At 37.2% G+C, this 144,179-nt stretch overlaps 3 protein-coding genes across 4 annotated transcripts; 2 read left to right on the forward strand and 1 right to left on the reverse strand.

The window, feature by feature from the left end:
* Window positions 1-1,103: 1,103 nt before the first annotated feature.
* Window positions 1,104-18,325, forward strand: NEPRO (nucleolus and neural progenitor protein). Its single transcript, XM_012501058.2, has 9 exons — window positions 1,104-1,295; window positions 3,249-3,403; window positions 6,673-6,752; window positions 7,290-7,421; window positions 8,201-8,278; window positions 9,599-9,960; window positions 10,298-10,359; window positions 12,397-12,656; window positions 14,827-18,325. Exons 1-9 carry the CDS (start codon window positions 1,193-1,195, stop codon window positions 15,293-15,295), a joined length of 1,701 nt encoding a protein of 566 aa, XP_012356512.2. The 5' UTR covers window positions 1,104-1,192; the 3' UTR covers window positions 15,296-18,325.
* Window positions 18,326-19,691: 1,366 nt separating this feature from the next.
* On the reverse strand, window positions 19,692-30,163 carry GTPBP8 (GTP binding protein 8 (putative)). The gene is made up of 6 exons (XM_003261817.4): window positions 29,747-30,163; window positions 27,966-28,064; window positions 25,838-25,968; window positions 24,104-24,203; window positions 21,484-21,602; window positions 19,692-20,211 (listed from the first exon to the last, which is right to left on the reverse strand). The coding sequence occupies exons 1-6, from the start codon at window positions 30,080-30,082 to the stop codon at window positions 20,142-20,144; spliced, it is 855 nt and encodes a 284-aa protein (XP_003261865.1). The 5' UTR covers window positions 30,083-30,163; the 3' UTR covers window positions 19,692-20,141.
* Window positions 30,164-45,908: 15,745 nt separating this feature from the next.
* Window positions 45,909-104,043, forward strand: CD200R1 (CD200 receptor 1). 2 transcript variants are annotated; one of them, XM_030801705.1, is made up of 8 exons: window positions 45,909-46,231; window positions 72,721-72,789; window positions 95,609-95,674; window positions 97,277-97,594; window positions 97,705-97,953; window positions 101,554-101,662; window positions 102,208-102,253; window positions 102,945-104,043. In XM_030801705.1, the coding sequence occupies exons 1-8, from the start codon at window positions 46,165-46,167 to the stop codon at window positions 103,065-103,067; spliced, it is 1,047 nt and encodes a 348-aa protein (XP_030657565.1). In that variant the 5' UTR covers window positions 45,909-46,164; the 3' UTR covers window positions 103,068-104,043. The 2 variants fall into 2 exon arrangements, with proteins under 2 accessions (XP_030657565.1, XP_003261864.1); XM_003261816.3 differs by lacking the exon at window positions 72,721-72,789 and having other exon boundaries at window positions 45,919-46,231.
* Window positions 104,044-144,179: the final 40,136 nt, after the last annotated feature.

Raw genomic sequence — 144,179 nt, forward strand, 5'->3', positions numbered from 1 at the left:
TAGGGCACTGTGGTAATACATTAAAGGGGCCTCTGTATCAAGTTATGGAGTGAGGATGGGGTGTTTAGGAAGAATTACCCAACGTGACGACCCCAGAGCTGAGGAAGGGAGATTGTGTTTCCGAGGATGACCCAGGTATAGTAAGTAGATGTGTAAAGGTGCACAGAAAGAGTATGGAAAGTGTTTCAATAAAGTAAGACTGCTTGCATGAAATAGTAGTAATAACATCAACAATATTAACTATGGTAAATGTTTATTGTTTGTATGCCAGGAGTGCCTTGGCAGTTTACAGGTCTGTGAGACTGATACTATTATTATCATCTTCATTTTACCCACAGGGATACTAAGGTCTGGAGGAGGAGGTAAGTAAATTTCCTGAGATCACCGAGCTAGTAAACAGCAAAGCTAGAACTAGAACCTTGGCAGTCTGTTTCCAAAACTCACTGTTTTTCTAATACGTAACTGTGGGAGTCTTAAGAACTTAAGGGGGCATTAGCACGGCTGAGGATAAATGAATTATTAGAAAGATATTAATGAGGTAAGGATCACTAGAGCTTGGAATATGATCTTGTCTTGGAGACCGACAAAAGTGGGAATGACAGACAGGTGTCTTCCAAGTTTCTTTGATGTAATCTCGGTTTTGCTGTGGTTCAAGACATAAAGGAGCCTTCCTTTACCACTCAAAGCAAATCACTGCTTCTTCGCTACAAATTCCATACCTTGCATAAACCTCTTCATTTCATTTCTTCCTTTTTCCCCTAATGTCTGAAGCAGAGTTGGGGGTAAAAGCACCAACTCAATTCTGGGCCTCATTTTCCATATTTGTAAAATGCCTATAAGTATTTAATAGTTCCAAACTTGCTTGTGCCTCCGAATCCCCTGCGCTAAGTTTAAATAAAATGCAGATTCCTCACCCCATTCTCAGAGATTCTGTTGGTTAGTATTGGGATGGGGCTTTTTTTCCTCCATGATTCTACGCGGCCACGTGTTGGTAACCACGGTACAGACGACTGGGTCCTTCCCAGTCCCACGCGTTTACTCTGTGAAGGCCGCCTCCGGCCCGGCTCCTGGCCCCGTCCGAGCCCCACCCCCTGCTCCCTTCCGGCCCGGACTGGGTCCCACCGCCCCACCTCCGGTCGCTCGACGTGCTCTCGCGTAGCTCCGCCTTTCTTAAGTCGCCCCGCCTCGCAACATGGCTGCGGTGCTGGCCGTCCCGGAGCCGTGGAACCGTGTGAGAATCCCTAAGGCGGGGAACCGCAGCGCAGTGACGGTGCAGAACCCCGGCGCGGCCCTTGGTGAGTGAGGCGCCGGGCGAGGAGCGGGGGAACGTTTTCGGGGGAGGCCGCCAGGCCCGGCCGGCGCACGTGGGCGGGGGTGGTACCAGGACTTCCCGGGCCCGGGGGACGCTGGGAAGGGGCGCGGGGCACGTAGGGGTCGAGCGGTCCCAGCACTTTGCTGGTATAGCTTGTAGGGCCTCTGGCTTCGCATTCCTTCATTGAACCAGCTGTGCTAACGCAGGGCTTGGCTGGAGAGATCAAGGACCAAGGCTCAGCTGTGCGCTGAGGGGGCGGAGAGAGGTGGACTCAGCTGGTGCCGGGGAACAGTGCTACCTGGGAACCGTTGCTCACCTGGGTCTTGGGAGTGTTGTTTACCCTTCCGTCCATTTCCCCTTTCCGTGTTTTTCCTGTCCCCGAGGAGCGGTGGACGTCACCTAAGTACTGGGACTCAAATTTTAATCTTTTGGGACCTCTATCTGCTTATCTGTGAAATGGAGCTAGTCCTCCTACTCCTCACAGGGGCGTTGGGAATATCTAATGATGTAACTTAGGAGACAGTGCGCTGTAAACGACAGTGTTTTATCACCTAAATGGATGGTATTTGTTAGGGTGAAGGGCGTATAGTAGGTAGGAGCCTGGCGCAGGAGCCAGGTTGTTTGGGTTTGAACACTAGCTCTACCCTTTGCTGGAGCTTGAGGGAGTCATTGAACCTTTCTGTGCCTCACTGATCTCACTTTCAAATGGAGGTAAAAGTAGTACCGTCCTCATAGGGCTGTTTGTGGGGGATGAAAGAGTTGATAATGTAGAGAAAGCATTTGGAACACTGCCTGGCATGGTAAATGAACACTCAAATGGAAGCTGTTATGAATGTTAAATCCGTAGCTCCGGGGCCCAAGGGAGAGAATTCAGTCATGGGTTCTTTGTTTCTGGTTGGGCTTGTGAAGCCCTTTCCTTATCCCTCTTTTCACTAGAGACAAACTAAAAACCATGGCTTTAAGCTGCAAAAAGCCTAAAACAAAACAGAACAGAACAACAAAATAAGGCGGGTTGGACAAGCTTGACTTAGATCATCACATCCCCTTTCCCATATATCCATCCTACACACTTTACAGATTATCCCATCTATCCTTCCTACACACTTTACAGATTAGTATTCCCTCTTTCTCTATTCAAAAATTCTTTAACAACTCCTATTAGGCCTGGGAAATTCACCAACTCGTTACCCATCCCCAAGGCAGCCCATTCTGTCTTCAGGTAGTTGTTGGGACAGTAAGAAAATTCTCGTTAGGTAGCAACCAGCCTTTATTTCCATCTAGAATGCTAGTGCTGCCTTTAGAGCCATAAATAACACATGAACTACATCTTAGGGACTACTACAGATTTTCAGACTAGGAAGCATCTGCTGATGAGCACCCGGGGTTCAGTCAGGCGTTCATCAAATAATACGATTTCCGGTTACTGTGGTGGTTTTTCTTTTCTGAATATGTTTGTGTCTCTCTTAACGTGATATCCAAACACAGAAGCCTTGATTTTGAAGACTGTGAATTTATTCATTCTGTCTTGCTTTCAGGCATAGCAACATGGGGAGTTAGAGAATTATTACGCATGTTGTGACATGTGCCCCACCTTCAAGGTGGGGGCCTAAGTGTACACATGAGGCGTAAGTGTACACCAAATGACTGACAGCAAAGTATTCATATGAAAGATTATTAAATCATGATAAAATGCAATGTAAAGATATAGCTTCTTGTTTAACAGATGTTCTTTTAATGATTTCCTGGACTTTATATCATCTGTTACCATTTTCCAACTTCTCTTATACTTAGAATCCTTACGTTCATACAGTTGAGACTGATTACATTCATTTTTGATTCCTTTAAAACAAATAAGGAAAGATGCTTTTTTCAGTGTGTTTTTAATATACTTAATGTAGAAATACATACTATATCTTATTAGATGTCTCTGCTTCAGACCTTTGCATTGCAGCTGTAATTAAAGAATGCCATCTCGTCACACTGTCGCTGAAGAGCCAAACCTTAGATGCAGAAACAGATGTGTTATGTGCAGTCCTTTACAGCAATCACAACAGAATGGGCCGGCACAAACCCCATTTGGCCCTCAAACAGGTGAGGAAGCCCGGTAGGTGAGACCCAACCTGTTCACTTGAAAATGTAGATCACACTGCCACTTACTATATTGCTATTTATGGAAATCTCGTGGAAATCTCAGAAAATTACTTGTGTTTTTATAGGCCTATAGCCTACAGTTACATGTGCACTTTTTTTTTCCTGAAAGCATTTCAGCATTTCAAAAAGTAACTTTTGTTAGAAAAGAAGTATGTTTAGATTAATTCTTTCCCAGTCTTGTTTCTAATAGGCAAGTAAACATTTTCTTCATTATATACAATCTATAACAACAGTGCCTTTGCCCAGCTCAAAGATTAAGTGATTTGAGCAAGACAGAATGTTGGACATTAAGAAACAGTTCCCTGGGCATAATCAAAATGCTAAAATTATTTTTTAAAAAAAACTTGTCTACTTATTATGGGGTACATAATCTAATTGGTGGTATGTTAGAGTAAATGGGTACATAGCAAGTTGTGGTGTAAACTGGTTTCATGTAATGTTTGGAGCTTAAGACAAAATTGGGCCCTCCAGCTCAGCAGCTACACCATAGAGTAGAGCCTCTCTTAAGCTGGCTTCCTGATACGCTCATTCATTCATTCACTTAATTCTGCAAGTATTTTCTAGAAGTTCACAAGGCTATCCATTGTGTGACAGGGCTACCTTGCAAGTATTTTTGAACTTTCTGTGTGCCAGGCACTCTGCTTAGTGCCGTGTATAGAGGAGTGAAAAAGATAGACATAGTCTCTAACCTTATAGATGCATGCTTTCTGGTTAGTTTTCTACCCCTAGTACTTAAAGCAAACAGGGTGAAGATTTCATCAAAGAAAGATCAGGGATCATGGTCTTTCCCTAAATTTTCCATTCTACGGTGACTTTTATGTTTTTCGGAGTCTTTAATCCAAAAGCAAGCTTGCTAACCCTTAAAATGAATGTATTTCTCCTTCTAGCTTTTGGATTGTGAATAATCACCCTGTCATAAAAATTTGGCATTCTCTAGTCTCTCTCTTTTACGTAGCTCTCCCATCCAGGCAGTCCGTAAGACAATACTTCCTCTGCATCTGGTCCCCTCTTCAGTTCTGGCTGCCATTTTCCTTTCTTAGACCTTGTCAACTTTTAGTTGTCTTACTATCATAACTGATGTTTCCTCCTTCAGTTTTTCCTAAGTTCTGGCATATTCTAAATATTAAAACCAGGTTACTCATCTGAAAACACAGCTTTGATTTTTAGTGGTTCTCCGTTGTGTCCTGAGTAAAGACCAAACTTCTTAGTTTGGCTTACAAGATCTGTGATCTGGCCTCTTCAGTCTTCTTAGTTCAGGCTTCTCTCTCTCATTCAGATAGATTATATTCCAGCCAACCTGGACTCAACACACCTGCATGCTCACTGTGTTTGTTCCTACTTCTGAATCTGCTTACCTGGTCCTGTATGTTTAGAATGCCCAGCCTCTCTCTCCATGTCTGCCTGTTAAAGGCCTTCCCGTCCTTTGAGTCCCATTTTAAGCCTTCCCAGCAGTGATAATCTATGTTATAGTAATCTCATTTTAAGTTGTATTTTTCTGATTATTACTGAAGTTGCTTTTTTTTTTTTTTTAAATTCTTGGCTATTTGGGCCTTCTCTTTGTACTTGTCTTATAGCATTTAATATAGTCTGTGTCATGTCATGGTAAAGTTATTTGTGTATATATTTTATATTCTATGTGATCCCTGAAGTAGGAAACATGTTTTATGCTTATGTTACTGCTGCAGTTGCTATTACCACTTCTATACAACTTCCCTATCTCTAGTTGCTAAAAATCTGGTAGTAAAAATAGGAAGACATGTAAAATATTTAATTAAATGCTAAAATAAAAACAGAACCTATTTAAAATTGCAATCTTCAGCACTCCCTCTCTGCCTTATTTTTCTTCATAGCACTTAACACCACCTGCCATTGATTGACTGCCTTTCTCTCCCAGCTCTAATGTAAGCTCCACAAGGGCAATGTATTTTGTCTCTTTTGTTTACCGCTATAATCCAGTTCTTAGAACAGTGTTCAGTAAGCACTCAATAGCATTTTTAATTTTTTTTAAAAAAAGCTAAGAGCCATGCATTGTACAAAATGCTGTAGGAATTCTGTAGTCCTCAGGAATAACACACAAAGGGCAGCATGAGACTGCATCTAGACAGAAAAATTTGGATGGGCATTGATACTGGCAACAAGAGTATCTTGCCAGAGCTGCAAATATACTTCTAGAAATTGAACCAAGGTTATGGATTCTGTTTTAACAACGGTTTTCAGAACAATGGAGGGAACAATCCTTAAATTCTTTAGGGTTAGCTCCTATCTTTTTCAGTTTTGAAGTCTGGACACCATCCTTTGAAGGAGGTATTGACAAACCCAGATGATAAAGCACTTGGAAAACATAGTAAGTGAACTGTGGTTCAAAAGGAAACAAAAGAGAAAAAAACTCAAGAGAGAGAAGGGAGTAAGAGAGAAGATGCAGAGGAACATAAGAACAAGCTTCATCTACTCAAAGAATATATTTGTTCAGTGATTAAAGCCAATCATTTTCCTCATCTCTGTGGTACTTTATAGACTGTTGAAATGTAGTAGTTAATAATTTGCTATCTTAATAGTTTCACTGTTAAAAATCATGTTGTCGGCCAGGCGCGGTGGCTCACGCCTGTAATCCCAGCACTTTGGGAGGCCAAGGTGGGTGGATCACAAGGTCAGAAGATCGAGACCATCCTGGCTAACACGGTGAAACCCCGTCTCTACTAAAAATACAAAAAATTAGCCGGGCGTGGTGGCGGGCACCTGTAGTCCCAGCTACTTGGAAGGCTGAGGCAGGAGAATGGTGTGAACCCAGGAGGCGGAGCCTGCAGTGAGCTGAGATCGTGCCACTGCACTGCAGCCTAGGTGACGGAGTGAAACTCCATCTCAAAAAAAAAAAAAAAAAAAATCATGTTGTCTCAGCAAAATTATAATCTTGAGAATAACCTATACTCGTTTTGGTCCCTTTTATAACATCAAGCTCATTGTGGCATACACTAATTTTTTAGGAGTCACCTGATTTAAAAAATGTGTTTGGCTGGTTAAATTCCAAATTTGTAACCAGAAGCAATTGCTTGCACTTTGGATTTCTCTACCCTGAAAAAAAATAAGGTATTCTGTGATACTTAGCATATTTCCATACTTTGAAAATCTAGAACTCTTTGCTTTCCTGGTCATAATCGGTGACCCTGTCTGCATTACATACACATGAATTTGAACTGCTCTTCTTCTTTCAGGTTGAGCAATGTTTAAAGCGTTTGAAAAACATGAATTTGGAGGGTTCAGTTCAAGACCTGTTTGAGTTGTTTTCTTCCAAGTAAGTAAGTGGTCCAGTTGCTTTGTGATGTGGTAGGCTGGGAACTCAATGTCTTGTGATCTCCCTTTGGATTTCTCTATGCTTGCTGTTGGAATATAACCAATTATACCTCAGCTGTATACATTTTCTTTTAATGTGGGGCACCTGGTGTTTGTGGTAATCTTCTGACATTGATCTATGGGAGTGACTGGTGTGACATTGAAATCTGGGTCATGGTAGATTATATTAAAACATCAGTGGGCTGTTATTATGCATAACTACCTCAAATTGAGCTTAAAGCAAGTCTTCACTTGAAAACTGCTATAGAAATGCTTTATATTTAAAAATGAAAGTAATGGGAGCTTGCACATAGCTGAACATGTGAAGGGTCGCCCAGGGAGGACATGGAAGCTCTGTGCTTCTTCTGCCATACCTTGCCCTATGCATCTCTTTATTTCAATCCTTTGTCATATCCTTTATAATAAACTGGTAAATGTAAAAAAAAAAACCCTTTTTTTTTTAAAGTGAAAGTAATGTACGTTTTCTACTTTTTTCAAGTGAAAATCAGCCCTTAACTACCAAAGTGTGTGTTGTCCCCAGTCAGCCAGTGGTGGAGTTGGTGTTGATGAAGGTTTTGGGAGCCTGCAAGTTGTTGCTCCGCTTGTTGGACTGCTGCTGCAAAACTTTTCTGTATCCTTGAATATCTTGAAATATACCTTCTTTTGAATTGGAATTGTTTGGATATTTTTAACAGTATTTTTGTTTGAAAGTTAACACTCTGTAGGAGTTATAACCTACAGGAATTCTTAAACTTTTGCTTCTTGGCCTCCTTTTCTCAGGAATTGCCTGATGTGGCCATTGCCAGAGACTGCCTGTCACTGTTCAGCATCTATTATCCTAAGAGCATTGATAGCTACAAGTTCTTAATCTTAGAAACTAAACTTTAATGGCCGGGCGCGGTGGCTCACGCCTGTAATCCCAGCACTTTGGGAGGCCGAGGCGGGCGGATCACGAGGTCAGGAAATCGAGACCATCCTGGCTAACACGGTGAAACCCCGTCTCTACTAAAAATACAAAAAATTAGCCGGGCGAGGTGGCAGGCGCGCCTGTAGTCCCAGCTATGCGGGAGGCTGAGGCAGGAGAATGGCGGAACCCTGGGGGGCGGAGCCTGCAGTGAGCCGAGATCGCGCCACTGCACTCCAGCTTGGGTGAAAGAGCGAGACTCCGTCTCAAAAAAAAAAAAAAAAAAAGAAAGAAACTAAACTTTAAGAACTAAATTTAATAATGGGAACTCTAGCAGAGTGTTTATTACCATATTTTAAAGTTTTAAATTCTTAAATAGAACGTGTTTTAAGGCTTTAATACCTTTTAAGAAAATTCTCTTTACTTCCAATATATTTCTTCATTCATGATTGTAACTTACAAAACCCACATTACTTTTTGTTTTCTACCTTAAATTGATTTTCCAGTTTGACTGTGAAACATCTAGGTTTGCAAGAGTTCATTATTTTAAACCTTGTGATGGTTGGGCTGGTGAGCAGGTTATGGTATGTACATATCTCTGACATCCTTCATTTCTTTCTCATCTTCTTTCAGCCTAGGTTTCTTATTAGTAGTTTTCAAACTTATTTTCCTATGGGGTTACGGAAGGTGCAGGTATTCTCTTGATTTGATCAGTTTTTTTGGGGTAGATTGGGAAGCTGAGTGCTGATGGCTTTATCAAAGGAGTAGGCTTTGTATCTCAATCCACGAGATCAGCCCAACATTGAACAACTAAAAAAATTGGGAGTGACTGGTGTCACATTGAAATCTGGGTCATGGTAGGTTGTAGTGAAACATCAGTGGGCTTTTATTGAACGTTAAAAAAATTAATGCCTACGACTGGGAATTGCATTAATAAAAAATTGTTGGCAGCAGTCATATTGCAACAGGCCGTTTAAAATGATGCTATTCCTGGGCTGGCTATGTCACTTGATTTTTTTCTGTCACTTGGTTTCTAATTTTTAATGGCAATGATAAATGCAATTTTTGACCTTCTTAGATGCTAGACTCTTTTCTTCCATCTCAAACACCACTGCTTTTTTGAGCATATTTAGTTGATGTATGCTGGAATACTTGCAAACTAAAGAGACATTCTTTTGCATGTCTCTCAGTACATATTGTGAAACTGATTTGATGGATAATTAGAATTTGTCCATATCTGTAAAAAGGCCTGTTTTGGGCCATTTCAAACAATTAAGATTATTAGCTCTAATACGAATGTAAGAAAACATTGGATGGAGAAAAGAAAAAAAGTTTCTGTGTTTAGAGATTGAAAACCTTGCTTTGATACCTTAACCTGGATATCTCAAATACTATTTCCTATTGTTTTGTTTTTTATTCTACTTAATCAGAGGTAACAATGTTTGATTACTAATCATATTATTTTAAAATGCTAAACCTTTGATACTCTTTTCTGTAATGAAAATAGCTTTAATTTCTGCTGATTATAATAATACATGCCTGTTTTAAGAAATTTAAAAAGAGAAATGTGAAGAACCTGAAATTTGTCTAAAATCTCACCATCTACCACACTTAAGACTTTGATATGCTTCCTTTTGTACATTTCTCCATGTAGTACTTTTTGAATATATGTATATATTTCCTGGTAGACTGTCCTATAGTTTTTTGAGTAACACTTTATACTTGGATTTTTCTGTTGGGTTGGACTAATCTGGCTGTTTACAAGTGTGCACTATAGTGTTTTTTTTATCTGTGCTGGAGGACTTTGATAGCCATTTATTTTCAGCTTTCAATCTTGCAGTTTATTATGTAATCTGCAAATTGTAATTACTGGCTAATTAATGAGCTCCTATTTCTTTCTCTAGGGTTCTCTATAAAGGTGTCTTAAAAAGGTTGATTTTGTTATATGGGCCTTTGTTTGGATTGCTTCAAGAGGTCTCTACGATTCAACCAATGCCTTACTTCAAAGATTTTACCTTTCCTTCTGATATCACTGAGTTTTTAGGACAGCCATATTTTGAAGCCTTTAAGAAAAAAATGCCTACAGCTTTTGCAGCTAAAGGAATAACTAAATTGCTAAATAAACTGTTTTTAATAAATGAGCAGTCACCAGGAGCCAGTGAAGAAACCTTACTTGGAATTTCCAAAAAAGCTAAACAAATGAAGATCAATGTACAGAAGAATGTGGATCTTGGACAGCCAGTGAAGAATAAGAGAGTCTTCAAAGGTAATTTGTTTTGATACAGCACATACTCTAGTAAAACAAAAAACAAATAAAAAGAAACCTTTTGAAAGTAATAGGCATGCATTGCATAGAAAGAAATTCAACATCTCACATCTTAATTTTGACTCACATTGATTATTTTTAGAGAAGTATGGTAATACCTGTGCTTTCTAAGCTTGAGTACTTTGTTTCTGTAGTTGCTTCCTAGTTGTTTGCTTGCTTTATTCCTTTATTTATTTTGTGGTAATTTGGCAAGAAATGTGATGCACTTAAGAATTTGTTGTAGATTTGAAAATAGTATGCCTAAGGTTTTGTATCTGCAATTTTTCCACCTCCACAGAAAAGTCATCAGAATTTGATGTGAGGGCTTTCTGCAACCAGCTGAAACACAAAGCTACTCAGGTTTGTCTGGCTTCATTAAATTTAGCTTATGATTTCTGCTAATTTGTAGAGGATGCTTCTTACCAAGGGCAGAGATTGAATCTTCTCATTTTATCCCCAGCTCTAAGCTTAGTGCCTTCTTAGTTGTCAGTGTGTGCTTCTGAATGAGTAGAGGCAGGGGATTTTTAATATGTCTAGTTAATTCAGTTAATAGAGTACTTTCAGAAATATTTTAGTAGGAGTTTCTCTAGAATTTTAAAGTAATCGTAAGATCTGTCATTAAGTATGGATTGTACTGCCGCTTAAGAGTATAGGTTCTGCAGTCAGACAGTTGGTTTGAATCCTGGCTTTGGTACTAGCTGTGTGACCTTCTGTGAGTTTCCTGATCTCTCCATACCTCTATTTTGTAATAGTAATATGTGCCTCATAGGGTTATGCTAGTTTTAATGCATGTAAAGCATTTGGCAGTCTGGAGTATGGTAAGCATTTAATTGGAGTTAGATGTTATTAGCCACTGTCATTTTGGTCATCATCCTCATCGTTTTGTCATGAAGCTATTCCTTTACTCTTGTTGAGGTTCAAGTTTTAACATGATTGATTAATGTCTGTAAATTCTGTTTGTTCTGGACCTAACAGCATATAAGTACATCAGCATTACTGTTTTACTCAGTAACTTGACTTTTTTTTTTTTTAACCCTGTCTTTGCAAAATGTCTTTACTTCTGGTATATCACAAAAGCTTTGTGAGGTGGGCATGCGTATTACTGTTTTCATATTTCAGATGAGGAAATTGAGGCATAGAAAGGCCAAGAAACTTGGCCAGGCCACATAGTGAATAAATGGCAGAGCTGTGATTTGAATGCAGGCAGTATGGTTTCATAGTCTCTCTTCTTTACCATTCACCAGTCCCCAGAACAGTTTTTCAACTGTATCTCAAGAACTATGGTTCTTTGTGAGCCTTGAAACTTCTGCAGCCTGTGCACCTGTTTGTAGGTGAGCTGGCTTTGAAGTTGGCGGGTCAGCATCACCCTTATTCAAGACTAATTGCTACTATATTTTTAGCAAATAGCACTAACTTGCTTAGCTTTAAAGCAAACTACTTCTATTGATCACCAAACATAAACTATTGACCTGGGTCATTACTTTTATATTTTCTACTTTTTTTTAAAGTTCCTTTTGAGTGTAAGAAATTTGGAAGAAGGTAAGCTTTGAATGAAAGAGCAGATCATCTTGTAGGCAGCATATTTTCATAAAGAAATAGTAAACGTTAGTAAAATCCAGATGTGACTCGATATAGAAAGAAGGGGTTGAAGAAGTAAAGGTGCCTTGTCAGAAGATGGTTGAAATAGAATTGGAAATGTTGCTCAGTTGAACATTTTTAACAGATATTCAGCAGGCATTAACTGATTAATGGGCTTATTCTGCTGGGCGTTCTGCAGGGCCCCATATCTTCCCTGTTTTCAGAAACATTTCTAAATTGAGGAGGTTTGCTCAGGATATGGAAATAAGTGAAAAACAAGTTGTGATAATCGGTGGTGTAGAGAAGAGGGGCCTTTCAATGATCCCCCAACCCTCTGCAATTAGGCTTTGACCAGTATTTAATCATGTGGGGTTTTTTTGTTGTGTATGTGAGATATGTGTGTTAGAATATTTATGTTAACTTTCCTATGTCAGTCTAATTCAGCTGCAGATGGGACCTGTCCTGGTACAGAGGGGGAACAAAACAACTTGTACTTGGAGCAGTGGAGAAAAATTCAGTTTTTAAAGAAATAAAGAAAGCTTAGTGAGCAAAAAAATTTCCTTAAAGATTGATAATTTTTTTTTTAATTTTTAGGTTTTGTGGGTACCTAGCAGGTATATATATTTATGGGGTACATATTTTGTTACAAGCATATAGTGCATGATAATCACAGGGTAAATGGGGTATCCATCACTTCAAGCTAATTAGGGACTGATAATTCTAATTTTTAAATTTTGATTGTGAGCTAGCTTTCCCTGTTGTCATATAATTACAAGTCAGTAACATGTCCAATATTTTTCTTATCTTTCCACGTTTCAGGAGACCAGTTTTGATTTTAAGTGTTCTCAATCCAGACTAAAGACAACCAAGTATTCTTTTCAGAAAGTAGTAGGAACTCCTCATGCCAAAAGTTTTGTGCAAAGATTCCGAGAGGCTGAGTCCTTCACACAACTTTCTGAAGAAATCCAGATGGCAGTTGTATGGTGCAGGAGCAAAAAACTCAAGGCTCAGGCCATTTTTCTGGGTAACAAACTTCTTAAAAGCAACCGGCTTAAACATCTGGAAGCTCAAGGTACTAGGTAGGTATATTGCAAAAATTATGTTACTTTACTTTTTCTGTTGTTGTTATGAGTAAAAGTATCTATTCAGGTCACTTTTCTTTAAAATGTGATGTTCAGCAGCCGCAGCGGGGCTAAATTGGGATGTACTCAAACTGCAATTGCATTTGCTGCTTTTGTTGTAAGAGCAAAGCTGTATCACTGGAGGAAGAAGATAAACAGGTTAATTGGACTTCAGTCATTTATGCTCTTTATCATTTCCATCTGCTCATTCAGGAACCATTAAGAATGTCTAGTGTGCTGAGCCTGAGGATACAACTGCATAAAGACATGACTTGGTTTTCAGGGAGCTCAGGGTCTTCAGGGAAAGACAGCTCTTCTGCAGACAGCTTCAGTGCAATGCAGTGGGATAAGGGCATGGGAGCAGAAGCAGAAGGTGCCTGCCTCCCGTGAGGCCCACGCAAGACTGCTGGGGTCTTGTACTGTTGCTCCTTGCTACTATTTATAGCAGCTGAACTCTCTATATATTTCTTTTCTGTGTTTTTATATTCAGAACTGTTTAAGGGTGCTTATCTTTGCTTGTGAACCAGTATTGCATGAAGTATTACATGAAGTTAGACATTAGACACTTCAGGGCTTAATGGTAACGATTTCAGACACAAATATGTATTAAGAGCCTATTCCACCTTCACAGAGGCAATTATTCTGACCTGTTTTTTATTGTATTCTTTAAGAAATATCCTGTGCATGCCTCGTAATTTCTTATCCATAGTTATAGAGCTACTGAGGGATTTAAAATTCATTCCTGGGGATGAACCACATATTGAAAAGTTGTTAAATTTTCTTTTAAAATTAACATAAAATATATTCCTGTTTTAGAAAAAAATTAGTATACAGTGAGGGTTTTGTAACACATTTTGATTAAAAGCTATGGGAAAAGTGGTTGAATATTCCTAAGGGATGAAGTGCTTGAGGGGTTTTAACATTAAGATGGGTCCCCTAAAGGTCTGTAATAATCTAAAAGTGAGGTATCCTATGGCTGGAAATGCCTGAGATGGAGAGAAGCATTCTGTTTAAAACTGGGTTTAAAATCAAGGGTAGATGAGGCAGAGGTAACAACTAAAAGTTAATGAGAAGGGTAGCAAACTGGTGTTTATTGGTTAAACCATTACTCCGTACTTCCCCAGATATAGTGCTCTTTCATATATTGCCATTTTGCTGTTTCATTAATATATTTGTAGTAAACTTTATAATTTATTTAATGTCTATAATAACACTGTGAGGTAGACAGTATTATTCCCATTTCATAGATGGGTAAATGGAGGATTTTGCTCAAGGGATTAGATGTGGAACTCAGTTCAGGCCCTGTTTTCCTTTCAACTCTGAAGTACACCCACCTTCTCCCCACTTAAAAGCCACTGCTTATAGTAAGATAAGAAAAGGGTATGGAAGCACAGATCATGATTTACTTTATTATAATGGGCTTCCTCAAAGTTTTATATCCATGCCCATCTTTTAAAATCTATCACAAACAGTGAAACAATTCAGCAAGGCACAGATGAACCTTGTGGCATTGTACCCTGTGTGGAAGCAAAACACCTAAAATGATCAGCTGTTTGATTTCTGAATTTCCAAGCTTGAAGATGACGTATGAATCATAATTAGGGTAGCTTAAGGCTGTCTGTGTGTCTGGGCCAGAAGCCCTGTCTTCATATTCTTTATTATAAACCCCTCTTAGCCTTTATTCCTTTTTCCTTGTTCATTTCCTGCCCATAGCATGAAGCTGATTATCCAGATTCGGATTGATACGTACTGGCAGATTTTTTCATTTCTGATGTTTCCTCATGTCCACTCATTACATTATGAACAGATTAGCAGTTATGAGGGAAAAGCTCTGAGACTAAAGTACAGAGGTATCTCACTATTCAGCTAATTGCTAGTCAGCTGTACTTTTGAGAGTTTGAAAGCAAAATGGGGACACATTCGTCTACACTTCAGTCAGAGGGCATTTGTGCTCTGAAAAAAACAGACTTGGGGTGAAACTATTTTTCGATGTGGTTCTGGGATTGTACACAGGCATAGGACTTGTAGATAAGTTGTGTATTTTTCTTTTCAGTTGGTAAATTAAGAGTGCTTGAGAATGTTTTTCTGCATCTTAAGCCCAGATTTTTCCTCTCTCTGTCTTTTAAAGTTTGCCAAAGAAACTAGAGTGCATAAAAGCATCTATTTGCAACCACCTTCTTCGTGGCTCAGGTATCAGAACTTCAAAGCATCGTCTGAGACAGAGAAGATCACAGAATAAATTTTTACAGAGACAAAGGAAACCACAGAGAAAGTTGCAATCGCCTCTTTTAAGGGAAATTCAGCAGTTCTCTCAAGGGACTCGGAAGAGTGCTACAGATACCAGTGCTAAGTGGAGACTCTCACACTGTACTGTGCATAGAACTGATCTCTACCTTAACAGTAAGCAACTCTTGAATAGTGGAGTTTCAATGCCTGTCATACAAACTAAGGAGAAAATGATTCATGAAAACCTTAGAGGCATCCATGAAAATGAAACTGATTCGTGGACAGTGATGCAAATAAATAAAAACAGTACATCAGGAACCATTAAGGAGACAGATGACATTGATGATATTTTTGCTTTAATGGGAGTTTAGGTGTTCATATGTGAGTCTTTTAAGTGATTAACAAGGCTAGTTCAGTGTTCTAAGTAGAACTGCTAAGATCTGGAAGTACCACCTGGACTCACAGAGGAGCTGCTTTAGTGCAGCATTGCACAGGAGTTCGTTTCAGTTCAGATCAGTCTACATTTAAAGTAGCACTGTGTCATTTCATCAACAAGTATTTCTTTTTGGCTTCAACTACATGTCAGGTGTTAATATGAAAAATCTGCCACAGCCTACCCTTGAGAAGCAGATGTAATTCCTTGAGTGAGGCTAGTAAGTCTCTGAAAAACTGAATAATTTTATGACTTACTATGCAATTTAATAATCGTTTGCAAAAACCATTGTGTCTTGAGGTAAATGAGGAGGGAGGGTGGAGGATAGCAAGGAAACACCTGAAAGGTCACTTTGGCCTTATTGGCTCCATTGTACGTACATAGGTCCGTCTCTGAATACTGAAGTTTGTAGCTCCTGACAGTTATACTGTCTTGTTTATATGTTGAAATTGATCATCAGGGTTTGCCACTGCTTGTATTACCAGGGACTGGTTACAACCATTATTTCTCTTCATTTGCTCAGCTTATCTCATATTAAAGTGAGTTTGGAGTTCTCCAAGAGGTTTTATTTATTTGGGTACCAGTGATTCATTCCAAATAAACCTTTTTACAAAAAGGATATAACGTGGTTTATGGTTACATATGAAATATAACAGGATAACAGGTAGATGAGAAAGTAAAATGAAAAAATCAGGTTAGGAGACACAAAGTAGACCCAGGAATGAGGCTAGAACATTTATAATTTGGTTTTGATGCTGTCATCTGATAGGGGATGTTGCTCATACTGTTGCTCTGAGGGGAGTACATCTTGAGTATTTTCAAATAATGATGTGAAGTTTGAGGTAGGTATCTTTCCAATGTTCTAACTTTACTAGAATTAGGTTACTAAGCTTCTCTAGTGCCCTTAACAGAAGTTAACTTTCCCTTCCATTCTTTATTTGGCTTTGTTCTTTCCCTGTCTGCCTTCTGCATTTTCTCAGTTCTCTCTACCAGGGGTTCTCAACCTTTAGACTTTTTGAGAATCACCTGGTGGGTTGCTAAAAGATGCAGATTAGCCCTTTCCCAGCGACTGATAAACAGGGGCCAGAAACTTGCATTTTTAACATGGAGCCCAGGTGATTTTGATCCAGGTGGCCCCAAATCCAGTTATATAAACAATACTTTAGCTTCTCTCCTGGAGCCTTAAGTAAACTTGTTTAATTCTTAATCTCTAGTCACTTTTCATATTCCTTTTGGCTTCCTACCAAGTGGTAGTATCCATTTAGTGCCTTAAACTATGGACAGTACCAAGGAGATTTCATTCTAGACAAGTCTAGAAATGGCCATTAACTTCTAAGTGTCCTTGTGTTCAATGAATTTCCTTTACCTACTGGGAAATGGAAGGTAAATTAGTAAGAGAACTGGTGTATATATAGCTTTGTGGACCATAGGGCTTATTTGCTGAGAGTTGTCTATATTCATGCACCCAGTCCCCTAAGTAGCCTCTTTTAAGACTTCATTTAGCAGATTCAGAAAAAAACTCCCTGGGAATTAGGAGATTTAAGGTTCAGTCTTGTTTCTTCTACTTGTGGCTTCACTGAGCTAGTCAGTTACCTCTGGCTTAGGTTTCTGGATTTGAAGTGGAATTTTTTCAAGAATGAAACTTTTATAGCTGAAATAAACTTTGGAGCTTATCTTTCATTGGAAAAACCAGGGTGGTTCAGTGAGTTAAGGACAATACAGCATGGACTGGACTGCCAGTCTAGCATTTGTTTCTGAATTCATTCATGTTCTTTTGGAGTATCTTCATCTCCTCATTTTCCTATCTTCTGCCCTTTACTATTCTGGGAAAATGTCAAAAAAGCTTCACATGTGTCCACAAAATGACAATTTGTATGTTTATAAGGAATTTAGTATTCTCTATGTTAGTTTTTCCAAATAAATCCAAATATTTAACATTTAAAAAAATGCAATCTAAAGTATACCAAACTGTAACTTACCTAGTAAATGAGATTAGAAACTATTGTCAGGGTCACAGTAGTGAATTATTATTATTCTTAAGACAGTCTTGCGCTGTTGCCCAGGCTGGAGCACAGTGGTATGATCTCAGTTCACTGCACCCTCCACCTCCTGGGCTCAAGCTGTTCTCCCACCTCAGCCGCCTGAGTAGCTGAGACTACAGGCACCACCAAGCCCTGGCTAATTTTTAAAAAACTTTGTGTAGAGATGGGGTTTCACCATGTTACTTAGGCTGGTCTCAAACTCCTGGACTCAAGGGATCCACCCACTTTGATCTCTCAAAGTGCTGGGGTTGCCCACATCCTAGTACCAACTTTATCACTTCTGATGGCATTAGGACACACAGGCCATTTATAAGAGCAGTGTTTGAGACCTCTTGTGTGTCACTTCAAATCCTCTTGACCTTCATACTAAAGTCACTGCTGTGGCAACCAGTGACTGAACCTTGCCTCTTGCTCTGGGGACGTCTCACTTCCTGCCCCTGGGCTTCTCACCAGCTGCAGGAACTGCCTAGCACTTGGGTATGTACAACCCGGAAGAGGTGTGGGGCCATCCCATCCCCTCCTCAAAGAAATTCACAGGCACAGTATGAGGCTAAAGTAACTTCCATCTTGGATGCTCATCTACCATGTTGACTTCTGATAACCAGTTCCAGGAATGCCCTCTAAGATTTCCACTTTTATCTATTAAAAGCGCGCGCGCGCGCACACACACACACACACACACACACACACACACCACACACACACACAGTAAATCCTGGCGTTAAGCAATCTATAGGCTATGTTGCAAACAGCATTCTTGCCTTTCCCTGAGGAGTTGACTTCAGTGTCTCACATGTTCCTTCTGAAGCATGTATACGCTTTTCTCTATGGCAGAAAAGCCCTGGGTCGGGGGGTAATTGCGGGGATCACTACCTGAGACATGGCTTCTATGCATAGGTCCCTATTAAATGTTTCTTTCTGACAAACTGGATTTGTTGGCCTCTTTCTTTGGCATCTCAGCACTCTCAGCCTTTGGGGGTAGGTTGCATAGACATGCTCACTATGGAACACATATTTCCTAACACTTGTCACAAGTTCCCTCAAGATCTAGCACTAGTGTCTATGTTTTGGCTAACTCAATGAGTATGTCGTTAATAGGCTTGTCTGTCATGTTTCATTTTGCCACTGTTCCCTGGGATCACTTCCCAAATTTACATATGTAAGCTTTTGGCTCAGGCTCTGCTTATAGGAGAACCAAGGATAAATCAAAGCAGTAAAGTAACACTGGCAGACAAAAAGGTGACTTCTAAGATAATTCTTTTGTTACTATATATTTTATGAATGTCTATATTAAAAAATCTTTTTTTGGATGAAAACATTCCTGGTTAGATTAGACCAATTCCATCAACTATAAAACTGACAATATATTCAGATTGTTTTCTGAAAAAAAGGCATGAAGTTGGTTTACAGCTTTAATTTTTTATCCAGCAATACAGCTATAACCTTTTAATATTCAGCTTCGCTTTGAAACGCTAAGCCACTTATAGGAATAGGTCAGTGGCACCTTCACAAAAATCTTTTCTATTTAGTTCAAAGTCTTTATTTTTCCATTCTGAATCTTAAATGTAGCAGTCTAAACTGTCCCATCAGCTTTTTTCTCTTGCCCTTTGCAAATTAGTTTTCTCATTTAAAGCTATTTTTGTTTCTTGCGTTTTCACTAGTGAAAATTACTTCCCCCATGAAAGGACATTTCTTGTAATAAACCTACCTGTGAATTTTGCTATATTTCTTTTTTTTTTTTTTTGAGACAGAGTCTTTCTGTCACCCAGGCTGGAGTGCAGTGGCACCATCTCGGCTCACTGCAGGCTCCGCCCCCCGGGGTTCACGCCATTCTCCTGCCTCAGCCTCCCGAGTAGCTGGGACTACAGGCACCCGCCACCTCGCCCAGCTAATTTTTTGTATTTTTTTAGTAGAGACGGGGTTTCACTGTGTTAGCCAGGATGGTCTCGATCTCCTGACCTCGTGATCCGCCCGCCTCGGCCTCCCAAAGTGCTGGGATTACAGGCGTGAGCCACCGCACCCGGCCGAATTTTGCTATATTTCTTTGTTGGTTTGGCTTTACAAATACGTAGCTGTCATCTCACATGTTACCTGCTGTAAAACCATTCATTTTAATCTTAATGGCTTTCAAGGTTACAGTAACAAATGAATTTCAGAGAAATCAAGTTGTGCAAGATCCAACATTTATAATAAACATCAGAACTAGAACTTGAATTCTTTCGGTTGTTTCCAACATGGACTAACACATTTTATCAAGAATGTTTTCAGTATTCAAATAAGGACTCAAAAAAATAGGCTTACATAGTAACATTTATCCATCAACTTACCTATCGATGCTTAACAGAAAAGCAGCCCACTTTTACCTAGCCCATTTTAACATTTAAAAAAAATACACGTAGTAGACATATTCGTTAAAAGGCAAAAGCCCAATAAAACGTCAGATCCTTCTGTACATAGTTGTAACAGGTTTTCATTTTATGGATGTGCTCTTGCTTGTCAGTTTGTTAAAACAGGGGAATCAGCTAGTAGCTGTTCTTATGAACACCGTAATTCAATTACTTACAAACTTTTTTCCCCCAGGCACAAATTCTTGTTTTGAGAAGGTGCAGGTTTTAAAGCTGAAGTGATCCTCCTGAAGTTACAGATGCACAACATTTAAAACAATGTTGAAATTCTTCTAGGTATTTAACTCCCAGTTAGCATAAAGCTTTTTTTTTTTTTTTTTTAATCTTCTGGGAACCATTAGTCAAGATTTCCTGTTATACTGGCTATAAAGCATCTCAACAGATGGATTCCAGAAAAGGCCACAGCACTGTGAAAAGAAAAGAAAAATAATTTTCTTCCTTTCCTCAGAGATAACATCTGAATTCATCAACTTAAAAAAATTTACGAATTCTTATGATTTCATGTATGAAAGCAGAACATCTTTTAATGTGTTCTAGCTTTCTTCTCTTCCCCCAACCCCTTCTTGTAGTATTCTAAAATCTGATGATCAATATTATCTGATCCATTTCCATCATGATTCCAAAAATTTCACTATACCTTCTATTTTGCTTTGTTTTCCAGAATAAGTCTTGATCTCTTTAGTTTGTTCTTTTTGTAACAAATATTCAATTACCTTGTTAGACTTTAAAGGTTTTAAAAAAATTACCATCACCATTATTGTACATATTATTTATCTATCTGTCTTCCTATATCCATCTGTGCGTCCGTCCGTCCGTATGGAGATCAGCCAAAATGTTTCTCAGGTATGGATATATTACAGTTTTGGTTTTTTTTTTTTTTGAGATGGAGTCTCGCTCTATCGCCCAGGCTGGAGTGCAATGGCGCAATCTTGGCTCACTGCAACCTCTGCCTCCCGAGCAGCTGGGATTACAGGTGTGTGTCACCACACCTGGCTAATTTTTTTTTGGTTTTAATTTTTCTAGAGATGGGGTTTCACCATGTTGACCAGGCTGGTTTCGGACTTCTGACCTCAGGTAATCTGCCCACCTTGGCCTCCCAAAAGTGGTAGGATTACAGGCATGAGCCATGGCACCTGGCCTTCAAATGCCTCTAGTTTTAAGTGACACTTTAAGAAACACTGATAATATTACAGGTTTTCAGTACATAAAGTTATAAAAACAATTCAACTAACAAGTGGATAAAGAAATTGTGGTATTTATGTACCATATACTACTACTCAGCCATAAAATAGAACAAAATAATGGCATTTGAAGCAACCTGGATGGAGGTGGAGACCATTATTCTAAGTGAAGTAACTCAGGAATGAAAAACCAAATACTGTATGTTCTCACTTATAAGTGGGAGCTAAGCTATAAGGACACAAAGGCATAAGAATGATATAATGGACTTTGGGGATTCATGGGGAAAGGTGGGAGGGCTGAGCGAAAAAAGACTACACATAGGGTACAGTGTACACTGCTCAGGTGATGGGTGCACTAAAATCTCATAAATAACCACTAAAGAACTTTTCCATGCAACCAAAAACCTGTTCCCCAAAATACTGAAATAAAAAAAAAAACCCGCAACATTCTCAGATTACTTCATAAAAAAAACAAAAAACAAACAATTCAGCTCTTACCTTACAGGAAACAACTGAGGAAAACATCCTTGAGTTTTCGTGTTAACAAATTTCTGGATCTGAAGCACTTGTTTTAAAAGATGTCCCTTGGAAGATTTGTCAATTTTTGTTAATACAATCTATAAGAAAAATTTTTATGCATTAGAAATGAAGTGGTTCTTAATAATTTTACACATTTTAGCTATAATTTCTCATTTACAACTAGGTGACCTGTGCAAATTTATCTGTGTACCTATTTCCTCACCTATAAAATAAAAAGAATGACCCATAAAGGAGGAGCTGTGAAGATTAAATGAGCAAATGTGTGAAACACATCAAGTATACACTGTGTGTCTGCTGCTTAATAGTGCTTTAACCACATAGGGCCACAATATCTTGGAAAGATCAATGAGAAGGGTCCTGGAGTTATATTTGCAATTGTTCACATGATCACAATATACCTGATAGCTTAAGATATATAAATGAATATTGGGTTTATCTATATAAAATTGCCAATTTGTAATCATTTTTTGACCTATACTCTAAAGAAAAAAATCAGAAATCAGGCTATTTGTAGGTTGTATCTACTAGTTACATTCCAAGTTAAGTCCAGAATTCTACTTGTCCAGAGACAAGTATCATAGTGCAGAAAGGTCAAAGTATGGGTGATTATTACAAAAATCAATTAAAAATAAAACCTTAGTCCACCAGGTATCCCTGGTGAGTTTCCGTAAAATTAAATTTCCTGGCAAATCATTTATGCTTTTTAGTCATAAAAGATGCTAATGGCAGGAGTGTGGTGTCATGATACATACATTGGTTTATGTCCACGGTTCCTTTCTCATAACTCCCATAGCCCTTGTCATGATCGTTTGTTATAATGTTGGATATGTTAGGCATCAGCAAACAAAATCTCTCTGACCTCCTGCCTTCCATTCATCTGCTCCAAGACAAGACTTGTAATCTTCTCTCACCTTTCTCATTGTGGTCATATGACCCTCATTCCAGAGAGGGTCCCACCTCATACCCTGGGGAAAGGGATGCTGATGCCATGAAGCTTCCATAAAAGCCCAGGAAGACTGAGTTTGGAGAGCTTCCAAATAGCTGAACACAGGGAGGTTCCCAAAGGGTGGCATGCTCAAGGAGGACATGGAGGTTCTGTGCATCTTCATTGTATCCTTTGTAATATACTTTATAATACCATCAAAAAACATGTTTCCCTGAGTTCTGTGAGCCACTCCAGCAATTAAACCCAAAGAGGGGGTAGTGGGAACCCCAACTTGAAGCCAGTCTAGATATTCTAGAGGTCCAAAATTGTGACTAGTGTCTGAAGCCAGGTGAGAGGAGTAGTCTTGGGGACTGAATCCTCAATCTGTGGGATCTGATGCTATCTCTAGGTAGACAGTATCAGAATCGCATTTTCAGATACCCAGCTGGTGTCCACTGGTTGGTGAAGAAGAAAACCCCTATACATTTGGCCACAGAAGTCTTCTGTGTTAATTGATGTGGTATGAGAGCAGAGGAAAAACATGGTTCCAGTGTTTTTCCCATAGTGAGAAGCAGAAAGTGTGTGGTTTCTAATGACCTATGAATCCCTCCACAAATGGGAGTCTTTCCTCATAAAGGCAAATGTTCTGATATTTAAAAGGAGATACAGATATAATTTCTCTATTCCAATTCCTTTTCCAATGAAGAAGGTAATATTTCCTTTCAGTTAAAACTGAGGAAAATATATGATTTCATAAACTAGTATCTGTGATACCAAATAAGGAATACTATTATTTAGTTTGGCAACATTTAGGCATTTTTACTAGGTAGACTATCAATCATTTGACTCCTCATAACTATAAATTATCTCTAATGCTTCATAGGGCTTTTGCAGACCCCAAGAATTCCAAGACCCCAAGAATAAAACAAAAGTGGCTGACTAGTAACTTGGTCTGATTTGTACTAAACTCCCCTGTTACATATTAGTGGCTTTCTGACATCTTTTTGAAAGCAAATTATAGTTATTGGGTTCTTCACTTTTCTTTGGAAAGAAACTTTAAGAGTGCTGTTTTATCTGGAAGTCTCACAAAGCAAAATTAATGTGGATACCAATCTACAATTCTGGTATTCTATTCTAGGTCAAAAGACAATACTGGTAAGAAATTCCCAGAATAAATTTTGTTTGCTTTAAAAATATTAAAATCCTACTTGTGTGTGCTGGAGGCTGCTATGTTCCTGGAACAATTTTAAAATTTTAAATTAGTCAAGCAACTTTTTAAGTTGCAGTTTTATTCACATTCTTGTAAGTACTATCTGCCAACCTGCTGTTAAAGAGCTACTTTTTCTGAACAAATGTTTATGTTGCTATAAAAAGAAAAAAATATGAACAGTATCTAGGAACATTAAATGAACAGCCTAATGAAACCTTTACTTTGCCTATAATTTTCAAAACATAGCTGAGCAACAGAAAAGAGAATAAAAGTGCCATAGAACTTCTTTTAATATTAATGGATGATTAATTGAAAAGATTATTCAAAAGGCACTCTCTTTTGAGGAGGCAACAAAAGCTCAATTGTTAAAAGGTGCATGTTCACACATATGCACGTAGAACTGATATTTCTAATTGCAACCATGATTCAAAGGAAGTACTTACCACATAAGGTAATGCAAATTCTTCACACATTTCTATGGCAATATTGTCTGTTTTTTGAATTCCAACAACACTATCCACTAATAAAAATGTTCTCTTCAAGCTATAAGCATGTAGAAAAGAAGATTAATGGCAATATAAAATATACCCATTCATTTATCCCCTCTTCCTTACTGTACTAAGAAATTCTCCTTTGAATAATTCTCAATCCAAACTTAAAACATTTCTTTAGGCAACAGGAATTCTCAATTTGCCAGAAGTTTATCCTGCAGTCCAGTAGGTCTCAATGCTATTTACTGTCAACAACTAAATCCACTAAATATTAATTTAAATCAATAAGGATATATTGGATATAAGACATTCTGCCTGGGACTTGATATATAATGAGTGAGTTCCCTCCTCTAAAAGCTTAAACTTGAGGAGGAGAAAGAGACACAAATCAAATTACCCATAAATTACAGGTTATAAATTATAGAAACCATAAATTATAAAAAATTAACCATAAGTTATAAATTATTATTTTTTTTTTTTAGACAGAGCCTCATTCTGTTGCCCAGGGTGGAATGCAGTGGCACACTCTTGGCTCACTAACCTCTGCCTCCTGGGTTTTAGTGATTGTCCTGCCTCAGTCTCCCGAGGAGTTGGGATTACAGGCATGTGCCACCATGCCTGGCTGATTTTTTTTTTTTTTTTGTATTTTTAGTAGAGTCGAGGTTTTGCCATGTTGCCAGGCTGGTCTCGAACTCCTGACCTCAAGTGATTCGCCGACCTCGGCCTCCCAAAGTGCTGGGATTACAGGCGTGAGCCGGTGTGCCTGGCCTATATGGGAATTTTTAAATATTACCCTAACACTAACAGATAACAAACCAGACACATTATATTTTGCATTTTCTTATGTAAATATTTGATTTTACCCTTTATGTAAAGCTACAACAAACAAGATATAAACATTTTTTTCATTTCAAAAGATTAACATCAATTTTCTATATATTGTGCAATTCTTGAAACAGAACTATCACTTGATTACATAAGGAGACAAAAAAGAGATATCATTTGTAGCAAATGTGATGTCTGAAGTATTTTAAGAATGATCAGAATTTACTGGTTTTAACCAACAATTTTCATTTTCAAAATTAGCCAGGTAAGAGTTTGGTTTTAAAAAAAATTAATGGGCCAGGTGCGGTAGTTCATGCCTGTAATCTCACACTTTGGGAGGGCAAGGCGGGTGGATCACCTGAGGTCAGGAGCTCGAGACCAGCCTGGCCAACATGGTGAAACCCTGTCTCTACTAAAAATACAAAAATGAGCCGGGCTTGGTGGCATGCACCTGTAGTCTCAGCTACTCGGGAGGCTGAGGTAGGAGAATCACTTGAAATCTGGAGAAGGAGGCTGCAGTGACCCTAGATGGCATGACTGCATTCCAGCCTGGGTCACAGAACAAGACTGTCTCAAAAAAAAAATGAAAAAAAAATATGCTGAAGTACTCTTTAGTCTCTCAATTTGGGAAAACACTTAAATTTAATATTAAGGGTAAGCTAAACCAGAGACAGAAAACAAGCAAGCAGTATATACCTTGGTCCTAAATATTGTATTGTAGAATATTATGATAATAAAATGGACCTTATAAAATAAGTCATTTGATAAAACTGAAGTGTTAATCATGTGTATAATACTCTACTGATGAAAACATACTTTGGGGTTAAACGTATAACTATTATAAGAAAATCTTTTCCTTACTTCCTTCGTTCTTTTAGATACGTCTCTACCATGTCAACAAAATCTTCAGGTGCTCTATAGCCATAACCTGGCATGTCCACCACTGTAAAATGTTTTCCAACTTTGAAAAAATTCATTTTCTTTGTGTGTCCCTGATAAAGTAAATAGAAAAAGAAGAGCTGTCTTAAGATATGTCCTCCATCTACTTAATGATTCAAAATGTTTTCCAGTTAATCAACAAATATTTATTAAAAGCCAAGTATATAACCTTAACTATGCTGATGATGACACAGGAAAAGAAGACACAAGGGAAATGGCTGGAGATAAGTTTAGATCATACTACTTTTTGCTTCATTTTAAAAAAAGAATCTGTATGACTTAAGAAGAACTTTAGATTCCATATTAGAAACATGTAAGCAAAATATTTTGGAGTCTTTCCTATTGCATTCACTCTTAGTGAAAAATTCACCCTGTTCTAAATTGTGACTGCATCAGTCAATATTCTCTGATGAACAATATATCTCCACTTTAAAGAGAAACTAATTATGGCAAGGATAGGTTAAAATGTTTACCATCAGTCACACACATTTTCATAAAACCTAGATCCAAAGTCTGATCGTTTCTTATAACTAGACTATTGCTTCCCTAAAATCAAGATGTTTTGCATGTTTTATTAGGTGGATTTTAGTGCTTTCATTAAACAATTTTTTACTGCATATACAACATAATTACAAAATATTTGTGCAACTAAAATTGATGCACAGATGATGAAAAGTGGTTTACTCAGTTTCGTGTCCACAGGACATATATTAATCAAAAAAGATAAGATTATGATAGGCAACTTTTTTTTTTTTTTTTTTGGAGACAGAGTTTCACTCTTGTTGCCCAGGCTGGAGTGCAATGGTGGGATCTCGGCTCACCGTAACCTCCACCTCCTGGGTTCAAGCGATTCTCTTGCCTCAGCCTCCCGAGTAGCTGGAATTACAGGAATGCACCACCGCGCCTGGTTAATTTTGTATTTTTAGTGGAAATGGGGTTTCTCCATGTTGGTCAGGCTGGTCTCCAACTCCCAACCTCAGGTGATCCGCCCGCCTTGGCCTCCCAAAGTGCTGGGATTACAGGCGTGAGCCACGCGCCCGGCAATTTTAAAAGTTAAGTCAATTATTTGGATCTTAGAACAAATATTATCAAAGGAAAGATTTTTATAAATGGTGATTTTTAAGTTCCCAGTCAGTTTATTTGTCTATAGTAAAATGATTTTAGAATTACAGATTGGGAATGTCAAGAATACATTTCCTCCATTGTCCTCTCACAAAAGGAAGGAGATCACTCTACTTAGAAGTGATCATTTAGCTGATTTATTTGGTGAGGCGGGGCAGGAGTAAGGATGGGAAGGTTAAGGAATGGAAAGAATCATTAGCGATGGAGCCAGAGAATCATTTTATGAAGTGAGGAGCAAGAAAAGACCTAGTGAAGTCTCACGGAAGGGTTCCAACTCAACGAAAGGGGTGTGTGTGCGCTCACGCATGCACATACACAGGGATAGTGAACATTAGGGTTGGTGGAAAGGTTTACCATGGCCAGATAAGGTGAGAGAAAGTGGGGGTGATTTTGAAGAAAGGGTATCTTAGATATTGGCAGAGACTGCGTCGTTGAGAAGAAAGTAGAGGGAATTAGAAAATGACAGAAAGCTATTACAGCAGACTAGCTAGGAAAACAAGCACATAAGAATATGCCGAATGTGTGTGTGTAACTAATTCACGTACTTTATACCTTAAAAAAGATTATAGGAGGAAAAAAGCAAGAAAAACCTAAAAGCCCTTTACCATATAATCAGTGTAAAACTAGATGATCACTGTTATAGAAGGAAATATAGAATGACAACAAGACACTTTATTTGGCAACTCTGCAAAATTTGGATAAAGAAAGATTTTCTGAAGATACTGTCTAGACTACTAAAATAAATCCAGCTACACTTCCTTTTCTTGAGAAATACACAGGCATTAGGATGTCTTACTTTATTACTTTTTTGAAAGAAATCACTTCTCTAGGAACTTAGCAATTATGATTTCTTATACCTTCCAGCATTTATTATTCATGTTAGTTAATCCAAGAGATAGTCCAAACATATTTAAAAACTTCAACATACTGGTTTTTTGGAGACTCTGACTTCAACCTCAGGGGCCAGTGAAAATAAAGCCTTGATCAGAGATGATTTTCCAACATTGCTTCTGCCGATAAAACACACCTTATACAAGAAAAAAGAAGTAAGTACTAGCTGTATATGCTATTCTGCATTAGATGCAAAAAACTTCAAATTCTAACATAGCTAATATTGAATGAATTCAATGTGCCAGGTACTATTTTAAGCATCCAGCATATATTTTCTTATTTGTTTTTTTACAGCATCCTAGGAGGTAGGTGATATTATCCTCATTTTACAGATGAGAGAACACAACTAACCCAAAATTATACAGCTAGAAAGTGAAGGAGTTGGGATTTGAACTCAGGACATGTATATCTAGAATCTGTGCTTTTAGTTTCACTACGCTACTCAAGAATATATGCAACTTTTATTAAGCATTTCATATTTACAAAGCTTTTTAGAGTAAAAACTAGATGCAGTTCAACAAAACTAGATGAAAAGTACAACTACATGTTTGGAAGCACATTTTCTCAAGCACTCCCATGGTATACTGTAACACCACTGCAATTTAAAAACTTACTCTTTTCCCTTGACCTCTCTTGTTCCAATTAAGCTTTTCTCCTCTGTAGTGTGGAAAACAACAGAATATTCTTGATAACAACCATTAATACACATGGCTCTGCTTTTGAACATGGTATTGGGGGAGGGGGTACAATGCGAATCAGTTGTTCTAAATGATGGCCGTACTGCCCCTTGAGGGACATTTTGGAGATTTTAAGGGCATTTTTGGTTATCAAGACAATTGGGGGACATTTAGTGGGCAGGGGCCAGGGATCCTATTCTGGAAAATTCTGGTCAGTCCTTCAAAATTAATTGATCTGAGTCCTGCAAAAATTTTAAATGCTCTGCCAGAGCAAATCTAATGCTAATATGTAGATAAAACTGAATTTTAAAAACGAATTACAAAAAAGTCCAGTAATTTAGAAGCTTAAATAAAAAAGCAATGGCTGTCTCAAAATCATTAAATAATTGAGGTACTCTTTGAATCCTGACTATAGTTCCACATATATTTAGATGAAATATCTCTGGACAATAGTGCACTTAGTGTAAATACATATGGAGAGTTGAGATGCCTTTTAGCAGACTTAGAACAGAATATCATTAAATTGTAGGACATGCAAGAATGCTCACTCATGAAATTTCACTAATAAACGTTGTTATAAAAAACTTTCCACATTATTGCCATCTAGAGATAATTACTATTTTTGCACATAATAGGAAATTCAGATTAGGCGAAAGTTACTTATTGATAAGGACAATCTCATTTGTGAAACTATTATTCGTTTCCTCTTCTTCACTGTCTGAATTCTAATTTGTCTGGCATGTTTTCCCTACTTAAATAGGAGAAAAAAGGAGAGAGTTAATTTTTTGAATGCTTAGTTTGGATTTGAAAAGCTTTTAAAGCATTTTGAAGTCTTCTATATTCATTCCCAAAATAATTTAAACTGTACACAGGCAGTCTCTGCTTACAGTGGGTCGACTTAACGATTTTTGACTTTACAATGGGTTTATGGGTATTGACTGCATTTTGTACTTATGATGGGTTTCTCGGGTATCCCCACGTGCATGGAGCATCGGCATATGCCTATTTAGTTAAAATAATATATGCGCCAACACAAAGCTAGAAAATACAACAGCAAAATCACCCGCGAGCCGGACGGCCAGGGCAGCGGTTGGCGCTGTGACGCCCGCGCGCAGGTGAACCGTTGAGAATCGCCTCTCACCTCAGGCCGCGGAAGGTCCGGGGCGTGGTCGATACGGACCGCGGAGCTGACGTAGTCGATGCGGTTCCGTTCAGTGGCCGTGAAGACGTTGTCTGCCCTCGCTATGTCCTCCAGGCTCGGGTCAAAGATACGCAGGTGAAGGTTTTGCCTCCCGTCAGGGGCGAGGAACCGCTCTACTTCCTGCAGCGGGTAGAGCAGCTTCCTCAGCTGCTGCTTCGGCAGCCGCAGCACCTCAGCAAAAGCTTGGGACGTGCTGTTAGAGCGGCTCAGTCGCTCTAGCACCGCAGGCATTTCAAAGAGCCTTTCCGCTCCCAGCCGCAGCCCGGGCGCCGCCATTCTCCCTTCCCAGAGACAGGCGGAGAGACTTTACTCCTGTGGCCTGGATTGCGCGTGCGTGACTTCCCGCTGACGCGACGCCTGCTGGGAGTTGTCTCCTCTGGCCTCGCTCGTTCCCAAGCTTTTTGCGTTCAGTGCGCGGGAGGAGGGTGGAGGCAGGCGGTGACCTGCGGGGAACAGCTGACTGGGTTTCTTTAACACCGTCGGCTTAACGATTATGTCTTACTGGAAGGATGTTTAACGGTTTCCAGAGGTGAAAGACCTACCTGGCCATGTGGCCCTTGAGTCTCAAACGAAGGACTAAAGTGTGAAGCTTTGATGCATTCCAGGAACGTTTCATTTTCACAGTTTTTGGCTAATCTTATTAACTGTTGACATTTGTCATAAGTCCGCATCACTAGGATAAACACTTTTGCAAAAAAGAAAAGGGCTGGTGAGAAATGTGATTGTAATAGCACCACGTTTTCGTGGAAGGGACTGTTTGTATTTCCGCCTTCACTATAGCTGCAGGAAATGTCATTAAATTTTAGAGATTTCTTACAAAAACGGTTTTGCACAGATGTTACAGAATTGTTTCGTGGACGTTTCATAATATCATCTTATTTGAAAAGTTTGTCCCTAAAGTCGATCAGTGCTGAAATGGGAGATACAGGTATCATAATGATGAAATGAATAACTGAAAAATATTCATATGTTAAAAAAACTAGGTTTTCTAAAACATCAGCAGCCCAGAAAGGGTAACTCATGGTTTCTTGAGCTATTCCCCAGGTTGTTCAGTAACTAAACAAGACAATGCTTCAATAAATATGATACAAAAATTAATGAACAGAACCTGCGACTTTGAGGGCAGCCAATACGGCAGCCTGATGTGCTGCTGGCTGGCTAATTTTTTATTGCTCTTTGCATTAGGGTTTGGGGTGCCTTTCTGTTCGCTATTCTCTCTCCTCCATGTATGAAAGTGTATATAACACTCTGTTATATACATCAGAAATTTGGGATTCTCATTACTGTGTGTTTCACCTGTCCATGTGAAGAGATCACCAAACAGGCTTTGTGTGAGCAACAAGGCTGTTTATTTCACCTGGGTGCAGGCGGGCTGAGTCCGAAAAGAGAGTCAGCAAAGGTGGTGGGATTATCATTAGTTCTTACAGGTTTTGGGATAGGCGGTGGAGTTAAGAGCAATGTTTTAGGGGCAGAGGGTAGATCTCGCAAAGTACCTTCTCAAGGGTGGGGAGAATTACAAAGAAACTTCTTAAGGGTGGGGGAGATTATAAAGAACATTGATCAGTTAGGGTAGGGCAGAAACAAATCACAAGGGTGGAATGTCATCAGTTAAGCTATTTTCACTTCTGTGGATCTTCAGTTGCTTCAGGCCTTCTGGATGTATATGTGCAGGTCACTGGGGATATGATGGCTTAGCTTGGGCTCAGAGGCCTGACACTGTGTATGTAATATACTTTGAAAGTGCTTTTATGCATGCCATTTTGTTTTCAAACCTTGGAACCCCAGGTTTGGAAATAAGAGCATAAAAGAGTTTTGGCAATTCTTAGAAAGGTTTTAGAGGTATTCCAGGATTAATAGACATTATAGTATTCATTTAATAATCATTCATGTTTCTGAATTCTAAATCGTTTTGGATTTCACTTGCTAGGACAAATCATTTTAGAATTATTTGACAGGACAGTTTTTGCAACAATTTATCTTGTCATACAAAGCTTGAAGGATCAAACAGTCTACTGGAAAGAAGCATGACTAGTAAAACCACTTGACAATGTATATATTTTTTTCTCTTTCACTTCATCTTTTAAAAGCATCTGTGTAAACAAAGCATATAAAACTTCAGAAGGATGATTTAGAGTTAATAAGACACTATGTTTTCCCTCAACATGATTAAACTCTTTCCTAATTTGCAGAAGTTCAATATGAAACATACATCGCAGTGAGACCTACTAGTGAGACGGGCGAAGGCTAGAATTGGGAGGAATTAGTTTATAATAACCCCATTGTAGGGCTGCAGTGGAAATCATCTGGTCTACAGGGAATTATCAAAGCCCAGGAAAAGAGGCTCACACCTGTAATCCCAGCACTTTGGGAGGCCAAGGCAGGAGGATCGCTTGAGCCTGGGCAACAAAATGAGACTGTCCCTAAAAAAATAAAAAAATTAGTATTGAAGGGAATCAAGTTTGGTGGATAGGATGTTGTGACAGGACTTTCTGGGTTCTGGCAATAGTACTGTGAATCTGTTGTTGTTGGCAGCATCTTGGTTCCAGGTGGTCTTTTTGTGTGTGGAATAGGAGCTTAGCCAATAAGTGTAGGCTGGGAGTCAGGATCTAGCCTGCTAGATCAGGGCTAGGTCAGGGCTAAGATTCAGAATAGGGTTTTAGTCCAAGTAGGGAAAAGAAGGACTGTAGATTAGAAAACCTTGCTGTCTACTATGTGCCTGCCATTTACTAGGTCCAAAACAGAATTTCTAATATTCTCTAATTGTCTCCTAATCTGTAAGAGACAATGGCACCTCCATTCCTCCAATTGACTTAGCTGAAAATCTTGGGAGAAAATTCTGGACTCCTTTTTCTGTTACCCTAAGTCCAAGTTGTTAGCAATCCTCTTGGCTTTACCTTGAAAACATATCCTGAATTGGATACTTTTTAGCACATCCACTGCTACCACCCTGATACAAGCCACCATTATCTCCCACCTAGATTATTGCAGTAGCTTTCAAATTGATCACCCACCTTTGCCCTTTGCCCCCTTCAGTATATTTGCAACATGGTGATAGGGAAGCGGGGCAGGGAAGTGCGAGGAGAAGGGCAGGTCCCTGGCTAGAGCTCCACCCCTGGCCTGTGCCCACGGACCTAGGTGAGGACAGGCACCTCTGGCTTTGTGCCCAAATGTTGCATTTCCCAAAGCCACCCACATCTGCCACACCCCCATCCTGTGCCTATAAAAACCCCGACACCTAGCAGGCAGACACACAAGTGGTTGGACCTTGAGAGGAACATGTCGGTGGAAGAAGACACGAGCTGCTGGATGTCAAGAGGACGTCGAGGGGAGCAGGCTGCCCACCAGCAGGCCATCGACCAGTAGAATGATGCAGTTTGGGCGGGGCGGTTGGAGGGCTGCTGAGTGGCTGAACTCCTGGGGAAAACCGTCTCCCTTCTGGCTCCCCTATCTGCTGTGAGCTACTTCCACTCAAAACCATGCACTCATTCTCCAAGCCCACATGTGATCCGATTCTTCCAGTACACCAAGGCAAGAACCCAAGATATAGAAAACTCTTTGTCCTTGTGACAAGGTAGAGGGTCTAATTAGCTGGTTAACACAAGCTGCCTATAGATGACAAAACTAAAAGAGCGCACGGTAGCAGATGCCCACTGGGGCTTCAGGAGCTGTAAACATCCACCCCTAGATGCTGCCGTGGGGTCGGAGCCCCACAACCTGCCCGTCTGTATGCTCCCCTAGAGGTTTGAGCAGTGGGGCCCTGAAGAAGCGAGTCACTCCCTGTCACATGCCCTGTGAGGGGAACAAGAGTACTTTTCCCATTTCAGTGGCAGCAACCATGATCCTGTTAAAATATAAGCTAAACCTCCAAGAGCTTCCTGTCTCACTCATAGAAAAAGTTCTTGCACTAACCTAAGAAAAAGTGCCTTCTGTTTTGATAATGAGGAGGTAGTTTACCACAAAGTTAACAAGGTTTTAAAAATTTAATATGACTTTTACAGGTGTTACATACTTTATACATCATCCCCAGAATCAGCTTTTATTGCTAAAATTCATCTGCCCTAAAAGTCATAGTTATACTCTGTCATGCTCAGCTAAGAATAGAAGGAAGATAGGTAGGACAGGATCCTCTCAATTGTGCTTACTGCGATGTCTGCCTCTATAGTGAATGGCCATTAGGTCCAGAGTGATCCCAATTTACGTCCAGGTCCTATAGGTTTCAAGCTTATGAAATCCATCTAAGACATGAAGAAGGTAAACTTTGTAGGCCTAGATAGGTAGGGGACACTGGGGACATCAGAGAACTCCCATCCTAAGTTAAACATGATTTGAATGTCCTGACAGAAGCAAGAGCAGGGACTCTAGCAAAACTTACTTCTAGAAATAGAGAGAGGGAATGGATTAGGTCTCAGTGTCTGACTTCCACTAGACCTTTCTTACCCTGACTTTTCCCCTTGTCTTAACAACAATAATGAACATTTATTGAGTGTCTGCTATGCCAGGAGTTTATCTGAGTACTGATAAACTATGAGAAAGACCTGGTTACATTCAAATTGGGATATCAAACTCTTTTTTTTTTATTATACTTTAGGTTTTAGGGTACATGTGCACAATGTGCAGGTTTGTCACATATGTATCCATGTGCCATGTTGATTTCCTGCACCCATTAACTTGTCATTTAGCATTAGGTATATCTCCTAATGCTATCCCTCCCCCCTCCCCCAACTCCACAGCAGTCCCCGGAGTGTGATGTTCCCCTTCCTGCAAACTCTTGTATTAGGAAGAAAATATTGGGAGAAAGGAAGATGAAAGAGGCTTTATATGAAGGAGCATGATATGGAAGAACCTTCCACATAAATTACTTAAATTGTGATAACTACTATCTGAATGAATGATTTAAATTTAAAATACAATTAATTATATTTTTCTCAAGTTTTCTGTGCAACATTCATTTTAAATTTTTACTTTAGATATTACCTGACACATTGACACAAATTTGTGGCACAACAAGTTTGATTTGTTCACCTAATTTCTTTCTTTTTTTTTTTAGAGACAAGGTCTCGCTCTGTTGCCCAGGCTGGAATGGGCACAATCATGGCTCACTGCAGTCTCAACCTCCTGGGCTCAAGTGATCTTCCTGTCTCAGCCTCCTAAGTAGCTGGGATGACAGGCACTCAACCACCCTTGGCTAATTTTACAAAGTTTGTGTGTGTGTGTGTGTGTGTGTGTTTGTTTTGTTTTTTTTGGAGAGACAGAGTCTCACTATGTTGCCGAGGTCGGTTTTGAACTCCTAGCCTCAAGAAATCATCCTGCCTTAGCCTCCCAAAGTGCTGGGATTACAGGCATGAGCCACCACACCCAGGCTTAATTTCTTAATTAGGGCATAAATTATTATTCTTGAGATTTATTATTTTACTATCATTCAAGAACCAATAGAGACCTATTTTCCATGATCTTAGTCTTTGGAGCTCATGAAAGCGTTGAGTTTTTTAAATATCTGATTAATGTATCTTTAGAGAATATATCTAAATTTAGAGAATTTTTTTCTTTTTCAGAGAAGTTGTTTGAGCTTTCTTTTAAGGTTGTGCCTACTGCACTGACAGATTTCTCTAAAGAGATCTGGAGATTAACCATCAGACAGTACTCATATGTAGGAGGTGAGTTTGTAGAATTATTTGGATTCTGGAGGAGGAGTAAAGGTTCACTTCTTTCAAGGTTGTTTTTATCAATAGAGAGAGAAATGATTGCTTTAAGTGGTCTTAATTTTTTTCATTCGTAATTTTGCATTTAGCTCTGTGCCATACAAGTGCTATTAAAATAATTTGGAACACTACCATATTCAAGTTGTGTTTTTATATCAGTAACAAGCTCAGAGGGTTTTTTTAAATTGTTTTTGGAAAATAGTATGGATTTTGCTGTTCTGACTGATTAATTCGTTAACATTTTAATTCTTGTTGTGTGTTAAGCAAGGTTATTTTAGTGGGCGAGTTTACTTTGTAGTACACATCTAGTTTATATCTCGTTGCCTTGTTGGAAGTGAATGGAATGTTCTCTAACACCCTGAGGAGATGAGGCAACATTCACAGACAGATATATTGATATATATTCAAATTTTTAACTTATTCATAGGTAGAGTATGTCAGGTGTTCCCAAGACTAGCTCCCAAATGAGGCGAACAAGGATGCACAGAACTCAGCATATAGTTGTACTTATGCCTATAACTTACCACAACAAAAGAATACGAAGCAAGCCTGGCAAAGGGAAAAGGCACTCAAAGTGAAGTTTGAAGGAAGCCAGGCACAAGCTTCTAATCGTCCCCTAAGTTGTACAGGATGCAATTAATTCTGCCAGCAATGAGTTTTAACAACATGTGTGAAATGTTGTCTACTAGTAAAGCTCACCTGAGCCTAGGAGTCCAGGGTTTTTACCGAGTGCTGTTCATATAGGCATCTAGTGCCTGTGTGACTGACTATAGTCACTGAAAGTTCAGATTTGCAGAAGGAAAGCAGCATCAGTATGTACCACTTGTTTGTACAAATAGTTTAGATACAGTGAGCCACTCATCATGAATAGAAAGTTGGCTCTGTGCCATGCAAGGAAACTGTTTACCAGTCAAGTTCTCAAATGTCAGCCCAGTGCCAATCTTGTAAACAAATCTTTCTAAGGGTAGCAGCCACAGGCCTGCTATATGAACTGTTTTCTGCACATAGATTAAAAGATAAAAACATTTAAAAATGAGAAGTTTCTCACCTGCACTTATTGTGAGATTGTATACTTGTAGGAAAGATGTATTCCAGGTTCTGCTCTAAATACAAGTGATTTCTCTGGAGATTTTTGAGAAAAGTGGGACAGACCTTCTCTAGTCATTTTAATAGGATATGGCAAAACTAGAATTCTTCCTGTGGAAGGAGGTCATAATCAAAGCTGCTGTCTCAGCCACCTGTAATAAAGTATGGGGCCTCTGGAGAGGAGTGCAATGAATTGGTGATTCAACTGGTATGAACATCAGGTTTAGCTGGAGTTGAGTGCAGCAATGTCCTTGAACATTCCCTCCAACCTCCTTACCCATCCTCCTCTAGGGGCTAGACAATCAGATTCAAACAATGTTTTGTGATTACTCTCTAGAAAGGAATAATGCCTGGTGTAGTGGTACTAGGTGGTTACCTAATAGGCAGGATCTCATGGGTGGCAGGAGCACGAGTGGTTGAGCCCAGAATGCTGTGATATATCTCTCTTCTGCCTAGACTAGTGCAAGTCAGAACCTAGCCTTTCACTCCTCTCTCTAGGTATCTGTTATTTACCAAGATAGCTGATTTTTTTTTTAAAAGATAGCTGATTTTACCATAATAGTATAATCTCACGAACTCACATTATGAACCCACAAGCAATGGAAGAAAAAGTAAGAAAAAGATAATTCATTCTAGAAGTAATCAGAATGAATGGACTTGGTGGACAAAGAATTTAAAATAAAAACAGAAAATATCCTCAGAGATAAGGGAATATATGGCAAACATGAAACAGGAAGCTTCTGAGAAGTACCAGTTGAACACATTAGATATGAATTATATTATTGTTGAAGTAAATTTCTCAATGGATATGTTTAACAGTTGAATAATATTATCAACTCAAAGAACAAAATAGTGAGCAGGATAATTAGATTGGAGAATATTCCAATAAATATTAGGAAGGGATAAAAAATATAAAGAATTTAAAAGTTAAGAGCTGTGAAGGTGAAAAGAAGAAATTTAAATAACAATATTATAAGAGTTGGGCATGGTGGCTCACTCCTGTAATCCCAGCACTTTGGGAGGCTGAGGTGGGCAGATCGATTTGAGGCCAGGAGTAGGAGACCAGCCTGGCTAACACGATGAAACCCCTTTCTCTACTGTAAATGCAAAAAATTAGCCAGGTATGGTGTGCATGCCCGTAATCCCAACTACTTGGGAGACTGAGGCATGAGAATTTCTTGAGCCTGAGAGGCAGAGGTTGCAGTGAGCTGAGATTACACCACTGCACTCCAGCCTGGGTGACAGAGCAAAACTCTGTCTCAAAAAACAAAACAACACAAAACAAAAGCAAACCAAACAATATTATGGGAGTACTTGAAAAAAATGAAGTAAAAGGAGGAAATTTGCTGAAAATTTCCAGAATTAAAGATACTTTGACTAGGAAGCAGAGCACTACTTCTTACAGGTTTAATTGCTTTATCATATTTATCCAAGTAATAGATAGAAATATTAAATCAAAAAAGATCTTATCTACTTCCTTTTCTCAATACAGAACATTCAACATTCAAACGTTTTCAACAGTTTCATATTTCCTACTTCTTCTTTTCCCAAGGTTAGATAATCATAACAGTATTCTTTAGAAAATTCCCCTACACACATTTTGAAATCACATTAAATCACTCCAAGTTATTGGCAGTATATTAATAAGTAAAAAGAAAGCATGTAAGAAAGAAAGATCACTAGTAGGAAAATAGTCATAAAAACATAACTTAGTTGTCAATGGAACATAAATTATTTTAAGAAAAAAGTCTTAATATAGGCCTTCAGACTTTTAAAATTCTTAAATTTCCTGTATGGAATATCTGAGCTTTTATGTTTCAACAACATAATCAATGCCACAAGTGACCAAAATAAAAATGACTTTAATAAAATGCATTTCAGAAAGTTGTGGTAAAATGGAAGCAGTCACGAAATACAAATGTTCTGTGGCTTCTGGTGTCTGTTTACCTTTTTGCTGCTGCCCACAAGTTAAATGATAGTGTTTTAGTTTTAAAAACCATGCTTTTGAAGCTGTAATTGCATTCTTCTTTTTCTAATCCAGTAGAGTGGAGATGATGTGAAATGGTCAAATTCAGGAAACATTTTAAAGTAGAGACCAAAAAGACTTGTTGATAGATGAGGAAAAGCAAAGAATCAAGGGATGGGACTTTTACATCAGGTGATTCAGACTAAGAAATTTAGATTAGTCTTCCCTCTCAAGCCAACTAGAAAATCTAGACATAATCATTTTAAAAGTCTGCTGGATGGCAGATCAGTGACCTAGCAAGGTAATGAAGAATTACCTCACCAAGATTCAGAAAAAGAAAGAAATACAGATTGATGAAACTGGCATTGGAACTACTTTTACCCTGGGGATGTTTACTGATTGATATAGAAGAGCTAGTTGAAAGGTGAACAGTGCCTTTGGTAGCCTCTTGAAATGAGAAAGAGTGGACAATAAAATCACCCCTTATATAGTGTGTTAGGCTGTTTTGTGTTACTATAACATAATACCACAGAATGGGTAATTTATAAAAGAAATTTATCCCCTACAGTTCTAGAGGCTGGAGAGTCCAAGTTTGAGGGGCTGGCATCTGGTAAGGGCCTTCTTGCTCATCATAACATGGTTAAGGGTATCACATGGTTAGAGAGGAAGATTGTGCATGTCAGCTCAGGTCTCTCTTCCTCTTATTAGAAAGCCACCAGTCCCATCATTGGGGTCCCAACCTGATGACCTTATCTAATCCTGCTTACCTTCCGAATGCTGTACCTCCAATCAACATATGAGTTTGAGGATTAGTTTCCGACATGAAATATGGAGGACACATTCAAGCCATAGCACATAGACTGCAACCTACCTTTGAGTCATCTGATTGCACAGAAAATTCTAGTCCTTAAAACTGGATTAAGGTGATTCCTGATTGCTACTGTTTATGGACTCCTGGCAGAAGCAAATGAAAATCTTCTCCAGAGGAAGACAACATTTTGCAGGGCCTCAAATAATTTCCAGTTTTTCTGCAATTTGAGAAGGAAAACACAATACCTGGCACATGAGGAGACCAAACATCACAGAAAGAACCAATAGAGATTTACCCACAGTTACTACAAATATTGGAATGATCAGACAGAGACTTTAAAATATTATTTTTATGTTTCAGGAGACAAAGGACTAAAAGTTTTGGTGGAAAACTAAAGTTATAAAAATGGTAGCAGATTTGAAAAAAGAATCAAATAGCATCTGAGAACAGAAAAAAAAAAAAAAAACACAGTAACCCAAAACTAAAAGGCTGAACTGAAATTTGAACCCAGAAAGTTCAACTTAGGAGCCATAACCTTAACAGCTACTCTCAAAATTAGATAAAAAATTGTGACATTCTTAAACTCCAACTGTAACTAATTAGAGTTTAGCCAACTTCAACTATTTTTCAGTTATTCACTGAAAACATTACATTATCTTATAAAAGATAGATAGGATGGTCAAATATGTAATTTGGGGACAAAATTTTTAAGCCATTGATAAAACCATGATGGATCAACAGAACATTTATCATTTCCTTGAGAAAGGCCCAATAAAATTTGAATAAAATTTCAGGCAAATATAAGCTTCTATGACTGATATAATTTTCATGATTCATATTCTTTTGTTAGAAAGTTATATAGAACTAATTTACTTATCAATTAATATTGTCTAAGACATTTAAGGTAAACCCACTTGGCTCAGTCTAGAATATTTCTTTTTAAAATGTTCTGCTCTTCTTGACTTTAGTATTAGGGTGTTCTGGAGATCAGATGATACTTGTCTGTCTTCAGCATGCTTTGCCTTGATGTTAGTTTTTAGCCAAGGTATATGATTGGGCTTTTCCTTTAAAAAATTTATTTCCATATCTTCTGGATTTCTCAGTTGACACTTACAGATGAAAATTACCTGACTGCCTCAGGTAGGAAATATCTTAATGCAGAGCTACTTCAAGGTTATATTTTTGACAAGATTTTCCATTAATTTGGTTTCTTGGGAATGAAAGACAATTGGCTGAGTGGAATATCATTGCATTTGAGACTAGAATTAGAGTAGATTGTTTTCCAACATTTATTCAATTAGCAGACAAACACTGTGGGGTACCATCAACCCCCTTCAGTGAAGGACTTTGTTGCTCCAGTGTTGATAGTGTTTTCCACAGTTCAGGGATCGGCCTCTTCATGGATTTCCTTACCCAAGGTCATGGTCCTTCCCGTGGCTATAATAAATGACTCATAGATGCAGAAGTGTAAAGATCTGCCCATTTCAGGACAACAGAGAACAACTCTTAAGGGGCAGTTTCAGCTCTATAGCTCCCCAGAGGGTTAGCTGATTCTGGTGTGGGCCTACCATACAGTGTGATTCCCTATGCCCACATCAGTTTCTGTTCCTTCTTATTCCCAAGTGATGATCTGAGGTTACTCCTTAATATAATAACAATTCTTCACATTAAACTCCGTCTTGGAGATTGCATTCCAGGGTACCCAAAGGTGACAATCTTTGCAAATTTTCATGCAATGAGATAGGGAATCTATCTTCTATCCATCCATCCATCCATCCATCCATCCATCCATCCATCCATCCATCCATTTATCCATTTCTTTACACTGCTGCTTTTAAAACAATTTTTAAATTTTATAGAGATGGGCTCTCACTATGTTGCCCAGGCTCATCTCAAACTCCTGAGCTCAAGTGATCCTCCTGCCTCAGCTTCCCAAAGTGTTGGGATTACAGGCATGAGCCACCATGCCTGGCAGCACTGTTGTTTTATTAAACCATCCTGGCAACTCAAAAGATTCATTTTTGTTTTTTTCAGCAACATTTCTTCAAGGTATAATATCTGTACTATCCATCAGGTAGTCATTTGTTATGTTTCAGCAGTTTCCAAAAGATGTAAATTAAATGTATAACGTTTAGGCATGTTAGCACACTTTGTGATCAAAATCTTAATGTGAAGCTGTTTTTGAATTTGCTAGATAAATTTACAAAAATCTTAGCATTGGTTTCACCTAATTATCTCCAGGGGGCAGCAGAGAGTAATCTTAATGCAAATAGATGATTAGAAACAGCACAGGGTTTGCTTATTTATTTAAACAAAACAGACCAATTTTGAGAAGGTAAGGAAGAAAGAGTGAATTAATACATAAATAGAGTCAGTAGGGGTTAGGAATGTGGGGGATGGATTGGAGACAAAACAGAGTTACCACCTTCAAAAAAGTAGATAGTAAAGGAGAGACTAGTTAGCCACATAGCTTAAGAAGTAGACTTTGGAGTGAGATTTTTTGGGCTTGAATCTTGTTTCTATCACTTATCAGCTGTGTGGCTTTTGACAATTTACATTATCTCTCTGCTTTGAGTTTCCTCAATAGTAAATGGTATTTACTATATAGGATTGTTGAGATAATTAAATTAGGTAATATTTATAAACTGCTTAGAACAAGACCAGGGTGTTAAGCTTAGGGCTTGACAAATATCTGCTATGGGTCTGACCAGTGAGATTTACAGTTGATATTTAGCTAAATATAAAATGTGATTACTAATTTCTCTACTCTGATTTTGCTTATTTTGATACTGCACATATTTGATTTTCAAACATCTATTTCTCGATTTTCCTTTTTGTATAATCTGTAAAATTATAATGAAAAAATAATCATTAATTCCAATATGATATATTTTTTCTAACTTTTTAAGAAGAATTTTTATACATTGATGTAGATCAACCACATATTAGGAGTAAAAATTTTCAAGAAAAATCAATGTAATAGTACGTATAAAAATAGAAATATGCATTTTTGAGGCTCTTTTAAGTTACTGTTTAGTCCATTTAATGATTGTCCATGGAGGAAGATACAGGATTTCAGATGAGTCTTGAGAGCATGGGTCAATGAAGGTTACAGAGAGGTGAATTGGAAAATAGAAAATGGAATATGGCCAGGAAAGCAGTCCTTTTTATGCAATTTTATGTTGAATTATAGCATTTCTGTGGTAATTCATTAGATTCAAATCTGTAGTTATTGTACAAGGGAGCAGAGAGGAAGTAAAGAGTGGAGTGCTGTAGAGTTTGAGTCCCTTGAAATTCTTTAGACTATTAGGTATTGTTCTTTTTACCTCTGTGAAATTGGCATGTTACCACTTGGCTAGCAGTAGGACAGAGTAGATTGAGGGAATTAGGACTAAGTGTTTAGCCGTATATTTGTGTGAGCGTGTGTGTGTGTGTATGTTTGTGTGTGCACACATGCATGTGTATAGAAGGGTAAGTCAGGCCAGATATCTAAGCCAGAGAGTTCACCAAAAGTAACAGTGACAAGGCAAGTAGTTATTGGCACATTTTGCAAGAATGCACATCCAGAAAATTCAGCTATGGTAGGAAGGGCAGGCAGGTGCTGAAGTTCTCAGCAGCCAAGACTCAAATATAAGAGGTGAATGAGTAGGTAATGGTACTGGGGAACAAAGGGTCCCGGGAACAAGAAGTCAGGAATAAAAGTCCATAGAACTTTGTAGTAAGTATTCAAGAGCCATGCAAATCTTCTACATAATGGGGAGGAATCCCAAGAGCAAGACTGCAACATTTCATCTTAAATGGTTTCAGTGTGGCTAAGTCTGAATCTGACATTGGAGAGAAAGATATACACCTGATTAGAAGAAGTTTACTTCAACAACATTTATAGGTACATACATCAATTATCAGCTTATTGCAGTTGATAAATTGAGTAAACCAACCATGCTGGTTTGGGGGCATTATGGCCTAAAGTAGTTCTAATTTACTAAAGCTTCTATGTCTTTTTGTTTTGGCTACAAATTAATTGGCATTACATTGTCCTGTTTGTTTCTCTTATGCTATGATTCTTAACTGGTATTATTGAAGGAGAATTGGAAAACTGGTAGAGTAAAAGGTTTGGGTTTCTGGCTTGAACGACACCTGTTTCTTGATCCTTTTTCACTCTTTTGCTTTGCTTCCTGGGTCCTGTGCCCAAAGGCCCCAACCAGGGAGAATTTGGGGCCTTTAGATTTTTTAGAAGGTGCATTTACCAGACACATCTTTCTCTTATTATACTGACTTTCATGGCATGTCTTTAGTGGATGATTATGTTAACAAACTTTTAGTCCCTTTATTGTTTTAAACATTCATGGTCCATAAAAGGTAGAAGGTGGGAGTTGAGAGGTTACTGGCATGTGGTTTGGGGGTGGAGAGGATGAGGGACCAGGGAGAGAAACTGTCATCCTATCAAATCTACTTTGTGAATTTTATGGTTTTTGATACCCATCACTTGATTCTTAAACTGCTGATTGCAGATTGTGGTCTGACCTCAGGTAAGTGCATTGGAGTGTGTCTATGAAAGTTGTTGCCTGAAATTTCAAAGTAGAGGAGTTGAGTGAAAAGAACACAGGGCTACAAAATATAACACATTTTATTCCCAGCTGTGCCAACAAGTCGCTTTGAGGCCGTAGACCATTTAGCCCTTCTGTGGTTAGTTTTGGCTGTGTCATTGAGCAGATATTAAAATAAATGATCTCCAAGAATTTTTGATGACATGAGAAAAAGCTAACGTCAATATAAACAGATAGAGACTTGAGTAAGAAACTTTCCCAGTATCACTGGACTAGTAATTGCACAACAGAGACTTAACCCTATGTCTATCTGTATCCTAAGCCAGTGTGAATTTTAACTTCTCTCTGCTCACTGCAACCTCTGCCTCCTGAGTTCAAGCGATTCTCATGCCTCAGCCTCTCAAGTAGCTGGAACTACAGATGAGTGCCATCACACCTGGCTAATTTTTTTTTTTTTTTTAAGTAGAGATGGAGTTTGGAGTTTTGTCATGTTGTCCAGGCTGGTCTCGAACTCCTGAGCTCAGGCAATCTGCCCGCCTCGGCCTCCCAATATGCTAAGATTACAGGCATGAGCCACTACTCCCGGCCAACTTTAACTTCTATGTGGTGGAAAACCAGAATGTTATCTGTATTTTAAATCATGTATTCTCACTAATTTTCCAACACCTGGTGAAGCATTAGACAGAAGAGAAGACATTTTTGTTATGGTCTTCCCATTGTCATAGCTCATACCCTCAAGTGTTCCATGCCCTCAAGGACCTGATTTCACAGTCTTCATCAAATTAATTAACTGGAAAAAAAAGCTTGAGAAGGGAAAGGGGGGAAATATTTATAATGTTTGGCAAGAAGGAAGATGAAACTGCTAACTGAGAAAAAAAATGCATGCTGTTTAATCTTTTTCCTGTTTGCAATGTTTTCTTCCCCTTCCTGTACAGTTTTGCCTTGGGGTAGAAAATTCTTAGCACATAGAAGATTTTTCCCTCTCTCAGACATAATTTAAAAGCATAGTAACTAGCAACATTAAGGAAGAGTTTTTTTTTTTTTTTTTTTTTTTTTTTGGTGGGGGGGAAGTCTGAATTCCAGACGTGTGGCAACTAAAATAAGGGTGATTATTTGTAATCTGGTTAAAATGATCAGTCTAATTCTCCAAAGGTGAAACTGAATGGCAATAAGTACTGAGTTCTGATAAACAGAATGCCTTCACTCCCAACAAGGTAGATACCTATGTCCGAATTACTGAAACCTGTGAATGTTACCTTGTGTGGCAAAAAGGACTTTGCAGATGTGATTAAATTAAGATCTTGAAATTAGGAGATCATGTTGGATTATTTGGGTGGACCAAAAATAATCACAAGGTCTTTATAAAAGGGAGGCAGAAGGGTCACAGTCAGAGAAGATGTGACAATGGACCAGAGGTCCGAATGATGTAGCTACAAGCCAAGAAATGCAGGCATTCTCAAGTCGCTGGAAAAGGCAGGGAACAAATTCTGCCCGAGCCTCCAGATGGAGTGCAGCCCTTCCAACACCTTGATTTTAGTCCCCTAAGATCCATTTCAGACTTCTGATCACCAGAACTGTAAGATAATAAATGTTGTGTTGTGTTAAGCCACTGAGTTTGTGGTAATTTTTTACAGTAGCAATAGGAAACTAATACACTTATGATGTTTACAGGGTTGTGTGTTGACTCCCATTATAGACAGGAATTTCACAAAATAATTTTCAAGAAAAAATATTGTATTCCAGACTCAAATACTAAGGCCATAAAGCTCTTCAACCTGGAGAAAGCCTCTAAAAGTTATAATTGGGAAATTTACAAGGATGGGCCAAAGTCAATCAATATTCTGTTTTACTTTTTGGTGCAAGTTTAGACAAATCTGTTTATCTTGGACACGTTCAATGCCTTACTGTGAAGTTTATCTGTGTACAGCAGAAGTGAGAGGAGAACCAATGAGCTGAGAGATAATTCGATCAATCTGCTTCCTCCGTCTTTGCTTCAGGGCTTCATACAGGAAATCTATTGCTGTGTCAAGTTCCAGAGAAAAGCTTCTGTTCGTCCAAGTTACTAATCAGGCTAAACCACATAGACGTGAAGGAAGGGGCTAGAAGGAAGGGAGTGCCCCATTGTTGATGGGGTAAGAGGATCCTGTACTGAGAAGTTGACCAGAGAGGGTCTCACCATGCGCACAGTTCCTTCTGTACCTGTGTGGAGGAAAAGTACTGAGTGAAGGGCAGAAAAAAAGAAAACAGAAATGCTCTGCCCTTGGAGAACTGCTAACCTAGGGCTACTGTTGATTTTGACTGTCTTCTTAGTGGCTGGTAAGTTTGAATTCTCTTTGAGAGAACAGTGAGAAACCTGGTCTCAGCTCTTCCTGAGTTTATTTTTTGTCTTTCTTCTGGGGCAATGCAAATCAATTGCAATAATAGATATAGGGGGTTGCTAAATACGGGTCACTCCCATGTCTAGTTTACTTTATCATCCTTTTTTCCAGTGTCTTGCTTATTTTACTTTGTATAATATACGTTGTAAAATGCATATACTTTGTATAATATACAGATCTCTATAATTTGTCTTACTGCCCACTTCCTTATTTCCTCTTGTTTTTTTGAACAAGGCAGGATAAATCAAATACATACTAGCAGCAATCAAAGTCAGTTAGGTTCTCTTTATCTTATTCTCTGCCCCCACCCCCTTTTTTGAGACAGGGTCTTGCTCTGTTGCCCAGGTTGGAGTGCAGTGGTGCAATCATAGCTCACTGCAGCCTGTAACTCCAGGCTCAAGCAGTCCTCCCACTCAGCCTCCTGAGTGTCTAGGACTACAGATATGCACCACTATGCTTCGCTAATTTTTAAAATTTTTGATAGAGATAGAGTCTTGCTATATTGTCCATGCTGGTCTTGAGCTCCTGGCTTCAAGCAGTTCTCCCACCTCAGACTCCCAAAGCATTGGGATTACAGGTATGAGCCACTGCACCCAGCCTCTTCTCGCTTATTTATTTATTTATTTTAATAAGAACCCTAACTCATTTAGGTCCACATTGCCAGTAGCATAGATTAGGGCAGTTTATTGCTTTCTGTCACTTTCGATGATTAGGCACTTCAAAAATAAAATATGCTTACAGTTACAGTGGTGTGTCTGTGATGTATGTCTGTATTTATCTTCAAGATGTGTGGGCTGTAAGAGACACTACGAGTTAGAGAACAGACTCTTCAACATCTAGGTTCCTATAGAAGTTATAGAGAACTTGGGCCACTGTGTGGGTGTCCTGGTTTCACTGTAGAAGGTTGGTAGGAGTTGGTGTGGGAGGGAGTTTTCAGGTTTCACTTTTAGTAGACAGAGCAGCTGCAAGGGAAGAGCGTAGTTGGTTTTAAATGTTATAATTTGATAATTGAAAGAAGAAAAGGTATTTTTCCTCATTTCTGAATGACTTTAAAATGCTGCTTATCTTCCAGCAAAAAATCTGCTTTCCACATGTTAATCTTACTAGTGAGCACATGCAAAATAACTATACTCTATGACTGTACCTTTCTATTGAGAATTTTCACATGCTTTTTCCTCTTTGATCTGCACAGCAACCCAGTGAAGTAGACATGGAAGACACCTCTCCATTTTACAAAGGTAGAAATGGAGGCGTAGAGAGGTGAAATGATTCGCCCAAGGTTAGATATGACTAGTATGTGGCAGAATCCCAATCAGTAATGATATACATCAGTAAGCACCACTAAACATTTGAGTGGGCAATTTTCCTCATTATTTAACCATTGTGCTTTTCACTGAAGAGCATCAGTGAAAAAAGTCAAGCCAATACTTAGTTTTAGCCTTAATAGACTGTTACTCACCTAAAAAAGTCAAGTGATCTGAATCTTTCAGTAGTTCAGATCTTGTTGTAGAAAGCTCTTATAGAAACTTGTGCAGGACCCAGCTTGGCTGGGGCAGCCAGATAGGCAAGGAGCTGTTTATGTCAAATTGCACTGTTACTTCTGGGAAAAGGAAAAAACATGATTAAAACATAATTTATAATTTCCAATTTCAAAGGTTGAAATGTTTAAATTTTAAAACTATTTCTGCACACAACTAGGAAAGACTACATATATCAGATCTATGAAGTCTATGCTTATGTTATTATAAAGTTATTAAATGTTTAAAATCAAGATGTAAAAAAGCATATTACTTTACATGTAGTGATTTGGTGTCATAGATTTACCATGACATGATTTAGAATAATGAGAAGCATACTACTTGGGGAAATATGACTTTATGTCTTTATTGCTAAAACTGCTATGTTATTAATACTGCCAAACAGAAAGAACTCGCTTTCTACAAGAGAAGTTCACAAAGGAACAAGGGAGCTAATGACTTAAATGTAAAACATAGTATTCATTTTGTTTCCTTATTTTCTTTTTGTTTACTTATTTGCTTGTAACTTCAAGCAGCTTGGTAGTTAGTAAACAAGATTTATCCAGAAAAAACCTGAGGGGAAAAATAAAAACAATCTGAATTGTGCACATCAGAGCTATATTCCCAACCTTGTACCTGGTCCCATTCCCAGGCACTCCCCATACCCTGTACCACTTCGTCCTCCTTTTTTTAGCCCTATTGTCTTCTAGATTTTTGTGTGTGTTCAAATTATATTTTGGTGTTCCAGTTAAAATTATTCCATCTTTTATAAAAGTTATTGATTTTGTGATTTTGAGTTACTAAAAAGGAACCCTTCACTTCTTTCCTTCTTTGGGCTAATTTTATTCATTTATTGTTGTCTTCCACTAGAGGACAGGCAGTAACAACAAGAGGAGATAAAAATCGAGACAGGGCTCTAAGGTAGCTTTGGCAGATTTGCAAACAATGGAAAAAGATTCAAAACAATTGTGCAAAAGAAGGGTTTTGTCCTTATTAATAATTTTAGTCCTATCTTCCTTTTCTAGTTTGCGGTATTTGTGAATTTACATTTTATAATAATTTATAGGTGTGTTTTTCTCTAAATGTTCATGCTTAAGCAACTAATAAATTAAAGTCCTTATTAATGTGTGTGTGTGTGTGTGTGTGTGTGTGTAGAATAGTGCCTAAAAGTTATTAGTAATCTAAATTAGAAAGACAAAGGTAAGATGAAACAATTGATGAACATTTAAAATCAGTAAATCTTGAAATTGTATATGAAACTAGTACAAATCTAAAGGAGGGAGAAATTACAGTGAGTTGGAGTTGAGGAAGATTTTATGGAGATGGGTCTTGAGCTAGGCTTTGAATGACAGGTTTGGATAAATGGGGAAATGCAGAGAAAGGAATTGGAAGGATGGGATGTGTAGCATGTGCAAATGCAAGGTGCTTCAGAGAGAGAAAGAGCTGTAGCTTGCAGGGACAGAGACTATGTGTTAAACAATAGTAGGAAATAAGGCTGGATTTTGGGGGGTCCTTAATAGCTAAATAAAAGAACCTGGGTATTAGTCAGTAGACAATGAGGAACCACTTGTTCTTTGGCAAACAGGAAAATTTATAATTAAGTAGGATTTTTGGAGAATAATGTGGTAACAGTGTCCCATTGAGTGGCGGTGGCACTAGGTAAAATATTTATTTTGAAACATGAGTCAAGAGCTTCTACCCTGGGGTTCTCATTTGAAAAAAGTTCTGTGATGCCGCTGAGGTATATATGTGACTGAGAAGGGAGTTTCGTTGTGGAGGAAGATATTAAGTTCAGTATAGGAAGGGAGGACAAGTAGGAGGAAAATTCCTACAGATACTTGGAAATACAGTCAGCCCTCTGTATTGCATCCCTGGATTCAACCAACTTCAGTTGAAAATATAAAGGGAAAAAATAGATGATTTCATTAGTACTGAACATGTACAGATTTTGTTCTTGTCATTTCCTAAATAATTCAATATAATAGCTACTTATGTATTATTTACATTGTATTAGGTATTATAAGCAATCTAGAGATGATTGAAAGTATATGAGAGATTGTACATAGGTTATATTAAATACTACACCATTTTATATTAGGGATTTGAGCATCCTTGAATTTTGCTATCTCTGGGGGTCCTAGAACTAATCCCCCCAAGGACACTGAGGGATGACTCTATAGAAAACTCTAGTGTTTGTGAATCATTCATGAAGTAGATGATCCATCCCACAAACAGAATAAACATACGGACAAAAACAATAGAATAAGCACTAGAGATATTTGAATTTGGGCTCTAAGAACCATACTTATCTCTTTCCAGTCTATAAAAGATAGGAAGATCTGAGAAGAGACAGGAAGGGAGCCAAAGTGGAGTATCAATTGAGTGCTTAACCTCATGTAGGAGGAGATACTCTTCTGAAATTGAGGATTAAGATGAGACATTAGATACAGGGATGCTAGTAGGTTGAGGATGGCAATAAGGTAATGGGAACAAATGAGACAGTTTACAGTAGATAAATTTCCTCCCAATAAGATCATGAATATTTCAATTAATGGTGTTTAGTTAATAAAATGACCCAGTTGTTGTTTGATTTTATGTTGTGTCTGAAAAATTAACCTATACATTGATTAAAATGTAGTAGCCATCAACATATTTTTACCTCTTCTCCCTTATTATCACTCACATACATTTGTCAGTTGCTGACTGGGATTTGGGAGCAGATCTGTGGTTATAAAATAGCTTTGGACTATGTGATGCTAGTAGGCCCTAAGAATCAAGTTAACAATCATTACTTTTTAAATAATAATAGTAGTAATAAATATCACTGATTTATATAATTCATATAACAGACACAGTCACAATCAGCTTTTTTTCCCCAGGAAGAAATGACATTGTTCATGCATTAACACTAAGCAACAACTTCAGAGTTTTTCTAGCTGGAATTTATATGCCTAGACCCCATTCTAAGACCAAAATCTTTAAGGAAAGCAATAACAAAAAGTTCCAGGATTAAAGCAGGGCTAAAAGTTTTTCCATTTCTTTTTTGAGACAGGGTCCCACTCTATTTATCACCCAGGCTGGAGTGCAGTGGTGCAATCATGGCTTACTGCAGCCTTGACTTCCCAGTCTCAGGTGATCCTCCTGTTTCAGACTCCCAAGTAGCTGGGACTACAGGTGTGCACCACCACGCCAGGCTAATTTGTTTTTGTATTTTTTGTAGAGACAGGGTTTTCACATGTTGCCCAGGCTGGTCTTGAACTCCTGGGTTCAAGCAATCCTCCTGCCTTGGCCTCCCAAAGTGTTGGAATTACAGGCATGAGTCACTGTACCTGGCCAGTTTTTCCACTTTTGAAGAAATAATTTTCTTCAAAAATCTCTGCTACTTTGAGTTATTGATGCTGTTGCAGGTTCTCTTGGAAATTAGACTCTGAGATAGAGTTCTGTGTACAGGATGCTTGTGAGCAGAGGGAGAAGTCTACCTGCAATCTCAACCAACTGACACCCTCACTGACCCCACAGGGAGCTCAGGAGCTAGAGTGGCCTAGAGAGGCCCTGCATTGAATAAAAATGGCTGGTCCTTTATATCTCCATCTAAATCAGTCATTGGATATGGGCTCCCCTGGAAAGGGTCTGACTTTGGTCAAAGTAACTGAAGTCATCCCTGGAGAGGCTGAAAACTGAAGACTGTCTGTTGACAGTGATCCTAGTGGCAGGAACAAAAAGTCAAAGGCAATTGTTGGTGGCACATACTATGTCCACTCTAGTTGTCACTTCTAATACTCTTAATTCCTTCTTGAATTTCCAGGTTTCTACCTGGTATTATTTTCTTTCATCCTGAATAATTTCTGTTATTGTTTCTAGTAGTGTAGGTCTGCTAGTGAGTTCTCTTAGTTCTTAGTTCTCTTTTTATATGTATTTTCCTCAATATCTTGCCTTTCTGTTCTTTTGACTGAATAATTTCTATTGTATATATTCAAGTTCACTGATAATTACAATTTCCTTTCTCCTCTCCATTCTTCTGTAAAACCCTAGTTAATATATTATTTTAGATATTGTATTTTTCAATTTTAAGATTTCCATTTATTTGTTAAAAGTTTTTTTCTCTGCTGAGATTTTTCTGTGTTTTTATTCATTCATGGTGAGTATATTTTTCTTCATGTCACTAAGCATAGCTGAATGTTGCTGTAAGACTCTTGTCTGAGAATTCGAGTGTCTGGGTCAACTTGAAGTTGTTAGTCTCCCTTAATGTATTTTCTCCTAAGAATAGGCCACATTTTCTTGGTTCTTTGTAAATTAAATAGTTTTATTTGGGTTTTGAATGTTGCACAGATTCTGTTATATTGCCGTGTTGATATTTTACTTGGTTGGACTCAAACTGCAAACTCTGCCCTTTGGACAGCATCTCAAATCTCAGTTCTTTTACTGGTAGTTAATCTGCTTTGGCCATGATCTGCAATGTGTGGTTTAGAGTCATCAGAGATATGGGTAGAGTGTATGCAGAATTTGGAACTCTTTTACTCTGACTCTGTCACTTCTCAGAGAGTAAGGTTGCCCTAAAATCTACCTGCTGGTTCTTCAGAAAACTGTGGGCTTTCTATTAGAGTTTTAGCTGCCTAATGTGGTATCATCTGCAGCCCTCTCTGGGACTAACATCAGTAAAAATGGGGAAATAATGGGAACCTACACCCACAACTCTGAGCCCCTATTTCCTTCTTCCAAGCATTGACACCCTTCAAGAATTTTTCTGCTTCCTCCACTTTCCAGTAATCTCAGGTAGTTGTTTTTATATTTTGTCCACAATTTATAGTTCTTATCTGTGGAAACTCACTGGCCCATAAAGAAGTGAAACTTTCTTCAAATATACATATTTTAAAATATTATTGTATTTTTACAACTAATATTGACTTAGTGGTTATATTGTCTTGGATGTTAAGATTGAATACATTATTATGCCTTTTTGCTTTCTAAATTTTATCCATGCATTGAATGTTTTGGTACATTTCACTTTTCTCAATAAAATTTCATTCTTTCCCACAATTTCTAGTAAAATTTCTAGATACTAATTTAGATACCAATAGATACCAATTTCTAAATACGAATATAACACTGTGTTGGGTCTAAAGATCAGTTATGTAATTCTAACCACTAGCTGTTTCATCTTTAGAAATTGCTTAACTTCTTTTGACAGTAATTTCCTCATTTGTGAAATGAAGGAGATGTATGACACTATTAAGAAGTATAAAGCCTTCACAAAGGAAGTACTTTAGAAACCTTCAAATTAAAAACCTTTCATTTTATACATGGGGAAAATAAAGCCCAAGTGTGTACGTGGGATTGCTAATCATATCAAACAGCTTTCTGGGGTGTGAGCTGAGTTTTGAACACCTTCATAGTACAAAAATTAGAGGGGAAAGGGATGGGGCAAGTGTGTGGGAGAAAATCTATGACTTTTATATGTGATACACTTGAAATGACAGCAAGTACTCAAGTGGGGACAAATTTCAGCTAAATGTTTGAGGTTCTTGCTTAGGAAAAACAAATCAAAGCTGAAATGTGGGTGGATTATTCTGTTAGCCAGTAATTTAGAGTGTCTGTCATGTATCAGTCACTGTGCTTCATGCTGTGGACATTTGACCAAGACAGACATAGGTCCTGCTCTCATGGAGTTTAAATCTGGCGGGAAAGATAGATATTAAATCAATTACTGCAAATAATTAAACAATCCGCAAGTGCATAAGGATAAATATAGGGTGACATAGAAATGTGTAATTGGTGAGTCTAATCTGGTTTGAGGATCAAGTTAGGCTTCCCCAAGCAAGTGATGTTTAAGATGAAGATGAACAGAAACAGCGAGGTAAGAAGAGTTGAGGGATGAACATTCCAGGCAGGTCAAACAGGCTTAATGAAGGACAGAGGGAGCTAAACTATGACTGGAGTGGTGAAAACAAGAGGAAATCACCTGTGTAGAGATCTAGTTGAAGTTCAAGGGGTTGAGGAGCAAGAGGAGAGAAAGTGTAAAGAGAAAAAGCAGCTGAGACTTTGATGAATACTGACATTACAATGCCCAAGGAGAAAGATAGCTTGTAGAAAAGATATGGGAGGAGGCAGTGTAGAGAAGATATGGGAGGAGGCAGTGAAGATAGGGAAGGAGACAGGGAAGGGAATGCATGGGTGTAGTGAGAAGGCTAGGAAAGGGGTTTTAGAAGGAGAAGAAAGTGGTTAATTGTATTAAAATCCACCAACAACTTAGGAACGAACGCCAGCACTGAAAAGAGGCCAAAATCTTGACTATAAAAGGGCTGGTGACCTTGAAAATTGCAGTTTGAGTAGATAGATGTGGGAGCAGCAAGATTGCTGGTATTGAGGAGGGAGTGGGTGGGAAGGAAATTGAGGCCGTGGGCACAGACCACTCATTCTAGAAGTTACGCAGCAAAGAAGGGAGAAGGGATCCTAGCTAGAAGGGGAAGTAAGCATCTAATAAAGTTTTTTTTTTCTGCCAACATAGGGGAAACCTGAATGTGTTTAAAGGATATTATTTGAGAAAATTCAGTGATTTGGAAGAAATATTTTTCCAACCAGTGTGTGTTTATGTAGCTTTAAGGTGTTTAGTAATTTCTTTTCTTTTTCTCTGCCATTTTGTTACTTTACCATGAATGCTACCTTTTCCTAAAGGTTTATCCATTACGTAATATGAGAATATCTGGTTATATGATTCATTTTGTGGTGCCGATAATTTCTTGAAAAAAATGTCCAAATGGTAAATGTTTACAGATCCCCAATAATAAAATCTAGCTATTTTTGTTCTTCACAAAACTATCCTACTTATCTTTCATTGGCTCTTCCCTAGTTGTTCTCCAGGGATGGTTCTAAACCAGTGATTTTAAGGTAGTTGCCATACGGAACTCCCTATAGAGCCTAAAATTGCCTATAGAGCTTAAGCCTGTTTAATCAGACTTTTCTGGTGTATAGGGATCTAGACTTTCACAAGTCTTTTCAGGGTATTCTGATGGGTGCCAGGGTTCAGAACACTGCTCTAGGTCTTTCCTAGTTTCCTCATCACCCCAACTATCCTCATTTCCTTTGCAGACAGCTGCTCACCTCCTGATTTACCATTGTTCAGTGTGGACTTCTTTAATGTCCACAGATGGTAAGGTTTCTGAGAGCAAGAACCTTGCCTCATTCAAGCTGCCATTCCCTGAGCTCTGCCGAGCTACTTGCCACTAAGTAGGTACTAACAAGTGTTTGTTAACCTGCTTCCTCAAAATGTTTCTTGTGTCTGTAATAATTCTTAACCTTTCTGTTCCCCTCTCAGAGGTGAAATATCAATCTTTTCAAAAGCAAACCTGCTTTTTGTCTCATTCCTTCTAGTACCTCTGGGATCCTGCTTGACCAGTTAGCTTCCTCATTCTAGTAACTTCTGGCTCTCCCTCTTTCTGTCTACAGACGTGCTGTGTTCCCCTCTATTATTAAATATCTTTTTTTTTCTTTTGAGATGGAGTCTCGCTCTGTCACCAGGCTCGACTGCAGTGGTGCGATCTCGGCTCACTGCAACCTCTGCCTCTTGGGTTCAAACAATTCTCCTGCCTTAGCCTCCCGAGGAGCTGGGACTACAGGCATGCACCACTATGCCCAGCTAATTTTTGTATTTTTAGTAGATACGGGGTTTCACCATGTTGGCCAGGATGGTCTCGATCTGTTGACCTCGTGATCCGCCTGCCTCAGCCTCCCAGAGTGCTGGGATTACAGGCGTGAGCCACCATGCCTGGCCTGTTAAATATCTTCTTGATCCCTCATAGCTCCTGATATTGCCCCATCTCTCTCTCTTTCAAGTTTAACATGAAAGGATGAAACCAGTCTCATTTCTCCCATCCTTTCAAGGTCAGCATTCTTGAAAGACTTAAGTCTACATTTGTTGACTCTGTTACCTCTGATCAGCCCCTTTCAATCTGGTTTCCACTTGTACTTCTTTGTTAAACTTACTCTCTTTCAGATCTTAAGGTCACTGATGACCTTCTTGTTACCAAATCACAAAGCCTCTTAATTCTTAGGTTAAGACTGTTCTGCATATGATTTAATCTTGATTCTTCCTGTCTTGAAACCTCTTTACTTGGTGTAGTAGTCCATTTTCACACTGCTGATAAAGACATACCTGAGACTGGGCAATTTACAGAAGAAAGAGGTTTAATGGACTTACAGTTCCACATGGCTGGGAAGGCCTCATAATAACGGTGGAAGGTGAAAGGCATATCACACATGGCTGCAGACAAGAGAAGAGAGCTTGTGCAAGGAAACTCCCATTTTTAAAACCATCAGATCTCGTGAGACTTATTCACTATCACAAGAACAGCATGGGAAAGACCTGCCTCCATGGTTCAAATACCTCCCACTGGGTCCCTCCCACAACACGTGGGAATTTAAGATGAGATTTGGATGGGGACACAGTCAAACCATATCATTCTGCCCCTGGACCCTCCCAAATCTCATGTCCTCACATTTCAAAACCAATCATCCCTTCCCAACAGTTCCCCAAAGTCTTAATTCATTTCAGCATTAACTCAAAAGTCCACAGTTTAAAGTCACATCAGAGACAAGGCAAGTCTCTTCTGCCTATGAGCCTGTAAAATCAAAAGCAAGTTAGTTACTTCCTAGATACAGTGGGGGTACAGGCATTGCATAAATACAGTCATTCCAAATGGGAGAAATTGGTCAAAACAAAGGGGCTACAGGTCCCATGCAAGTCCAAAATCCAGCAGGGCAGTCAAATTTTAAAGTTCCAAAATGACCTCCTTTGATTCCATGTCTCACATCCAGGTCATGCCGATGCAACAGGTGGGTCCCTATGGTCTTGGGTAGCTCTGCCCCTGTGGCTTTGCAGGGTACAGCCATCCTTTCATGAGCTGGCATTGAGTGTCTGTGGCCTTTCCAGGGGCAGAGTGTAAGCTGTCAATGGATCTACCATTCTGGGGTCTGGAGTACGGTGGCCCTCTTCTCACAGCTCCACTAGGCAGTGCCTCAGTAGGGACTCTGTGTGGGGGCTCCAACCCCACATTTCCCTTCCATACTGCTCTAGCAGAGGTTCTCCATGAGAGTCCTGCCCCTGCAGCAAACTTTCTGCCTGGACATCCAGGCATTACTGTACATCCTCTGAAATCTAGGCAGAGGTTCCCAAACCCCCATTCTTGACTTCCATGCACTGGTAGGCTCAACACCACATGGAAGCTGCCACAGCTTGAGGCTTGCACCCTCTGAAGCCATGGCCTGAGCTGTATGTTGGCCCCTTTCAGCCATGGCTGGAGCAGCTGGCACACAGGGAACCAAGTCCCTAGGCTGCACACAGCATGGGGACTCTGGACCTGGCCCACAAAACCATTTTTTTCTCCTAACCCTCCAGGCCTGTGATGGGAGGGGCTGCTGTGAAGGCCTCTGACATGCCCTGGAGACATTTTCCACCTCGTCTTGGGGATTAACATTCAGCTCCTTGTTACCTATGCAAATTTCTGCAGCTGGCTTGAATTTCTCCTTAGAAAATGGGATTTTTTTTTTCTATGACACTGTCAGGCTGCAAATTTTATGAACTTTTGTGCTCTGCTTCACTTATAAAACTGAATGCCTTTAACAGCACCCAAGTCACATCATGAATACTTTGCTGCTTAGAAATTTCTTCTACCAGATAGCCTAAATCATCTCTCTCAAGTTCAAAGTTCCACACATCTCTAGGGCAGGGGCAAAATGCTGCCAATATCTTTGCTAAAACATACAAGAGTCACCTTTGCTCCAGTTCCCAACAAGATCCTCATCCCCATCTGAGACCACCTCAGCCTGGATTTCATTGTCCATATCTTTATCAGCATTTTGGCCAAAGCCATTCAACAAGTCTCTAGGGCGTTCCTAACTTTCCCACATTTTCCTGTCTTCTTCTGAGCCCTCCAAACTGTTCCAACCTCTACCTGCTACCCTCCAAAGTCAGTTTGACATTTTTGGGTATCTCTTCAGCAGTGACCCACTCTTCTGGTACCAATTTGCTGTATTAGTCTGTTTTCACACTTCTGATAAAGACATACTTGAGACTGGGCAATTTACAAAAGAAAGAGTTTTAATGGACTTACAGTTCTATGTGACTGGGAAGGCCTCACAATAATGGTGGAAGGGGAAAGGCACGTCTCACATGGCAGCAGACAAGAGAAGAGAGCTTGTGCAGGAAACTCCTGTTTTTAAAACCATCAGATCTTGTGAGACTTAATCACTATCATGAGAACAGCATGGGAAAGACCTGCCCCCATGATTCAAGTGCCTCCTACTAGGTCCCTCCCACAACACGTGGGAATTCAAGATGAGATTTGGGTGGGGACACAGCCAAACCATATCACTTGGCTTTATGGCATTGCATTTACATCCTACTTTTCTTCACTGTTTTTGTAAAGTGCAGTGCCTCCAAGAGATCTCTAATTATAAATGTTTTCAAGGCTCTAGTTTTGGCCTTTTCTCTAACATCAGAGACTGTAGTTTGGCAGCCCATGGGTTATATCTGGCTTGCAGACACTTTTAGCTGATACATGTAATTTTTTTAAAACAAATTAGCTGCCAATTAATAATAAAATTTGGAGATTTTACCTATAATCCCTGACCTAGTGTCTGGGGTGGCAATAAGGATTAAGCCCAATGATGCAGGTAAAGTACTTAGTGCTGCATCTTCATTTATAAGCATTCAAAAATGACAATTTAATGATATTTTGTGGTTTTCAAAGCTCTTCTTATATATTATTTGATAACATTTATTTAGCCCCCTACAGACCAGCTTTTTGGTTGTTTTCAGTTTTTTAAAATTACAGTTTCAAAACCGTGTCAGATTTTTTGGAAAACAATGCTAGAATTAGTATCCTGGTACATATATCCTTGCATATGTTAATATGCATATGTATTCAATGTCTACATATCCATTGAACGTGTTGTCCTTTATGATCAGTGATACACACTTACACAACATCTGCCTTAGGTTAGGGAACATGTTTGTCTTCATTAACTAGTTTTGGAGTTTGTGACAGTAATTACCTCAAAAAAATACTCCCAAAACCAAAAATTAAAACCCAAAAAACAAAACAGGCCAGTAAGATGGCTTTTATTAGCAGTACACCCTAATAACTGCCACAGACTTTATATTGCCTTAAAAAGTAGGGCCAAATTTATTAGCATAATACTTACTGCTCTCTAAATTTTGTCCTTCCATCGAATTCATTATTGAGTTGTTGTTTTGAAACTTCCTACTTTTCTAAACACTTCTCACCTTTCTTTTTATAACCCATCTGTATGTTTTATTTTTATCCCTATGTTGTACCTAAAGAGTAGAATTATAATTACTACTTCATCTTTAACATATTCAATCTTTTGTCAGCCTGTTCATACCTTTGCCCATTTTTTCAGTTGAGTTGTCCATCTCTTTTTTTATTGGTTTGTGTTTTCAGCATATTTTTTGAAGAAAATTAATCTTTGTTTGTTTTAAATGTTGCAAGCATTCCCCAGGTTTTTGCTTGGCAACATTATTTTATGTATTTTTCTTTTTCTTTTTTGTCATACAGAAGTTTTAAATTCTCTCTAGAGTCAGACTTCTCAATATTTTTCTTTATGGTTTGCATGTTTTATATCAGGATTAGAAAGATTTCTTAATTGAAGGTGAAAACCTGCCTCAATTTGCCTGGAACTTTTTTCCTAGTTTTAGCATGGAATGTCCTGCATACCAGGAAACCTCTCAGGCTGGCAAACAACGATAGTCAGGCTGTCTCTTTTAAGATTAAAAAAACAAAAACAAAATTACTCATATTTTCTTCTAGTACTTTTGTTTTTGTTTCTTATGTTTAAATCTTTTATTTATTTTATTTTGGTATGAGAAGTGAAATAAGAATCTGATTTTGTTTTATTTTCCCACATGGCTAGCTAGTTCTCATAATAGTATTTATCCATGACATGAATAATCATCTTTCCCTCCAGGAATTTGAGTGGCAAGTGGTATCAGATACTACATTCTCATATATGTAGATGAAGCAACTGGGGTTTAGAAAGTAACCCCTGCAAGATTCCAGGGGTAATAAATGAAAGAGCCAAAATATTAGTCACTTTTCTTATTTTAATTTTGAAGTTTTTTTCTGTAATTGTCTCTGCCAGAACTTTGAGTTTTCACCGCCCCCCCTTTCTTTTTTTTTACTGAACATCTAATTTGGTGTTGTCTGCTACTAACTAGACGTCTTTAAAAATTAAAATCAGTTTCATAAAGTGTCAGAACATGAAACATACAGCATAATCAATTCTTCAAATTGTGTTTTAAAATGCTAAAAATAAAAAAGTAAGTACTAATCTGTACTTTTTGTATTTCTTTGTACTTACTTTAGTTTTCTTTTATATAACATAAAATATATATTGCATATGATTTACATACATTTTAAATAATAATTATACTGTGAATACCTGTGTCAGTTAAGAATAGACTACTGCCAATTCCTCCCCAATTATATCCCCCAACCTCTGCGTTAAACGTAGTCATTATCCTTTGGGCTAATCATTCCCTTTGAGGTATAGTTACTCCCTGCTTTTCTGTACATTTTATCATGTGTGTGTGGAATCCCAAACAATAACATTTATATTGTCTTTTTTTGGTATTGGTGCAGAAATGAAATCATACTGTGTATATTATTTTATAACTTCTTTCATTTATTCATTATTTTTGAGATTTATCCATGTTTAAGTTTGTATTTGTTGTTTCTTAATATAAATAACTTTTATCCTAAAATTTCAAATGTCTGCAAAATAGTTTGTCCCCTAGAAAAATTCTGGTTCATAAGTAACAAACATGATTTTACGAAACAAATCTCATATTTACGATTTCAATTTATTTCCTTGTTGGAAGAAAGAACAATTAAGATAATATGCTGTGAGACGTGTGAAGGAGAGTGTTTTCATTTGAAAACCATGTTGCATTTCATATTGTTACAATGGCAAACATTAATTTTCCAGGAAATTCATAGTAAAATTTCTGTGTTCTATTGACTTTACCATACTGGTGATGAGAAAAAAGCCATATGCTTAGTGTAGCTACAGAAAAGTTGCTCTGGCAGCCTAATTTGAATTTCTGAATCTGTTTGTGATTAAGATCTCAGTTACAAAATTGCATTCATTTAAAATGAAACCCTGAATCTTTAGGAGAAATATATACTGTGTAATTACAATGGGCTTAAAGCTTCAGTTTGTAATGTGCTTTGCATACCTTTCATGAGTAATTCCTCATTTTTAAAGTGAGTAAGAATGATAGTACATGTTTTGCTGAAGGGAAAATGAGAGCAGATAATTCATTTAGTTATCTAAAAAGATTCAAGAAAGAAGCAAGAAAGGAAGAAATAAAAGTCATATTTTCAAACCATTAGAAATTGTTTAATGCTTAATCCATGCATAATTCTTAGTGGTTCATGTCTACATTCATTATAATAACTTTGAAGATTTATTGAAGTTTGAAAGAAACTTTGAAACTTTGAGACTTAGTTTGAACTTTGAAACTTAGTTTGAAAGAAAATAGACTTCAAGGGTTGAAAACTTGACTCACCAAATGTAGAGTAAAACAATTTTATTTGGTTTTCCTCAAGTAAAATGCCAGGATATTTTTAGATTTCAATGTATATTTATTATGTGTTCTATTTGTTGAAGTACTGTAGTAAATTCATTAAAATTTAAATAACACTAAAGTTTATAATAAGCAATTAGAATGAATTCTACTTAGCTCAGTACCAGCACAGAGGCCCCAAGTCCTATAAAGAAATGTCCATGGAAATGTCAAAATAAACCATTATACACTATTCTCTTTTGCAGCTAATATGGTTATCTGATAAAGTCATAGCCACATTCGTTAGTCCACAGTTTTGCCCGAAGTTGAGTTTTAGTTTGACGTTCATTTATCAGACTCCTAACTTATCTGTTGTATTCTTCCAGAAGACCTGCAACTGAAGGAAAGGGCAGAACATCTTTTTTATTTTCCATCTCCATACATTAGAAATAATACATGAATATTAGCAACAATGTTAACTATTTAAGTATGGTATAATACTTGCTGTCTTTTGATTAGTAATAGTTACCGAATTAGGGGTTTTTAACAGGAATGGTGACGTTGCAGAAATGTCTATCTCTAAGGTTTTTTAGAGAGTAGAGCATGCAGAGCATAGCATTTTACATTAAATAAAAACTGCTTAACATGACAAGAAAATCATGTGCTGTTTCTGAGAGCCTTTTTTTTTTCTTACTGGAGGAAACCTCCATGAAGTATGGGTTTGCAGCGTCATGCCTGTTTTTATGTGTGGGTGTATATACTTGCTCAGGCATATGACGATGATGATTTGGGAAAGGAAACTTCTGGTGCTCAAAGTGAGTAAGAGGTTTCGCTAGTAGTAAAATCACAAAAACATTCTTCCTTCTGCTGATGATTTTGACTTAGATAGAAATATTTTTTAAAAAAACATTATTTTCAGTATGAAAGATCTTTGTTTATATTTTGTTTTGTGTTTATTTGTGTGGATGCATATTCTAATGTTATGTGTGTTAAAACCTAATGTTTCTGATGCTGTTTTTAATTCTCTCCTTTCAGCTTTATGGAAGAATAATTTATGTACAATTAATTGCATCAATTTAAAACATGTAATTTAATAAATTTTGGCAGTTGGATATACCTGTGAATCATCACCACAAACAAGATACAAAACATTTTCATCGTTTTCCAAAATATTTCTCATGTATCTTTAGTCCATCCCTTCCTTCACCCTCATTTGCAGGAAATCACTGATCTGTTCCTTGTCACCAGAGATTACTTAGCATTTTATATTAGTAGCAGTATTTTCTGTAGTATGTAGTATGCATTCTTTTGTGCCCATCTTGTACTTTCAATTAGTAGAATGATTTTGAGATTTGTCAATGTTGTGTTTTCCTTTTTGCTATTGAGTAGATTCCTTTGTATAATTGATTGATTTAACTGTTAATTGACCTTTGAGTTGTTTCCAGTTTTGGCAATTTTGAATACATATTTGCAAATAAGGCCACTGTGAACATTCACGCATAAGTCTTCTGTGGACATGTTTTCATTTCTCTTAGATAAATACAGTTGGAATGAACAGGTAATATGGTGGGCACATGTTTGAATTTTGAAAAAAAAATCTGCTAGAAATTTACCAGTGTAGTTTACATTATTTTGCATTCCCACTAGTAATGTATGAAAGTTTTAATTTCTCCACGTTCTTGCCAGGATTTATTATTGGTCTTTTTGATTTTAGCCATACTTATAGGTGTGTAATCATTATCTCACTATGTTTTATATCTGCATTTATTTTATTATTACTAATATTGAACATCTTTGCATGAATCTATTGGCCATTTTAATATCTTTTTATTTTTCATGAGGGGTCTGTTCAAATCATTTGCCCAGATTTTAATTGATTTTTAAAGTTATTGAATTGTAACGGTTCTTTACATATTCTACATAGCAGTCCTTTGTTAGCTATGTGTATTGCAAATATTTTCTTTTACTCTGGTGTATCTTTCATTATCTTAATGATATCTTTCTCAAAGCAAAATATTTAAATTTTGTTAATGTCCAATTTATCAAATTTTCTTTCATGGCTTGTTCTATTTATGTCCCAATAAATCTTTGCCTATGTTAAAGTCAGAGATGCTCTTATATATTTTCTTCTAGGGGTATTACAGTTTCAGCTTATACATTTAAGACAATAATCCAATTATAGGTAATTTTTTTGTATATGTGTAAGGGTTGAAGTTCATTTTTTTGCATATTTATAACCAGTTGTTCCATCATGTGTTGTTGAATAACTTGTAGTTCTTTATAAAATTGCCTTAACACTTTTATTTTAAATCAATAGATTGGTTGGAGGGTGGAGCACGAAGGTGGAATAGGACTCTTTAGCAATCATTCCCCCATATAAACATCAATTTGAAGAAGTATTTGCATACTGAAAATACCTTAACAAGAGCTAAAGAAACCAAGTGAGAGAACACAGTGCCTAGTTATAGGTATATTAATAAGAAAAGATATATTGAAGAGGAGGTCAGTTTTAAATTACTTGTGTCACCTCTTACTCAATTCTAGACAGCACAGTGTGATGAAATACTGTCTACTTGGGGGAAAGAGGGGAAATAAACATAGAACTTTGCCTTGGACCCCAACACTGGGCCCATCAGAGTAAAATCCAGCACTGGAAGACTCCGATGACCCCTGACTGCAGGCTGGTGCCTATGGACACCAGACCCACCCCAGCACCAGGTGGGAAACTATAACCCATGTGAGGCAAACTCAGCACTGTGCATCACTGCCAGCTGACTACAGTGTCCTTGGTCTCTGAACAAACCTCAGAGGTAGGCATGCCTCAGTGGCTACATGGCACTGGGTGCATTCTAACACTAAACCAATCTCGTGGCCAAGGGATTCCAGCCTGGCCATAGTAGTACTAGGCTTAGGATGCTCCTGGTGCTCCAATGGCCACAGTGATCTGGGGCACAGGGATCATGCCAGTAGGTCTTCCCAGGATCTCTGGAAAAGCTTACTGTTGGAAAGCATTCCCATACAGAGTCAATATATGAAGTGCCTACTTCTTCAAATGCAAAGACATTGAGCATGGCCACAAGGATCAAGAACCATCAGGGAAACATGACATCACCTGAGAGACAAAATAAAGTGATACTGACCAACCACAAAGACATGGAGATGTATGAATAGCCTGACAGAGAGCTCAAAATAACTTTTTAAGGAAGCTCAGCAAAGTTCAAGAAAACACAGAGAAACAATTCAATGAAATTAGGAAAATGTTAAGTGGCCAGAAAAGGAAATATAATAGAGAGATTGAAATAATTAAAAAAAAAAACAGAAATCCTAGCACTGAAAAATACAATGAAAAAAATGAAAAATACAATGTAGAATATCAACAGTAGAATTATCAAGCAAAAGGAAGAATCTATGAACTTGAAACAAGTTATTTGAAAATATATAGTCATAGGAGAAAAAAAAGAATGAGAAGAAATGAAGAAGGCTCCCAGGATTTGTGAGACAGCATCAAAAGGCAAAATGTTTGAGTCATTGGCGTTCAAGAGGGAGAAGAGAAAGATAAAGGGATAGAAGACTTACTTAAGGAAGTAACAGCAAAAAACTTTCCAAACCTGAAGAAAGATAAAAATATTCAGGTAAAGGAAAATCAAAACTCTACAATCAGATTCAATCCAAGTAAGACTACCCCAAGACATATTATAATCAAACTGTCAAAAATCAGAGGCAGAGAGAAGATCCTGAAGGCAGCAAAAGAAAAGAAGCAATAACATAACATAAAAAGGAGCTCAAATGTGTCTAGAAGTGGACTTCTCAGCTGAAACCTTATGGGCCAGAAAAGAGTAGGATCATATATTTAAAGTACTGAAAAAAAAGAAAAAAAGAAAAACCCTACCAATCATGAAGACTCTAACTAGCAAAACTGTCCTTAAGAAATGAAGCAGAGAGAGACTTTCTCAGATAACAGAAGATGAGGGAATTTCTCACCACCAGACCTGACTCATAAGTAGTGGTGGGCACCTGTAATCCCAGCTACTCGGGAGGCTGAGGCAGGAGAATCGCTTGAACCCAGGAGGTGGAGGTTGCAGTGAGCCGAGATCATGCCACTGCACTCCAGCCTGGGTGACAGAGCGAGACTCTGTCTCAAAAACAAAAACAAAAACTGTGAAGAGAGACAAAAAAGTCTTCATATAATGATAAAGAGGTCAATTCAGTAAGAGCATATAACAATTGTAAATATATATGTACCCAACATTGAAGCACCTAAATATAAAAATCAAGTATTAATAGATCTGAAGGGAAAGATAGACTGCAAGACAATAACATTAGGGGACTTCAGTACCCCACTTTTAGCAATGGACAGACCATCCAGGTGAAAAATTCAATGAGACATCACATTTAAACTACATTGTAGACCAAACGGGCCTACCAGACATATACAGAACATTCCATCTTTCAGCTACAGAATTCACATTTTTCTCAACCACACAGGAAACATTCTCTAGGATAGATTATATGTTAGACCACTTTGTGAGTGGAAAAACAACTCAAATTGTTTTTCCTTTGCTCTCACACCATAACAATTAACACTGATGAGTTCTGTGACCAAAAGTTTGTTTGTTTGTTTGTTTGTTTCTACACACCAAACAATGAATTCTGCAGTGGACACCAGCTGGTTGTATCCTGATTCAATTCAATTCTGATGCTATTTACTTGAAGGAAACATCAGATTCCAAGCCTCACGTTATTTTGTCTGTGCCTCTGACTGACTGGCTATAAGTTTGGGTTCCCATGACCCCCTCCTTGTGTTCAATTAATTTTCTAGAACAGCTCACAGAACTCAGCGAAATACTCACTTATATTTACTAGTTTATTATGAAAGATATTACAAAGGATACAGATGAAAAAGTGCATAGGGCAAGGCATGTGGGAAGGGGTGCAGAATTTCCATGCTCTTTCCAGGTACACCACCTTCTAGTAACCTCCATATGTTGAGCTATCTGGAAACTCTCTGAACCCAGTCCTTTGGGTTTTTATGGAGGCTTCATCAGATAAGCATGATTTATTAGTCATTGGCCATTGGTGATCAACATAACCTTCAGCACATTTACCCTCCTCAGAGGTTGAAGGGTGGGGATGAAAGTCAACCCTCTAGTCATGCCTTGGTCTTCCCAGTGACCAGCCACCATTCTGAAGTTACTAACCACAAGTCAACTAATGAGCATACACAAAAGACATCACTTTGGAGACTTTAAGGATTTTAGGAGTTGTGTGTCAAGAAACAGGGTCAAAACCCAAATGTATATTTTACAATATCACAGGCAGAAAGCAAATTTTTAACAAATTTAAGAAAATTGGTATCATATCAAGTATCCCCTCCAACCATAATGATATAAAGCCTGAAATTAATAACAGGAGGAACTTCACAAATACATGGAAATTAAACAACATACTCCTGAACAACCAATTGGCTAATAAAATTAAAAGAGAAATTAAGAACATTTCTTGAGACAAATGAAAATGGAAATACAACATACTAAGACCTACGGGATACAGCAAAAGCAGCTATAAGAGGAAGATTTATAGCAATAAATGCCTACATTAAGAAAGAAGAAAAATCTCAAATAAACAACCGAATGTTGAACATAAGGAACCAGAAAAACATGAACAAACTGAGCCCAAAATTAGTAGAAGGAGGCAAAGAATAAACATCAGAACATAAATAAATAAAATAAAGACTAAAACCATGGAAAAAAATTAATGAAATCAGTTGCTTTTTAAAAAGATAAGTAAAATCAACGAACTGTAGCTGATAAATTAAGAAAAAAAGAGAGAGACTCACATCCATAAAATGAGAATGAAAAAGGAGACATTACAACTTATACCGTAGAAATACAAAGGATCACAAGAGACTGTTAAAAACACAATTGTATGCCAACAAATTGGATAAGCTAGGAGAAACGGATAAATTCCTGGACATAGACAACCTACCAAGATTTAATTATGAAGATATAAAAAAATTGAACAGCCCAGTAATGAGTAAAGAGATTAAATCAGTAATAAAAAATCATCCATCAGAGAGAAGTCCAGGAGCTGTTGGCTTCACTGCTGAATTCTACCAAACATATAAAGAAGAATACCAATTATTTTCATTCTTCCAAAAATTGAAGAGGAAGGAATACTTCCAAAGTCATTTTACGAGGCCAGAATTACCCTCACACCCAAATAAGACAAGGACACTAGATAAAAAGAAAACTACAGGCCAATATCCCTGGTAAACATAAATGCAAAAAATCTGTAACAAGATGCTAGCAAGCCAAAATAAATAGCAGATTAAAAAGACCATTCATCATGATCAAGTGGACTTCCATCCCAGGGATGTAAGGATCAACAGACACAAATCAATAAACATGAGACATCACATGAACAGAATGAAGAACAGAAACCAGATGATCATTTCCATAGATGAAAAAAAGCCTTTAAAAATTCAACATCCTTTCATGATAAAAATTCTCAATAAATTAGGTATAGAAGGAAAGTACCTCAGTACAATAATGATTATACATGAAAAACTCACAGCTAACTTCACACTTTATGGGGGAAAATGGAAAGCCTTTCCTCTAAGATCAGAAACAAGACAAGGATGCCCACTCTTGCCACTTGTATTCAACATGGTACTGGAAGCATAAAGTTGTTAATAATATTTCCTCATAATGCTGGAAGTTCTAGCTGGAGGAATTAGGCAAGAGAAAGAAATAAAGGGATCCAGATAGAAAATAAAGAAGTCAAATTGTTCCTGTTTGCAGACAACATGGTCTTATATATGGGAAACTCAAAGACTCCATGAAAAATTCTTAGAACTAAAAAATGAATTTAGTAAAGTTGCAGGATACAAAATCAACATTAAAAATTAGTAGCTTTTCTACACACTAACAGTGAACTATCTGAAAAAGAAATAAAGAAAATCCTATTTTTAATAGCTACAGAAAATAAAATACTAAGAGATAAATTTAACCAAGGAGATAAAAATCAATAAAGTATATATGTGTGTGTCTATTTCTGGATTATGTATTATATTCCATTGACATATGTGATTATCTTTTAGCCAAGACCAGATTGTTTTGATTACTGTAGCTTCAGAGTGAAGCTTAAACTTAAGTAGATTTTTCTCTTTTTTTTGTTATTCTTTTTAAACAAACAGCTTGGCTATTCTAGGTTTGCATTCATATATAAATTTTAGAATTATCTTCTCAATTTACACAGAAAAGACTACTACATTTTGATTGAGACTGTTGTTGAGGAGAATTGACATCTTAATAATATTGAGACTTTCCATTATATAGGGTTTATCTAATTTACCTCAGCAATATTTTATAGTTTTCAGTATACAGGTCTTACACAACTTTTATTACCTTTTTTTCTTAGGTTTTTTTTTGCATTATTGTAAACATTTAAAAAATTTCATTTTCCAATTGTTTGTGCTAGTATAGAAAAATGTAATTGTTTTAAAATATTAGTATTTTATATTCTTACTTTACTAAGTTCATTTAGTTCTAGGAAGAGAACTTCCTCAAACTGTTAAAGTGCATCTTTGAAAATTCTATGCCTAATATTTTACTTCTTACATAGTGCAAGATTTGATTTGTTAATATTTTGTGAAAAAACTTTGTATCATTTCTAAATGTTGCCAGTCATTGTTTTTTAATTTGTAATGTGTTTGTATAGTTTTGATATATGGTTAATTCTACCTTCATAAAATGAGTTAGAAAGTGTTCTCTCCTTGATTTTCTAAAAGGGTTTGTATGTAAAATTAATATTACTTCTTTCTTACATGTTCGCTTAAATTTGTCAGTGTAGCCAATTTGATAGAAGGCTTTTTATCAACAAATTCAGTTTTTTAAAGATATAAGGCTTTTCAGTTTTTTTATTCTTAAGTAGGTTTCAAAAGCTTTGTCTTTAATGGATTTGTCCATTTCAACTGTTACTGAATTTGATTAGCATAATATTATTAATAATATTCCCTCATTTTTCCTTTCACGAATGTAAATCTATGTGAATGACCCTCCTTTCCTTCCTGATATTAGAGATTTGTGTTCTTTCTATTTTTTTCTTGATCAGTCTAGTTGTTAAGTTTATAAATGTTGATGATCTTTTTGAAGAACCAGCTTTTGATTTCCTTAATTTTTTGCATTGCGTGTTTCCTATTTTATTGATTTCTGCTCTTACATTTATTATTGTCTTTTCTCTCTTTTGTTTCTTGCTTCTGTGGGTGAATTTTACACATTTCTTCCTTTAAAATTAGCACTTAAAGGTATTACTTTTCCTAAAACCACTGTGTTAGCTGCTTATTTCAAATTTTGGCATGTTGTATTTTCATTATCATCCAGTGAAAACTTGAATTTCTTCATGAATTTCTTCTTTGAGCAAAGGGTTGCTTAGAAGTGTGTTTGATTTCTAAATATTTGGTATTTTCTCAAAAATCTCATTGTGATTGATTTCTAATTTAATTCTGTCTTGGTTGGAGGACATCTTTTATATGACTTTAGTTATTTTTTAACGTTTTTGAGACTTGTGGCACAGAATGTGGTCAAACTCAGTGAATATATGATGTGCACTTGCAAAGAATGTATCCTGCAGATGCTGGGTTAGGGTTCTAAAAATAAGAATTAGGTCAATGTGGTTGATAACTATATTAGTTGTTTATAACTATGTAATCAATTACCCCCCAACTTAGCAGCAGATAAGAAATATGTATTTTGAAAGATAAAAATACATCTTAAGTTGATATTGATACTTTGCATTAAAATTTAGGACTGAGGGGTTTTTTTTTTCCTTTTGTCTTTGATGGAGTCTCACTCTGTCACGGAGGCTGGAGTGCAGTGGTGCGATCTCAGCTCACTGCAACCTCTGCCTCCCGGGTTCAAGCAATTCTCTGCCTCAGCCTCCCAAGTAGCTGGGATTACAGGTGCCTGCCACCACGCCTGGCTAATTTTTGTTTTAAACTTACTTATTTTACATCTATTATCTTCTTTCTTCCTCACTATAAAATTGAACAATACCAACATACAGACATACACCTATCTCTCCACAACCTCACCCAAAAGTGTATGTTCTCAAACTTTTGGATTTTGCCAGTTATAGATGAGAAATGGTATTTCCAAATACTTTTAATTTGGATTCCTCTTACCATGACTGATGTGAAATATATTTTCATATGACTAAGAGACATTTTTACTTCTTTTTCCATAAAATTTCTGTCCATATGTTTAGTCCGGTTTGCTATAGGTTTGGGTTGACCTTTATTTTTAATCCAGCGTTATCTAGCCATGTGCCAGAGAGCTGTGCAGGCCACTATTCTAAGCCCATGAATTCTGACAATTATCTCTTCCCTAACTTAACTATTCCCATTCAGATCTAGAATTCATAGTGTCTGTGTCCAGATGCCTTTGTAATCCTGATTTTATGGACTTCCCATTCGATCTGCTTTTTTAAAAGTTTGTCTCTCAGTGCTCTTGCAATAACATGGCTTAAACTCACTTCAGTTTGGGTTAATTTGGGTTGTGTATCTATCCTAGCATATTTCTTAGGCTCTAACCCTTGATTTCTACTCATAGCAGTAAGGCTTACTTGCACTAAGATTCATAATTGGGTAACTGAAGCAGCTTACTAGCCAGGTAGTCTTGGTCAAATTGCTTAAACACTTAATCTACATTTCTTTATCTGTAAAATGAAAATAATATCTGCTAGTTATAGAGAGATAGACATAAAGAACATAGGAAAATTACCCAAAATCTATTCCTATTATACTCATTCAATACATTATCTTAAAAGAACAGTTTGTTAAAATGGTAGCTGAAAGGGGCACTAGATTCAAAATTTTTCCAGAAAAACACTGAGCGTTAAATTTTACTCGAAATGGTGTCTCTTTGCTAGTCAGATACACTCACTATAGATAAGCTATGAGTGTATCTTTTCCTTGTGAGCACATTCTAGGAGCTTTGTGCCTTGCACAGTTAGAACCTGCCAATATCCAGCCTCAACTCCAATTACACATCCAGGTTTTCTCACTTCATGGAAATACTAAAATATTTATAACTCTTGTAAATTTTTATCTGGCTTTGTACCTCCTTTAAATGCCATTATTTTTGTTTGCATTTTCCCTTCTGTCTTGCTGGAAAACTCCTCATGTACTTAGATCCAGCTAAAAAATTACTTATTATAGGAAAGCATGCCCAATCTCTTACTCCTGTTTTCCTGGAATTTAAACATCTCTTCTTTTAAACTTCTATACATCACATGCAACTTCGATCATTGCACTGAAAACTGTGCATTATAATTGTTTCCCTAGCTACTGCCTCTCCTGGATCTTAAGCTCTTGGAAAAAAGGGGATATTATTTATTATGATATCTCTGTGCCTAGCAGAGTACTTTGCCAAAAATTGCTGCTTAAAAGATGTGTACTACGAATTCTCACTAAGAGCTTGCCTTGCAGAAATGTGAACTTAATTGGCCATTGTCTATATCACGGGTCCCCAACCCTGGGGCTGCAGACTGGTACCAGTCCTTGGCCTGTTAGGGACTGGGCCGCACAGCAGGGGGTGAGTGGCAGGTGAGTGAGAATTGCGGCCTGAGCTCCACCTCTTGTCAGATCAGTTGGAGGCATTAGATTCTCACAGAAGCATGAACCCTATTGTGAACTGTGCATGCCAGGAATCTAGGTTGTGCATTCCTTATGAGAATTGAACTAATGCCTGATGATCTGAGGTGAAACAGTTTCATCAGAGAACCATCGTGCTCCCTTCCCCCTTGTCCGTGGAAAAATTAATCTTCCTTGAAATGGGTCCCTGGTGCCAAAAAGGTTGGGGACCTTTTTCCTATCATAGATTCTATGATGTGATTTCAACAATGCTTAGGAAAATCCTTTTATTCCATACCAGCATCCAATCAATAGTTCCCAATAAACTTTTTTTACCTCCTCATTGGTGCTTGAAAAGCCTGTAGAAGATAGTAAAATAATTTCTTCCACACTCAGAGATAGAGTAAATGCATATAAGCCTGGAAGAAGACTTGAATATAAAGCAAGAGGGGGGTGATGGGCACTCTGAGCTTAAAGCAGGACTATGCCAGAGTCAGGAAGAGCAAGTGAAAAGTTTATACTGGGACAAATTTTGCCAAGACTTTTGCTTGGCTGTCATAATTTAGATATTCATTGGCAAATGCAATATAAAAATAGTCTGAAGAATGTGAAAAATATTATTTTAACTAGGGGTCAGATCTATTAATGCATATTTCTCTCTCTACCCCCTATGTCTTTTTCAAAATGCATATATTCAGAAGCGGAGGGTGCTGTTCAACCAAACAACTCATTAATGCTGCAAACTAGCAAGGAGAATCATGCTTTAGGTAATGTCTATCTTTTAATAATAATTCTAGTAGGGGAGTGCTTGATGTCCATATAGGTTTTACATTTTTGGATCTTGAATTGTCTCATGCATTATCTGTGTTATCTAAATGATATTATATTTAAGAGTGTTAATAAATTTTTCATTCTGAAATTATTTCTATACTTATTTAGTACCTATTTTAAGAATGGGATCACTAAACAAAACCAATGGCCTCTTCAAAAAAATTTGTTATTCAACTTTTGAAACCTAGATTATTATCCCAGAGCTCTTTTTAATAAGCAGATCTTAATAGGTGTTAATGATTTATTTTCTATATCCTCTCTCAACCCTATTGTCTCCAAAATTTTTACTTGCCATTTTAATTAACATTGAAACAGAAAAGAAAAGTTAATAGACTTTATTTTTTTAGAGAAGTTTTAGGATCATAGCACAACTGAGTGGAAAGTACAGAAATTTCCCATATAACCTCTGCCCCCACACGTGCAAAGCCTCCCCCATTATCAACATACCTGACTAGAGTGGTACATTTGTTTCAATTAATGAACCTACATTGAAACATCATCATTATCACATTATCAAAGTCCAAAGTTTGCATTAGGGGTCACTCTTAGGGTTGAATGTGAATGTTTTCAGGCAAATGCACAATGACATGTCTCTACCATGATAATAGTTTACAGAGTAATTTCACTGACCTAAAAATCATCTCTATTCTACCTATTCATCCTTCCCTGCCGGCTAACCCCAGGCAATCCTGGTATACTGTCTCCATAGTTTTGTCTTTTCCAGAGTGTCATATAATTGGAATGTTACAGTATGCAGCATTTTCAGACTGGCTTTTTTCACTTAATAATATGCATTTAAGTGTTCCCCCGTGACTTTCCATGTCTTAATGGCTCTTTTTTTTTAGTACTGAATAATATTCCATTGTTCGACTATACCACAGTTTATTTATTTGCCTGGTAAAAGACATCTTGGCTGCTTCCAAGTTTTGGCAATTAAGAAAAAGCTGCAATTAACACCCATGCACAGGTTTTTGTATGGAACTAAGTTTTCAACTCTTAGGGTAAATACCAAAATGCATGATTGTTGGATTGCATGGTAGGAGATTGCTTAGTTTTGTAAGAAACTGCCAAACTGTCTTTCAAAGTAGATGTACCACTTTGCATTCCTGCTACCAATTAATGAAAGTTCCTGTTGCTCCACTCCTCGCCTTTGGTGTGTAGTGGTTCTTATTGTTGTTTTAATTTGCCTTTCTTTGATGACATATGATGTAGAGCATCTTTTCATATGCTTATTTTCCATAAATATATACAATTTCTTTTTTTTTCCTTCATTATTATACTGTAAGTTTTAGGGTACATGTGCACAATGTGCAGGTTTGTTACATATGTATCCATGTGCCATGTGGGTTTGCTGCACCCATTAATTCGTCATTTAGCATTAGGTATATCTCCTAATGCTGTCCCTTTCCCCCTCCCCCCACCCCACAACAGTCCCTGGAGTGTGGTGTTCCCTTTCCTGTGTCCATGTGTTCTCATTGTTCAATTCCCACCTATGAGTGAGAACATGCGGTGTTTGGTTTTTTGTCCTTGCGATAGTTTACTGAGAATGATGGTTTCCAGTTTCATCCATGTCCCTACAAAGGACATGAACTCATCATTTTTGATGGCTGCATAGTATCCCATGGTGTATATGTGCCACATTTTCTTAATCCAGTCTATCATTGTTGGACATTTGGGTTGGTTCCAACTCTTTGCTATTGTGAATAGTGCCGCAATAAACATACGTGTGCATGTGTCTTTATAACAGCATGATTTATAGTTCTTTGGGTATATACCCAGTAATGGGATGGCTGGGTCAAATGGTATTTCTAGTTCTAGATCCCTGAGGAATCGCCACACTGACTTCCACAATGGTTGAACTAGTTTACAGTCCCACCAACAGTGTAAAAGTGTTCCTATTTCTCCACATCCTCTCCAGTACCTGTTGTTTCCCGACTTTTTAATGATGGCCATTCTAACTGGTGTGAGATGGTATCTCATTGTGGTTTTGATTTGCATTTCTCTGATGGCCAGTGATGATGAGCATTTCTTCATGTGTTTTTTGGCTGCATAAATGTCTTCTTTTGAGAAGTGTCTGTTCATGTCCTTCACCCACTTTTTGATGGGGTTGTTTGTTTTTTTCTTGTAAATTTGTTTGAGTTCATTGTAGATTCTGGATATTAGCCCTTTGTCAGATTAGTAGGTTGTGAAAATTTTCTCCCATTCTGTAGGTTGCCTGTTCACTCTGATGGTAGTTTCTTTTGCTGTGCAGAAGCTCTTCAAATTAGATCCCATTTGTCAATTTTGGCTTTTGTTGCCATTGCTTTTGGTGTTTTACACATGAAGTCCTTGCCCACACCTATGTCCTGAATGGTATTGCCTAGGTTTTCTTCTAGGGTTTTTATGGTTTTAGGTCTAACATGTAAGTCTTTAATCCATCTTGAATTAATTTTTGTATAAGGTGTAAGGAAGGGATCCAGTTTCAGCTTTCTACAAATGGCTAGTCAGTTTTCCCAGCACCATTTATTAAATAGGGAATACTTTCCCAATTTCTTGTTTTTGTCAGGTTTGTCAAACATCAGATAGTTGTAGATATGCGGCATTATTTCTGAGGGCTCTGTTCTGTTCCATTGATCTATGTCTCTGTTTTGATACCAGTACCATGCTGTTTTGGTTACTGTAGCCTTGTAGTATAGTTTGAAGTCAGGTAGCGTGATACCTCCAGCTTTGTTCTTTTAGCTTAGGATTGACTTGGTGATGCGGGCTCTTTTTTGGTTCCGTATGAACTTTAAAGTAGTTTTTTCCAATTCTGTGAAGAAAGTCATTGGTAGCTAGATGGGGATGGCATTGAATCTATAAATTACCTTGGGCAGTATGGCCATTTTCAGGATATCGATTCTTCCAACCCATGAGCATGGAATGTTCTTCCATTTGTTTGTATCCTCTTTTATTTCATTGAGCAGTGGTTTGTAGTTCTCCTTGAAGAGGTCCTTCACATCCCTTGTAAGTTGGATTCCTAGGTATTTGATTCTCTTTGAAGCAATTGTGAATGGCAGTTCACTCATAATTTGGCTCTCTGTTTGTCTGTGATTGGTGTACAAGAATGCTTGTGATTTTTGTACATTGATTTTGTACCCTGAGACTTTGCTGAAGTTGCTTATCAGCTTAAGGAGATTTGGGGCTGAGACAATGAGATTTTCTAGATATACAATCATGTCATCTACAAACAGGGACAATTTGACTTCCTCTTTTCCTAATTGAATACCCTTTATTTCCTTCTCCTGCCTGATTGCCCTGGCCAGAACTTCCAACACTATGTTGAATAGGAGTGGTGAGAGAGAGCATCCCCGTCTTGTGCCAGTTTTCAAAGGGAATGCTTCCAGTTTTTGCCCATTCAGTATGATATTGGCTGTGGGTTTGTCATAGATAGCTCTTATTATTTTGAGATACGTCCCATCAATACCTAATTTATTGAGAGTTTTAACATGAAGCATTGTTGAATTTTGTCAAAGGCTTTTTCTGCATCTATTGAGATAATCATGTGGTTTTTGTCTTTGGTTCTGTTTATATGCTGGATTACATTTATTGATTTGCATATGTTGAACCAGCCTTGCATCCCAGGGATGAAGCCCACTTGATCATGGTGGATAAGCTTTTTGATGTGCTGCTGGATTAGATTTGCCAGTATTTTATTGAGGATTTTTGCATCAATGTTCATCAAGGGTATTGGTCTGAAATTCTCTTTTTTGGTTGTGTCTCTGCCAGGCTTGGGTATCAGGATGATGCTGGCCTCATAAAATGAGTTAGGGAGGATTCCCTGATTTTCTACTGATTGGAATAGTTTCAGAAGGAATGGTACCAGTTCCTCCTTGTACCCCGGTAGAATTCGGCTGTGAATCCATCAGGTCCTGGACTCTTTTTGGTTGGTAAGCTATTGATTATTGCCTCAATTTCAGATCCTGTTATTGGTTTATTCAGAGATTCAACTTCTTCCTGGTTTAGTCGTGGGAGGGTGTATTTGTCAAGGAATTTATCCATTTCTTCTAGATTTTCTAGTTTATTTGCGTAGAGGTGTTTGTAGCATTCTCTGATGGTAGATTGTATTTCTGTGGGATCGGTGGTGATATCCCCTTTTTCATTTTTTATTGCATCTATTTGATTCTTCTCTCTTTTCTTCTTTATTAGTCTTGCTAGTGGTCTATCAATTTTGTTGATCTTTTGAAAAAACCAGCTCCTGGATTCATTAATTTTTTGAAGGGTTTTTTGTGTCTCTATTTCCTTCAGTTCTGCTCTGACTTTAGTTATTTCTAGCCTTCTGCTAGCTTTTGAATGTGTTTGCTCTTGCTTTTCTAGTTCTTTTAATTGTGATGTTAGGGTGTCAATTTTGGATCTTTCCTGCTTTCTCTTGTGGGCATTTAGTGCTATAAATTTCCCTCTACACACTGCTTTGAATGTGTCCCAGAGATTCTGGTATGTTGTGTCTTTGTTCTTGTTGGTTTCAAAGAACATCTTTATTTCTGCCTTCATTTCGTTATGTATCCAGTAGTCATTCAGGAGCAGGTTGTTCAGTTTCCATGTAGTTGAGCAGTTTCGAGTGAGTTTCTTAATCCTGAGTTCTAGTTTGATTGCACTGTGGTCTGAGAGACAGTTTGTTATAATTTCTGTTCTTTTACATTTGCTGAGGAGAGCTTTATTTCCACCTGTGTGGTCAATTTTGGAATAGGTGTGGTGTGGTGCTGAAAAGAATGTATATTCTGTTGATTTGGGGTGGAGAGTTCTGTAGATGTCTATTAAGTCCACTTGGTGCAGAGCTGAGTTCAATTCCTGGGTATCCTTGTTAACTTTCTGTCTCATTGATCTGTCTAATGTTGACAGTGGGGTGTTAAAATCTCCCATTATTATTGTGTGGGGGTCTAAGTCTCTTTGTAGGTCACTCAGGACTTGCTTTATGAATCTGGGTGCTCCTGTATTGGGTGCATATATATTTAGGATAGTTAGCTCTTCTTGTTGAATTGATCCCTTTACCATTATGTAATGGCCTTCTTTGTCTCTTTTGATCTTTGTTGGTTTAAAGTCTATTTTATCAGAGACTGGGATTGCAACCCCTGCCTTTTTTTGTTTTCCATTTGCTTGGCAGATCTTCCTCCATCCCTTTATTTTGAGTCTATGTGTGTCTCTGCACGTGAGATGGGTTTCCTGAATACAGCACTCTGATGGGTCTTGACTCCTTATCCAATTTGCCAGTCTGTGTCTTTTAATTGGAGCATTTAGCCCATTTACATTTAAAGTTAATATTGTTATGTGTGAATTTGATCTTGTCATTATGATGTTAGCTGGTTATTTTGCTCATTAGTTGATGCAGTTTCTTCCTAGCCTCGATGGTCTTTACAATTTGGCATGTTTTTGCAGTGGCTGGTACCGGTTGTTCCTTTCCATGTTTAGAGCTTCCTTCAGGAGGTCTTTTAGGGCAGGCCTGGTGGTGACAAAATCACTCAGCATTTGCTTGTCTGTAAAGTATTTTATTTCTCCTTCACTTATGAAACTTAGTTTGGCTGGATATGAAATTCTGGGTTAAGAGTGTTGAATATTGGCCCCCACTCTCTTCTGGCTTGTTGAGTTTCTGCCGAGAGATCAGCTGTTAGTCTGATGGGCTTCCCTTTGTGGGTAACCCGACCTTTCTCTCTGGCCGCCCTTAACATTTTTTCCTTCATTTCAACTTTGGTGAATCTGACAATTATGTATCTTGGAGTTGCTCTTCTCGAGGCGTATCTTTGTGGCGTTCTCTGTATTTCCTGAATCTGAATGTTGGCCTGCCTTGCTAGATTGGGGAAGTTCTCCTGGATAATATCTTGCAGAGTGTTTTCCAACTTGGTTTCATTCTCCCTGTCACTTTCAGGTACACCAATCAGATGTAGGTTTGGTCTTTTCACATAGTCCCATATTTCTTGGAGGCTTTGTTCATTTCTTTTTATTCTTTTTTCTCTAAACTTCCCTTCTCACGTCATTTCATTCATTTCATCTTCCATCTCTGATACCCTTTCTTCCAGTTGATCGCGTCGGCTACTGAGGCTTCTGTATTCTTCACGTAGTTCTCGAAACTTGGCTTTCAGCTCCATCAGCTCCTTCAAGCACTTCTCTGCATTGGTTATTTTAGTTATACATTTGTCGAATTTTTTTTCAAAGTTTTTAACTTCTTTGCCATTGGTTTGAATTTCCTCCTGTAGCTTGGAGTAGTTTGATCGTCTGAAGCCTTCTTCTCTCAACTCGTCAAAGTCATTCTCCATCCAGCTTTGTTCCGTTGCTGGTGAGGAACTGCGTTCCTTTGAAGGAGGAGAGGCACTCTGCTTTTTAGAGTTTCCAGTTTTTCTGCTCTGTTTTCTCCCCATCTTTGTAGTTTTTTCTACTTTTGGTCTTTGATGATGGTGATGTACAGATGGGTTTTTGGTGTGGGCGTGCTTTCTGTTTGTTAGTTTTCCTTCTACCAGACAGGACCCTCAGCTGCAGGTCTGTTGGAGTTTGCTAGAGGTCCACTGCAGACCCTGTTTGGCTGGGTGTCAGCAGTGGTGGCTGCAGAACAGCGGATTTTCGTGAACTGCAAATTCAGCTGTCTGATCGTTCCTCTGGAAGTTTTGTCTCAGAGGAGTACCCGGCTGAGTGAGGCGTCAGTCTGTCCCTACTGGGGGGTGCCTCCCAGTTAGGGTGCTCAGGGGTGAGGGACCCACTTTAGGAGGCAGTCTGCCTGTTCTCAGATCTCCAGCTGCATGCTGGGAGAACCACTACTCTCTTCAAAGCTGTCAGACAGGGACATTGAAGTCTGCAGAGGTTACTGCTGACTTTTTGTTTGTCTGTGCCCTGCCCCCAGAGGTGGAGCCTACAGAGGCAGGCAGGCCTCCTTGAGCTGTGGTGGGCTCCACCCAGTTCGAGCTTCCTGGCCACTTTGTTTACCTAAGCAAGCCTGGGCAATGGCGGGCACCCCTCCCGCAGCCTCGCTGCCACCTTGCAGTTTGATCTCAGACTGCTGTGCTAGCAATCATCGAGACTCCATGGGCGTAGGACTCTCCAAGCCAGGTGCGGGACACAATCTCCTGGTGTGCCGTTTTCCAAGCCCCTTGGAAAAGCACAGTATTAGGGTGGGAGTGACCCGATTTTCCAGGTGCCCTCTGTCACCCCTTTCTTTGATTAGGAAAGGGAACTCCCTGACCCCTTGCACTTCCCGAGTGAGGCAATGCCTCGCCCTGCTTCGGCTCGCACACGGTGCGCTGCACCGACTGTCCTGCACCCACTGTTTGGCACTCCCTAGTGAGATGAAACTGGTACCTCAGATGGAAATGCAGAAATCACCTGTCTTCTGCGTCGCTCACGTTGGGCTACATTTTCCATATGTATCTTCTTTGGTAAAGTTCCTGTTAAGATTTTTGACCTGTTTTTTAGTCTGGTTGTTTGCTTGCATATTGCTGAGTTTTAAGAGTTCTTTGTGTGTTTTGGATAACAGTCTTTTATCGGATATGTCTTTTGCAAATACAGTTGGCCCTCTGTATCCACGGCTTTCATATCTGTGGATCCAACCAACTATGGATTGGAAATATTTGGGAAAAATTCCATAAAGTTCCAAAAAGCAAAACTTGAATTTGCCTTACTACATAGAATCCACAGGATGTAGTGATATACAGGCAATGTATTAGGTATTATAAGTAATCTAGAGATGATTTTAAAAATACAGGTGGTTATATGCAAATACTAAGTGATTTTATACAAAGAATATGAGCATCTGTGGATTTTGGTATCCATGGGGTGATAGAATCCCCCAGAGGTAACAAGGGATGACTGTATTTTTTTCTAGTTGTGTGGCTTGTCTTTTCATTCTCTCTTTCTCTCTCTTTTTTTTTTTGAGACGGAATCTCGCTCTGTCGCCCAGGCTGGAGTGCACTGGCGCGATCTTGGCTCACTGCAAGCGCCGCCTCCTGGGTTCATGCCATTCTTCTGCCTCAGCCTCTGGAGCAGAGTAGCTGGGACTACAGGCACCCACCACCACGCCCAGCTAATTTTTGTATTTTTAGTAGAGATGGGGTTTCACTGTGTTAGCCAAGATGGTCTCGATCTCCTGACCTCGTGATCCGCCTGCCTCGGCCTCCCAAAGTGCTGGGATTACAGGCGTGAGCCACTGCTCTTAGAAATTTTTCACAGAGTAGAAATTTTTAATTTTACTGAAGTCCAGCTCATCGATTTTTTATTTCATGGATTGTGCCTTTACTGTGGTAGCTAAAATGTCACTGCCAAACCAAAGATCACTTAGACTTTCTCTTATGTTACCTTCTAGGAGTGTTTTTAGTTTGCATTTTTATATTTAGGTCACTGATCCATTTTGAGTTTATTTTTGTGAAAGGTGTGAGGTCTGTATCTAGATTGAATTTATTTTTGCATGTGGATGTCCAGTCGTTCCAACACCATTTGTTCAAAAGACTCCAATGTATTGCCTTTGCTAGTTTCCAAATACAATATTTATGTGAGCCTATTTCTGGGCTCTCTATTTGGTTTCATTTACTTGTTTAGCTCTTCTTTTGCTAATAACATGCTGTCTTGATTATTGGAGCTTTATCGTAAATCTTGAAGTCGAATAGTGTCAAGCCTCAAACTTTGTTCTTCTTCAATAATGTGTTGACTATTCTGAGTCTTTTGCCTCTCTAGATAAACTTAAAAATCAGTTTGTTTATATCCATAAAATAACTTGCTGAGATTTTGATTGGGATTGTGTTGAATCCATAGATCAAGTTGGGAAAAACTGGTATTTTGATAATGTTCATTCACCCTATGTGAATGAGGTCTCTCTCCATTTACTTAGATTTTCTTTGATTCTTTTCCATCAAAGTTTTATAGTTTTCCTCATATAGATGTTGCACATATTTTGTTAGACTTATACCTAAGTATTTCATTTTTGGGGATGCTAATATAAATGGTATTGTGTTTTTAACTTCAAATTTCACTTGTTCATTGGTGACCTATTGGAAAGTAATTGACTTTTGTATGTTAACCTTGTATTTTGCAACCTTGCTACAATTTCTTATTAGTTCTAGGAGTTTTTTTGGTCAATTCTTTCAGATGCTTTACATAGATAATTATGTCATGTATGAACAAAGACAGTTTTATTTCTTCATTACCGATCTCGATCCCTTTTATTTATTTTTTCTTGTCTTATTGCATTAGTTAGAAATTCCAGTTGAAAAGCAGTGGTGAAAAGAGTCATCTTGCTTTGTTTCTGATGCTTTGCTTTCTCACCATTAGTTATGATGCTAGCTGTAGAGTTTTTTATAGATATTTTTTAAGTTGAGAAAGTTTCTCTTTTTCCCAGTTTACTGAGAGTTTTTAAAAAACCATAAATGACTGTTAAATTTTGTCAAATGCTTTTTCTGTATCTATGGAAATGATCATATGATTTTTTTTATTTAGCTCATTGATGTGATGGAAGATATTAATTCACTTTTGAATTTTGAGCCAGGCTTGCATATCTGGAATAAACCCCACTTGTTCATGGAATATAATTCTTTTAATACATTCTTGAATTTGATTTACTAATATTTTATTGAGGATTTAAAAATGTATATTTATGAGAGATATTGGTCTGTGGTTTTCTTTTTTTGTTATTTTTTTTCTGGTTTGGTTATTAGGATAATGCTAACCTTATAGAATGAGTTAGGAAGCATTCCCTCTGCTTCTGTTTCTGAAGGAGATTAAAGAGAACTGCTATAATTTCTTCCTTAAATATTTAACAGAATTTATCAGTGAACCCATCTAGGCCTCGTACTATCTGTCCTGAAAAGTTATTAATTATTGATTCAATTTATTTAATAGATATAGTCCTGTTCAATTTGCCTATTTCTCCTTTAATTTATTTATTAGATATAGTCCTGTTTAAACTGCCAAATTGTTTTGGCAGATTGTGTCTTTTAAAGAATTGGTTTATTTCATCTGTGTTATCAAATTTGTGGGCATAGAATTCTTCATAGTATTCTGTTATTATCATTTTAATGTAAATGGCATCTGTGGTAATGTCCCCTCTTTCATATCAGATATTAGCAACTTGTATCCTCTCTCTTTTTTTCTTGGTCTGGCCAGTGACTTATCAAGTTTATTGATCTTTTCAAAGAACCAGGTTTTAGTTTTATTGATTTTCTCATTTTCAATTTTATTGTCTTCTGTTCTAATTTATATTTTCTTTTCTTCTGCTTAATTTGGATTTAATTTCCTCTTCTATTTTCTAGTTTCATAAAGTTGGAGTCTGGGTGATTGATTTTAGACCTTTTTAATTTTCTAATACATGCATTCAATGCTATAAATTTCCCTCTAAAAACTGCTCCTGCTGCATCCACAAATTTTGATAAATTGTGTTTTCATTTTCATTTATTTAAAAATATTTTTAAATTTCTCTTTAGGTTTCTTTTTTCACCTATGCATTATTTAGAAGTATGTGGTATAATCTCCAAATATTTTGGAACTTTCCACTACCTTTTTGTTTTTCATTTCCAGTTTAATTCCCTCATGGTCTAAAAGCAGGCATTATGTAATTTCTATTTTTTTATATTTGTTAAGATGTATTTTATGGCTCAGAATGTGGTCTATTTTGGTACAAGTTTCATATGAGCTGGAGAAGAATGTGTATGCTGCTCTTGTTAGAAAAAGTCACCTATAGATGTCAGTTATACCTAGTTAATTGATGGTATCACTGAATTCAGCTATGTCATTACTGAATTTCTGCCTGCTGGATCTCTCTATTTCTAATAGAGGGGTATTGAAGTCTCCAACAATTATAGCAGATTCATTTATTTCTCCTTGCTGTTCTGTCAGTTTTTGCCTCATATATTTTGATACTCTTTTGCTAGGTGCACATATGTTAAGGATTATTATTTCTTTTTGGAGAATTGACTCATGTATTATTATGTAATGATAACACATCATTATGTAATAACTTCTTGCTCTGAAGTCATTGCTGTTTAAAATTAATATAGCTACTTCCATTTCCTTTTGATTAGTATTAGCATGACTTATCTTTATTCATCCCTTTTCAACTACACACACATATATATATATATATATATATCTTTAGATTTCAAGGTTTTTTGTAGACAACATATAATTGGTCTTGCTTTTTGATCTACTCTGACAATCTCTTTTAATTGGTGCATTTAGACCATTGATGTTCAAAGCGATTACTGATGCTGTTAGATTAATATCTACCACAGTTGTTACTGTTTGCTTTTAGTGCCTCTGTTCTTTGTTCCTATTTTTGTCTTCTACTCTTCTCCTGCCTTTTATGATTTTACCTGAGCATTTTATATGATGCCATTTTCTATCCTCCTTAGCATATTAGTTATATTTCTATTTTTACTTTTTTAGTCATCATTTGAGCTTGCAACATACGTTTATAATGAATCCAAGTTAACTTTCTTTTTTTTTTACTCCCACACATCAGCCTATCAAACCAACCATTGTCTTTACATGGTAGTGATGGGATAATACTATATACTGTTTCATGGGTGGTGTGAATACCTTGCAATAACAAAATAATCCTAGTTCCTTCCTTCCTGTTCCTTGTATCATTATTTTATTCATTCTTCTTATACATAACACATACATAATCAAATACATTGTTACTATCATTATTTTGGACAAAGAGTTATCTGTTAGATTAATTAAGAATAATTATGCAAGTTTTAATTTTACCTTCACTTGTTTGTTTTCCAGTGTTCTTTTGGATATAGATCTGAGTTTTTGACTGATATTATTTTACTTCTCTCTAAAAAAATTTCTCTCAGCATTTCTTGGAAGGCAGGCCTACTGACAACAAATTCCCCCAATTTTTGTTTGTCTGAGAACATCTTTATTTCTCCTTCAGTTTTGGAGGATAGTTTTTGCAGGACATGAAATTCTAGGTTGGTAGTTTTTTTCCCTCAACACCTCAAATATTTTACTTTGCTGTCTTCTTGCTTGCCTGGTCTCTGAGGAGAAGTTGGGTATAATTCTTTTCTTTGCTTCTTGGTAGGTAAGGTGTTTTTCCCTTCTGGCTTCTTTCCGAAGTATTTCTTTACATTTGATTTTCTGTAATTTGAAAATAATACATCTAGGTGTAGGTTATTTTTGGCATTTATTCTGCTTGGCATTCTCTGAGTTTCCTGGATCTGTGATTTAGTGTCTGAAATTAATTTGGGGAAAATTCTTAGTCATTATTATTTAAAGTATTTCTTTTTTTTCATTTTTTTAGCTACAATATAGCAACTTTTCAAAAACAAAATTTGAAATAGATTAAAACTATTGTGATTGTGAAAAATTCTACAGAACTCAAGGGAAGGAATGCATGTTGATCTCAGAAATAATGGAATTAGAAAGTTGAACTAGATGAGGACTCTCTCTATTCCTCTCCTGCTTCTGCTTTATTTACTTATTTATATTAATTTTAATTGACACATAATAATTGCACATATTTATGGGGTACATAGTAATATTTTGATACATACAATTTGTAGTAATCAGATCATGGTAATTGGCATATCCTTCACTTCAAACATTTCCTTGTGTTGGGAACATTCAATATCCTCTTCTAGCTCTTTGAAAATATGTAATATATTATTGTGAACTATAGTCATCCTACAGTACTATAAAACAATAGAACTTGCTCATCCTACCTTGCTATAATTTTGTGCCCTTTAACAAATTTCCTCTATTCCCCCCTTTCCCCTACCCTTTGTAGTCTATGGAAGCCTGCGTTCTGCCTTTTACTTCTATGAAACCAACTTTTTTTAAACTTCTGCATAGAATAAGAACATGTGATGTTTGGCTTTTTGTTCTTGGCTTATTTCACTCAACATAATATCCTCCAGTTCCATCCATGTTGCTGTGAATGACAATATTTCATTTTTTATGGCTGAATAGTATTCCATTGTGTATATATACCACATTTTCTTTATCCATTCATTTGTTGTTGGGCATTTGGGTTGATTTCCTGTCTTGGCTATTGTGAATATTGCTGTAATAAACATAGGGGTGCAGATATTTCTTTAACATATTTATTTCCTTTCCTTTGAATAAACGTTTACCAGCAAGATTGCTGGATCACATGAAATTTCTATTTCTAATTTTTTTAGGAACTTCCATACTGTTCTTCATAGAGACTGTATTAGTTTACATTCCTATCAGTGGTTTATAAGAGTTCCCTTTTCTTTGCATCCTCACCAACATTTATTTGTGTCTCTTTGATAATAGCCATTCTAACTGGGGTGAATGAAATCTCCTTGTGATTTTAACTGACATTTCCTTGATGATTAGTGATGTTGAGCACTTTTTCATATATTTGTTAACCATATGTATGTCTTCTGTTCAGAAATATCTGTATCAATTACCCATTTTTAAGTTAGTTTTTCTGTTATTGTGGAGATATTTTGAATTCCTTGTGTATCTGGATATTACTCTTTTGTTGGATGAGTATTTTACAAATATTTTATCCCATTCTGTAAGTTTATTCATTCTGTTTATTGTTTTGCTGTGCAGAAGGTTTTTAGTTTTATATAATCCCATTTGTTTACTTTTGCTTTAGTTGCCTATGCTATTGAGGTCTTATTCTTAAAATTATTTCTCAGATCAGTGTCCTGAAGTATTTCATCTATGTTTTCTTCTAGCAGTTTTATAGTTTCTGGTCTTATATTTAGGTCTTCAATGAATTTTGAGTTGATTTTTGTATAGGGTGAGAGGTAGGAGGTCTAGTTTCATTCTTCCGCATATGAATATTCAGTTTACCCAGTGCCATTTATTAAAGAAGGTGTCCTTTCCCCAGTGTATGTTCTTGACATCTTTGTCAAAGATCAGTTGACTGTATATATGTGGACTAATTTCTGGGTTCTCTATGCTGTTGCATTTTTCTATGTGTCTGTTTTTATGCCAGTACCATGCTGTTTTGATTAGTACAGCTTTATGGTATATTTTGAAGTCTGTTAGAGTGATGCCTCAGCTTGTTTTTTTTTTTTTTTGGTTTGTTTGTTTTTTGCTTTTTTGTTTGCTTTTTGCTCAGTATGGGCTTTGGCTGTTTGGAGTCTTTTGTGGTTCCATGTAAATTTCAGGATTATTTTTCTATTTTTGTTAAATGAAATGACACTTCATTGGTATCTTGATAGTAATTACATTTATTCTGTAGATTACTTTGGGTAGTATGGGCATTTTAACAATATTAGTTATTCTAGTCCATGAATATGAGATGTCTTTCTATTTTTTGTGTCTTCTTAAATTTCTTTCTGCAGTGTTGTATGGTTTTACTTGCAGAGATCTTTCATATCCTTGGTTAAATTCATTCCTAGATATTTTATTCATTCATTTATTTATTTCTGTAGCTATTGTAAATGGGATTGTTTTCTTGATTTCCTTTTCATCTGGTTTGTTGTTTGTGTATAGAAATGCTACTAAGTTTTGTCTGTTGATTTTGTATGCTGCAACTTTATTGAATTTGTTTATCAGTGTTAACAGTTTTTTGGTGCGGTCTTTAGGGTTTCTCTATATAAGATCATGTTATCTGGAAACATGGACAATTTGACTTCCTGCTTTCTAAATTGGATGTACTTTACTTATTTATTTTTCTTGCCTAATTTCTCTGGGCCAGACTTCTAGTACTATCTTGAATAACAGGGGTGAGAGTAGGCATTTTTTCTTCTAATTCTTCTTCTAATTCTTAAAAGCTGAAAGCTTTTCCCCATTTAGTATAATATTAGCTACACAGCCTATAGATGGCCTTTATTGTATTGAAGTACTTTCTTCTGCACCTAATTTATTGAAAGTTTTTAATGATGTAGGGATGTTGAATTTTATAAAATGCTTTTTCTGATCATATGATATTAAAATAATCACCTAGTTTTTGTTCTTGATTTTGTTGATGTGATGTATCACAAATATCGATTTGCATATGTTGAACCATCCTTGCATCTCTAAGGTGAATCTCACTTGATTATGGTGCCTGATGTTTTGATGTGCTGTTGAATTCATTTGCTAGTATTTTATATATATGTTTATTAGTAATATTAGCTTGTACTTTTCTTTTTTGCTGTGTCTTTTCTGGTTTTTGTATCACAATCATGCTGGGCTTGTCAAATGAGTTTTGACATTCAATGACATTCAAATGAGTTTTACATTCAATTTTTTGGAATAGTTTGAAGTATTTCTTCTGTGTATCAAGGACTGGTATTAGTTCTTTAAAAGTTCGGTAGAATTCAGCTGTGAAGCCATTTGTTCCTGGACTTTTCTTTGTTGGGAGACTTTTCATTACTAATTCAATCTCATTACTTATTATTGGACTGAGGTTTTCCATTTCTTGTTGGTTTAAAGTTGTTAGGTTGTCTGTATCCAGGAATTTTTCAGTTTCCTCTAATCTTTTGAATTTATTCGTGTGTAGTTGTTCATAATAGTTTCTAATGGTCTTTTGTATTTATGTAGTCTCTGTTATTATTTCTCTTTTTTGTTTCTGATTTTATTAATTTGTTTTTTTCTCTTTTTTTCTTTATTCATCTAGCTAATGGCTTGTCAATTATGTTAATCTTTTTACAAACCCATATCATACTGAATGGGCAAAAACTAGAAGCATTCCCCTTGAAAACTGGCACAAGACAAAGATGCCCTCTCTCACCACTTCTATTTAATGGTATTGGAAGTTCTGGCCAGGGTAATCATGCAAGAGAAAGAAACAAAGAATATTCAAATATTCAAAGAGAGGACCTCAAGTTATCTTTGTTTGCAGATAACATGATTCTATATCTAGAAAACCCCATCATCTCAGCCCAAAAGCTTCTTAAGCTGATAAGTAACTTCTGCAAAGTTTCAGGATCCAAAATCAATGTGCAAAAATTGCTAGTATTCCTATATACCAACAACAGACAAGACAAGAGCCAAATCATAAATGAACTCCCATTCACAATTGCCACAAAAGAATAAAATACCTAGGAAAACAACTAACAAGGGAAGTGAAGGACCTCTTTAAGAAAAACTATAAACCACTGCTAAAGAAATCAGAGATGACACAAACAAATGGAAAAACAGTCCATGCTCATGGATAGGAAGGATCAATATTGTGAAAATGGCCATACTGCCCAAAGTAGGTTATCGATTCAGTGCTATTCCCATTAAGCTGTAATTGACATTGTTCACAGAATTAGAAAAAAAAATTTTAAAATTCATATGGAACCAAAACATAACCCAAATAGTGAAGGCAATCCTCAGCAAAAAGAACAAAGCTGGAAGCATCATGATACCTGACTTCAAACTATATTATAGGGCTACAGTAATCAAAACAGCATAGTAGTTGTACAAGAACAGACACATAGACCAATAGAACAGAATAGAGAACCCAGAAATAACACCACACATCTACAACCATCTTATCTCTGACAAACCTGACAGAAACAAGCAATGGGGAAAGGGTTCCCTATTTAATAAATGGTGCTGGGACAGCTGGCTAGCCATATGAAGAAAATTGAAAGTGGACCTGATATGGTTTGGCTGTGTCCCCACCCAAATCTCATCTTGAATTGTAGTTTCTATAATCTCCATGTGTCCTGGGAGGGACCTGGTGGGAGGTAATTTAATCATGGGGGGCAGTTACTGTCATGCTTTTCTCATGATAGTGAGTGAATTCTCATGAGATCTGATGGTTTTATAAGGGGCTTTTCCTCCTTTGGCTTGGCACTTCTCTTTGCTGCTGCCATGTGAAAAAGGACATGTTTGCTTCCCCTTCTGTCATGATTGTAAGTTTTCTGAGGCCTCCCAAGCCATGCTGAACTATAAGTCAATTAAACCTCTTTCTTTTATAAATTACCCAGTCGTGGGTATGTCTTTATTAGCAGCATGAGAGCAGACTAAAATACCTTCCTTACATCATGTACAAAAATCAACTCAAGATGGATTAAAGACTTAAACGTAGAACCCCAAACTCTAAAAACCCTAGAAGAAAATCTAGGCAATATCATTCAGGACATAGGCTCAGGCAAAGATTTCATGATTTCATGACAAAGATGCCAGAAGCAACTTCAACAAAAACAAAAATTGACAAATGGGATCTGATTAAACTAAAGAGCTTCTGCACAGTCAAAGAAACTATCAACAGAATAAACAGACAACCTACAGAATGGGAGAAAAGTTTTATAATCTATTCATCTAACAAAGGCCTAATAACCAGCATCTACAAGGAACTTAAACAAATTTACAAGAAAAAAGAACCCCATTAAAAAGTGGGTAAGGAACATGAATAGATAATTCTCAAAAGAAGACATACATGCAACCAAGAAACACATGAAAAAACGCTCAACATCACTGATCATTAGAGAAACGCAAATCAAAACTACAAAGAGATACTATCTCACACCAGTCAGAATGGTGATTACTAAAAAGTCCAGAAACAACAGATGCTGGCGAGGTTATGGAGAAAAAGAAATACTTTTACACTGTTGGTGGGAGTGTAAATTAGTGCAACCATTGTGGAAGACAACGTGGTGATTCATCAAAGACATAGAGGCAGAAATACTGTTTGACTCGGCAATCTGATTACTGGGTATATACCCAAAGGAATATAAATAATTCTATTATAAGGATACATGCCTGTGTATGTTCATTGCAGCACTATTCACAATAGCAAAGACATGGAGTCAACCTAAATGCCCATCAGTGATAGACTGAATAAAGAAAATGTGGTACATATATACCATGAAATATTATGAAGCCATATATAAATGAGTTCATGTCCTTTGCAGGGACATGGATGGAGGTGGAGGTGATTAGATTATCCTCAGCAAACTAACGCAGAAACAGAAAACCAAACAGTGCATTTTCTCACTTATAAGTGGGAGCTGAATGATAAGAACACATGGACACATGGAGGGTGGAAACACACACTGGAGCCTGTCAGTGGGTGGGGAGTGGGAGGAGGGAGAGCATCAGAAAGAATAGCTGATGGATGCTGGGATTAATACCTCGGTGATGGAATGACCTGTGCAGCAAATCACCATGGCATACATTTACCTAATTAACAAACCTGCACATCTTACCTATATACCCCTGAAGTTAAAATAAAAGTTGGAAACAGAAAAACAAAACAAAACTTTTTTGTTGTTGATTTTTTGTGTTTCTTTTTAGGTTCAGTTTCATTGAATTCTGCTCTGATCTTTATTCCACCTACTAATTTTGGGTTCAGTTTATTCCCACTTTTCTTCCTTAATATGTGCTGTTAGGAGTTAATTTGAAATATTCCTACTTTTTTGATGTAGGCATTTATTGCTATGGATTTGCCTCTTAATGCTGCTTTTGCTGTATCCCTTAGGTTTTGGTATGTTGTGTTTCTATTTTCATTTGTTTTAAGAAATTGTTAAACTTCTTAATTTCTTTCTTTACTCATTTGTCATTCAGTAACATGTTGTTTAACTTTCATGTATTTGTATAGTTTCAAATGTTCCTCTTGTTATTGATTTCTAATTTTATTCCACTGTGGTCACATAAGATGATATAATTTTAATTTTTAAAAATTATTTGAGACTTCTTTTGTGACCTAACATATTGTCAATTCTGGAGAATATTCCATGTGCTGGTGAAAAGAATGTGTATTTTGCAGCTGTTATATAAAATGTTCTGTAAAGGTCTGTTAGGTCTGTTTGATTTATGGTGCGGTTTAGATCCAATGTTTCTTGATTTTCTGTCTAGATCATCTGTCTAATGCTGAAAGTAGGGTGTTGAAGTCCTCAACTATTATTGCTTTGAGGTTTATCTCTCCCTTTAGCTTTAATAGTATTAGCTTTATATATCTGGGTGCTCCAATGTTGGGTCCATATATATTTCAAATTGTTATGTCGTCTTGCTAAATAAATTCATTTATTTTTACATAATGTTCTTTTTTATATAGCCTTTGTCTTAAAGTCTGTTTTATCTAATGTAAGTATAGCTACTCCTGCTTGTATTTGGATTCTGTTTGCATATCTTTTTTCCACTCCACTTTCAGTTTATGTGTGTCTTTACAGGTGAGGTGAGTTTCCTGTAGGTGGCATATAGTTGGATCTTTTTTTTTTTTTTTTTGAGATGGAGTTTTGCTCTTGTCACCCAGGCTGGAGTGCAATGGCGTGATCTTGGCCTCTGCTTCCCCGGTTCAAGCAAATTCTCCTGCCTCAGCCTCCCGAGTAGCTGGGATTATAGGTGCCTGCCACCATGCCCAGCTAATTTTTGTATTTTTAGTAGAGACGGGGTTTCATCATGTTGGCCAGGCTGGTCTCAAACTCTTAACTTCAGGTGATGCACCCTCCTTGGCCTCCCAAAGTGCTGGGATTACAAGCGTGAGCCACCGTGCCCAGCTGGGTCTTATTTTTTTAAATCCACTTGGCCAGTCTATATCTTTTAATTGGGAAATTGAATCAGTTTATATTCAAGGTTATTTGATAGATGAGAACTTACATCTGTCATTTTATTGATTTTTTTTTTTTTTTTCTGGTTGGTGACGGTCTTGCCTTTATTTCTGAAGGATAGTTTTTCTGGATATAATATTCACTGACAGTTATTTTCTTTCAGTACTTTGAATGTATCACTCCATTTTCTCTTGACCCGTAAGGTTTCTGATGAGAAATCTGCTATCAGTATAATGGGGATTCCCTTATATTTGGCTTGATGCTTTTCTCTTGCGTGTTTTTATCATTCTTCCTTTGCCTTTGACTTTTGATAATTTGACTATAACGTCCCTTAGAGAGGATGTATTTGGGTTGAATCTATTTGGGAAATTTTGAACTTCTTGGATCTGGATCTCTCTCTCTCTCCCAAAACTTGGAAAGTTTTCTGCTATTATTTTATTAATATGTTCTCTATGCCTTTTTCTTTCTTTTCTCCTTCCAGAATTTTTATAATGTGAATGTTTTTTGCTTACTGATGTCTCCTAAATCCTGTAAACTTTCTTTATTGTTTTAAAATTCTTTTTCTTTTTGTTTTTAAAATCCTCATGTATTATTTCAGAAGACCTGTTTTCAAGTTCAGAAATCCTTTCCTCTACGTTTTCTATGCTGTTGTTGAAAAATCATATTTTTTATTTCATTCATTGACTTCTTCAGCTCTAAAATTTCTTTTTTTATGATAGCTATCTTTTTGTTGAATTTTTCATTTAAATCACAAATTGTTTTCCTGATTTTATTGAATTGTTTATCTGTATTCTCTTTTATCTCACTGAGTTTCCTTAAGATTATTATTTTGAATTCTTCTTCTGGCATTTCACATATTGCCTTATAATTGGTTCTGTTACTGGAGAATTACTGTGTTCATTTGGGGGGGGTCTATCATATTTTCTTGCTTTTTCATGTTTGATGTGTTTCTATGTTGATACTACATATCTGGTGCAATTGTCGCCTCTTCTAATTTTATGGTGTAGGCTTCTTAAGAAAAAGCTTATTCATATATAATCCATTCTAGTGATGTTTGCAAGTGTCCCTATGACCTAGGTGGTGAGAGTTTGTGGCAGCAGTGGCACATCTTTGCTGGGAGTTGGTTTGCCAGCCTGCCTTTCAGGTCATGGGTGCTTGTGTGCACATGGTGGGTTACTCAACTTGGCATCTGGCTTGCTGGGTTTGGGACTATGGGGCTCTTACTGTGGCCAGGGGCACAAGCACATTGTTGCTTGGCTATCCTCAGGGCATGTCTGACGGGTGGACCCACTGGGCTGTTTCTTAGGTTCTGGAGTGGGTGGGCAGCCACTCAGCCAGTCTGGGGGCATGTCTGCTGGGAGTGAGCCCACCAGATTATTTCTCAGGCCCTAGGCACAGGTCCCCACATGCTCAGCTGGTCTGTAGGTATGTCCACCAGGGGTATGCCTGCTGTGCTGTTTCTCAGTCCCTGGGGGTGAATGCATAATCTGTCAGTCTAGGGTTGTGTCCAGGGTAGGGGCCCGCTGGCTGTTTCTCAGGCCCAGGACATAAGCATGCAGACACTCAGCTGGCCTGGCTGAGTTTCCACTAGTGGTGGATCCACTGGGTTGTTTCTTAGGCTCTCGTTGCAGGCATGGGGCCACTTGGTAGGTCTGGGGTTATGTTTGCCAACAGTGAACTTGTGGGGCTGTTTCTCAGGCCCTGGATGTGATCTTGTGACTGCTGGGCTGGCCTGGGGGGGATGTCCACTGGGAGTGGATCTGCCCTGCTGTTTCTCAGGCCCTGGTTGTGGGTATGGAACTGATGTGTAGGTCTGGGGATGTGTCCTCTGGGAGCGACACCCTTGACAGTTTCCCAGATCCTGAGTGTTGGTGTGGGCTGCTGATTAGTCCTGGGGGTGTGACTGCCGCATGGAGTGCTCACAGGGCTATTTCTCAGGGCTTGAGTGAGGGCATGGGGCTGCTGGGGAGGCCTGGGGACATGTCTGTGGCCATGTTTGTTGGGGAGGAGGCACAGGACTGTTTCCCAGGCCCTGGGCGAGGATGCATGTACACTCAGCTGGCGTAGGGTTATGTCAGCTGCTGGGTCCTCTCCCCTTCAGGAGAGGGCATGCAGTGGTTTGGCCAACTCAATGGCAGGTTTGTCCTGGGTAGGACTGCCAGACTGTTTCTCTGGCTGGAAGTGTGGGGAGAGGGGATTGGTTTCCCTACTGTGCAATCCAGAGCCCAGGCTCCATGCAGCAAATGTCACAGCCAATCCTGAGCCCAGGCTCCAGGCAGCAAACGTATAGCCAGCTGGAGGGCTGGAAAGGTACAGTGGCTACTAGTCCCCAGGACACAGTGTACTTCAAAAGTGGCTCTAGTCCATGGTGGCCCCTTGCTGCAGCAGCTTGGCTCACAGAGGGTGGGTGGGAGGTAGCAGGTGCACACATTGTGCCCCTTATCTGGAGCAATGCGGCTGTATGAATTCCTGGTAGCACTCCAAACTTGGCTCAGGGCTTGTGAGGACTGTGAAATTCTCTTGAAGTAACTCTTTCAGTAGCTATAGGGGCTGGTGGGGTTCTTCTGCTTATGTTTTCCCTGCAAGAGGAAGTCCCTCCTGAGCCTGGGCCAATCCAGGAAGAGGATGTGGAAGGATGGGGTGCCAGAAGCAGGGTGCTTTTATGCTTCCCTCCTGACCTTCTGATGACCACAAGCACCTCTCCACTCCTTTTCTGCACTCCTGCACTCTCTCTTTGATACTCTAGTAGAATCTTTGCTGTCTATTGCTTGGTCCTTTCTTTTGGAGGAGATGTGCACCAGGGGCATCTAGTCAGCCATCTTGCTGACATTTGCTTCTGCTATATTTTTCCCTTTGTACTCTAATAAGTAGAAAAAAAATGAGAAAGGAACAGAGACGGATGGACCCTTCTCAGTTTTGCTTCTAAAATTCTTGAGAAAGGGCACTGCTGTATTCACCTGGGTAAGGTGCCCAGCATTGGACCAAATAACTTTGATTGGGAAGTGGTAGCTGAAGAAAGGGATATAATTGGACCAGCTCATATGAGATGCTCACATGGACCAATCTCCCTGGCTGAGGAAGAAGGATGCAGTAGAGGCAAGTTTAACTTTTTCAAAATATTTCAAAACAAGATGTATCATGAAAGAGAAATTATTGATTAATCACTTATAAGTATAATTTTCAAGATATTAACACATTTTGTCCCCTAATGATGTCATGACTTCTAATTTCTCTTTTACAATGATTTTTGTGTAATTTTAATTATGGTTAACTGATTGCCTATCATGTTGAATAAGACTTTGTGGAGAGATACTGGCTTCCACTCTGAGTACGTAAAATTGATTTCATTTATTCTTCTCTAAATATTTTCTAGCTTCAAACAGTTTATGTATGGATGAAAAACAGATTACACAGAACTACTCAAAAGTACTCGCAGAAGGTAATATGCTTCCTTACTAGTGGCCAGCACTGAGGGATGGAAAGTTGAACTTTCTTAGAAATATTAGCTAATGACCTGACTGGAAGCCAGCCTTATGACTACTTGCAGAACTTGGTGATCTGAGTACTGTGGTATGAGGGATCCTGAATGACCCAGCCTCTAGTTGTTCTCCAAACAAGCCATGTTCTTGCTTGTCTCTGAGCCTTTGCTAAGGTGGAGTGGCGGAAGGAGCATGGATTTAACTACCTCTCAGATGTATGTTAAAGTATTACCTTTTTCTTCATCTAGTTATGTACTTATTAATTTGCTGTGAAATGCAAGGGCTAGAGTACAAACCACATAAGAGACAGGTGACACCAAAACAGGATAGGAGAGATGTTAAATGCAGGGTTTAGCAAAAACATCCTTTACCCACATAAAGGTTTGCCCCTCTATAGCTGATTCTGCTTATGCTATAGTGGTGAAATCACTGACACTCACCTTTGTTAGAGGTGAGTAGTGACAAATACTTTGGTGGACTAATCACCTCTCAGTAAACCCTTACCAAGTCACTGACACATTGTGTCGATTTATGGGATGTGTGAGGTTCTATGTTGGAAGACTCTTGTAGGATGCAGGACTTAATTTTTCCTTTAAATGATGGACAACAGGGATCAACTTACGCCTTTAGTGTTGATAATTGGATTGAATATACAGAAATAAAATCTGTGAGCTAACTTCACATCTGAACTATCTGAAAGTGTATGTGTGACTAAATAGGAAGGAATGAAAATTCATCCAAAGGCTACCTTTGATAATGTCATAAATTTGCAATAAAATATTTTTTATAAAAAGTATCTAAAGGGAAATAAATCTTGTTTTTTAAAAATTATATATCACATTACATTTTCACAAGAAATAAATATTTCTAAGCATCTCTTATCACTAGACATTATCATTTTTCATTTTTATGGGATGGCTTAACTGGTGAAATAACAGTTTTTTTTGTAAAGATCTGTGGGTTTCACTGACTTTGTGATTCTTTTTAAAAAAAAGAACTTAAAAAAATTTCTAGCTAGTTCAACCCAAATGCCATATTAGTTACTTTAAAAGAAAGCACTATATATTAATACATACCACATTTATGTTTGTCTGAAACAAAAACCTTAGAGATAGACTTTTTGTGCTCACCAAAGCTGAGGAGGAGACAGCCACATCACTAATTTTTCCCTTTTCTTTCCTGTGGCACATAAATTGCATGATAAAGGCAATAGTCTCTACCACCTAAAGATTAGATGTAGAACATTGCCTTTGTTGTTTAATTTACAATTCTCTTTGTTTCTAGACATTAAAACTCCTGAATTAATATCAAAAATTCTTTATTATATATCATATTTCTAATAATACATAATACAGGAGAAAATTGGTTAATCTCTAGATTGGGTTCAATATATTATTTATATTTTGAGAATTTTAATTTTTTATGAAGGTCTAATGTTTTTGGAATAAGATCACCAGCAAAGTTATGTTCTAGTGTAACTTCATATGTTGTGGATAAATGCAACACATGAAGTTCCTTATCAAGCTTTTCTTTTATCATTCTCTTTTCATGTATGTGTCCAGTTAACACTTCATGGCCTGTACAGATGGCTACAAATGCTGTGCTTTGTTGCCCTCCTATCGCATTCGGAGATTTGATCATAATAACATGGGAAATAATCCTGAGAGGCCAGCCTTCCTGCACAAAAGCCTACAGGAAAGAAACAAATGAGACCAAGGAAACCAACTGTACTGATGAGAGAATAACCTGGGTCTCCAGACCTGATCAGAATTCAGACCTTCAGATTCGTCCAGTGGCCATCACTCATGATGGGTATTACAGATGCATAATGGTAACACCTGATGGGAATTTCCATCGTGGATATCACCTCCAAGTGTTAGGTAAGGAGGTATTTCATATCACCAGATTTGTGACGGAAACAAATGTCTCTCTGAATTCCATATGCTTTATGTGAAAACCGAAGCATTTTTTCCCCCTTTCCTCTCTGCAGTTACACCTGAAGTGACCCTGTTTCAAAACAGGAATAGAACTGCAGTATGCAAGGCAGTTGCAGGGAAGCCAGCTGCGCAGATCTCCTGGATCCCAGAGGGCGATTGTGCCACTAAGCAAGAACACTGGAGCAATGGCACAGTGACTGTTAAGAGTACATGCCACTGGGAGGTCCACAATGTGTCTACCGTGACCTGCCATGTCTCCCATTTGACTGGCAACAAGAGTCTGTACGTAGAGCTACTTCCTGGTCAGTAATTTTTTTAGTTTTATTTTTGATTTTTTTCCATTCTTTTAAAGGAGTTAAGAAAAAAAAGGTGTGCAAATATATTTTGTTCGAGGATGCTCTCTCCACTCTTCATTTTTATCTCTTCCCTGACCAAAATAAAGAGATGAGTTTAAGAGAATAGTACAGAAATTTGCTGTAAAAAGCCCTTTTTTAGAATGCAGTTTAATTCTACTATTAATGTTCACTTCTATGCTAGTAGTTAATTAGCATGAGTAGTATACTTTCAAAAATAATACTTATGGCTTATTGAAAGATAAAGTATACTCCGAAGCACGTAATTATGGTTTTATTAGAAGGATACATTCACTGAAAGTTGCTTTTATGAATTTTTAGTTTGTTGTAATTTTGTTTTCTGGATTTTTCATCATTGAATTTCTTAAATGTCTTATAATAACATCTATGATTCATTTAATCACTGTTTATTTACTCTCTGCTCTCATCCTACTCTCATTTCTTGTTATTTAAAAACTGTTAAATATCAACAAACATATTTAAAGTGCAATTGTTCTGTAAGGCTTCATGAAAAACATTAGCCCTACCCCTGTCTTTCCAACCCAATTGCCGTCTCCATTAAACTCCCCACAGTTAGGTACTTTCAAATTTCTCCAGTGTTTCTTCTAGTAATTAGTGCCATTTTTATACAACATGCTCATACTGCTTTTTCTGACTGTATCAAATTTAGACATTATGTAATCGCAACTTCTTATGGTAGATGAGGATTTCACATTACCTTCTTCCTTTCCTTCAAACTTCAATTGAGGTAATGCAATTTTTCATTAAATAGCCTATGTTCCCATTAATTTGAATATTTAAGTACTGTTAAGTGCTGAATCAAGAAATACATTCATGCTTTCCCTTTCAAATGACTTTTTGTCTTGGACTTCATAAGTGCTTTACCTTTTTTGTTTCCTTAAGAATGTATGTACCTATTGTGAACTATCACTAAGCCTATTGACAAAACTAGAGAGAACCCCTTAGTAATATTTTCCACATGGTCAGATTTATTAGGTAATCTGTTAGTTCTATTTTTTCTCAAAGTCATTCCTTCTTGAGTTTTTGTATGTGCTTGGTCTAATCTCTCCTGATTGGCCTGTAGATCTGCTGTACAGCTATTGTCCTGGACACTCTCATCGCCTCAATCCTCTACTTAGCCTGTGTCTATTTAATCTGAGTTTCTTCTGTCTTCTATACATTTGTTTGTTTTTAACTCTTTCTTTCATATGAGACTTTTCTTAACTCTTTGGTAATCCTTGGGTATGGATTCATTGTGAAGTGAGTACTAATGAGCTACTTGGAAGCTCTACTAGTTAATGGTTGGATTTGTCAACTAGTTAGCTTCAGTACAGTGAAAAGAAGCTAAGTGATTTTTTAATAACTAGAGATTTGTTGTGTATCTGGGGCTGTTCAGGCTCTGCAGAAATTAACTCAGCAGTTTCTGGCCTTGGAGAGATAAGCCTGACTACCAATGTTTCGGAAAGGAGGGAGCAGTGTGTGTATGTGTGTGAGTGTGCATGTGAGTGTGCCACTGCTGAGAATCAGACTTTCCTTTATACTTCTCTTCAGTCTGGTATTTCATTCTCACCCTCCCTGATGTCTGGATCCTTGACTTTGGAGTCTCTCCAGGTCATCTTCTCTAGACCAATGTGCCAATCTTCCCTTTTTCTGCCAGTTGGGAAAGGTGTGCTACATAAGATGGGGCAGGAGACAAGGGAACCTGCCTGTTCTCAAGACAAACTTTCAAAGAAGCTCTCAACTTTTAGCCCCACACTTCACCCCTCCACATACTTCTTTTTCTATATTTGATGCTTCCTACTCTAGAGTTTTCCTGGAGTTTTGTGTATACTAAGGTTTGTATTTATTCTATGTTGTAAATCATTAGCCAGTTTTCTATTCATTTCTCACTTAAGAACAGTTGGAAATCTTTCATCTGTTCTTGTCTTCATCCCTCTTCTCTTTGTCTTTGCAGATCTACACTAAAAAAATTCTTTTTACCAACATTTTAGTAAGTTTTAATGAGGGAGAAGAGAAAATCTCATGTGTTGAAACCACCTTTTTTTACATCTATCATTTAAGTCATATGTGTAGGTTTTTTTGAGTTTAGCAGTATTTACTGAAAAGAGCAGTTGTGCCTTGGTTATGTATGAAATATCACCATTTCATATTACAATATGATGTCAGATTTATAGTGTCTCAGAATTGAAGGGAACTTCTCATTCAAATTCCTATGTAGTGCAGGGATCTCCTTGATGTCTTCCTTGCACGGTGGATCTTCAGCTTCTGCTAGTACAAATTCAATGAGACAGAGCTTAGTAGTTTGAAAGCAAGGGTTTTAAAAAATGTTGTTTTAAACAATGTAACCAAACATTTCATTTTCATATAACATATGGAGAAATTCAATATTTAAAAACATCAACTGTGGAAGAAAGGTGGAAGGACCAGATGCCAGCCTGCTCAGTCTCCACTTCATCTTCTGCTGCCCTGAGCTATATTTGTGCAACACCAGGAGCATAGTTTGCAAATCACTGCCTCTCAGGCCGGCAATTCCTTTGTTGACTTGCACACTTGTCAGATAGAGTTTTGTATTGCTGCCAGCAGCTAATAAATAAAGTTCCTGCTATGTATTCATTTTAGTTTCAATGCCCTGGGAGAAAGATGACTTCAGAATTAGGGTTACTTTTCCGAGTATCTTCCTTACAATTGCCCATTTAGTTGGAGGGGAGAAACACTCTGCTATAACAGAGTGGTAGGAATTCACCACCAATGAATCTTTAAAGCAACAAAACCCTGATATAAGGTGATGTCTTGCTGAAAACTCTGGAGTCTGTATTGAAAAAGCAGTTTTATTTTAATAATTCTCAAACTATTAATGGGTCAGAGGTGTTGAAAATGAAACTACAGATATGAATTTCATGTATTGGGAGACATTATTGAATGATCTATATAGATAGATAGATATGGATATAAATATAGATAACTTTATTTTTAGTAGATATTAATTTTTAGAGCAGTTTTACGTTCACAGCAAAATTGAGTGGAAAGTACAGAAATTTCCCATATAACCCCTGCCTTCGCCCATGCCCAACCTTTCCCACCTACACCTGCACCAGAGTGTTACATTTATTAGAACTGTGGAACTTCCATTGATACAACATTACCACCCAAAGTCCATACTTTACATTAGAGTTCATTCTTGGTGTTGTACATTCCATGGGTTTGGACAAATGTGTAATGACGTGTATCCACCAGTATAGTGTTATACAGAACAGCTTTATTGTCCTACACAATCCTCCTTGCTTTCTATTCCCCCCTCCTTCCTCACCACCAGATAATCAATAATTTATTGACTATTCCCCTAGTTTTGTCTTTTCCGTAATGTCTTACAATTGGAATCATACAACATGTAACATTTCCAGATTGGCATGTTTCACTTAGTAATATACATTTGAAATTCCTCCATGTCTTTTTATGGTTTGATAGCTCATTTCTTTTTAACATTGAATAATAAGATAGTACATTATTTGGATTGTACCACATTTGAACCATATATTTTTGTGTCTATAGTTCCAGGTGCCAAAAAATCAGCAAAATTATATATTCCTTATATCATCCTTACTATTATTATTTTGACCATCGTGGGATTCATTTGGTTATTGAAAGTCAATGGCTGCAGGTATTGACTGATGAATGTTTTTTTCTTCTTCAGGTTTATTAGGCTAGAAAAGAGTCAGAAATATGGAACTGACTGTATTGGGTATATTAGGATGTTAACATTGAATCTCCCATAATCAAATCTTGAAGGTGTTAGACTTGGACTACTCTGAATGATGAGAGAGACTTTGTTAGATTGCTTTGGCATAGAAGCATGGAAAATTAGGCCATTTAGGGCAGGATCTTGGGAGAGAAAGTGCATGTTAATTTTTACATTTGGGTAAATAATTACAATTCCTTCATGCACCAAAGAGGAGTTGTTACATGCATTCAATTGCATCAAGCTTCTATTGCATAATTTCACTTTTTCAAAATCCGGAATATTCTTATTTGGGGACATTAACCACAAGCAGTATTCTTCACTTATTTCTAGTAGTTTCTTTCTGATTTATTATGGCTTCTATCAAAATTAAACACAATTGTCAATAGTATACTGTCTTAGTTTCCCATTTTCAATCTAAACAATGATGTTTCCTCCATTCACTTCAATTTATTTTATTTTTATAGAAAATATAAATTGAATAAAACAGAATCTACTCCAGTTGCTGAGGAGGTAAGATAAGATAAAAAAGACTAATTGCAAACTTAAGCCAATAGTCTGAAAACCTAGCAACATAATTTGTAGTTTGTATCAATATTAGTGTTTTCGTTTGAAAAACTAAAACAATTCTGACTTACAGTGCTTATATGTGTGATTACTTTGTTAAGTATCTATCAAATACTATTTATACATCACTCTGAACCACATTTTCACTTCATGAACTATATTCTAACACACATGATGTTTGGCTCCTTTGGACTGTAATCTTTAGAGGAAATGAATTGGTGTTTCTTGTCACCAATTTGAAAGCATCTCTAATTCCTGACTTTTCCTTTTCAATACTATCATTATTTTTCTCTTACACAAACTTAAAACATATCCTGCTCCTTCATCTCTTATTATAAGTAGCTTACTAAGTCTCCAAAGCTCTCCTTTGGAGTACTTCTCATATCACTTCATTCATCTCCATTCCTACTTTCACAGAGCCATTATCTCCACACAGAGACTTATGTAGTTAACAAATACTTTTTGGTAATATGTTAGAACAAAGTCTGCTCTTATGTTTATATAGGCCCAGAAACACAATTATAAGCACTCTTGAGCACCTGTTAGAAATACTAAAGCTATGGGCAACTGTTACAAAAATACAGATAGTTTCTATAATGATTTTTTGAATTGATTTTAACTTTGAGTTCTTTCTTAGGATGAAATGCAGCCCTATGCCAGCTACACAGAGAAGAACAATCCTCTCTATGATACTACAAACAAGGTGAAGGCGTCTCAGGCATTACAGAGTGAAGTTGGCACAGACCTCCATACTTTATAAGTTGTTGGACTCTAGTACCAAGAAAACAACAAACGAGATACATTATAATTACTGTCTGATTTTTTTACAGTTCTAAAATGATGACATATTGAAATTAGGTTTTCCAAGGTTCATAGAAGACATTTTAATGAATTCTCATTCATACCCTTGTATAATTGGAATTTTTGATTCTTAGCTACTACCAGCTAGTTCTCTGAAGAACTGATGTTATCACAAAGAAAATACATGCTCATGACCAAATATTCAAATTGTGCAGGACAGTAAATAATGAAAACCAAGTTTCCTCAAGAAATAACTGAAGAAGGAGCAATTGTGAACAGTTTCTTGTGTATCCTTTCAGGATATTTTAATGTACATATGACATGTCTATATGCCTATGGTATATGTGTCAATTTATATGTCCATTTACATATACATACACATATCTTTGTCATGGCACCAGTGGGAACAATACACTGCATTACTGTTCTATACATATGAAAACCTAATAATATAAGTCTTAGAGATCATTTTATATCATGACAAGTAGAGCTACCTCATTCTTTTTAATGGCTATATAAAATTCTATTGTATAGTTATATCATTATTTAATTAAAAACAACCCTAATGATGGATATTTAGATTTTTTTAAGTTTTGTTTCTTTAAGTTTTGTTCGTGATATAAACAATACCACATAGAATGTTTCTTGTGCATATATCTCTTTGTTTTTGTTTGAATATATCTGTAGGATAACTTTCTTGAGTGGAATTGTCAGGTCAAAGGGTTTGTGCATTTTACTATTGATATATATGTTAAATTGTGTCAAATACATATGTCAAATTCCCTCCAACATTGTTTAAATGTGTCTTTCCCTAAATTTCTATTTTAGTAACTGTATGATTCCTGCTTCTACAGTTGCCACTTTCTCTTTTTAATCAACCAGATTAAATATGATGCGAGATCATAATAAGAATTATACTATTTAATAAAAATGGATTTATATTTTTGGTCATGTTTGTAAGAGAGTGAATGCACCTGTGAGAACATTAGCTTCTTCTGAACTCATTATATCTCTACAGAGGTGTTGATACTTGATGCCTAACAGTTTTGCAGATGTGCTACATTGGAATTGTGTATTTTTATGGTGTACATTCTATTGTGATATATTTATTGAATAATTAATGTCTATTGACCATATAAGCAGCAAAAAATGCACCAGAGAGGACATGGGGTATTTATATATAAAATATGAGCTACATGATAAGCGAGTGGCCATGGGATGGCATGACCCTCCCTTCTATACTTTTGTGAAGCAAAATATTGGCAATGTTTATGTGAATCATTTTTAATATCATGAAATTTTTTTAATTAAAAAATAAGTCTATTTGCTCCATAGCAGAAAAAACATTAAAAGTTTTTTCATCATGATAGAAATTTAAACAAAATATATTCATTCTTTAGTCATGCCATCCGAGACTTTTAAGACAGCTATTTTGTCTTATATTTTTCTCCCTCTAGACATTTCAGTTACTATGGATTTTGTCCTTAAAGGGACTTTTAGTCTATTTTGGATGTAAAGCTAATCTAATGACACTTGGCACATGATATTTTGATCAAGCCATTTTGACTTGGCCAAAAAGCATTGTCCATTAGGTTTCTGCATCTAAACATTACCAAGCAATGTTCACAATAGACATCATTACACTGTCCTTGAAATTCATTAATTCTTCATCCAACCCTTGTTGAGCTGAGGCTCATAGTTAGGTTCAAGACTATCTGTTTAAATATTACTGAAAAACAAAGTAAGACAGTACTATGCTTACCTCTTAACTTGATAATGTCAAAATGGGCATGTTAAATGACATCATAGAAAAGACTTCAAGATAATTTATACAAGTTAAATCATATTGTATAGGAAATAATTGTATGAAAATCTCTACTATGGGGCTGGAACATGGTTGAACATTAGAATCATATAAAAAATTATATATATTCTCCAAATCCACGCTACACCTGTCAAATTAGAGAATCTAGAGATTAGACCTGGTGTGTCAGCAAGGTCATCCAGGAAGCAGAGGCTGAGATGGAGTTAGGTGTGATTACTTACATAGTCAATTACATTTTACAAATAACATTTTATATGTCTCATTTACTGTGCTTTCTCCCCATCCCATTTTGTATCTTTTCCTTTGCTTTGCTAGATTTGTCAATTTTCTCTCTCTTTCTCTGTCTCTCTCTCTTTCAATATCTCTAATAATTTGAAAGTTAATCATCATTATTAAACATCTATTGGAGTTATGCTTCACTTACAAACTTCTGAAAACAGCTTTACTGAGATAGAATTGATATATTTAAGTGTACAGTTTGTTAAATTTTGCACATATTTAAAATGTGGACTTTGGTAAATGTTGACATAGTTTTACCTCTGTGAAACCATCAGCATAATCAAGATAATAAACTTATCACCCCCCAAAATTTTCTTGTTTCTTTGTGAGCCTATCCCTACAGTCTTCTTGTTCCTCCTCATCCCCCGCTCCCCAGGCAACCTCTAATCTGCTTTCTGTAACTATGTATTAGTTAGCATTTTTTAGAATTTTCCGTAAATAAAATCATACAATACTCTTTTTTTTTTTTTGGTTGGACTTTTTTTTTTCCTCATTATAATTATTTTGAGATACATCCACATCCACACAATGATACTTCATTCTTTTTATTCCAAATAGTATTTAATTTTCTAGCTATACCAGTTTGTTTATCCATTTGCCTGTTGGTGGACATTTGTGTTGTTTCCAGTTTTGAGCTATTAGAAATAAAGCTGTTATACACATTATTTTGCAAGTATTTTTGTGGACATATATTTTTATTTTTCCTGAGTAAATACTGATGAGTGGATTGGCTAGATCAGATGATATGTAAATGTTTCACTTTTTAAAAACTTGCCAATCTTTGTTTCTTTTCTTTTTTTAAAAGAATTTTTAAAGTAAACTTTTAATTTCAGATTAGTTTCATTTATTACTATTATTATACTTTAAGTCCTGGGATACATGTGGAGAAGGTGCAGGTTTGTTACATAGGTATACATGTGCCATGGTGGTTTGCTGCACCCATCAACCCATCATCTACATTAGGTATTTCTCTTAATGCTCTCCCTCCCCTAGCTCCCCACCCACCAAAAGGCCCCAGTGTGTGATGTTCCCCTCCCTGTGCCCATATGTTCTCATTTTTCAACTCCCACTTACGAGTGAGAACATGTGGTGTTTGGTTTTCTGTTCCTGTGTTAGTTTGCTGAGAATGATGGTTTCCAGCTTCATCCATGACCCTGCAAAGGACATGAATTCATTTTTTTTTTAATTAGGGTACATGTGCACAACGTGCAGGTTAGTTACATATGTATACATGTGCCATGTTGGTGTGCTGCACCCAGTAACTCGTCATTTAACATTAGGTATATCTCCAAATGCTATCCCTCCCCCCTCCTCCCACCCCACAACAGGCCCTGGTGTGTGATGTTCCCCTTCTTGTGTCCATGTGTTCTCATTGTTCAATTCCCACCTATGAGTGAGAACATGTGGTGTTTGGTTTTTTGTCCTTGCGATAGTTCACTGAGAATGATGGTTTCCAGCTTCATGACATGAACTCATTTTTTATGGCTGCATAGTATTCCATGGTGTATATGTGCTACATTTTCTTGATCCAGTCTATGATTGATAGGAACTTGGGTTGGTTCCAAGTCTTTGCTATTGTGAACAATGCTGCGGTAAACATACATGTGCATGTGTCTTTATAGTAGAATGATTTATAATCCTTTGGGTATATCCCCAGTAATGGGATTGCTGGGTCAAATGGTATTTCTGGTTCCAGATCCTTGAGGAATCGCCACACTGTCTTCCACAATGGTTGAACTAATTTACACTCCCACCAACAGTGTAAAAGTGTTCCTATTTCTCCACATCCTCTCCAGCATCTGTTGTTTCCTGACTTTAATGATCACCATTCTAACTGGCGTGAGATGGTATCTCATTGTGGTTTGGTTTGCATTTTTCTAATGACGAGTGATGATGAGCTTTTTTTCATGTTTGTTGGCCACATAAATGTCTTCTTTTGAGAAGTGTCTGTTCATATCCTTTGCTGACTTTTTGATGGGTTTTTTTTTTTTTCTTGCAAATTTGTTTAGGTTCCTTGTAGATTCTGAATATTAGCCCTTTGTCAGATGGATAGATTGCAAAAGTTTTCTCCCATTCTGTAGGTTGCCTGTTCACTCTTATGATAGTTTCTTTTGCTGTGCAGTTCTTTAGTTGAATTAGATCCCATTTGTCAATTTTGGCTTTTGTTGCCCTTGTTTTTGGTGTTCTAGTCATGAAGTCTTTGCCCATGCCTATGTCCTGAATGTTATTGTGTAGGTTTTCTTCTAGGGTTTTTATGGTTTTAGGTCTTAGGTTTAAGTCTTTAATCCATCTTGAGTTAATTTTTGTATAAGGTCTTAGGTTTAGGTTTTAGGTCTTAGGTTTAAGTCTTTAATCCATCTTGAGTTAATTTTTGTATAAAGTCTTAGGTTTAGGTTTTAGGTCTTAAGTCTTTAATACAGCTTGAGTTAATTTTTGTATAAGGTGTAAGAAAGGGGTCCCATTTCAGTTTTCTGCATATGGCTGACCAGTTTTCCCAACACCATTTATTAAATAGGGAATCCTTTCCCCATTGCTTGTTTTTGTCAGGTTTGTCAAAGATCAGATGGTTGTAGATGTGTGGCATTATTTCTGAGGCCTCTGTTCTGTTCCATTTGTCTATGTATCTGTTTTAGTACCAGTACCATGCTGTTTTGGTTACTGTAGCCTTGTAGTATAGTTTGAATTCAGGTAGTGTGATGACTCCAGCTTTGTTCTTTTTGCTTAGGATTGTCTTGGCTGTATGGGCTCTTTTTTGGTTCCATATGAAATTTAAAGTAGTTTTTTTCCAATTATGTGAAGAAAGTCAATGGTAGCTTGATGTAGATAGCATTGAATCCATAAATTACTTTGGGCAGTATGGCCATTTTCATGATATTGATTCTTCCTATCTATGAGCATGGAATCTTTTTCCATATGTTTGTGTCCTCTCTTATTTCCTTGAGCAGTCATTTGTAGTTCTTCTTGAAGAGGTCCTTCACATCCCTTGTAAGTTGTATTCCTAGGTATTTTATTCTCTTTGTAGCAATTATGAATAGGAGTTCACTCATGATTTGGCTCTCTGTTTGTCTATCATTGGTGTATAGGAATGCTTGTGGTTTTTGCACATCGATTTTGTATCCTGAGACTTTGCTGAAGTTGCTTATCAGCTTAAGGAGATTTTGAGCTGGGATGATGGGAGTTTTCTAAATAGACAATCATGTCCTCTGCAAATGGAGACAATTAGACTTCCTCTCTTCCTATTTGAATACAGTTTATTTCTTTCTCTTGCCTGATTATCCTGGCCAGAACTTCCAATACTATGTTGAATAGGAGTGGTGAGAGAGGGCATCCTTGTCTTGTGCTGGTTTTCAAAGGGAATGCTCCCAGCTTTTTCCCATTCAGTATGATATTGACTGTGGGTTTGTCATAAATAGCTCTTATTATTTTGAGATATGTTCCATTAATACCTAGTTTATTCAGAGTTTTTAGCATGAAGGGGTGTTGAATTTTATCAAAGGCCTTCTCTGCATCTATTGACATAATCATGTGATTTTGGTCATTGGTTCTATTTATGTGATGGATTACATTTATTGATTTGCATATGTTGAACCAACCTTGCATCCCAGGGATGAAGCTGACTTGATCATGGTGGATAAGCTTTTTGATGTGCTACTGCTGGATTCAGTTTGCCAGCAGTAATGTTATTGATTCAGTTTGCCAGCAGTAATTTATTGAGGATTTTAGCACCAATGTTAATCAGGGATATTGGCCTGGAATTTTCTTTTTTTGTTGTGTCTCTGCCAGGTTTTGGTGTCAGGATGATGCTGGCCTCATAAAATGAGTTAGGGAGGAGTTGCTCTTTTTTTATTGTTTGGAATAGTTTCAGAAGGAATGGTTCCAGCTCCTCTTTCTACCTTTGGTAGAATTTGGCTGTGAATCTGGATGGTCCCAGGCATTTTTTGGTTGGTAGGATATTAATTACTGCCTCAATTTCAGAACTTGTTATTGGTTGATTCAGGGATCTGACTTCTTTCTGGTTTAGTCTTGGGAGGGTGTATGTGTCCCGGAATTTATCTATTTCTTCTAGATATTCTAGTTTATTTGTGTGGAGGTGTTTATAGTATTCTCTGATGGTAGTTTGTATTTCTGTGGAATCAATGGTGATATCCCCTTTATCATTTTTTTGTGTGTATTTGATTCTTCTCTCTTTTATTCTTTATTTTGTTAATCTTTTCAAAAAACCAGCTCCTGGATTCTTTTTTTTTTTTTTTTTTTTGACAGAGTCTCACTGTCTTGCCAGGCTGGAGTGCAGTGGCACGATATCGGCTCACTGCAACCTCCACCTTCTGGGTTAAACCAATTCCCTGTCTCAGCCTCCTGAAGGACTACAGGTGTGCACCACCATGCCCAGTTAATTTTTGTATTTTTAGTAGAGACAGGGTTTCATCATGTTGGCCAGGATGGTCTTGATCTCTTGACCTCATGATCTGCCCACCTTGGCCTCCTAAAGTGCTGGGATTACAGGGGTGAACCAGTGTGCCCAGCCTGGATTCACTGATTTTCTGAAGGGTTTTTTGTCTCTGTGTCCTTCTGTTCTGTTCTGATCTTAGTTATTTTTTGTCTTCTGCTAGCTCTTGAATTTGTTTGCTCTTGCTTCTCTAGTTATTTAATTGTAGTGTTAGGGTGTTGATTTCAGATCTTTCCTGCTTTCTCCTGTGGGCATTTTAGTGCTATTAATTTCCCTCTTAACACTGCTTTAGCTGTGTCCCAGAGATTCTAATACGTTATGTCTTCACAATTTGGTATGTTTTTGCAGTGGCTGGTACCAGTTTTTTCTTTCCATATTTAGTGCTTCCTTCAGGAGCCCTTGTAAGGCAGGCCTGGTGGTGATAAAATCTCTTAGCATTTACTTATCTGTAAAGGATTTTATTTCTCCTTCAGTTATGAAGCTTAGTTTGGCTGGATATGAAATTCTGGGTTGAAAATTCTTTTCTTTAAGAATGTTAAATATTGACCCTCACTCTCTTCTGGCTTTTAGGGTTTCTGCTGAAAGATCCACTGTTAGTCTGATGGGCTTCCGTTTGTGAGTAACCCGACCTTTCTCTCTGGTTGCCCTTAACATTTTTTCCTTCATTTCAACCTTGGTGAATCTGATGATTATGTGTCTTTGGGTTGCTCTTCTTCAGAAGTATCTTTGTGGTGTTCTCTGTATTTCCTGAATTTGAATGTTGGCCTGTCTTGCTAGGTTGGGGAAGTTGTCCTGTGTTTATGTCTGTCTCCAAATTCCCTCTTTATATAAGGATTCCAGTCATACTGGACTAGGGTCCACCCTAATGACTTCATTTTAACTTGATTTTCCCTGAAGTGACCCTGTCTGAAGTATTAGGGGCTAAGACTTCAACATGTACATTTTAGAGGAACACAATTCAATCCATAACAAATGTATTGCCTTTCCATTTCTTTTAATTCATTATGGCAGTGAACACTTTTCTCCCAGCTATAAATTTACCATCACAGATCCCGTTTTATGTAAAGAGATTATCTCTATGACTATTGGTTTGGAGCAAATATTACTAAAAGTCACAATCCATGGATTTGAGGGTAGAGGAGGTATGCTGATTTTGTATTCTGCAACTTTATTATACTCATTTATTAGATCTAACATTTTTTTTTTGGTATGTGTGTAATCTCTAGAATTTTTGTAACATATAAAATCATGTCATCTGCAAACAGGTACAGTTTTACTTTTTCCTTTCTGATTCGTATGTCTTTTCTTTCTTTTTCTTGCCTAATTACTCAGGCTAGGACTTCTAGTATTACACTGTATAGAAGCAATGAGTGTGGACATTCTTCTCTTTTTCCTGATCTTAGTGGAAAAGCCTTCAGTTAATCACTGTTAAGTATGATGTTAGCTCAGGACTTTTCTTTATTATCTTTATTATGTTGAGGTACATTCCTTCTATACCTAATTTGTTGAGAGCTTTTTATTGTGAAAGAGTGTTGAATTTCATTAGATAATTTTGTTTGCCTCTATTGAGATAATCATGAGATTTTTTTTTAACCCTTCATACTGTTAATTTGGTATATTACATTAATTGATTTTTGTATGTTGAACCATCCTTGAACCACAGGGTTAAATCTCAAATGGTTATGGTGTATGATTCTTTTCATGTACTATTGAATTCAGTTTATTAGTATTTTATTGAAGATTTTTGCATCTATCTTTATCAAGGATATTGGCTTATAGTTTTGTTTTCTTGTGGTGTCTTGTTCTGGTTTTAATATCAAGATAATGCTGGCCTCATAAAATGAGTTTGAAAGCATTCCTTCCTACTGAGTATTTTGAAAGAATTTGAGAGCAATTGATATAAATTATTTATTAGATATTAGGTAGATCTTTCCAGTGAAGGCATCAGGTCCTGGGCCTTTCTTTGTTGGGAATTTTCTGATTCTGGCTTCAATCTTATTATTAGTTATAAGTCTTTCTGTTTCTTCTTGATTGAGTCTTGGTAGGTGATATGTTTCTAAGAATGTATCCATTTCTTGTAGGTTATCTATCTTGTTGGCATAAAATTGTTCACAGTAGTCTCCTGTATCTTGTTATTTCTGTGGCAACAGTTGGAATGTTTCCCATTTAATTTCTGATTTTATTTATTTATTTGTCTTTTCTCCTTTTTTTCTTAGTCTAGCTAAAGGTTTGTCAATTTTATATTTCAAAAAGCCAACCTTAGTTCCATTGATGTTTTTCTATTGTTATTCTATTCTCTGTCTTGTTTATTTCTGCTCTAATCTGTATTATTTCCTTCTTCTGATAACTATGGGTTTAATTTGTTATTATTATTCTAGTTCCTTGGGGTGTAGAGTTAGGTTTTTTATCTGTGGTTTTTCTTCTTTTTAATGTAGGCATTCATTGCTATAAACTTCCCTTTTACCACTATTTTTGCTGTATCTCAGGAGCTTTGGTATGCTGTACTTTCATTGTTGTTTGTGTCAGGTGTTTTTTATATCCCTTTTTGATTTTTTTTTTCACCCACTTGTTCGGAAATGTGTTATTTAATTTGCACATATTTATGAATTTTCATCAACGTACAAAAATCAGTTGTGTTTCTATATACTAATAACAAACTATCTGTAAAGGAAATGAGGAAAACAATCCTATTTACAATAGCATCAAAAAATACTTGTTTAATAAGCTTAACTAAGCAAGTGAAATACTTGTTCACTGAAAATTACAAAACATTGATGAAAGAAATTAATGAAGACACAAACAAATGGAAAGACATTCTGTGTTCATGGATTGGAAGACTTAATTTTTACAATGTTTATACTAACTGCTATGGTTTTCATGTTTGTGTTCCCTCCAAAATTCATGTTGAAACTTAATCCTTAATGCAATGGCATTAAGAGGAGGGCCTGTCAGAAGTGATTAAGCTATAAAGGCTTCACCCTCATGAATGAACTACTGACTTAATAAAGAGGCAGACGGGCAAGTTTACCCCTTTTGTCCCTTCTGTCATGTGAAGACACAATATACTTACTCTGCAGAGGATTTAGCAAGAAGGCATCATCTTTGAAGCAAATAGTAGCACTCATCAGACACCGAGTCTACTGGTGCCTTGATCTTGAAGTTCCCAGCCTTCAGAGCTATGAGAAATACATTTCTTTTGTTTGCAAATTACTCAGTCGGTGGTATTTTGTCACAGCAGGAAAATAGGCTAAGATACTACAAAGATCTACAGATTCAATTCAATTCCTATCAAAATTCCATGACATTTTTACAGAAATAGAAAATCAATTATAAAATTCATATGAAACCACAAAAGACCTTAAACAGCCAAGAATAAACCTGGAGGCATTACACTTTCTTATATCAAAATATACTACCAGGCTACAGTAATTAAAACAGTATGCTACTGGCATAAAGACATCTATAGACCAGAGTAACAGAATAGAGATCCCAGAAATAAATTCATGCATATATGGTCAACTGATCTTCAACTAGGATTCCAAAAATACACAATGGGGACAGGAGAGTCTCTTCAACAATTGATATTGGGGAAACTGAATAACCCTAGGCAAAAGAATAAAATTGGGCCCTATCTTATAGCCTACACAAAAATCAACTCAAAATAGAGGGTGGGCAAGAAATAGAGGATAGAATTTCTTTGTTATTTCACTAAAAATCCCAAATTCACCTTCAAATGTGTTGAGGAATTATCTATCTGGAGACAAGAATCTGATCCTGGTGATAAATCTATAGTATAGAAAGTTAACAAATGTGCATAATTATATCCATCTTTTTCATACAAAATTATCACTAACCATTCCTTTTGCCTAGCCAAACTGAAACCAGTATGAACCATTGGAAGCGGGTGGGGCGAATGCACAGGAAAATCCAAGGGCAGGATTATTGTGTGGTCAGGAAGATGTAAGGAGAATTTATGGGCAGAAACTTCAGCCTACTGGTCAGCACTCTCTATCTTTAATACCTTTGCAACCCATGTAGCAACCCTGAGTTTGCAGAAGGAAAGAGCATATCCTAAATTGCTTCAGCCAAAAAACAAACTGAACAGAGATGAAAAGAGATATTAAGTAAATATTATGAAGTAGAAGAGGCTAATACAGTAATTTAGGTGGAGAATTATTTGTATTATGATCTTTTTGAGCACGTTACTTTTAAATACTTTCTGCCTCAGTGAATTCTATGTTAAAGTGCATATCCCTGGAAGGAGAGATTGTGTGTAACTTCTCTCATAAACCACACAACAAAATACCAAAAATTATACATAGACACACATACAAAATGCAGTACAAGGTAAGGAAAATTACTTACGAAATGGCCTTTCTTTCTATGCTGGTTCTTCTTCTACTGTATCATTAATTGACTTAGGATAAGTTTCTTAACCTTTTCGAATCTCAACTTCCTTATCTATAAAAGTAAATATAACTATACATGCCTCATAAGAATGATTTTGACAGTATCCGGGACATAGCTCAATCAATTACAATTGGATCTGAATCATGGGTCAAATATACATGCTTCTCTTGAAATAAGTAAATGTATAAAAGCACAAACCAGAAAATTCAGTCATTATCACCTCAACTGTGCAAACAGGAAATGCTTCTTTTTAAGTGGCTCATGAGCCAGAAATACAACCATCTAAGAGAGCAGGGGATTTCTCACCAGTGCTAATGGAGCAGAGCAAGAGAAGTAAACTACCATAACTAGGCCTATTATACAGCGGAAGAAAACATAGAGACAAAGATAAGAAATAAAATAGAAATAATTCCCTTTGGAAGATGGCTTCAGCTTTTGGGATACTGTTCACATTTTTTTTTTTCATAGCTGGTGAGTCTGTTGGCCAAGTTGCGGGGACACTGAGGGGTGTTGGGTGAAGTAGAGAGGAAACCATAATTAGAAAAATACACTAGAATATTTTTCCACTAGAGTTTTTCCATGTCCTGTAAGATGCTCAGTTTAAAATAGCTCAAAGAGTGAAAATGCTGCTTTTATTTTAATCACTGTTTTAAAAAAGAAAGATAATGTCCTAATTACTTATATTTCTGCCAAAATTATCTTTGAAAAAACATTTCTTAATAAAAAATAAAGAAAAAAATGCCACAGGATTTTAAACACAAATGGAGATTTCTAGTTTGACATGGTGAATTGAATAGATGTATTATGTCTATTCTCTCCTGAATGCCTATTAATATGACAATAATAATATTTAAAATATATAGGCCTAAAAGAATCAAAATGACAGGAGAGAAGACAGAGGGGGTTAGGAAACATCAACGTATTTTGGAGGATGGAAAGCTTGATCACCCAGGAGAATAGAGGAAGCTGAACGTGTTTCTTCAGAAGGAGGAAACAGAACCAAGCTGCAAAGGCTCAAGAATTGGGTTTTGCAGAAAGTGAGTGTGAAGCCCAGGTCTGGAATTAAGAGAATTGTTTGAAATTCTGTGTAAGAGGTGGTTAGACCCTGAAAAGCCTCAACATTCCCTTCCAAATTCTCAGACTTAAGATTTATTCCTTATAGAATATGAATCACAAAGAATTTAGGCTTACAGACAACAGGAACAGAAAGATTCAAGAGGAGATATGGGGCTGAAAATAGGTGGATTAAGTGGAATCTATATATTTATCAGAGAAACACACCCCCAATCCCTGCCAGCCCTCATTCCCTGTCCAGGTCCCCAAATACCCCCAGACAGGGACACATACCTCCTTGAGACAAGATTTTGAGCAACTTTCAAGGCAGAAACTGAATGACCCTTGAGAACATGCTACAGATTCAAAGAAAATTTCAGGCATGTAAAGTCTCAAATAGGGAGAAAACCAGTAAAGAAGCTAGGATTCTGGAAACATGGGCTTCAATAGAGAAGACAGCTGAGGAGATTTCCCAGGTAAATATCAAAAGAAAGTGCCAGAATAAGAAATCATAACATGTAAATAGAAAGCAACCAATCAGGATTGGAGCAGGAGAGTAAAGATTTCTGGAAATAAATTTAAAGTGGAACTCAGATTAGTTGGTAACAGAGGACTTTTTATTATTCCCCTGAATATCATTTTCTTCCACTATGCCTCTTCATAATCAGCTTGTTATATCAGTTCAAATGCAACATTGCTATGCCTCTGTTAGTATCATCTCTTCACAAATCCTTCAATTTCTCCAAAATTATATTTCTCAGGAAATTCACTTAATTGTAATAACTTCTGTACATAGTTCTATTTGTGGAGAATGCAGTGACTGTAGCAAAGCTGTCAGAGTAAAAACAAGACAATGGTTAGCTTACTAATTCTTGTACCTGTAACTCCCAGAATTTTATAGTGAATTTCTTTTAAAATCCTCTGCTTGAATACCTGCCTTCATCTCTGAAGTTGTCTGCATCTAGTACAGGAAGCACAGAAGGGAGAAAGGATAGATAACATTGTGTTAATTAAGATGTATCATATTGGGCTGGGTACATTGGCTCACACCTATAATCTCAACATTTTGGAAGGCCAGGGCCAATGGATTGCTTGAGGCCAGGCGTTTGAGACCAGCCTGGGCAACATAACAAGACCCTGTCTTTACAAAAAATAAAAATAAAAGAATTAGCCGAGCATAATGGCCCATACCTGTGGCCTAGTTACTTGGGAGGCTGAGGTGAGAGGATTGCTTGAAACCAGGAGTTGAAGGTTACGTGAGCTATGATTGTGCCACTCCACTAAAGCCTAGGTGACATGGTGAGACCTTGTTTCTAAAAAAAAAAGGTACCATGTTGATATAAAAATAAGGTAATGATAAATAGTTGATGTATAATAGAAATAATTAATATTTAAAAAATTAAACACAGAAACAAGTAACTAAAAGAATTTCTCACATACCAACAGCCAGTATAGTGGTACTTTGGCAATATTTCTATTATTTTAGAGAGATAGATTGTCTCTATATACTATTTACATAGACAAAATTTCAGGTTTTAGATACCAAACAATTGTTGTTATTTAATTTTTTCACTGAATCGACTCTTGGTGATATATAAACATCATTAAATTTGCTCCACTTTTCATACTTTTTTAGTTTAGTTTCATGCATAGTGGGCTTAAATTAGCTGTGTGTATATGCTCATTCCTATAAAGCAATTGATACTGAAAAATTAAAATTTTACTCAACCATTGATTGACTTATAACAGTTCTTTTATTATATACCTTATAGCAAAGCTGTCCTTGAACAAAGTGGATGCTCAATATATATTTAATTGATTTTTAAAAATTTGTTTAGGGATGTTGGTACATAGAAAATGGTAAACTACAGGGAAAATTATACAAGCTAGTTGTACATATATCATGTAAGAATAATTTTTCGTAGAATGACTTGTTTTTTTCTGGGTAGATACATAGTAGTGAGATTCCTGGATCAAATCGTAGTTCTACTTTTAGTTCTTTAAGGAATCTCCACACTGCAACTGCAAAAATATGGAGCCAGCCTAAACGCGCATCAATGATTGGATAAGGAAATTGTGATATATATATACACACACACACACACCATGGAATACTACTCAGCCATAAAAAGGAATGAATTAATGGCATTTGCAGCAATCTAGATGGAACTGGAGACTATTATCCTAAATGAAGTAACTCAGGAATGGAAAACAAACATTGTATATTCTCACTCATAAGTGGGAGCTAAGTTATCAGCATGCAAAGGCATCAAGAATGATACAATGGACTTTGGGGACTTGGGAGAAAGTGTGGGAATGGGGGTGAGGAATAAAAGACTACAAATTGGGTTCAATGTATACTGTTCAGGTGATGGGTGCACTGAAATCCCACAAGTCACCACTAAAGAACTTACTCATGTAACCAAATACCACCTGTTTTTTTCAGAAACCTATGAAAAGAAAAAATTTTAAAAAGAAAAAAATAAAATGCTCAGTTTTATCCTTCTGTTTCTTGTTTTCGTGGCTAAGAAGTTTAGAATAGTCATTGGGTGGGTGCCTAGTGTTCTGCATTTCTAACAGGCTTCCACGTGATGCTGCTGCTGCTACTGATGATCTGCCAAGCACACTTGAAATAGCAAGGCTTTAAGGAAGTCTTGTTATTTGAAAAGAGAGTCTTGTGACTTTGTGATAATTCTTAGAGCATGTCTTTGCACCACTGAAAAAAGAACGTTGGCTTCATACCCAGGATGCAAGGCTGGTTCAACATATGCAAATCAATAAATGTAATTCATCACATAAACAGAACTAAAGACTAAAATCACATGATTATCTCAAAAGATGCAGAAAAGACCTTCAATAAAATTCAACATCTCTTTATGTCAAAAACTCTCAATAAACTAGATATTGAAGGAACATACCTCAAAATAATAAGAGCCATTTATGACAAACCCATAGCCAATATCATACTGAATGGGCAAAAGGTGGAAGCCTTCCCCTTAACTGGCACAAGACAAGGGTGTCCTCTCTCAACACTCTTATTCAACATAATATTGGAAGTTCTGGCCAGAGCAATCAGGCAAGAGAGAAAAATAAAGCATATTCAAATAGTAAGAGAGGAAGCCAAATTATCTTCTTTTGCAGATGACATGATCCTATATCTAGAAAACTCCATTGACTCAGCCCAAAAGCTTCTTAAACTTATAAGGAATTTCAGCAAAATTTCAGTATACAAAATCAATGTGCAGAAGTCATAAACATTCCTACACACCAACAACAGACAAGCAGAGAGCCAAATTATGAATGAACTCCCATTCACAATTGCCACAAAAATAATAAAATACCTAGGAATATAGCTAACAAGGAAGTGAAGGGCCTCTTCAAGGAGAACTACTCAAGGAAATCAGAGAGGACACAAGTAGATGGAGAAACAGTCCATGCTCATGGATAGAAAGAATCAACATTGTGAAAATGGCCATACTGCCCCAAAGCAGTTTATACATTCAATGCCATTCCCATTAAACTACCATTGACATTCTTCAAGAATTAGAAAAGATATTTTAAAATTCGTATGGAACCTAAAAAAAGCTCATATAGCCAGGACAATCCTAAACAAAAAGAATAAAGCTAGTGGCATCATGCTACCCAACTTGAAACTATACTACAAAGCTACAGTAACCAAAACAACATGGTACTTGTACAAAAACAGGCACAAAGACCAATGGAACAAAATAGAGAACTCAGAGATAAAACCACACATCTACAACCATCTGATCTTCAACAAACTTGACAAAAACAAACAATGGGGAAAGGATTCTGTATTTAACAAATGGGGCTGGAAGTACTGGCTAGCCATATATACAAATTAACTCAAGATAGATTAAAGACTTAAATGTAGCCCCCAAAACTATAAGAACCCTAGAAGAAAATCTAGGCAATACCATTCAGGACACAGCCATGGGCAAAGCTTTTGTGATGAAATTGCCCAAAGCAATTGCAACAAGAGCCAGAATTGACAAATGGGATATAATTATACCAAAGAGCTTCTGCACAGCAAAAGAAACTATCATCAGAGCAATCAGAAAACCTATAGAATGACAGAAAAGTTTTGTGATCTATCCATTTGACAAAGTTCTAATATCCAGAATCCACAGAGAACTTGAGCAAACTTACAAGAAAAACCAAACAATCCCATTTAAAAGTGGGCAAAGGATATGAACAGATGCTTCTCAAAAAAGGCATACATGTAGCCAACAAACATATGAAAAAAAGCTCAACATCACTGATCATTAAAAAAATTCTTATCAAAATTGCAATGACATACCATCTCATGCCAGTCAGAATGGTGATTATTAAAAAGTCCAGAAACAAAAGATGCTGATGAGGTTGCAGAGAAATAGGAACACTTTTACACTGTTGGTGTGAGTGTAAATTAGTTCAGCCATTGTGGAAGACAGTGTGGCTATTCCTCAAAGATTTAGAACTGAAATACCATCTGACCCAGCAATCCCCTTACTGGGTATATACTTGAAGGAATATAAATCCTTCTATTATGAAGATACATACACACATATGTTAATTGCAGCACTATTCACAATAGCAAAGATGGAATCAACCCCAATGTCCATCAGTGATAGACCACATAAAGAAAATGTGGTACATATATACCATGGAATACCATGCAGCCATAAAAAGGAACGAGATTCGTGTAGATGCTGCTGATCTGGAACAACTCTGAGAACCACTGATTTAGTCCATCCCTTCAGGTAGAGTTTTGTAGATAAGAAAATAAAGGCAAGATGGCCGACTAGAAACAGCAATGATCTGAGGCTCCCATCAGAAAGAACAATAATAAGCATATGAATCCTTCACCGGCAACCAAGATATCCAGGTTCTCTCATCAGAACTGACTAGGAGGCTGGTGTGATCTACAGACAGGAAGGAAGAGCAGTGTGGTTTGGTGGCCCACCTGAGAGCCCCATGGGGGAGAGAAGCCCTCACCCCCCAGCCAAGGGAGGCAGTGAGTAAGCATGCTACCCAGCTGGGGAAACTGTGCTTTTTCCATGGAACTGTGCAACCCACAGATCAGAAGATTCCACTTGTGAACCCACGCCACTGGGTCCTACTTCCTTTCATGGTGGATGAGGATTCTACATTATCTTCTTTCCTTCCCTCATCCTTCTTTTCTTCCCTCATCCTTCATATGCTGTAATACAGCAATTTTTCATTACACAAGATAGCCTGTCTCCCCATTATTTTGAATAAATATTCGAAATACATTTTACTTGATACTTATAGTATAAGTATTATTAAGTACTGAAACAATAAATAAATTCATACTTTCTTTTTTGAATAACCTTTTACATTTTTTTGATTTTATAACTGCTTTATTTCTTTTTTCCTTAAAAATGTATGTACCTATTGTGAATTATCACTAAGCTCATTGACAAAACTAGAGAACCCCTTACTATTTTTTTTCTTCAACTTTTAAGTTCTGGGGTACTTAAAAATACCACATGTGCAGGATGTGCAGGTTTGTTACGTAAGTAAACATGTGCCATGGTGGTTTGCTGCATAGATCAACACATCACCTAGGAATTAAGCCCAGTATCCATTAGCTATTCTTCCTGATGCTCTCCCTACCCCACTACCACCCCCTGACAGGCCCCAGTGCATTTTGTTCCCCACAATGTGTCCATGTGTTATCATCGTTTACATATAAACTCCCACTTATAAGTAAAAACATGTGGTGCTTGGTTTTCTGTACCTGTATTAGTTTGCTGAGGATAATGACCTCCAGCTCCATCCATGTCCCTGCAAAGGACATGTTCTTGTTCCTTTTTAGGGCTGCATAGTATTCCCTGTTGTATATATATCACATTTTCTTTATCCAGTCTATCATCGATGGGCATTTGGGTTGATTCCATGTCTTTGCTATTGTGAATAGTGCTGCAATGAACATACGCATGTATATATCTTTATAATAGAATAATTTATATTTCTCTGGGTATATACCCAGTAATAGGATTGCTGCTTTGAATGGTAATTGTTTTTAGCTTTTTGATGAATCACCACACTGCTTTCTGTAATGATTGAACTAATTTACAATCTTATCAACAGTGTATAAGCATTCCCTTTTCTCTGCAACCCCACCAGAATCTGTTACTTTCTGATTTTTTAATAATAGCTATTCTGACTGGCATGAGATAGTATCTCATTGTGGTTTTGATTTGCATTTCTCTAATGATCAGTGATGTTGACCTTTTTTTTTCATGTCTTTGTTGGCTGCATGTATATCTTTTGAGACATGTCTGTTCATGTCCCTTACCCACTTTTTAATGGAGAACCCCTTAGTATTATTTTTCACATGGTCAGATTTGTTATATAATCTACGAGTTCCATTTTTTTAAGACATCACTTCTTGTACTTTTTCATGCTTTTGTCTAATCTGTCCTGGTTGGTCACTATACTTGCTACACAGTATTGTCATGGACATTCTCTTTGCCTTGATTCTTTGATTCTGTGCTTGTTTAATCTGACTTTCATCTGCTTTCCAGACATTTGTTTATTTTAGTCTCTTCTTGTGTATGTAAGAGCTTTATTAACTCTTTGGTAATTCCTGGGTATGAATATATTTTATTTTATTTTATATTTTACTATGAAACTACCTTAGACCACATACTATGAAAATGCTTTAAAATGCAACAGCATGTGATGTGAAGACACGAAGAACAGAAAGTGCACACACAGTGAAAAATGGCTATCATAGAACACACTGTGAGTGAATAAAGAGTTCACATCACTTCCACCCTTTACCCAGTAACAGAAGGCATATTAACTCTCCTGCTGTTCTATGGATTCATTTTAAAGTGAGTACTAGTGAACTTATTAGAAGCTCTACTTGCTGATGATGGAGGTTTTCAACTAGTTAGCTTCAATATAGTGAAAAAGAGCTAAATGATTTTTTTATAATTGGGAATTTGTCATGTATCTAAAGGCCTGTTCTCTGGGAAAGTTTAGGGTCTGCAGCAAATAACTCACCAGTCTCTTCCCTTGGAGAGATAAGCCTGATCACCAGTGTTCTGGGAAGGGAGAGAGGAGTGTGTGTATGTGTGTAAGTGTGCCACTGTTAAGAACTGAGACTTTCCTTTAGTACCTCTCTTCAGTGTAGCACTTTATTCCCACCCTCCATGATGTCTGAATCCTTGACTCTAGCGTCTCTCCAGAAATCTTTCCTAGACCAATCTGCCAATCATTTTTTTCTGCTGGCTGGGGAAGGTGTGCTGCACAGGGTGGAGCAGGAGACTTGGCAAACTACCTGTTTTCAACACAGACTTTCAAGGAAGCTCCCAACTTTTACCCCTACACTTCAGCCCTCCACATACTCCTTTTTCTATAGATACTTCCCACTCTAGAGTCTTCCTGGAGTTTTGTGGGCACTAAAATTTTTACTTATTCTAGTTTATAAATCATTTGTCATTCTACTGTTCATTTTTCACCCCAAAGAAGTTTAAAAGTCTTTCATCTGTTCTTGTCTTCATCTCTATTCTCTTTATCTTTGCAGGCTTATTACTTTAAAACATTTCTTTACTAACATTTTAGTAAGTTTTAAGAAAGAAGAGAAAATCTCATATTTTGAAACCACCGTTTCCAACAGATTTTTCAATATCCATTCTTAAAGTGATATTGTTTTTTGAAAAAAAGAGTTAAGCAGTATTTACTAAAAAGAATAATTGTGCTTGATTATGTATGAAATCTCACCATCTGGTATTACAATATGTCTTATTTATAGCATCTAAGAACTGAGGGGATCTTCTCATCCAAATTCCCGTTAGTGCAGGGATCTCCTCTGTGTCTTCCTTGCACAATGAACCTTCAGCCTCTGCCAGTACAGGTCCAGTGCAAGAGAGCTCATTAGTTTGATAGGGAGAGTTTTGAAAAAAATTTTTTTAAACAAAAAACACAAATTTTTATTTTTCAAACAAACAGATGGAGAAATCCAATATTTAAAAACATCAACTGTGGGAGGATAGTGTAAGGACCAGATGCTAGTCTGCTCAGTCTCTATAGTACCTCCTTCTGCTTCCCCTGAGCCATATGTATGCAAGACCAGGAGCACATTTGTAAACTATTGCCCCTTAGAGCTGAGAATTACTTTGTTGATTTGCACAGTTATCAGATAGAGCTTTATATTGCTCCAGCAGCTAATAAATAAGATTGCTGCTATGAATTCATTTTAGTTTCAGTGCCTTGGAAGAAAGGTTATTTTGGAATTAGGATTACCTTTCCAACAACCTTCCTTATAATTACTCATATACTTATGAGTGTTGGAGGTCAGAAACACTCTGCTGTAACAGAGAGATCTAAGTTTCACATCTCTTGTATAGGAATTCACTGCTCATGAATGCCTAAAGCAATGAAATCTTGATGTCATGTAATGAAAACTCTCAAGTCTGGATAAAGCTTTAGAGTCTTTGGATAAAGCTTTATCCATAAATTGTATGGATAAAGCAATTTTATTTTAAGAATTCTCAAACTATTAATGGGTCAGAATTGTTTAAAGTAAAATTACAGAAATGAATTTTATGTGTATATATATATATAACTTTTAATTTTTAATAGATTTTATGTTTTAAAGCACTTTTAGGTTCATGGCAAAATTAAGTGCAAAGTACAGAAAGTTTCCACATAAACCCTGCCTGTACCCAAGTACAACTTCTCCCACTTGCGTATCCTGCAACACAGTGTTGCATTAGTTACTATTGATGAACCTTCACTGACACATCATCATCAGCCAAAAGTCATAATTTACTTTAGGATTCACTCTGGTGTTAAACATTCTATGAGTTTACACACATGTATAAAGACATGCATGTGCCATTATAGTATCCTACAGAATAGAATCACTGCCCTAAAAATCCTCTATGCTCTATTCATCCCTCCCTCCCTCTTTCTCAGTTGGCAACCACTGATCTTTTTACTGTCTCCCTAGTTTTGCCTTTTTCATAACATCATATAGTTGGCATCACATAGTATGCAGCCTCTTCAGGCTGGCTTCTTTCACTTAGTAGTATGCATTTAAGTTTCCTTCATGTCCTTTCACAGCTTGATAGTTCAGACATTTTATTTTAGCACCAAATAATATTTCATTGTTGGAATGCACCACATTTGAATAATATATTTTTGTTTATAATTACAGGTACCAAAACATCAGTAAAACTATGCATTCACTCTATTATTTTTATTTTGATCATCGTGGGATTGCTTTGGGTTTTGAAAATCAGTGGCTGCAGGTATTGACTGATGAATGTTTTTTCTTCTTCAGCTTTATTGCACTAGAAAAGAGCCAGAAATATGGAATTGACTGATAAATTAGAATGCTAACATCAAATCTCTCACAATCACAGAATATCCTGAATATGTTAGACTTGAACTACCTTGACAGATGTGAGTGATTTTGCTAGGCTGCTTTGGCATGCAAGCATGGTGAATCAGGCCATTTAGGTCAGGATCTTGGGAGAGATAGTGCATGCTGATTTTTAAATTTGGGTAAATAATTACAATTCTTTTCTTGTACCAAAGAGGAGGTGTTACATATGTTCAATTGCATCAAGCTCCTATTGCATAATTTCACTTTCTTTTTCAAAATCCAGACTTTTCTTCTATGCGTGTATTAGCTACAAGCAGTATTCTTCACTCATTTCTGGTAGTTTCTTTCTGATTTATTATGGCTTCTATAGAAATGAACCACAATTGTCAATAGTACACTTCTTTTTTCAATTTTCAACTAAATAATATTATCTCCACTTACTCCAGCTTCTTTTTTTTTTTTTTTTTTTTTGAGATGGAGTCTTGCTCTGTCACCCAGGCTGGAGTGCAGTGGCATGATCTCAGCTCACTGCAACCTCCGCCTCCCGGGTTCAAGCAATTAGTCTGCCTCAGCCTCCCGAGTGGCTGGGACTACAGGCATATGCCACCATACCCGGCTAATTTTTTGTATTTTAGTAAGACTGGGTTTCACCGTGTTGCCCAGGCTGGTCGCAAACTCCTGAGCTCAGGCAATCCACCCGCCTTAGTCTCCTAAAGTGTTGGGATTACAGGCGTGAGCCAAGGTGCCCAGCCACTCCAGCTTATTTTATTTTTATAGAAAATATAAATTGAATAAAACAGAAGCTACTCTAGTTGTTGAGGAGATAAGATAAAAAAGAATATTTACAAACTTTTAAGTCAATAGTGTGAAAATATAGTAACATAATTTGTAATATGTAGCAATATTAGTGTTTTAGTTGAAAAACAAACAATTCTGATTTACAATGCAAATAGATGCAATTATTTTGTTAATTATTTATAAAGTACTATTTATAGACCACCCAGATCCAGATTTTCATTTAATGAACTATGTCCTAATACACACGATGTTTATCTCTTTCGGACTGTAGTCTTTGGAGAAACTGAATTGGCATTTCCATTCACAGGAAAGCATCTCTGAACCTGGACTTTTATTTTTCAATACCATCATCATTTTGCTCTTACCCTAGCTTAAAACATATACTGCCCTTGAATCTCTTTTGTCAGTAGCTTACTATGTCTTTGACTCTCTCCTTGGGAATACTTCTCATATCACTTCATTCATCTCTATTCCTGCTTTCATGCAACCATCATCTCTCACAGAGACTTAAGTAATTAACAAATATTTTTCAATAAAATATTAGAACAAAGCCTTGCTCTTATGTTCACGTGAGCCCAGAAACACAAATATAAGCACTCTTGGTAAATACCAAAAGCTGTGGACACCTATTATAAAAAAACAGGTAGTTTCCATAATGATTTCTGCCCTTTTTGAACTGATTTTGACTTTGGTTTTTTTCTTAGGATGAAATGCAGCCCTATACCAGCTACGCAGAGAAGAACAGTACACTCTATGATACTACAAACAAGGTGAAGATGTCTCAGGCATTATAAAGTGAAGTTGATAGCACAGACCTCCATATTTTATAAGTTATTGTAATCTAACACCAAGAGAAATGAATCAGGATACATTACAATTATTACTTTAACTTTCTTACATTTATAGAACAAAATACTCATATTGAGTTTAGTTTTTTAAAGGTTCTTAGAAGCCAAAAACATCCTAATGGATTTTCATTCAGATTCTTGTATAATTGAAATTTTAGATTCTTAGCTACTACCAGCTAGTTCTCTGAAGAACTGATATTATTAAAACAAAGAAAATACATGCTCATGGCACCTCTCCTCCTCCAAAGGAACGCAGTTCCTCACCAGCAACGGAACAAAGCTGGATGGAGGATGACTTTGATGAGTTGAGAGAAGAAGGCTTCAGACGATCAAACTACTCTGAGCTACCAGAGGAAATTCAAAACAACAGCAAAGAAGTTAAAAAACTTTGAAAAAAAATTAGAAGAATGGATAACTAGAATAACCAATGGAGAGAAGGGCTTCAAGGAGCCGATGGAGCTGAAAGCCAAGTTTCGAGAACTACGCGAAGATTGCAGAAGCCTCAGTAGCAGATGCGATCAACTGGAAGAAAGGGTATCGCTGATGGAAGATGAAATGAATGAAATGAAAAGAGAAGGGAAGTTTAGAGAAAAAAGGATAAAAAGAAATGAACAAAGCCTCCAAGAAATTTGGGACTATGTGAAAAGACCAAACCTACGTCTGATTGGTGTACCTGAAAATGATGGGGAGAATGGAACCAAGTTGGAAAACACTCTGCAAGATATTATCCAGGAGAACTTCCCCAATCTAGCAAGGCAGGCCAGCATTCAGATTCAGGAAATACAGAGAACGCCACAAAGATACTCCTCGCGACGGGCAACTCCAAGACACATTATTGTCAGATTCACCAAAGTTGAAATGAAAGAAAAAATGTTAAGGGCAGCCAGAGAGAAAGGTCGGGTTACCCACAAAGGGAAGCTCATCAGACTAACAGCTGATCTCTCAGCAGAAACTCTACAAGCCAGAAGAGAGTGGGGGCCGATATTCAACATTCTTAAAGAAAAGAATTTTCAACCCAGAATCTCCTATCCCGCCAAACTAAGCTTCATAAGTGAAGGAGAAATAAAACACTTTACAGACAAGCAAACGCTGAGTGATTTTGTCACCACCAGGCCTGCCCTAAAAGAGCTCCTGAAGGAAGCACTAAACATGGAAAGGAACAACCGGTACCAGCCACTGCAAAAACATGCCAAATTGTAAAGACCATCGAGACTAGGAAGAAACTATAGCAACTAACGAGCAAAATAACCAACTAACATCATAATGAGAGGATCAGATTCACACATAACAATATTAACGTTAAATGTAAATGGGCTAAATGCTCCAATCAAAAGACACAGACTGGCAAACTGGATAAGGAGTCAGGACCCATCAGTGTGCTGTATTCAGGAAACCCATCTCACGTGCAGAGACACACATAGACTCAAAATAAAGGGATGGAGGAAGATCTATCAAGCAACTGGAAAACAAAAAAAGGCAGGGGTTGCAATCCTAGTCTCTGATAAAATAGACTTTAAACCAACAAAGATCAAAAGAGACAAAGAAGGCCATTACATAATGGTAAAGGGATCAATTCATCAAGAAGAGCTAACTATCCTAAATATATATGCACCCAACACAGGAGCACCCAGATTCATAAAGCAAGTCCTGAGTGACCTACTAAGGGACTTAAACTCCCACACAATAATAATGGGAGATTTTAACACCCCACTGTCAGCATTAGACAGATCAACGAGACAGAAAGTTAACAAAGATACCCAGGAATTGAACTCAGCTCTACATAAAGTGGACCTAATAGACATCTACAGAACTCTCCACCCCAAGTCAACAGACTATACATTTTTTTCAGCACCACACCACACCTATTCCAAAATTGACCACGTAGTTGGAAGTAAAGCTCTCCTCAGCAAATGTAAAAGAACAGAAATTATAACAAACTGTCTCTCAGACCACAGTGCAATCAAACTAGAACTCAGGATTAAGAAACTCACTCAAAACCGCTCTACTACATGGAAACTGAACAACCTGCTCCTGAATGACTATTGGGTACATAATGAAATGAAGGCAGAAATAAAGATGTTCTTTGAAACCAACGAGAACAAAGACACAACATACCAGAATCTCTGGGACACATTCAAAGCAGTGTGTAGAGGGAAATTTATAGCACTAAATGCCCACAAGAGAAAGCAGGAAAGATCCAAAATTGACTCCCTAACATCACAATTAAAAGAACTAGAAAAGCAAGAGCAAACACATTCAAAAGCTAGCAGAAGGCTAGAAATAACTAAAATCAGAGCAGAACTGAAGGAAATAGAGACACAAAAAACCCTTCAAAAAATTAATGAATCCAGGAGCTGGTTTTTTGAAAAGATCAACAAAATTGATGGACCGCTAGCAAGACTAATAAAGAAGAAAAGAGAGAAGAATCAAATAGATGCAATAAAAAACGAAAAAGGGGATATCACAACCGATCCCACAGAAATACAATCTACCATCAGAGAATACTACAAACACCTCTATGCAAATAAACTAGAAAATCCAGAAGAAATGGATAAATTCCTCGACAAATACACCCTCCCAAGACTAAACCAGGAAGAAGTTGAATCTCTGAATAGACCAATAACAGGTTCTGAAATTGTGGCAATAATCAATAGCTTACCAACCAAAAAGAGTCCAGGACCTGATGGATTCACAGCCGAATTCTACCAGAGGTACAAGGAGGAACTGGTACCATTCCTTCTGAAACTATTCCAATCGATAGAAAAAGAGGGAATCCTCCCTAACACATTTTATGAAGCCAGCATCGTCCTGATACCAAAACCTGGCAGAGACATAACCAAAAAAGAGAATTTCAGACCAATATCCTTGATGAACATTGATGCAAAAATCCTCAATAAAATACTGGCAAACCGAATCCAGCAGCACATCAAAAAGCTTATCCACCATGATCAAGTGGGCTTCATCCCTGGGATGCAAGGCTGGTTCAACATACGCAAATCAATAAATGTAATCCAACATATAAACAGAACCAAAGACAAAAACCACATGATTATCTCAATAGATGCAGAAAAGGCCTTTGACAAAATTCAACAACCCTTCATGCTAAAAACTCTCAATAAATTAGGTATTGATGGGACGTATCTCAAAATAATAAGAGCTATCTATGACAAACCCACAGCCAATATCATACTGAATGGGCAAAAACTGGAAGCATTCCCTCTGAAAACTGGCACAAGACAGGGATGCCCTCTCTCACCGCTCCTGTTCAACATAGTGCTGGAAGTTCTGGCCAGAGCAATCAGGCAGGAGAAGGAAATAAAAGGTATTCAATTAGGAAAAGAGGAAGTCAAATTGTCCCTGTTTGCAGATGACATGATTGTATATCTAGAAAACCCCATTGTCTCAGCCCAAAATCTCCTTAAGCTGATTAGCAACTTCAGCGAAGTCTCAGGATACAAAATTAATGTACAAAAATCACAAGCATTCTTGTACACCAATAACAGACAAACAGAGAGCCAAATCATGAGTGAACTCCCATTCACAATTGCTTCAAAGAGAATAAAATACCTAGGAATCCAACTTACAAGGGATGTGAAGGACCTCTTCAAGGAGAACTACAAACCACTGCTCAATGAAATAAAAGAGGATACAAACAAATGGAAGAACATTCCATGCTCATGGGTTGGAAGAATCAATATCGTGAAAATGGCCATACTGCCCAAGGTAATTTATAGATTCAATGCCATCCCCATCAAGCTACCAATGACTTTCTTCACAGAATTGGAAAAAACTACTTTAAAGTTCATATGGAACCAAAAAAGAGCCCGCATCGCCAAGTCAATCCTAAGCCAAAAGAACAAAGCTGGAGGCATCACGCTACCTGACTTTAAACTATACTACAAGGCTACAGTAACCAAAACAGCATGGTACTGGTACCACAACAGAGACATAGATCAATGGAACAGAACAGAGCCCTCAGAAATGATGCCGCATAGCTACAACTATCTGATCTTTGACAAACCTGACAAAAACAAGAAATGGGGAAAGGATTCCCTATTTAATAAATGGTGCTGGGAAAACTGGCTAGCCATATGTAGAAAGCTGCAACTGGATCCCTTCCTTACACCTTATACAAAAATTAATTCAAGATGGATTAAAGACTTATATGTTAGACCTAAAACCATTAAAATTCTACAAGAAAACCTAGGCAATACCATTCAGGACATAGGCGTGGGCAAGGACTTCATGTCTAAAACACCAAAAGCAATGGCAACAAAAGCCAAAATCGACAAATGGGATCTCATTAAACTAAAGAGCTTCTGCACAGCAAAAGAAACTATCATCAGAATGAACAGGCAACCTACAGAATGGGAGAAAATTTTTGCAACCTACTCATCTGACAAAGGGCTAATATCCAGAATCTATAATGAACTCAAACAAATTTACAAGAAAAAAACAAACAACCCCATCAAAAAGTGGGCAAAGGACATGAACAGACACTTCTCAAAAGAAGACATTTATGCAGCCAGAAAACACATGAAGAAATGCTCATCATCACTGGCCATCAGAGAAATGCAAATCAAAACCACAGTGAGATACCATCTCACACCAGTTAGAATGGCCATCATTAAAAAATCAGGAAACAACAGGTGCTGGAGAGGATGTGGAGAAATAGGAACACTTTTACACTGTTGGTGGGACTGTAAACTAGTTCAACCATTGTGGAAGTCAGTGTGGCGATTCCTCAGGGATCTCGAACTAGAAATACCATTTGACCCAGCCATCCCATTACTGGGTATATACCCAAAGGACTATAAATCATGCTGCTATAAAGACACATGCACACGTATGTTTATTGCGGCACTATTCACAATAGCAAAGAGCTGGAACCAACCCAAATGTCCAACAACGATAGACTGGATTAAGAAAATGTGGCACATATACACCATGGAATACTATGCAGCCATAAAAAATGATGAGTTCGTGTCCTTTGTAGGGACATGGATGAAACTGGAAAACATCATTCTCAGTAAACTATCGCAAGGACAAAAAACCAAACACCGCATGTTCTCACTCATAGGTGGTAATTGAACAATGAGAACTCATGGACACAGGAAGGGGAACATCACACTCCGGGGACTGTTGTGGGGTGGGGGGAGGGGGGAGGGACAGCATTAGGAGATACACCTAATGCTAAATGACGAGTTAATGGGTGCAGGAAATCAACATGGCACATGGATACATATGTAACAAACCTGCACACTGTGCACATGTACCCTAAAACCCTAAAGTATAATAAAAAATAAAATTAAAAAAAAAAAAAAAAAAAAAAAAAAAGAAAATACATGCTCATGATCAAATACTTAAATTGTGCAGTACAATATATAATGTAAACAATTTCCTCAAGAAATAACTCTGCAGAAGGAACAATCAACAGTTTCTTATGTTTCTTTACAGAAAAATTATATTTATATATGACATGTCTATATGCCTATGGCATATGTGTGCATTTATATGTCTGTCTGTCTATCTATCTATCTATCTACCTATCTATCCATGATGTATATGTCATGATACCAGTGGGAGCATCCTGTAATGCTGCTCTGTACTTATAAAAAACTAATAATATAATAGATATTTTCATGTCTTATGACATATTAAAATATATATATTTCATATCTAATTTTATACCTAATAATATACTAGATCTTTTCGTATCAACACAGCAGTGCTACATCATCCTTTTTAGTGGCTACATAAAATTCTGTTGTATGTTTATGCCATAATTTAATTAACCACAACCCTAGTGATGGACATTTGCAGTAAGTTTTGTTTGTGGTATAAAAAATGCCACATAGAATGTTTCTTGTGGACATGTCTCTTTGTATTTGTTTGAGTATATTTTTAGGGTAATTTTCTTGAGAATTGCCAGGTTTGATAATATTATGACATTATAATAATGTCTATGATAATATGACAGATACTATCACATCTATGATAATAAAGGCACAAAAATGCATTTGTGTATTACCTTAGATATGTCAAATTGTGTCAGTTTACATTCCCTCCAGCATTGCTTGAATGTGCCTTTTTCTGTACACTTATTTTAATATTTGCACAATTCTCACTTCCATAGTTCCAACTTTTCCTTTTTAATTAACCAGTTAGCTAGTATGACATAAAATTATAATAAAAACTATATTATTTGGTAGCAAGATGGCCCAATAGAGGCCTTTACTGATCATCCTCTCTGCAGGAACACCAAATGGAACAAATATTCACACAAAAAAGCATCTTCATAAGAATCAAAAATCAAATGAGTGATCACAGTACCTGGTTTTAACTTCATACCACTCAAAGAGGCACTCAGGAAAAAAGGATCTAGTTTCATTCTTCTACATATAGACACCCAGTTTTCCCGGCACCATTTATTTTGAAGAGACTATCCTTTCCTCATTGTGAGTTCTTGGCACCTTTGTAGAAAATGAGTTCACTGTAGATGTATGGTTCTGTTTCTGGGTCTCTATTTGGTTCCATTGGTTTATGTGTCTGTTTTTATGCCAGTACCACTGCACTATATGCCAACAGTGAACAATTTGAAAAAGAAATCAAGACAGTTATTCCATATACAATCACTACAGATAAAATTTGTAGGAATTAATTTATCCAAAGAAGTGAAAGATCTCTACGACGAAAATTATAAAACACTGACGAAAGAAATGGAACGAGAATACAAAAAAAAGAAAAGCTGTTCCATGTTCATAGATTAGAATAATTAATATTATTAAAATGTTCATACTATCTAAAGCAATCTACAGATTCAAAGCAATCCCTGTCAAAATACCAATGACAGGCTTCACAGACGTAGAAAAAAAAGATCCTGAAATTTATATGGAACCATGAAAGACTCAGAATAGCCAAAGCTATCCTGAGCAAAAAGAACAAAACTGGAAGAATCACATTACCAGACTTCAAAGTACACTATGGAGCTTGAGGTGAATGTGGCCAGACCTGGAACTCTCCCTTCGGGGGCAGATGGTTTCCCTTCTGGCCTAGGGCAGGTCTAAAAATGCTGTCCAAGTGCCAAGGCCAGGAATTGGGGACCCCAAGAGCCTGCTTGGTGCTCTAACCTACTTTGGACAAGCTGGTACCAAAACTGCAAAACAAAATCCCCATCGCTTTTCCTCTCCTTTTCTCAAGCAGGAGTCTTTCCTTGTAGCCACCACAGCTGGGAATGTGCTGAGTCACACCTGAAGCCAGCACTTCTCAGTCTCTCCCAAGCCCCACAGCAAGTACTGCCTGGCTACCACTGTGAATTATTCAGGGCCCAAGAGCTGTTTAGTCAGCAGGCGACGAATCTTGCTAGGACTGGGTCCTTTTCTTCAAGGCAGCAGTATAATTATTTTGAGATACATTCACACATGAATACTTCATTCCATTTATTGCTAAATAGTATTTAATTGTATGGATAAACCAGTTTGTTTATTCGTTCACCTGTTAATGGACATTTGAGTTGTTTCTAGTTTGGTTTTATTAGGAAGAAAAAGATGCTATACACATTCTTGTGTAAGTGTTTTTTGACATATGCTTCTGTCAATCCTGATGAGTGAATTGGCTGGATCATACGGTAAGTGAATGTTTAACTTTTAAAGAAATTGCCTAACTGCTTCTCTCTGTGGTTGTACCATTTTACATTCTCCCCACCACTGTATGAGACTTCTACCTCTTTCATATTCTTACCAACCCTTGATATAGTCTTTTTAATTTTAGACATTTTGATAAACATATGTTACTATCTCATTGTGGTTTTAATATATATGTCCCAAAAGACTAATGATGTGGACCATCTTGCCATACAAATTAAAATTTAACTGTCGATTAAAGAATTGTTTAGTTTGTTTCTTGACTTTTGAGAATTCTTCATATATTCTGAATGCAAGTTCCTTTCATTCAAGATAGATTGTCTTTTGAAGAAGAGATGTTTTTGATTTTGATAAAGAGCAATTTATCATTTTGTTTTCCTTTTTTTGTACTGTGCTTTTAGTATAACATCTGAGAAATGTTTCCCTAACCCAAGATCACGAATGTAATCTTATATTTTTATTATAGAAGTTTTATAGTTTTAGGTTATACACTTTGGTCTACGATCTGTTTTGAAGTAATCTTTATACATGGCATGAAATATGGATTTAACGGTTTTTTGCATACGAATATCAATATGGATATCCCAGCAACACTAAATTACCTTTTAATCTTTGTTGAAAATCACTTGTACCTCTATTTATAGGTCTATTTGTGGACTTACTGCTTTGTCTTATTGAACAATTTGTTTGTTTTTATGCCAATGTCACCATTTTGTAGCTTTATATGTCTTAAAATTAGATAGTGTTAACCCTTCAACTTTATACTTTTTCAAAATAGTTTAGGATATACTGGCTTTGCATTTCCACATGAATCCTAGAATCAGTTTGTCAATGTCTGCAAGAATGTCAGCTTGTATTTTGACTGAAGTGTCTTGAAGCATATATCAATTTGAGAGGAATTGATATCTTAGCGATACTGAGTTTTCTAATCCATGAGCATAGTAGATCTCCCATTTACTTAAGTCTTTAATTTCTCTCTGTAATATTATTTTATACCTTTTTATGTACAGCTCTTGCACATCTTTTGTCAGATTTATCCCTAAATATTATATTTCATATTCTTTGATATTATTGTACATTGTATCATTTTGTTTGTATTTTGAGAAAGAGTCTCACTCTATCACCGAGGCTGGAGTGCAGCAGCACGATATCAGCTCACTGCAACCTCTGCCTCCTGGGTTCAAGTGATTCTCATGCCTCAGCCTCCCAAATAGCTGGAATTACAGGCTCCCGCCACCACGCTTGGCAAATTTTTGTATTTTTTGTAGAGATGGGGTTTCACCATGTTGGCCTGGCTGGCCTCGAACTCTTGACCACAAGTAATCCTCCTACCTCAGCCTCTCAAAGTGCTAGGATTACAAGCATGAGCCACCATGTCTGGTTCATTTCTTAAAATTTCAATTTCTAATTTTTCCTTGATATTATATAAAACTACAATTGCATTTTACATATTGACCTTATATCCTGCAACTTTGTTGAACGTATTAACTGATTCTAATCATTTTTTTTTGAAGACTCTCTCAGATTCTCTACATAGACAATCACAACATCTGTGAATGCAGACAGTTTTAGTTTTTCCTTTCCAATTTGGATGACTGTTATTTGTTTTACTTACTTATTGCATTGGCTAAAACCTCTAGTATATGGTTGATTAGAACTAGTGAAAATGGACATCCTTGTCTTACTCCTGGTCTTAGGGGGAAAGCATTCAGACTTTCACCATTAATATGATGTTAGCTGTTTTTTGTTTGTTTGCTTGTAGGTGCCCTTCATTGGGTTGCTGAGGTCTCTTTTTATTCTAAATTTTTTAGGGTTTTTAACAGGAATGGATGTTAGATTTTGTCAAAGCTTGTTCTGCATCTACTGAGATAATCTTTTTATTGTTAGTTTTTAAATATGATTATATTTTAATGTTCTCTTTTTTCTGTTTCTTTTTTTGGATAGTTTCTACCTTATCAAGTTCTATATATGTTTTCTTCTGAAATGTATAATCTGATGTTAATTTCACTTAGTGCATTTTTCACCTCATTTTCTGCAGGTTTGCATCTTTAGAAATTTGATTTGGGTCTTATTTTTTGTCTTCTATGTCTTGACTATATTAAAATGATTGTTCAAGGTTCTTGTCTGCTAATTCTTGCATTTGTGCCAATTCTAGGTTTGTTTTGATTGATTGGTTTTCCCCTGCATTATGGATTTTATTTTCTGGTTTCTTTGATTGTTTAGTAATTACAAATTTTATTGCATAAATATATGTAACATAAAATTGATCATTTTAACAATTTTTGAGCATATAGTTAGTGGTATTAAGTACATCTTCATTGTTTTGTAACCATCACCATCTATGTCAAGGATTTTTTTATCTTCTTGAACTGAAACTCTGTACCCGTTAAAGAATAGCATCTCTGTTTTATCAGATATGTCCTAGTAGCATAATGACTCAGAGTCACCCCAAATTGTCACGAAGTCTGGATTATTTCATTTAGCATAATATCTTCTACGTTCATCCACATTTTCTCAAATGGCAGGATTTTCTTCTTTTCAAAGCTGAATAATATTCCATACACCACATTCATTTTCTTTATCTCTTTATCCATTCATTCATCAAGAGATATATAGGTTGTTTCTATAGCTTCTCTATTTTGAATAATGCTGCAGCGCACATAGGAGTGTAGACATTTCTTTGAGTCACTGATTTCATTTTTTTTGGTTATATAACCAGAAGTGGCATAGCTGAATCATATGGTAATAATTCAGACTCAGAGAGGCAAATACGACATGATCTCATTTATATGTGGAATCTAAAATAGTCAGTCTCATAGAAGCAGAATAGAATGGTGGTTGCCAGGGACTGCAGGGAGAGGGAAATAGGAAGATGTTGGTTAAATGGTACAAAGTTTCAGTTAGGATGAATACATTCTGGACATCTAATGTACAATATGGTAACTATAGCTAACAATACTATATTTTATACTTGAAATTTGTTAAGAGAGTAGATTGTAAGGGTTCTCACCAGAAATTAAAAATAAAGGTAACTATGTGATGTAATAGATATGTTAACTAGCTTGATTGTGGTTTTCATTTCACAATGTATATCAAAACATCAAGTTGTACACCTTACATATATACAATTTTTATTTGTCAATTATACTCAATAAGGCTGGAAAAAAGTGAAAAAATTGCCATAAAGAAGGTGTCTGGTTTCAAGAGTTTTATTTTTTGCTCTTCGATTATTTTAAATAGCAGTTCCTTTAAGGGCAGACCAGAAGAAGTAAAACGAAATTGGTAATGAATGAATATTGAATCACAAAATTCTAGAGTGGGAAAGGGCATCAAAGGATGTCTAATTCAGCCTCTTACCTAATTGTCTCCATCCAAATTCCATGAATACCATCCCTATTTGGGTCACAAGTATATGCGGTGTAATATTTAAAAAATTATCATGAAAACTCATTCAAACCCACAAGGTTTGATCATCTCTTCCAGGTGGGGCTGAGCTTGCTTGAGCTGCCAATTTTCTCTAAAAACATATGTAAACAGATTATTTCTTAATGATGCCACCCTATGCAAAATTATATTCCTATTTACAAAGATCTGATACAAACATGGAGATATGCTAGTAGATTAATAGGAAAAAAATAGCAGATACAAAATGTTATATATTAAGTAATTAAAAATGAATAAAAACATGCTTAGAAAAAATAAAAATTTGGCTCAATTATAGCACCTTTGCTATAAGTGGGGTGGGGTGCGATAATTGGAATTGGGGTGATTTTTGCAGCAGGTCTTCAAAGTTGCTTTTATTTTCATAGTAATACTAAGATGTGATATGCTTTTTGCATTTACATTCTCTCACGAGTGCACAATGGAGTTTTCTAGATGCTACATTGCAGATGTTTATATTATTGCTTTGGTGGTTTGTGGAATGAGTACTTGTGTAGTTCTGTGTTTTCTAGATTTTTCTGAAGTACATTCTTTGGAATCATCAATACATTTGAACAGTATAAAAGATCCTTGGACAAAAAAATCTAAGAATTGTGGTTCTAGCTGATAAGAAACACGTGTTAGGGATCGGGATCATCATGGCGGATGGGAGGCAAGACTAGATTGCAGCACCAGCCAGAGCAGCATGCAGAGGCTCGCATTGTGAATTTCAGCTCCAGCTCAACTGCAAGAACAAACCAGCAATAAATACCAAGAGGACCCATAGACACTCTGAAGGAAGCAGACTGCTTCTGTAGGACTCGGGAGACAACCCAAATACTGTGAGTGCCCCAACCGTAGAAGTGGGAAAGAGAGACCCTCCTCTCCCAAACACACACCCCCACTGGAGAAACTGAAGGTCTGTTTCTGGGAAAAGTTTCTGACTTTACCTGGAGCTGAGTCAATTTAGAGAGCCAAGTGAAATACAGGGGTAGAGAAGCAATGAAAAAGGCCCTGGGAGCTCGCTGGGTACCCTAGCAGCACATTCCTGCCTAGCACCACAGGGATCCATTGGGAGGGCGGCCAAATGGAGCAGGGGTAAAACTCCACAGGCAGAAGGAAATCTCTAGCTGAACTTTGTAATAATTTGAATGGGGTGAGAAGCCTCCTGGCCAGAACTCGGGGGAGGGCACTAATCTGGTGTGCAGACTCCATAAAAAGGAATGAATTAACAGCATTTGCAGTGACCTGGATGAGATTGGAGACTATTATTCTAAGTGAAATAACTGAGGAATGGAAAACCAAATTTCGTATGTTCTCACTGATTTGTGGGAGCTAAGCTATGAGGATGCAAAGGCATAAGAATGATACAATGGACTTTGGGAATTTGGGGGGAAGAGTAGGAGGTGGGCGAGGGATAAAAGACTACAAATATGGTGCAGTGTATACTGTTCGGGTAATGGGTGCACCAAAATCTCAAAAATCACTACTAAGGAACTTGCTCATGTAACCAAAAACCACCTGTACCCCGATAACGTAATGGGAAAAAAAAAAAAAAAGAAAAACATGTTAGGATTACTAAGGATTGAATTAGTTTTCACTTTGGGAAACATTACTTTAAACATTTTATAAAGTTACAATATATTGTTATATGTGAAAAAATTAATAAAAATTTATAAGTTGTGTCTTTGGTTTACCCTAAATGGCTATAAAGCTCCTGCCTGTGGGTCTCTGTTTTTAGAGTTGTAAAAAGGTTCATGCAAATTCTGGTGGTGAAGACTCAGCCTCATTCATTGGCTGTAGGGTATGCTTTTTGTTCTGTTTTTGTCTTATTTTATAAATAAAGTAATGCAGGGACTTAAAAAAATTAATACAACAAAATGCTCGGTTTTTGTTGGTTATTAACTCACACACCTTCCAACCTTCACTATGCCTTTTGGACAAACACCATGTACATAATCTACCCAGTCTCTGGTATTTTGTTATGGCAGCTGCAAAAGACTAGTACAAAATGAAATTTGGTCTAACCTACTTTAAATATGGGTCATATTTGATGGAAATACTTTACTAATTTTGGCTTAAGTAAACAATTAAAACAGTTAAATTATTCCACTTATCCCACTCTTGTGCTCTCAATTTTGCATGCTTAGGATTCCTTTAGGAATTGTCAAGACTCTTACTGGTTTCCAAGCTATCTTTCTAAGATGATTATGCCAAATGTTATAAATCAACATTAACATTTACTGTGAAAATATTTATTAGTGATCCCTTAGACATATATTTTTCTTCTAAGTTTTTGAAAAAAACTATGACAATTTATTTTGATAAAAATGAAACATATTTATTTTACGAAGTTCAGGCAATACAGGATAACATAAATGGTTAAAATTCCACCACCCAGAAACAACCATTGTCAGGATTAGCTAAACACTCTTCTATGAATATATATAAAAATAAGTAAAGATAGAAGGCATTTCCGGCGAAACCCTGTCTCTACTAAAAATACAAAAAAAAAATTAGCCAGGCGTGGTGGCGGGCGCCCATAGTCCCAGCTACTCGGGAGTCTGAGGCAGGAAAATGGCGTGAACCCGGGAGGTGGCGCTTGCAATGAGCTGAGATTGTGCCACTGCACTCCAGCCTGGGCGACAGAGCGAGACTCCATAGTAAAAAAAAAAAAAAAAAGAAGAAAACGATAGAAGACATTTCACAAAAATGCTTTTATATAAACATGTTACTTTAAATAAAAATATTACATTATTGTTACTTGATTTAAATTAGAGAAAGAAACTGAAGCAATTCCTGAACTTGAGATAAAAATGTCTTCACCATATACAACACCAAGAGTGAAAGCAAATGTAAATTATAGACTTTGAATGATAATCGTGTGTCAGTGTAGGTTCATCGATTATAGCGAATGTACCATGCTGGTGGAGAATACTGATGGTAGGGGAGGCTGTGCATGTGTGTGGGGAGGGGGTATATGAGAATGCTTTCTACTCGATTTTGCTATGAACCTAAAGCTTATCTAAAAAGAAAAGACTGTACAGTTGACACTTGAACAACACAGGTTTGAATAGTGTCTCCTTATACATGAATTTTCTCCTGTCTCTGCCAGCCCTGAGACAGCAGGACCAATCTTTCCTTTTCTTCCTCCTCCTCTGCCCATTCAATGCAAAGACAACAAGAATGAAGAACTTTATGATGATCCACTTCCACTTAATGAATAGTGAATATATTTTCTTTCCCTTATTATTTTCTCAATAACATTTTCTTTTCTCTAGCTTACTTTAAGAATAAAGTATATAATACAAATTCAAAATATATATTAATCAACTGTTTATGTTATCAGTAAGGCTTCTGGTTAATAGTGGTAGACTATTAGTAAAGTTTTGGAGGAATCAAAAGTTATACATACATTTTTAGCTGAGCAGGGGTTCAGTGCCCCTAACCACCACATGTTCAAGGGTTAACTGTCTATACTGAAAAATGAGCTCCTGTTCAGCTGCATTTTCTGGCTTTCCATAAAAATGTAAACTTAAAAAAACAAGCCAAAGAGGAAAAGAAAATCTGCGTGTCTATTCCAATGGGTTTGGACTATTGCCCCCTACACATAGGAAAAAAAGATGTCCTTATCAGTTGAGATACTAACCTCTTAGAGTCTTCTAATTAAAAATCAAAAAGATTGTGGGCAATATTAATAGAATGATGTAACTGTACATTTTAGATACAATATTTTCACTGTAACACAGTACATGTTGACTCTATGTCATGAAAGATAAGAGATCGTAATGATTTTATATTTCTCCAAACCTCCTTTCTTATCACTTTCTGATTTTAATTATATATTATTTTCACATCTTGAAAGTTTAAAGCATTTGCATTCTGTTCTTTAGTAATAATTTCTTCACACATTTAGTCTTAACTATATATTTAAATGTACAATCATAGTTTCTTATTTTATCTCTTGGTTGATGGAATATCACTATCTAGTACTTTGTCATTTGTTTTACAACTAGAGAAATATAAGAGGGAAGATAAAGTGTTAAAAAAAAAAACAAGTGTTTATATCTGTGTTTTAATTATCTCTTGTCTTGTTTGCTACAGATCTACAGGCAAGATGAAATACAACCCATCATAGCTCACTCTAGTCCAGAATGTCTATTTCTCTCTGTGAACTGAATATGTAGTAGGATTTATCTGACAATATAAATATGAGTTATTTAGCAGGACAGGTTTTCATTCTGAGTGATAGAAAAAAAAGCCTCAGGAGCAAAGCAAAACAAATTCTGACTTATTATTAAAGTTATTTGGGAGAGGAGCCAAGATGGTTGACTAGATGCCGCCGGGAAGAGCTTCCCCTACTGACAGACAAAACCATCAAGAAGACCAGCACACTTTGAGCCGATCTCTGGAAGGAAGGCTTTGAGAGTGGATGGAGGGAGGATGCAGACCCTGGGCTAAAGAGAGAGGAAGCTGGGAACTCTACACAGGGTTGTTGAACATTGGGACTCATTCCTGGGCCCAAGTGGTTCCTAAGGAAGGGGTGAGTTAAGTAGCTATGGAGTGGCCCACTGTCACCATGGACCTCCAGAATCCTAGATGCAGGACACCCCATGACCCTCATGAACATTTGAGCTGGCAGGAAGATCTGCTTGGAGAATTGGCAGGGACTAGGACTCCAGTGCCAAGACCAGCTCAGTCATGGAGACCCTAACCCAGTGGCACTAGATGAATTAAAGACACACACACAGAAATATAGAGTGTGGAGTGGGAATCAAGGGGCTGACAGCCTTCAGAGTGAGAGCCATGAACAGAGTTTTACCTACATATTTATTGACAGCAAGCAAGTGATAAGCATTGTTTCTATAGATTATAGATTAAAACGGGAAACAAAGGGATGGACTCTGGCTAGTTATCTGAGGCAGGAACATGTCTTTAAAGCACAGATCGGTCATCTATTGTTTGTGGTTCAGGAACACCTTAAGTGGTTTTCTGCCCTGGATGGGCTAGGTGTTCCTTACCCTCTTTCCGGTAAACTGACAACCTTCAGTGTGGGCATCGTAGCCATCATGAGCATGTCACAGTGGTGCAGAGATTTTGTTTATGGCCAGTATGGGGGCCTGTTTATGGCCAGATTTGGGGGCCTGTTCCCAACACTCCAGCCTGTGTGAAGCCCAGAGGGTTTGGCATGGGAATGGCTGCAGTGGAACGCAGCAAGGGACATGCCATCTCTCAAAGCTTGCCATGTTCCCTTAGCTGGCTTTGGCTTTTGTTGACTGTTGGACCTAGACACACCAGAACTATCTTGCCTGTGGGATGGGGCCATGCAGATCTGAGTGCCCCGCTGTCTTCCAGCTTCTCCCAGGATCCTTTCCTGCCTGCATCCACAGGCAGTGCATCCTCAGATGCCCAACCAGGGCATTTCCCAGTGGCCACCTCCATAGCTCTTTCACTGGCAGACCCTGCCTAGCCATCAGAGAGCTTTTTGCAGAGGGCCACTGCCAGCACACACCTGCCTGCAGCCACCCCCCACTACTTTGCTGGTGCATGCATGCATGGAGCTCATGTTGCCCCCAACCCGACCAGCCTCTGTGTGAGTGCAGACCTTGCTGCCCTGCTGCTGCCAGTATGTGCATGCGAGTGTGGACCCCACCACCCTGATTAAGTACTTTTGCCAGGACCCCACATAAGAGTGTTGTTGTCAATGGACTGGGAATACCTCAGTCCCTTTAGTGCACCAGGTGCTTAACCTCAAGGAGTCAGAGAGAAAAGTCATGGGCCTGAAGGGGATCCCCAGGGTTACAGCATGTAGCCCAAGAGTGCTAAGCTGAGGTTTGGCCCCCTGAAATCATCCAGAAACAAAGCCAGTTGACTAAACACAACTTATGCCACAGCGAAACCCTCAAGGGCATCAAAGAATATAAAAGGAAAAAGACCCATCCAAAGAACAGCAACTTCAAAGATGAAAGAAACATCAGGTCACACAGACGACAAAAAGCCATTGCAAGAACTCTAACAACTCTAAAAGACAGAGTGTTTTCTTACCTACAAATGACTGCACTAGATTCCCAGCAATGGTTCTTAACCAGACTAAAATAGCTGAAATGACTGAGATAGATTTCAGAGTCTGGATAGCAATGAAGATCACTGAGATTCAGGAGAAAGTTGAACCCAATCTAAGGAATCTAAGGAATCCAGTAAAATTATTCAAGAACTGAAAGATGAAATAGCCATTTTAAGAAAGAACCACACTGACCTGATAGGGCTGAAAAACTCAATACAAAAACTTCATAATACAATTGGAAGTATTACTAGCAGGATAGGCCATGCTTAAGAAAGAATCTCTGAGCTGGAATGCCAGTTCTTTAAATCAACTCAATCAGACAAAGTTAATGAAAAAAGAATTTTAAAAAATGAACCAAACATCTGAGAAATATGGGACTATGTAAAGAGCCAAATCTATGACCCATTGGCATCCCTGAAAGACAGGGAGAGAGAATAAGCTTGAAAAACAAAGTTGAGGATATTGTCCATGAAATTTTTCCCATCCTTGCTAGAGAGATCAATATTCAAACTTACGAAATTCAGAGAAACCCTGTGAGATGCTATACAAGATGACCATCCTCAAGAACAAATAGCCATCAGATTCTCACACTGTCGCCAGGCTGGAGTACAGTGGTGCAATCTCGGCTCACTGTAACCTTTGCCTCCCCGGTTTAAGTGATTCTCCTGCCTCAGCTGCCCGAGTAGCTGGGATTACAGGCATGTGCCCCCATACCTGGCTGATTTTTGTATTTTTAGTACAGTTGGGGTTTTCACTATGGTCTCGAACTCCTGACTTCAGGTGATCCGCCCACCTCGGCCTCTGAAAGTGCTGGGATTACAGGCATGAGCCAGCACACCTGGCCTAATGTCCCACTTCCGATAATGAGGTAGAACAACTAGACAGATAATCTACCTATCTATATATAAAAGACTCGA

Source organism: Nomascus leucogenys, chromosome 21, assembly GCF_006542625.1.
Source record: "Nomascus leucogenys isolate Asia chromosome 21, Asia_NLE_v1, whole genome shotgun sequence".
NCBI lineage: Eukaryota > Metazoa > Chordata > Mammalia > Primates > Hylobatidae > Nomascus > Nomascus leucogenys.

Coding starts and splice junctions, on each gene's coding strand:
- NEPRO (XM_012501058.2), top strand. CDS start 1,193: ATGGCTGCGGTGCTGGCCGTCCCGGAGCCGTGGAACCGTGTGAGAATC. Junction 1,296..3,248: donor GAACCCCGGCGCGGCCCTTG/GTGAGTGAGGCG, acceptor TCTCTGCTTCAG/ACCTTTGCATTGCAGCTGTA. Junction 12,657..14,826: donor CTGGAAGCTCAAGGTACTAG/GTAGGTATATTG, acceptor TGTCTTTTAAAG/TTTGCCAAAGAAACTAGAGT.
- GTPBP8 (XM_003261817.4), bottom strand. CDS start 30,082: ATGGCGGCGCCCGGGCTGCGGCTGGGAGCGGAAAGGCTCTTTGAAATG. Junction 24,204..25,837: donor TATCTAAAAGAACGAAGGAA/GTAAGGAAAAGA, acceptor ACATGCTTATAG/CTTGAAGAGAACATTTTTAT. Junction 20,212..21,483: donor CCTCAGTTGTTTCCTGTAAG/GTAAGAGCTGAA, acceptor TTCTTTTCACAG/TGCTGTGGCCTTTTCTGGAA.
- CD200R1 (XM_030801705.1), top strand. CDS start 46,165: ATGCTCTGCCCTTGGAGAACTGCTAACCTAGGGCTACTGTTGATTTTG. Junction 97,595..97,704: donor ATATCACCTCCAAGTGTTAG/GTAAGGAGGTAT, acceptor TCCTCTCTGCAG/TTACACCTGAAGTGACCCTG. Junction 102,254..102,944: donor CTACTCCAGTTGCTGAGGAG/GTAAGATAAGAT, acceptor GTTCTTTCTTAG/GATGAAATGCAGCCCTATGC.